The sequence below is a fragment of the Equus caballus genome, chromosome 19 (assembly GCF_041296265.1).
Source record: "Equus caballus isolate H_3958 breed thoroughbred chromosome 19, TB-T2T, whole genome shotgun sequence".
Classification (NCBI taxonomy): domain Eukaryota; kingdom Metazoa; phylum Chordata; class Mammalia; order Perissodactyla; family Equidae; genus Equus; species Equus caballus.
The window spans coordinates 48861119-48987887 of NC_091702.1; the positions used below are offsets into that span (position 1 = coordinate 48861119).

Sequence of the window (126769 nt, forward strand, 5' to 3'; positions counted from 1 at the left end):
ACATTCTCTGATCTAAATCCAATAAAGTTGAAAATAAATAGTGAAAAGATGACCAGAAACCATACACAGAAGAAATCAAAGCAAAATTATAAAATATCTATAAAGTAGCAAAAAAGAGAACACTTTTTACTAAAAATCAAATGTCACAGTGGAAACTGTACTCAGAAGAAAATACATACGTTAAATGTTTTCAATATTAAAGAAAATACTATCAAAAATAAAGCTAGTTTTTACATTAAGAAATTAGAAAAAAAAGAGCAACAAGGTAAAGCAAAAGAAATTAGGAAGAGACTTAATCAAGATTAAAGCTAAAATTAATATAATAGAAAAGAATCAGAAAATACCAATAAATATAAAAGCCCTCCTTTGCAAAAGATGAATAAGATTGGCCTGATTAAGAAAAGAACTGAACAAAAGTCGATAAAATTAAGAACTCTTTAGAAAATGGCAAGTGGAGGAGAAATTAAAAGCATAAGAGAAACCTATGGGAACAAACTGGAATCCTAAAGAAAACGGGTGATTTCCTAGTAAAAATACAATTATGTACCAAAATGGATCCTGAAGTAAGGAAAACATGAATAGACCAGTTAGCATAGAAAAGCTTGAAATGGTACTTAAAAACCTTGCTTTGGAAAAGACCCCAGGATTACACGGGTTCATAGCTGAGCGTTAGTTGATCTTTAGTTAATTCTGATATTATTTTAAGTGGTCAATGCCTACAGCAAAAAATGGGACTCTCTCCAATTCATTTTAAGTTTTAATATCAAAGCTTGATATAGTTGACATTTCATCTAATCTAAGATCCCAATGATTGTAAAATTCACATTATTTTATGTACCATTACAAAAATATTTTCTTAGCACTTAGGATTTTAAATTTACTGAAAACAGGCTGGCCCAGTGGTGCAGTGGTTAAGTTCGCACATTCCGCTTCAGCGGCCCGGGGTTCACCAGTTCAGATCCTGGGTGCGAACCTACGCATAGCTTGGCAAGCCATGCTGCCACAGGCGTCTCACATATAAAAATTAGAAGAAGATGGGCACGAATGTTAGCTCAGGGCCAACCTTCCTCAGCAAAAAAAGAGAAGCATTGGCAGCAGATGTTAGCTCAGGGCTAATCTTCCTAGAAAAAAAAAAAAAAAAAATATATATATATATATATATATATATACACACACACATATATATATATAAATTTACTGAAAACACTGCTTTAGGCCTATTTTTAAAGATTTTTTAAAATTTCTATCACTCCTGTGCATCATAAAAAAGAAAAAGTCTTCATGCTCAGAGTCAACCTCTTCTGAATCACTTTTCCATTCAAAGCTGCTGATGTCTGTGTTTTCCGTGCACTATTGTCCTCTGTACCATCAAAAGCATTGGTAGTACTGCCTTTCCCGAAAGGAGCGTCCAGTATGGTCTCTGGGTTTTTTTTCCAAACTGCTGGCGCTCACTTGGTGAGTTTTGATGCCATAGCTTCCTTGCTGTTGCTGCAGGTGTCAATGGAAGGTTTCAGATGAGTTCACACAGGCACAGGCAATGACAGCCATGTCATGACTGAGGCCTGGCCGACAGCAACTGTCAGCCGCATCCTGATTTCAGAGATACTAAAACACGAAAAAATATGCATCATGGAATCTGTAAAAAACAGTAGTTCCAAAACAGAATCTCACATATGGAATACAGATGCAAACATTCTAGATAAAGTCTTAGCAACCAGAATCCTACAATATATCAAAAGAATAATGGCCAAACACGAGACCCTCAATTCTGAGGGGCAGTTGGACAATTAACAGGAAGAGAAATTGAATGAAGATAGCCAAGCCATAAGTAGAACAGTGCAGGTATCACATCATTTAGAAAAACAGTACTTGACCGGGGGCCCAGAGACCCAGGTCACAATCCTAGTTCAGTCACTTCCCATCTGTGTGACTTGGACCCGTATATGTCACTCCCTGGGTCTCAGTGTCCTCATGCAAAAGGAGGGCACATCCAAGGTCCTTTTCAGCTCTGATATTCTGAGAGCCCATGAGTCTGGGACAGTGTCTCATTCACCAAGAATCCAGCCCAGGTTTTGTATAGGACTCTGTACAAGTCAAACCCTCAGTTACTCAGGGATAAAACTGGTCATGCTGCCCAATAAATCCTTCTGCTCTATAATTTCACACAACAGTGCAGTCTAATCACAACTCGAATGGAAATAAAAAATTACCAGGTTCCCCTCCCCAACTTATTCCAGACAAATATGCATGTCCTGGCTCCTTTCTGAACCTGCCATAAAAGCTTCAAGAGGCCTCCTGAGCAATGCCTTCAGTGAGAGTCACAAGACAAGGCATTGAACTGGTTTTTACTGCCACCTCAGAGCTTTCTCATACTCTCCCTCTCTCTTCCTGCAGCTCCTTGTTCTCCTCGTGGTACCTCTTTTATTTAAAATGAATTTACATATATTTACTTCTTTATTGTGCAAAAATATACACAACATAAAACTTACCATTCTAATCATTTATAACAGTTCCGTAGCATTAAGTACATTTACACTGTTGTGCAACCTATTTATTAACTTTTCACAGTAAAAAAAAAAAAAAAACCACGTCTTTAGTAACAAATTCAAATAGCACCTAAAGGTACCAATGAAAACTGAGTCTCCCGGTCAATTTTTGTCAATTTCTTGTTACATACATTTAGCTACTTACAGACTACTTTCCAAAGAGTAGTACCATCAACAGCATATGGGAATGCCTGGTTTGCCCAAGCCCTCCCTAACACTCTCTTCAACATTTCTGAAGACCAGATTTTCTGGCAGAACCAACCATCTTAGATTATTTTGTCTTCTATAGGAGCAGGAAGCAAAAGAAATGAGAGTGGAAATGCAGAGCACCCATCCCACCGCTATCATGAGTACTTCCTGTGTAGAATTTGAACTATTCTGTGTGGATATGCTTGACCTCTAATAATTAGCTACAGAGTAACGTCTTGCCTCCACTTGCCTGACAGCAAGTACTACCAGAAGGCAGTGGATCTAGTTGAATATGGGGCCTGGAGGAGAGAGGAGAAACCAGCACTCCTTGAGACCAATATTGAGGTGCTTAGGGAGAGACTTCAAGGGGAGTGTAATAAAAAAGTTGGCTGGCCTTTGTCCCCAGGCCCTGGGAGGTAACCTCTAAAACCTTGGGATTTTTGGAGTGATAGGAGTCTCTTTGTTATTCGTGGTCAGGCCCTCAGACCATATCTGATAATTTATGCTAATGAGATGACTCATGGTGAGCCACTAAATAATTTATGCTAATGAGATGACTCATTATGGGGGCTATCTATGCCAGAAAGACTAACCATGTGCCTGGAGGGTTGGGGTTTTAAGCAATGTGCTATCAGTTCAACCTCCAGGAAGGGGAGGGGTCTGGAGATGGAGTTCAGACACATGGTCAATGATTCAATCAATCATGCCTACATAATGAAACCCCAATAAAAACTCTGGACACCAAAGCTCCAGTAAGCTTTCCTCTGCATTGTGTATTGCCACACACTGAAGTGCCAGCCAGGAAGGCAATGCATCCTTGAGGATGATGGAAGCTTTGTTTTTGAGACCCTTCTGACCTTGTCCTACATGTCTCTTCCTTTGACTGATTTTGATTTGTGTTCTTTTGTTACAAAAATTGTAATTGCAAGTATAGCACTTTCTTGAATTCTGTGAGTCATTCTAGAATATTTTCAAATCTGAAAAGGCAGTGGGGACCCCTAAATTTGCAGCCAGCAGGTCAGAAGTTGATCTGGGGACCCCCAAACTTACAGTTGATGTCTGAAGTAAGGGAAGTCTTGTGGAGGACTGTGCTGTCACCTGTGAAGTTTGGCCTAACTCTGGGTAGTTGGTGTCAGAGCGCATTATAGGGAGGGAGAATCTCTAGGCAAAAGTTGGAACATTAGGGGCCGACCTGGTGGCGTAGTGGTTAAGTTTGCATGCTCCGCTTCAGGTGGCCTGGAGTTCGTGGGTCCAGATCCCAGGCACGGACTTACACACCACTCATGAAAGCCACACTGTGGCAGCATCCCTCATGCAAAATAGAGGAAGATTGGCACAGATGTTAGCTCAGGGCTAATCTTCCTCAAGTGAAAAAGAGGAAGATTGGTAACAGATGTGAGCTCAGGGCCAATCTTCCCCACACACATACACAAAAAAGTTGGAACTGTAAGATCCAGTCACCTTTAGCCTTGTGGAGAATCTAATTCTATGACACAAAGAGTTAAGAAGATTCATTTCCATCTATGTTCATTACTGAAGAGTTGAACAGCCCTGTGGCTTAGCAAATAGATTATCCACCTGCGATGTCCTCTCCTACTTCTGCTCTAAAGACTTGGCCCAAAGGGCTACTTTCTACAGACCAAGGGAAGAGAATAGTGGGTTCATCAGGGCCCATAAGTTATTCAACTTTATGTCCTTCGCTGAGAACATACAACAGTGCATCCCTGTAATAAATACTCAAAATAATAATAGTAGTAGTAGTAATAATTTAACAAAACTCAGGAAGGTCCACATATGGTGGCCAAAGGGTTTGAGAAAAGAATAGACTAGGCCAAACAATGAAGACTGAAAGAAGACATAATGAAAACTTATGAAATCATGAAGGGTGTGGATGAGGTAGCCAGAGAGTGCTTGCTCTCCATTCACTTTCAAAGTGTTTAAATCTTGAAGCAGGAAAATTTAATGCAAGCAGTATACACAGAGAGTAATGGATTGAGAGAATCTGTTACTCAATGAATGACATAGTGCAAGGTGAAAATATCGAAAGAGTTTAGAGGAAACTCAAAAGTGGCAAGTCAAAATAGGTTATTTCTTAAGGAAAAATAAAAATTTAGAGGATTTATCATAACTTTCTGATGTCACGGAGCAGAGCCAAGCATTCTCAGTATGTGCTTAGGATTCACTCAAAAAGTGGAGCCCTCAGCTAAGTGGACAATGGAGATGACTCAGTCTCATCTCCCAAAAGGAGGGAGCCTATTACATCAGATCCTTGCTCAGCCTGCTTAGCATCCTCTGGGGTTCATTCAGTTGCCCAGTCATGCTGGAACTCTTTGTCCTGCCCTCAGTTTATACCCCACAAAAGAAATTGTTTCTCTCTTTCCTATTGAGTCCCTGACAACCTTCCGTTTCCAAAGACACTCTCACATGCTCTGGTGGGACAGAATACTTGACAAGTTGTGGCAATTTGTCATTATTTACTGAGGAATCCTGCTCCCGTCCGAAATCCTATGTGTGATATTTCAGACCTGATCATGGGAAATTACAAAGCTTTGCCTGGCAAGCCTCATGGGGAGAAGCTGCCCTCCCCACACCAGACTTGATGCACTGCCAATGCATTGCAATTTTCCGGAGGGAGTTGCAGTCACGGACTCAGCCCTCCTTCTCCCCACCCCCACAAGCCATGCTCATACACATAGCTACATTCCTAACCCAGATGCCTCCATTCAGAGCCCTCTTTGATTGGGGGCCTTGGCTGAGGCACTTTTCTCCACTTTGACTCAGTACTTTTCCACTACTAGCCTTCTTCTCCCTCCCCTGGCCCACAGGTCCACCAAGAGGTGACAGCCTTTTGATCACGGCTTCTTGACAGTGAGATGATTCCCCGCACATGTACTACATTAAAGTTTTCAAAATATGTATATTAACAACCTAAATGCCCAGCAATAAGGATTGTGCAAAAAAATTTTGGTGCATCTATTAGATTAATATTTTGCAGATATTAAAAACGATAATGGAGATAAGTGAAAAAATGCTTGTTATAGGTGGTTCAAAGCGGCATGTTAAAAAAAAAGTATGCAGACACGATAGTTATCAACAGTCACCTCCACAGCACTACCAATGGCTCCCCCTGGGTGGTGAGGTTGTGCATGTTTTCTTGCCTATCTGTATTTTTTAATCTAGGATGATCATGTAATATTTCTGTGATAAGAAAAAACAATAATAATTATTATTGTTAATGTGCATACTCTTTGAATGAGCAATTCCATATCTAGAAATTCATCGTCAGACTGTAACTTTAAGTGTGCACACAAAGATTTAGCTAAAGTAATATTTACTGCAAAGTTGTTTATAATAATGAAAATCTAGAAATAACTCAATTTCTGGAGTTAGGAGATTGGGAAAAGAAATTTTAATACATTCATAGATTATAATATTAGGCAGCTCAATTAAATATTTAATGACCTGAAAAGAGGTTTATAATATATTAATGGGTTAAAAAAAAGCAAATTACACAACAGTGTATTTCATACCCTTTGACCCAGCGATTCCACTTCTAGGAAATACTAGCACAAAGAAACAAGTATAAATATTTTGATTGTGTCATTATTAGAAGCTACACAAATTTTATTAATGGAGAATGTTAAAGAAAATAATGGCATATTCCTATAATGGACTACTAAGCAAGTGAAAGTTTTTTCCAACTAAAAACTTTTATTTCAACTAAAAAGAATGAAATAAATTTCTATGACTTAACATGAAAAACATCATAATTATTCTTAAGTGAAGATATATCTATAAGGAGGGATTATGAAGTGCATTCTAAATTTTATATTTCTATGCTGTTTCAATAGCTTTAACACAAACATCTATAACTTTTATAAACAGAAAAAAAGATTTTTAAAACATACTTAATGTGATATATGTGTGTGCATGTAATATGCATAGCAAAATGTCTGAAAGAATACTTATCAAAATGTTGACAGTGGTTATTTCTGAGTGGTGGGATTAGAGCTGATTTTTATTTTGTTATTTTTGTTATTCTATATTCTTTGAGTTTTTGCAATAACTACATTATTTTATAATAAGAAAAATTAAAACTGCTTTAAATTTTAGGTGTTCCATTAGTTTTCACTCCTAATGATCCCAAATACCCCACCCAGGGCTTGCCCACAGCTCCTAGGTTCCCACTGTGGAAATGCACCTTCTCACAGGCAGAGGCAGCTTAGATAAAAGCAAAAATGACAAAGAAGCCCATTCATGAAAGACCACATATTTTCTGATTCCATTCATATGGAAGCCCAGAAGTGGAGGCAAGAAGCCTGTCTGCCTCCACAGTCCACACCCTTTCTGCACTGTGATCTTCAGCTGTGTTGGAGATGGGCTAACAAATGTCCTTTCCTTCCAAGGCCCTCTATATGATGCTCCCTCTTTTTTAAAAAAAATTGTGGTAAAATATACATAGAATTTTCCACCTTAACCATTTTTAAGCGTTCAGTTCTGTAGCATTAGGCGCATTCACATTGTTGTGCAACCGTCAGCACCATCCATCTCTAAAACTTTTTCATCTTCCCCAATTAAAACTCTAACTCCTCATACTCCTGTCCCCTCAACCCCTGGCAACCCCCATTCTACTTCCATCTCTACGAATTTGACTACTCTAGGTCCCTCATATAAGTGGAATCATACAATACTTGTCATTTTGTGACTGGCCAATTTCACTTAGCATAATGTCCTCCATGTTGTAGCATGTGTCAGAATTTTATTCCTTTTTAAGGGTGAATAATATTCCATCATATGTATATACCATATTTTGTTTGTCCATTCATCTGTTGATGGACACTTGAGTTGCTTCCGCCTTTTGCGTGTTGTGAATAATGCTGCTATAAACATGAGTATACAAATATCTGTTTGAGTCCCTGCTTTCAATTCTTCTGGGTATGTACACAGAATTGGAATTGCTGGATCATTTGGTAATTCTGCATTTCATTCTCACCAGCTGGGGTTTCTTTTTGAGGTAATAAAATCGCTCTAAAATTGACTGTGGCAATAATTGCACGTATCTCTGAATATACTAAAAACTACTGAATCGTAAAGTTTAAATAGGTGAATTGTATGTTATGTGAATAAACCAATAAACCCTTTTTTTTCCTGAGGAAGATTCACCCTGAGCTAACATCTGTGCCAATCTTCCTCTATTTTGTGTGTGAGTTGCTGCCATAGCATGGCTGATGAGTGGTATAGGTCTGCGCCCAGGATCTGAACCCACCAAAGTGGAGTGAGCCTAACTTAGCCACTAGGCCACTGGGCCAGCCCCCAGTAAACCTATTTTTTAAAAAGCAAAAAAGACATTTGCTTAAGAGCACTAAGGCTAAGCCCTTCTCAAATGCCATCCCCAAGAAGGCCTTGACAACCAGCAAGCTTCCCAACCTCAAAGGACTGGCAGTTTGCATCAGATGTGTTGGATTCTGGACATTTAGTTTCGGAGAGTCTGCTGTTCATTAAAACTCTCCCTCTGGCTATGTGGGGTCACAGTGCATTAAACATTTGGTGACGAAAGCAGGTTGGAGAATGTCCATTTTATTAAGTTAATTATTCTTAATATAATGTTTACTTCTGTTTCCCACAGGTGTTCCCCTCTGTATCTTGTTCCTGCCTGTCCCATGGAACTCACTGCCTCATGAGTGAGGCCTAGGAGACAGGTCCCTGCTAAGACCCATAATGGCAACCCTTTCCAATGGCCTCCCATCATCCCAGCAAGTACCAACAAAAGATGTCTCTTACCTTTTTAAAGGCTTGCTGAGGGTTGAAAAGTTAACCTAAGAATCATTTAGGAGCATGACTGTAACATGAAAAAAAGAAAAACCTAATAATAATCTACTAATTACTGTGACTCAGTCCCTCTGGTTCACACAAGACCAGTATCCACACATGTAAGGACCAGAAATCTTCCCACTCACTTTATAGGAAATTATTTAATTTGTGTTAGTGAAACAGTTCCTACCCATTGTGTTATTGGAATTCTGGAGAGCATCTGCCCTTCTTGTTCAAAGATGATGCCGTTGCTGCTTTTATATCTTGGGATGGATTTCTCACATTGACATTATCTTTAGATTTTTTAGGTATGCACCTCGTGTTCATAGGAATATTCACTTCATCTCTCTGAGCTCCTTTCTTCATTTTTAAAATGAGAAGTTGAACTAGAATATCTTTAAGGTCTTTGCCAGTTTTGATATTCTATGACTGCATATCGAGTAAAATATAGAGGAAAGTATTTATTTGGAGGACATTTTCCTTCTCATAAGGAGTTTAGCCTCTATTGAGACCCATTTTTTTTTTCCTATCTGGGGTCACTGACACTTAATCATTAGGCTCCACTGCCTCTGATCAGATCAGTAATCAAGAAACTACACAATTTAGTTATAATCTACCTGTCCAGTTATCTCTCCTAAAAGATCCCTCTAGTTCTGTCTAAATGGACTGCTTGCTTCGATCCCTGCCTCCAAGCTCATGGTCATGCTATTTTCTCTACCTGAATATCTTCTCCCATCTCTACCCTTTGAAATCCTATCCTTCTTGGACCAGGTCAAGTTCCCTTTTTTCCTAAGGATTTCTCTGTATGGTCCTTGAGAGCAGAAACTATAACATATCTCTGTACCTTCGGTACCTGTTACAAAAACTTAAACCAGAAAATGATTCCAAAATATTTGATGATGATATCCTCATTTGAATTGTTGTTATTTGTGTAAATGTCTTACCTCCACAATAAAACTACAAATTCCTTGAGGGCAGGGACCATGAACATAATTCCTTGACTTCCTCATAGCTCGTAGCAACACATTGCACAAAATGAACACCAATAATTGGAGTTTGAGAATGGGAATCATAGGAATAGCCTCTGAGTTCTGAACAATAGAAATATCAATTCAGGAATCAGACAATAATCCAAATATCAGCTTTTTATGGCTATGCTAGATTGAAGAACACAGCTTGGATTAGGGGTCAAATGAGTTTCATACTCCTTCCTCCCAAAGTGAACTTAACCTACCCAAGCACAGGCAAACTTGTACAACCACAGGCCATCTATAGAAGCAGGGTCTGCTCCAGCTAGTCTACCATACAAAGAAGAGAAGAATGCAGATCTCCTCTGGGCAGGCTCATTCCAAAGAAAGCCAAGGAGGGACCTGGCCATATGAATGCAATGATCCTTTTTCTAAAACAACAATCATACAAACCATTCTACTTCCCAGAAGAAACAAGTGGGAGGTAAAAGAATGAAGGATTGCAGTTTTCTCCTTAACACTTCTGAGAAAGCAGAACTATGTTTTGGACCAAGGTAAGAAAACATGGAAAAGAAGAGGTTGGTATCCCCTACACTTGATAAGTATTTATTAAAAAATAATAGCAAATGAAAGAATGCTATTCTGACAATAGTCCATTCTTAGAATGTACCATTCACAAACTAGCCACGACTCTCTAGGTAGCAGTGCAAGTTGGAGTCAGTCTTTGGAGGCTAGTTTGAGGCAAGGCAGGGAACATCTCAGAAGCCTGAGTGAGGTGCAGAGTCTCAATGCCTGATGCTACTACTTGGTTAAAGATTGTGGGGCCTGGGGATTCTAGTGGCTTTCAGGTCAATTTCAAGGTAAAAATTCTGGAGTCTTATTTTAAATTCTAAGTGGAACAAAATGAAAAGGGAGTAAAGATGGGGAGCCAAGGGGGTGGAGAATAGAGGTTACCTTTTTCACAAGAAGTGTTAGCATGAGTGACAGGAGTAGGGGACTTTTAGGGCTTAACCTAGTCAGAGTTCCAGTGCTAACTTCAGTCCATTGATTAGTGTTCTGGGTCTCAGGTAATAGCCTGGGAGAGTCTACAGAAGAACAATGGCTCTACCTATCCCAAAACATCACACTTCCTCATCTGACACAGGATGGCCTTCTTTCCAATCTACCTTGAATTCCCCCACTCCACTTGAATAGAGTCATTAATGTCACAAACAATTCACACCGAAATTTTATCTTCAAAAAGTTTCTGTTAAAATGTGCACCTAAATTTAAAAGAGCTCAATTCAATTCAATATTCATTGTTGGAAGAAAAGAAATGTTAAATATGATAAAATTGTTCAATAAAAAGCAACATCAATTATTCTAAACATGGAAACCATTAAGCCATTCTGGTTAAAATCAGGCATGAAACAGGAAATTTCCCACATCATTGTTTTTCACCATTGTTTTGGAGATTCTGGAAAATGCAATAAGATGAGGAAAAATCCTTTAAATTGTTGTAAATACTAGGAAGATATTAAATTATTTGCTTTTGATGACATGATTGTTTATCTAGAATTTGCAAAAGATCCTGTTAAAAAACATTATGGAGTTAAATAAAATTGAGCAAGACAGCTGGATATAAGATAAATTTTAAAACCTAATTGTTTTTCTCTATATAAGACAGCTATGTAAATGGGAAAAATATCTCTCTCAAAATAGTGACAAAACCATAAAATATTTAGTAATAGACTAACTAGAAAGAAAGAAGCACTTCCAGAATAGCAGAATAAGGACCTCCAAAAATCTACACCTTCATAAAAGCAACAAGAACACTGACAAAATTGTCAAAATCAACTTTTCCAGAACTGCGGAAATTAATCAAAGGCCTTCAACAATTTGAGGAACATTTATTCAAATAAGATGGCTCAGTATGGATAAGAACAACAAGCTTTGTGGCATTTTAACTTGTCCTGTGCCCATCTGACTCACCCTAGTTCTTCAGTAGTCAACAGCCTCACGGCTGTGATAGCTATGAAAAACAGCAATCTACAGCCACTGAAGGGAGCATACAGGATTTGGAGCTCCCCCAAAGGCCCTATCCACAGGGAACTGTCATTATTTGATGTATCTGGCAGCTTCCTGGAAAAGCCCCATTTACAGGGCTTATCTTTCTTTGACCTGACTCAGATCTTGGTCACAGAGAAAAGCTCTATCCCCAAGGTGTTTGTCAAGAACAATCAGTGACAATTTCTTAATATCACAGCTGCCTGAGGTAGCAATACCAGTTGGAACAAATAAGAAGCTGCCCCCCAAAAAAATTAAAATGAAAAATCTTGAGAATGAGATGTCCACAAGGGGATTTGAAAAGTTCTGACATGTTCCTGGGAATGTAGAAGGCCAAGTGCCCATGCAGGGCTGTGTGGATACCCAGAAAAGATCTGAGAGGGCCCTAATCTTTCACCTCTGGCTGAACTGGAGGCTCTTCAAAACAGGAGCTGAAGGCTAACGCAGAGTTGTAAACTGCTGGAGCACTGAAGTCTTATCTCAACATACACACACACAGAGCTCCTCAGCAAAGGATGGGAAACTTATTGGCTCAAGGCATTTAATGAAATCTCTGTTTAATCATTAGCTAACTACTAAGCTAAGTGAGCAGAAACTTCAGTGGCTGCAAAGAGCAAAGAATACAGATTTCATTTTACAAAGTCAGGAAAATAACTAAACAAGCAAACAAACAATAGCAACTATAATAACAAAAAGACACAACAACAGACCCTAAAGTTGGGAGGGAAATCTGATTTCCAGAGTAGTCACATTATATAATTTAAAATGCTCTATTTTCAACAAAAAAATAATTATAAGACACAAAAAGAAATAGGAAAGTATGGCCCACACACACAGGAGCAGTATAAACTGTCCCTGAGGAAGCCCAGATTTTGGACTTACTAGACAAAGTTTTTAAGTCAGCTATTATAAATATGTTCAAAGAATTAAAGGAAATCATATGTGAAGAGTTAAAAGAAAGAATGAGAATGATGTATCACAAAATAGAGAATATCGATAAGAGACAGAAATTACAAAAAAGAACCAAGTTGAAATTCTGGAGTTGAAAATTACAATAACTGAAATGACAAATCCAGTAGAAGGCTGAACATCAAATTTAACAGGCAGAAGAAAGAACCAGCACACTTGAAGATAGGTCAAATGAGATAATCCAGTCTGGAGAACAGAAAGAAGAAAAATGAATAAAGCCTCAAAGACTTGTGTGACACCATCAAGTGTGCCAACGTAAGTATAATGGGAGTCCCAGAAGAGGAGGAAATAGAGAGACAAGGGCAAAAACAATATTTGAAGAAATAATGGCTTAAAAGTTCCCAAATTTGGTGAAAAGTATTATTCTACACATCCAAGAAGCTCAACACACTTCAAGTACAATAAACACAAACAAATCCATAGCTGGACACATCATACTCAAACTGTAGAAAACCAAAGATGGAACCTTTAAAGCAGGAAGAGAAAAATGGCTATTCACGTACAAAGGAGCCTCAATAAGATTATCATCTGACTTTTCATCAGAAACCATGGAGCCCAGAAGGCAATGGGATGACATATTCAAAGTGCTGAAAGGAAAAAACCATCAACCAAGAACTCTACATCCAGCAAAACTGTGCTTCAAGAATGAAGGAGAAATTCAGTTTCTCCAAGAAAGCAAAAACTGAAAGTTTGTAGCTAGCAGATCTGCTCCACAACAAATACTAAAGGGAGCCTTTCAGGCTGAAATAAAAGGACACTAGACAGTAACTTGAACCTACATGAAGAAATAAAAAGCACTGGTAAACACATGACATAGGTAAATATAAAAGACTGTCATCAGTGTATTTTTTGTTTGTAACTCTTCTTCTCCTATCTGATTTAAAAGTCAATTGCATGAAAAAAGTAATTATAAAACTGTGTTGATTGGCATATAATGTATAAAATAATACCAATAATATTTGTGTGAAAATATTACCACAAAGGAGGGAGGAGGGAATGGAGTTATATTCGAGCAAATTCTTTGTTTGCTATTGAAATTAAGTTGGTATTATTCCAAATTAGGTTAAGTTCAGATGTTAATTACAATGCCCAGGGCAACCACTAAGAAAATAACCAAATATATGCAATTCAAAGAAACGGGGTAGATCTGAATGGCTGGATCTAGTGGCTGGGATTAAAGACAATCATTTTAAGACACTGTCAACCTAAAATTCAGGATTCAAATTCCTGGGGCAGAGGTTCTATTTGTTCTAGTGTGGGTCATGCCCACCACTGTGGTCAGAAGAGCAGGGTTCCAAGATTGGCAGACTTCTAGAATTGCATGAGAGGGACAATGGGAGACATTTTCCATAAGAAGTGGATTTGAGGCAGAAAAAAATAAATGATGACCACTAATTGTGTTAACACTTTGTTAACTAGAATTTTGATTAATCAACATGGTCTATTTAATGTGACTCTGCCAGACAATAAAATACAGAAAATTTGTCGTATGCTAAAAACATTGGTATATTTGTGAATGGGGCAATATGGATTACTAGTGACTAAATATGGGATTAGGGAGAAGGATAGTATGTCAAATTTTGAAATAAGTTGTGAAATACTGAAATAGAAGATTGGTTTCCCAAGGAAGTTTGAAACTGCAAAATCTATTTTAGTTTCCTAAAACCTGTATTTACTCTAGTATTAAGGCATGTGAAATTAACTTGATGTCAACCTGAATAAGTTGTAGTTGGTTTAAAATATTCCAGACAAAGTTAAAAGACAAATGAGAGATTGGGGAAAGTACTTGCAACACACAAACATATTAAAGAGTTACTATCAATATACAAGATCTTCTTACACTTTGAAATGATAAAGACCAGTAAGTCAAAAAGAAAAGTGAACTAAGTATATAAATAAACAATTTACAGAACAGAAAATCCAGAGGGGGAAAAAAGAGAAAACGTGAGCAGCTTCACTCGAAGTCAGTGAACCACAAATTAAAGGAACAACAAACTATTACTATTCACTTATCAGAAGGGCTAAAACTATGCAAAGCAAATTGATACAGCCTTTTAGAAGGCAATCTATTAACATTTTAAGTAGATCAATCCCTCAGAAATTAAAGTACCACAGCATTTGGATATACATGTAAGGATGTTTCTTGAAACATTGATGGCAGTGGCAATTTTTTAAAAAGAATTTGAAAGTCATGAATAGGGGAACTTTTGAATAAATTTTGGTACGTTCATACTGTGGAACATTATAGCCTCTAAAATAGAAGAAAAAATTAGAGCTATCCCGTTGAACTGGAAGGATTTTTATGACTTATTGTTTAACAAGAAAAGCAAGCAGCAGATAAGTGTTTATACTATGATACTTTATTTTATAAAATAAAGAAGAACTGCGTGTGTATGTATATATATATGTATGTATAAAGTTATATTCGCATGCTTAACTCTTTGAATAGTTGATAGTGGGGGAGAGTAGTGAAAGGGAGAGTCAGGTAGGAAAAGGAAAGACTAGAAAAGAGAGTGTCCAAAAGAAAGCACAGCATACACCAAAAGGTTCCACATGTGCATTTATGGATGGGCATGTGTATAAAGATATGCATGAAAATATGATCATCAAAACATTAACAGTGGTTATTTCAGAGTGTAGGAGTTTATTTCCTTCCTTATACTTTCATGTATTTGAAGTTTTACAATAAGCACACAATTTATATACAACCAAAAATGGTTATTTATTTTAAAATGTGTGTGTGGCCAATTGCCGTGGGGAATGAAGATGAGTCAGAAACATAGCCTGCCTTGCAGGCCCTGACAGTTAGTGGGGAGACAGGAGGACACAGTCAGCTGCAACACACAGCACGAACTTAGTGAGTGCTGTGACGGAAGCACAGAGCGCTGGGAAAGAGGCATTAATCAATCTCACAGATCTGACTGGGAAGATCCGGAAGCACTTCATTAAAGGAGAAAGTATTTGAAGTGGATCTCGAAGTCTTGGGAGCAATTCAACAGGTACAGATGGGGATAAAGAGAAATGCAGGATGGGGGACAGAGTGAGCAAAACACAAAGGGCATTAAAAATCCAGGGTATATTAGAAGAATAGCAATTGACCCAGCTTGGTCTAACTGGAACCCAGGCAGTGGAGTGAACAGAAGGTTGGAAAGGTAAGCTGGTTTCCAACTGTGGAAGTAGTTTAGGCTGTATTCCAGTTGCAGAGGGGAGTGACTGCAGGTTTGTGTGTAGGGGGCTAGAAGGTTGGGGGGACATTTTGCTTGTTTTGTCAGGAGAGTAACATTCTCAGGTCCCTGTCGGGGGTGGGGAAAGACAGGAGGCAAGAAAACCAGTTAGGAAACTATTAAAATGATTCAAACCAAGGCAATCAAAATCTAACAAGAACAGCAATGTGGGAACACAAGGAAAGAGAAATTCCAGAAATATTTCTGTGGTAAACATGGCTGCCCAAAGCGGAAGATGGAAAACCTTCTGTGCCTGGAGACTAAGGGGTTGGGAATACTTCAGTCTGAGAAAGAGGACACTGGGATTGAAGATGGGAACCACGTTGGGAGACAGATTTCAACATCTTGCAGAGTATAGAGGGGATGGTGAGAAGAAGGAGCTAAGAGCATGGACAAATTCTGCAGTAGAATAAAATCCGAACAGAGGTCTGAAGGACAAACCCTCCATCTAGAACCGCAGAACTGAAGATCTGGTTCTGATCTTGGAAGTCAGCTGTTGTACGGAAAAGATGAACCCACAAGCCTCCTTAACCGGAGCAACCCTCACGGAGGAGGAGCGAATCGGTCCCCCTCAGTTTCTGCACGTTCCAAATGAAAGGGTCTGGCCGTACAGAATGAAAGAGCTGGAAACAGTCCTGGGTAAAATCTCAGACATAATTCTTGGTCTTTGGACATCCAGCTTTTTGCTCACTGCCCTGAGGAAACCCTTAGCTATCCTTCTTTCTTCCTCTTATTCCCCCCTCAGTAGAACCGTTTCTGTGAAAAGAAATCTTTGGGTAACATCCCGTGTTAAGACATCTATGACTGTCACCAACGTTCTGTGGGAGGGGGAGTGGCCCCACCTGGCTTTCCTCCTCACCCCCTCGCCAGACAAGGGTGTCCTCCAGGCAGTCGTGAAAACATGGGATTTCCCAACGAGCCTAATACGTCTGAGACCTTAAGATAAAATAAATGAAAATATGAAAAGTATAATTCGATTCCCAAGATCCTTTCCAGATGGCTCGCTCTCACTTCTTAAGGGTGTCTGACACAAAGGCTTCCCAAGTAACGTTCTCATCTTTCTGATTATAAAATAAGCACAAAGTCAACGCAAAGAATTTGGAAAACCCAGAGAGCATCAAATGAGAACACTCAGGGGTAACTCCACCGCTGCAATAAAAACGAAATAAATATAAAAAAACGAAATAAAAGCAATAAAAACATTTGCGCTCTGGGTCCCGGGCCCGCTCCCCAGGCAGCGCCCACGGGGAGGGTCTTGGAGCAGGGCGGCGCGGGCGGGGCCGCCCCGGGGCCGGCGGCGGAGCTAGGAGCGGGGCTGCGGGAGAGCGCGGCGCGCGGAGCCCGGGAGCCGCCCTGGCCGTGCCCGCGCGCCCCGGCCGGCCGAGCGCGGGGTCCCAGCGCGCCCGCGAGGCGGCGCCAGGGGAGGGGCCCGCCAGCCCAGCCGCAGCCGCCCCGCTGGGCCCCGCGCGGCCCGCCAGCCCGCCGAGCCCGGCGCCGCCGTCCCCCGCCTCCACGCCCGGCTCCCGGCGCGGCGCTGGGCGCGGCTCCCGGCCGGCCGGCCCCCGCCCCTCCCCGCCCCGGCCCTGGCAGCCCCGCGAACCCGCGAGAGCCCCGGGGACCGTGGGCGGCCCGCTGCCAGCCGCGGGCTCGGCGCTTCTCGACGGCCGGGGACCTGGTGAGGTGAGCGGCGCGCCCTTGAGGATCCCGAATTCGGGATTTTGCAGGACCTCCCTGTGGACACGATATGGCCACAAAACATCAAACAGTTCATTCCAAAGTGAAAAAGGGGAAGGGGGAAGGGCTTCCTCTCCACGCCAGAATCTGGGCAGTTTCTTTGCAAACGGTAAAGAAACTATCTTAAAGACGGCAGGTGAGCCGGGGGTCACTCATCAGGGCTGCCAGGGGGCAATTTCCTTAGAAGTCGGGGAGAGTCCCGGTATTTGGGGAGAAGTGGGCGCCTGGCTGTTTTGTTGAATGCGCGACAGACTGCTGAAATTGTGAGATCTCGGGACAGTCTTCCCGAGCGGGTGGACGCCCCAGAGCCTCCTCTCCGAACTTGTCTGTAGATCTTCCTTGCAGGGGCACGTTCACCCCAGGGTGCAGGGTGGCGGATAGGATGGGCTCCCTCCCGGGGACGGTGAAGTCCTGAATAGACAAAGTTTTATTGCGCGGCGGTCTGTGGAACTGCCTTGTTCTGGGCGGAGAGCGGCCCGGGAGCTGCAGCATCCTTGTACCCTGGCAAGCACCCGTTTCCACCTTAGCTGTGTCAGAAACTAGAGGCCACTTGTTAGAACTCCGTGTTTGAACGGTCTGTCTGGGTATACGTGCTCTACTGCAGAATCCGAACCTAGAGGTTTTTCTTTAAAATCGAGTTTTGTTGTTGACATTTCAGAATAGAAAACTGTGGGGAGAGAAGTCATGGCATGTTCTTATTCTTCCCTTTGTTGGTTTTCTGGGTACATGCATGCATGAATAATAGACAAATTATGTCCTAGCCTCTAATTAAATGTTTTTCCTGGTATAGTCCTTTAAACCAGGCTATGGAGGACAACGTTAAATTATTGCATCCCTACGTAAAAGTGAAAGACTTTCAGGCGGGGGTTAAAAGCTTGAAAAATTGTTGGTATAGCTGTATTAGGCAGCAAGGCCTGCAAAGGAAAACTAATTTTTCTCCACCAATGGTGAGATGCCGCATGGAGGGCCTCTGGGCAGGCTGGGTAGCAGCCAGGCCTGCAAAACAGTAGCTTCTTCCTTTGCTGCAGTTGGAGCAAATGGGTGTGGAGATAAATGGCTGAGGAAGTGATTGTATGTCATGTTTGAGTCTGCAGAATAAAATGTCTTGGCAGGCTTTGCTTGAGTTAGGGATCTCTTGGGAGGGGAGTGGTGGCTCTCTGGTCCCCATTTTGCCAGCCTGATTCCACTTCAGGGCCACCGCTGTCTCTGGAGTGCTCCCTGTGTTTCCCCTCTCTTCTACCTCCAGCTTTTAGCTTCTCCCTGTTCCTCAGTAAAGTCTAGAGTTGAGCCTGGTCAGAGCACAGTTATGGTAGCCTGGGGACAGAGAACTTCACGTCTAGTGGAAGCAGAATTGTGGCCCAGGGGAGACCCAGGGGCTGATTGGGATGAAACCACTGACTTGCGGGCTAGAAGGCTCTCCAAAGAGTGGAGAGAGATTCTGGGAGAGGACTGAGGTGTTTGACAGTTTGCTTCCTGCTGGGGGTTTAATGTTTCCTTTTTTATTTGACCGGAAGGGCATTTCCAGATGAGGCTAGGGGAGTGCGAGGACTTCTCTGAAAAGTTACCCCGATCCACCCCCCAAATTCGCATTTTATTCCACTCCCTTTTAGGTTTTCAGAGAGTAACTGAGGGCAGGGGGAGAGACGAAAGAACCCTGAGGTTCTGACGTGCCACAGAGGCAATGGAACATGCACCAACTTGGGCAGAGAAGTTGGATTTGAAAGTTGAAAGGAATGTCCTACATTTAGTTAAAAATCAGAACCTGTGTTTTGCAGAAAGGTATTGAAAACCACAGCATTCATATTTAGTTGCTGATGAATTTCACCTGATAAAGGATGCAAATCCCGACCTCTTTTTTTCCTCCATTTTATTTTGAAAAATTTCAGACATACAGAAAAGTTACCTACTTCTCTCTTTGTAAACTTATAACTGTCTGGGGACATGAACTTGTTAATAAAAATCAGAGTTTGGAATCCAGATATATGTGATCTGGCCCCGGACAGAGGTAGTTAAGAAATAGTAGTAAGAAATAGATGTGTGAAGGATATTAACATTTTGAGAAAAAAATATGAATCTTATTCTTCTGACTCCTCCCGAAGAACCTTAGGCAAGTTTCTTCATTGCTTCCTTTTCTCATTCTTCAAACGTGGGTTGGATTATATCGCTCTCCCGCTTTTCATCCTCCAATGGCTTCCCCTCACATTTGGAATAGAATCCATCTCTTTGCCGGGACTCATGGAGCCCCATGTGACCTGGCCTGTTTGACATCATCTTCTGTCACTCTCCACTCCCTCACTGTCCTCCTTGCTCCTCTCTGCCTGAACACTCTTCCCTCGGGTACTTGCACTGCTTCTTTCCTCACCTCCTTCAGGTCTCTGTTCAGGTGTGACCTCCTCAGTCAGGTCTTCCCTGACCGCCTGATCCAAACAGCCGTTTGTCACTCCCTGTCCTCTGACCCTGCTGTATTTCTTCGTTGCGCTTACCATTACTTGGCATTATACAGAGTATCTGTTTCTTTGTTAATTGTCCGTATATCCGCCCCCTGTTGAATGTTAACTCCCTAAGGACAAAAAATTTGTTGTTGTATTCATGGCTACGTTCCTGTTTGGCATGTCATAAGCCATTAATAAGTAATTATTGGATTAAGTAGATAATTAAATGCATTGACTCCCTTAAGGGTTGCAGAATCCTTGGTAAAATACTAGGAGTTCTTTTTGATAATTCAGTTAATCAATATTTTATAGGTAAATGATGATCCTAGAGATCAGGCAGCTTTTACCCTCACAGTGCTTCAAAGCTGAATCCTGTGCTAGAAGCTGGGCTAGTTTTGACAAACCCACATCCTAAACGAGATATAAAAGATTTCAATCCCAGAAGTTTCCTTTATGCCCCTTTCTAGTTACCCCCACCCTCCAGAAGCAGCCTTTGTTATGACTTCTATTATCATGGTTTCGTTTTGCTGGTTCCTGAGCATCATATAAATGCATTCGCACAGTAGGTACTTTGGTGTCTTGCTTATTTTTGTTCAACGTGATGTCTGTGAGATTCATCCATGTTGTTAAGTATATATTTCTTTTTATTCCAAAATAGTATTCCATCGTTTGAATATTTACCGTGTGTTTGTCCATTCTCTTATTGATGGCCACTTGGGTTGTTTCCAGTTTGGGGCTATTCTGAATAAAGCTGCCATGAACATTCTTCTGGGGTCTGCCTCTTTTTGAATCCTGTGTTCTTTGTTTGGAAATGTTTGTGCCACCAGTGCTGAGAGAAGCCTGGCAAGGTTATGGGGGCTGTGACTGATATGGCAGCCTGTCTGCAGCTCAGCGAGCGCCTTCCCTAGACAGCTCCACTGGGTACTGACCTACCTCCACTCCAGAGGGAGCACACTTGGAAAATGAGTGGCCATGCAAACTGGGGAGCCCTCAAGTGCACTTTAAGTGTTTTTAGATCCATAAAAGAGACTCTGTAGAATGTCTGCTGCCATGGCTGTTGTATTCCTCTCCTCCTGTCAGCCCCCCATCCCAGTACAAGTTGACTCTGATCACCCAGTGGGCGAGCATTATGCTATCGAGGAGTTTAAATATTTATTAGCAGGAGTCTTATTCAGAGCCTGATAAAATATTTATGTGTTTCCATGGGGCACTGGTTTCCATCTAGACTTCTCAAGGCGTTTTTCTGAGACACTTGTCATAATCATGAGTACTGAGACAGAGATAGATGACATGGCCCGAGAACACCCCGTGTTATTGAACCACACCTTGCAGAGCACCCCGCTTTCTAGGGATGGGAGAGAATGAGCATGCAGAAAAATGGGCGTTGATAGTGGCTGGGTCAGGAGAAAGACTGCATGTGCTGGTGAAACTGGCTTGATAGGTGTGAATCCAGAGGAAATTGTGGAAAAGAACTTGTTATATAGTGAGGAGGGATTAATTAAGACGGGATGTATTCATTCCAAATAGAAGAATGAAGGAACCAGCGTTGTAAAGACACGGTTCTTTTGACAGTGATATAGACGAGGCCTTTACAAGACAACTGGGCTGACTGCTGTAATTAAGTTATCACACTTGCTGTGAAAATATGTGGGTAGGAGTAGGGGCTAGCCAGGGCTTCCAAGTGGAGGGTAGAGAGCTAGCTATTTCAGGAAGAATCATTATTTTCCTTCAAGGAAGAAGCGGCTTTTGAGCGGAGTTCTGAAGGAGGTGTGGCTCTTTGACTGGCAGCTGTGGTGTGGAAGAGCAGTTCCAGAAAGACAGAGTAACTTGAGCAGATATTCAAGTCAGGGCTAGAGTACTGGCGTGGCTTGAGTAAGGTGAAGCGGTGGGGAGGGGAGGTTTGCAGTAAGAGAGAAAGCAGGAAAGCTAAAGGCCAGCTTGTCAAGGACACAAGAGTGTGTACTTGTTTGTTTTAGGGAACTATGAACTTTTGACCAGAGGTTGGGTCTGATTTTGAGCAATTTTGGGGAGGCGCATCCAGGTCAAGCAAGGCCTTGAGGTCTGTTTTCATGCAAGAATATTCTGCCATGTCCGATCCAGTCTAGAGACTTTGTGCAGTCTACTGTAAGGGAGGTAAAGAAGAGGAGGTCACATTCGTTCAGTGGACTCCTGGGTCTCACCAACCATCTTCTTGTCCCTCATCACACATAGACTCAGAATGCTCCAAGTCCAACTGAATTCATATGCTGTATGCTGCATTCTCTGATCTCCTTCCTGGCTGTTTGGCCTCAGTGTGGGGAGTTGAGAGGGTCTGAGTACCCTTTTATTACCTGAACCCAAATCTGGGTCAGTGTACTTCAGGTGTGGTAGGCAACAGAGGACTAAGTGGCGAGGCAGCAGACCGTTTCTGGAGAGCTCAGGCCTGCTGTGACTGGGCTCCTGGGCAGTGACTAGGGAGGCAACTGGCAGTAGAGGATTGAGGTCATGCAGATTGGTAAACTATAGAAAGGACTGCCTAGCCGCCTTCCATATGTGTTCTCCCTTCAGATTGCAGGTTCCTATTCAAAAGTGCTTCAGGATGTTTATTTTTTAATCCATAATGGAAATAGGGAGGTGGGGAGAGGTGTTAAATCTCCCCCTGGTCTCCACTTCATGATGTTTGTGATAAGGAAGAGATAACTGTGAAAGTGAGGGTTCTGGGAAGTGGGTCTTCTGTGCTGCAGTGAGGAGCTTTGTGTGTATGTAGATTAGCCAGAAAGCCCTGGGCTTCTGATGGGGAGAAGTGATTTCTTGGTGTAAGGAGAGGAAAGGGCATGGGAGGGCCTCTTAGAGAAACTTCATGATTCTGTCCAGGGCCTTGCTGGTTGGAATTGCCCTCCTGCTGCCATGGGTCGCTGTTCCAGAGTGACATTGGAAACACCCAGGAAAGAATGCCCTGGGCTTTCCCATTGCTGTCTGCCTATGCTGAAATGTCGAACTGTCAGTTGGTGCTGCCAGCTCTGCCTCCTGATTTTCCAAGGGTAACTGGGGAGACCTTGAGAGAGAAGGCAGAAGTGAATGTCTTAACCAGGGAAATGGTAAAGTCCTGAGCTGTGGTCCAGACTGAAGGTGTGGTAAGGGCCAAACGGTGTTGGCTGGCAAGGCCCCAGACCAACAAGGCCTTTCTTGGCTCTGATCCAAGATATTCCTGATTTTCTGTGTGAAGTGGACTCACTCAAGCGCCACATTAGCTGTAGTATGTCCTCTGAAAAGGTGAACAGGGTGCATGCTTAATTGAGTGCCTTTTCCAAATGGACGTGGCAGTGATTCTGTGATTGTGCCCAGGTTGGTGATGGCTGCCTGTTTTTGGATGCTCTTGGGATAAACTCAGAAGATCGGAGTAAAGAGGGAGCAGGAAAGATAATAGCAGGAGACAGGAAAGAGAAGGGAGTAGTGACCTTCTGGGGTTGTAGGTACCCATTATCTGCAAGTGAAAAACTGGAATGAAAGAAGATCAAATAACCACCCGTGAGAATCTTTACATGCAAATCTTGCCAACTTCCAAGGCAGCTGTGAGGAGAAAAGAAGGACTGAGACATGAAGGCTGCTGTCACAGTCAGTCAGAGGAATATTAATACAGGCTTGACACACCAGAACTCATAGCCACACCACAACAGTGCTGATCCCAGCTGTAACAGGCCGTCCTAACTCCCTTTCACACTTACACACGCTCTCTCATGTGAGACGCTCATCTACACTTGCAAAGCTACACAAACGCAGGCCTGCTTCAAAAAGTAAGTATAAAGACAAAGAGAAACTATTCCAAAATATTACCAGCAGTTGGGATTATAAATGATTACTTTTCTTTTTTAAACTTATCCATATTTTCCACAGTTGCTATTGTAAACATGGATTTCTATGATAATCGGGAAAACATTAAGCAAAAACATCTAATGTAAGAAGTTAAGTAGGAGATAGAAGACCATGGATGGAGGAGAGTAGGATTATGTAAGAAAAGAAAAAAGATGTTGGAAGATAAATGATTGATCAAAAAAGTTAATTCTTCACAGGCTGCCAACTTCTGCATATATTTTTATTAATGATCATTGTATATTATTGCCCCCCAGAAGATCTGGAAGATTCTGTTAGCATGAAACCAAATTTCGAATACTGAACCAAGTGTCACATCTCTGAGGTCTTAATCCCATCCCATGGGGCGACAATTGGAAGGCCCACACCTGGCTACCAGTGGTCCTCAAAGAGTCTTGCACCAAAGGGCTAACACAGAACGCTTCAAACCCAGGCAGCAGCATCGTTCCCACAGAGTTTAATATTTATCCCTGCAGAGACTGGGCCAGTCTTGTGCATCTCATCTCTGAGTATGGAACAGGAGCCAACAAAGGCTGTCAAGAGTTGGAGTAGTGGGATTTTCCCGGACAGAAGCCTGTTCTAGTCTTATCAATGCCTCTGCTGGCTGCTCCCTGGCTTAGGCGGCCCCTTGGGAAGCTCTGTGACTGAGGCTTTGGAGAATAGATGTAGTTTTCATCTCACAACCACTGGCCTTTTCCAGAGGCGCTGTCAAGTCTGTGCTTTAATTGGCTTCTGTTGAGGGACACAAGGTGAGGCCTGTCTCTAGGAGCAGAAGGTGCTGCCTCTACCAGGATCAATTTAAAGCAAATGCTGGAGAACTACACACCCCACTGAACTCTGGGGTCTAGTATTAGCTGTAATTATAAAGTGTCAGTAAATTCTTTTTCTATTTTAAATTTATTGCATTTTTATATTATAAAAGTAATATGCAGTCATTGTAACAAATCTAGTAAGACAGGAGTATATAAAGAAAATGTTACTTACTAATTTCCACCTCCTCTCCCCTCTATCTTCCTGGCAGAACCACTATTAAAAATTTGGTGTGTTGGGGGTGGTCTGATGGCATAGTAGTTGAGTTCATGCACTCCACTTCGGCAGCCCAGGGTTTGCGGCCCAGATCCTGGGTGTGGACCTACACACTGCTTATCAAGCCATGCTGTGGCAGCGTCCCACATATGAAAAATAGAGGAAGATTGGCACAGAGATTGGCTCAGCAACAATCTTCCTCAGGCACAAAGAGGAAGATTTGCAACATATGTTAGCTCAGGGCCGGTCTTCCTCATGAAAAAAAATTCAGTGAGAATTCCTTCACTCCTTTTCTATGTTCAAACAAGCGTGTATAGAGTTATTTTCTATTGCATAAATGGGATCATAGAATTTCAGTTACTCTGTTATTTGTTTCATTTTATTTATTGTATACATTATTCTAGATATATACATATAACTGATCCAATTTGTTATTTTTAGTAGCTACCTAATATTCCCTTGTAGGAAGTTCCATAATTTTTATTATTTCCCTATTAATAAATATTCAAGTTTTTCCTTGAATTTGTTTCACAACAAATTATGCCACAATAAATATTTTGCATTTATCCTTACACTTTGTTTTTTATCTCCATAGGAAGATTCCCAAAGTTGGCATTTCTGGGTCAAAGGGAATATGCCCAGTTTTGATGATCACTGTGGGTCTCCCGTACAGCAGTTTTTCCCTCCCTCTTTCTGCCTTTCTCTGCCCCGCCGCCTTTCTCCAGGGGAGCCTGTGTATTTAGGCAGGAGAGCCCTGCAGTGAGAACTCATCCTTGCCAAGTGTGGATTCTGTCAGCTCAGTGGGGAGCGGAGTCTGCAGTATCTTGGTTGCATTGTGTCTCTGTTGCTTCTGGTTGGCCAGGCTGTTTATAATTCCCCTTGCTCAGTTATTCCATGCTGTGGAATTATACATGGTCTTCCTCTGTGGCAGGAGCAGCCTGATCAGTGGGGAGTGTGGGGGGCGCCTTCAGAGAGAAGAGGCTGTTACAGTGCTTCCTCACAACGCCATATATGCTATGTTTTCTGTTATGCCCTTTCTTTAATAGTTGGATTGAGAAAACTTCTTTGATTCCATCCCCATCTTCTCCTTCTATTTTGAGGGATTTGGGATTTGGGGAGTTTTATGAGTATACGGTCAATCAGCTACAACTGATTACTTGACATGAGGATAATTAGTTAAGAAGGTAGGGGTCTTAGAGCTTAAGGATCAGTGCCAAGCAACAGATGCGAACATTTTTAAACAAATGATTTTAACAAACCTGGTACTAGGAGCGAGCTTCCCAGGACTACTTGGCATTCAATTTTAGTTTTGCTCTTTTTTTTTTTAAGATTTTATTTTATTTTTCCCTTTTTCTCCCCAAAGCCCCCTGGCATATAGTTGTATATTCTTCGTTATGGGTCCTTCTAGTTGTAGCATTTGGGATGCTGCCTCAGCTTGGTTTGATGAGCAGTGCCATGTCCGTGCCCAGGATTCGAACCAACGAAACACTGGGCCGCCTGCAGCAGAGTGCGCGAACTTGACCACTCGGCCATGGGGCCAGCCCCTTGTTTTGCTCTTTTTGGGGTATAAAACTTGAGTCTAGTCCACCAGACTAGAGAGAAGTGGGACTCCCCACCACACCAGGCCTGGAGAAAATATCACAGAAACATTGAGGCTGGTGAGTACAAACAAGTGAAATATAAACAGTGGACTGACAAAATAGCAAGAAATAAATGAGATTTTAAAATCCTCAGCTGAAGGCTGCTGTGTAACCAGTGGGCCTGTGAGGTCATGGACACTTTATGGAAATCTGTGATCCTAAACCATATTAGAAACCCAACTGTAAGTCTTTGTTCAAAGTGTAAACATTAGATAAGCAGAGGGAAAGAAATTATGAAGTCCTGTGGCAGACATTTGCTATTGGCTTCTGCTGCAGTTTTTACTTAGTAGCTTTGAAATGGATTTCTGTGTCCTAGATTGAAAACTAAAGAAAGAAAAGAAAACCGGAATAGAAGTTATTGCAATTACTTTCTAAGGAGAAACTTTAACTTTAGTTTGAACATGTATAAACCTGCAGAATAAGCATTAGCCTTTATGTTGATACATAGTTTTACATAAACTTTTAATTTTCAGATAGGCACTGACCAGTAATAATGATAGTAAAACCAGTCTCTAAAATTTCATTAGCTTTCTCTCAGTAACGGATGTAACAAGAAGATAGAAAATAATTAAGAATATAAGGGGCTTGGCACCATGGCTGAGCAGTTAAGTTCACATGCTGCACTTTGGCAGCCCAGGGTTTCGCTGGTCTGGATCCTGGGTGTGGACTCAGCACCACTCATCAAGTCATGCTGAGGCGACATCCCACATGGCACAACCAGAAGGACCTACAACTAGAATACACAACTATGTACTGGGGGACTTTGGGGAGAAGAAAAAAAGAAAAGAAAAAGAAAGAAGAAATAGAGGAATATTGGCACAGATGTTAGCTCAGGGCTAAGCTTCCTAAAAAAAAAAAAAAAAAGATTATAAAAGAGAGAACCAACACAATCAGCTTGACCTCCTTGATCTTTACAGACCGCTATGCCCAACAACAGCAAAATATGCATTTCTTCCAATTGCACATGGAACATTTATCAAGATAGACCGTATTCTTGGCCATAGAACAATTCCCAATACATTAAAAGGATTCAAATCACACAAAGTATGTTCTTGACCACAATGGAATTAAGAAATCAATAACAAAAATATTCAAGGGGCTGGCACCGTGGCGGAGTGGTTAAGTTCGCGCGCTCCGCTGCAGGCGGCCCAGTGTTTCCTTGGTTCGGATCCTGGGCGCGGACATGGCACTGCTCATCAAACCACGCTGAGGCAGCGTCCCACATGCCACAACTGGAAGGACCCACAACGAACAATATACAACTATGTACCAGGGGCCTTTGGGGAGAAAAAGGAAAAAAATAAAATCTTAAAAAAAAAAAATTCAAATATTTGGAAACTAAACAATGTACTTTAAAATAGCTCATGAGTCAAAGAAGAAATCAAAAGAGAAATGAAAAATTATTTTAGACTGAATGAAAATGAAAAGTTACATATCAAAAGCAGTACTTAGGTTGAAATTTACAGTGCTAAGGGCTTATAAGAAGAAAAGCCTCAGCTTTTCTTCAAGAGCCTCAGCTTCCATCCTAAGAAACTAGAACAAAACACAACAAATGAGACCCAAAGTAAGCAGAAGAAAGGAAATAATAAATATCAGAACAGAAATCAATAAAATAGATTTAAATAGTAGAGAAAAATCAATGAAAGCAAATGCTGATTGATTGAGAATATCAATAAAATCAATAAACCTCTAGCCAGACTGATCAGGATAAAAAGAGAGCAGGCACAATTTCCTAATATCATGAATTAAAGAAGTGGCATCACTACAAATTCTACAGATCTTATAAACAACTTTATTCTAATAATTCCATCAATTTAGATGAAATGAACAAATTCCTTAAAAGACGCAAACTACCAACGTTTATTCAGGAAATATTAGAGAAGGTGAAAGCCCAGATCTGTTAAAGAAAAAGTCTCAGCAAACTGGGCTTCCTTAACCTTATAAAGGGAATTTATGGAAAATCTGCATTTAACATCATATTTAATAGTAAAAGACCAAATACTTTTCCCCTAAGATCAGGAATAAAACAAAGACGTCCACTTTCACTAATGCTGTTCAGCGTTGTCCTGGAGGTCCTAGCCACTGCAATAAGATAGGAAAAAGGAATGAAAGGCATCTAGTTTGAAAACGGTCTTTATTCGCAAATGACCTGATTGTCTATATAGAAAATTCAGTGGAATCTACGGGAGAGCTACTAGAATTAATGAATGAGTTTGGTGTGGTTGCAAAATACAGTATCAATATACAGGCATCAATTGTGCATATACATACCAGTGTTAACAGTCAAAATTGAAAGAAAAAAATTTATAATAACATCAAAAAATATGAAATACTTAGGGATAAATCTGATTAAAAAATTGTGCAAGATGTATACACTGAAAACGACAAAACCTTTCTGAGAGAAATTAAAGAAGACCTAAATAAATGGAGAGATATGCTTTGTCCATGGATGCTATGAACTGAATATTTGTGTCCCCCTCAAATAGGTATGTTGAAATCTAGTCTTCAAGGTGATGGTATTTGGAGGTGGGGACTTTAGAAGGCAATTATATCATGAGGATGGAGCCCTCATGAATGAGATTAACGCCCTTACAAGAAGAGGCCTGAGAGCTAGGCAGCTGTCTTTCTGTTACGTGCAGATACAACAAGAAGTCAGCTATCTTCAGACTAGAAGAGGGCTCTCACCAGAACTTGGCCACGCTGGCACCATGATCTTGGATCTCCAGCCTTCAGAACTGTGTGAAGTAAATTTCTGTTCTTTATAAGCCTCCCAGGCTATGGTGTTTTGTTATAGCAGCCAAGAGGACTCAGACAATGAGTTAAAAGACTCAATATTGTTAAGATGTCAGTTCTTCCCTAACTGATCTATAGATTCAGTGCAATCCCAAAGAAAATCCCAGATGACCTTCTTGTAGAAATTGACAACTTCATTCGGAAATTCATGGGAAAATGTGCAATATCCAGAGTAGCCAAAACAAAAACAAAAGAAAAGAACAGAGTCAGAGGACTATCGCTACTTGTTCATTTTTCAAACACAAGAATGATTTCACAGGTGTATACACATGTCAAAACTCATCAGACTGACGCTGTAAATACGTGCAGTTTGTTGCATGTAATTTTACCTCAATCAAGCTGTTTTTTAAAAAACTAATAGGAAAATGGGGTAGTAAAAAAATGCAAGAAAAGGAACATGGAACAGGTTGGAAAAGAAAAACAAATAGTGATATAATAGATTTTTAACTCATTTATGTCAGTAATTATCTTAAGAATAAATAGACTTCTCCAAGTAAAAGACCAAGACTGTTGTACTAGATAAAGAATAAACATATCAAAAATGATTATTAAAATATTTTAATTGGTGACAGAGTTTGTCATAGCCTTCATCATCTTAGTAAGCCATGCCTTATTTATGGGTAGTCACAAAGAAATATTTGATTTTTGAGAAAAATATAAAGAAAAACTTAATTAATTATTTTTTAATTCGTGCCTTCAGCTGAGTTGTTTGAAATGCTCCTCCTCGCTTGCGATGAGTAGAGTTTGGGGCCGGGAGGACTCATGGGTGGTATGTGATCCCCCTCTTGATTTTGTATGCAAAATATTATGTATTTGTATGTGTTTTCAGGAGAGGGTCTATAGCTTTCATCAGTATCTCACGTCCAAAAAAATGTTTAAGAATCCTGGTTTGAAGAATGAAAGAATTGAGTGCTGATCTACGTGTCTAATTTCTCAATAGTACGTCTCTGAAATTAATTTCTAGAGAATGAATCAAATGACTTGATCTTAAATACACATGCATGAGCCTCATCACAGCAGCTTGGAGTAACGAATTAAGGGTTATTCCAGGGTTTGTGTGGTTCAAACTCTGATAAAGCCCTGTATTTCCTTTAGCTGGACTCGGGTTCTCCTGGTATGATTCCCAGATCAGCAGCTGCAGTGTCAGCTGGGAATTTACTAGACATGCAAATTCTCAGGCCCCACTGAATCAGAATCCCTGGAGGTGGGGCTGGCAATCAGTGTGTTTGAAGGAGCTCTCCAGGTGATTCTGACGTGCACTAGAGTTCCATAACCACTGGATTGAACTATACTTAGAAAAGCCTATTCTCTACCCTCTGCTTCCAGGCCAAGTTTAGGACAGTTTGTTAAGGAAGTGGCTGCAGAATGAACCGTCTCATCTTGATAGCTTATGTTTTCCATCTCTTTATCCTCAAAGAGCTCAAATCGCGCTCACGTAAATGTCTTGGGTTGCCTAGCAACACTGAACAACAGTTTAGAGAAATCCGATGTCCAGCTGAAACTGGCATTTAGAGACACAGCATGTAAGTTCACTCATAAAAATTCCGACCAGGAGGCTTTTAAGGGATGAGCCCCAGTGATCCAAGGGGGCTTGGGTCTCCGCTTCCTTTGAGGAGTAGGACAGTCAGTCTCCTGAACAGACGGAACCTCAAGAAGGAAGTTTTGTTTACTTTTTTCCAGCTGTGTGGCACCCTCACAAACATCCTTTAAAGGTGTGCTCACTATTCCCGTGGCTCCGTTTGCAAGGTATATTAAAGGATTCCCTCAGCCTATGTTCTGAGTACCCAGCAGGACAGAGGTCTCAGCAGCAGCAGCGTAAAACTAGAGCTATCCAAAACCTGCCTCTGAACCCTTTGATGATCATTGTCTCTGTTCCTACTGTTCCTGAAGCTTGCTGTGTCGTCACGCCGTACTGTTTTGCTGATGAGAAATAGCTAGAGTACCTCACAGCAGTTCTCATTAAAGGAGGGCAGCCAAGTGGAATTCATTCTTGGCTCTTAATAATTTCAAATGAGAATTTATTGCATATTAATGAGCACTAATTGACATTTGTGACTGGTTTTTATGGAAATCATGCATGTATAATTTGCATAATAGTACCTAAGTGCTTTTAGGTAACAAGGCAACTCTGGGAAGTTGGTGAGGGCTTGAGTATGTTGCTGTTTTGGTTTTTTTTTAATTCCCAACTCCAATCCCTGGCAATAGTGTGGAATATTAACAGGTCTCTAGGATCCGTCTATGAGGCAGTAGTGAGTCACCGCCCAGTCCACGCGGTTGTGCCAGCTTGTGCCTGAAAGTACAGAGAGAGTCAGCAGAACACATCAGGCCAGGTCTCTGAAGGCAGGAGATGCTCCCGCAGTCAGGGGGACGTTCCAGCCTCCTTCATGAATCAAGCCGCCTGCTTATTCTGACTTACAGGAGTGTCTAGATGTCCTGAGGATTATTCCCAGGAGTCTAGGACTCTTACACCATATAATCTTTTCTAAACATCTCTGGGTCCGCTTCAACAAATATGTACTGATCAACTACTATGTACGAGCACTGTGCTGGGTGCTGGAACAAGACCATATTGGCTTGTTCCCTGCTGCATCCCTTACCTCTAGCATATAATAGTTGATCAGTCAATATTTATTGAATTAATGAAATGGTCTCTAGTGCCAGGAATATATAATTCATTATTCTTTTTTATTGAGGTATAATTGACATATTATATTAGTTTCAGGTGTACAACATAATGAGTCAATATTTGTATATGTTGCAAAATGATCACCACAATAAGTCTATTTAACATCCGTCACCATACAGAGTTACAAAATTATCTTTTTCTTGTGATGAGAATTTTAAGTTCTAATCTCTTAGCAACTTTCAAATGTGCAATATAGTATTATTAACTATAGTCACTATGCTATATGTTACATCCCCATGACTTATTTATTTTACAACTGGAAGTTTGTACCTTTTGACCCTCTTTACGCATTTTGCCTACTCCCAAACCCCCACCTCTGGCAACCAATAATCTGTTCTCTGTATCTGTAAACTTGCTTTGGGTGTTTTTTTTTCCAGATTCCACATATAAGTGAGATCATATGATATTTGACTTTATCCCTCTGACTTATTTCACTTAGCATGATTCCCTCAAAGTCCATCCATGTTGTAGCAAATGGCAAGATTTCCTTCTTTTTAATGACTGAATAGTATTCCATTGTATATTTATACCACATCCTCTTTATCCACTCATCCATTGGTAGACACTTAGGTTGTTTCCATATCTTTAGTATTGTAAATAATGCTTCAGTGAACATGGGGGTGCAGATATGTTTTCAAGTTAGTGTTTTTCTTTTCTTTGGATAAGTACCCAGAAGCAGAACTGCTGGATCATATGGTAGTTCTATTTTTAATTTTTTGAGGAACCTTCATACTGTTTTATGAGTTCTTTTTATATTTTGGATATTAACCCCTTGTCAGATATATGATCTACAAATATTTTCTCCCATTCAGTAGGTTGGCTTTTCATTTTGTTAATGTTTCCTTTGCTGTGCAGAAGCTCTTGTGTTTGATGTAGTCCCACTTGTTTATTTTTGCTTTTGTTGCCTTTGCTTTTTGTGTCAGATCCAAAAAATCATCAAGACTGATGTCAAGGAGCTCACCACCTGTGTTTTCTTCTAGGAGTTTTGTGGTTTCTGGCATTACACTCAAATCTTTAATCCATTTTGAGTTAATTTTTGTGTATGTTGTAAGGTTGTGGTCCAGTTTCATTCTTTTGCATGTGGCTGCCCAGTTTTCCCAACACTGTTTATTGAAGAGATTGTCCTTTCCCCATTGTATCTTCTTGGCTCCTTTGTCATAAATTAATTGATCATATATGTATGGGTTCATTTCTGGGCTCTCTGTTCTGTTCCATTCATCTATGTGTCTGTTTTTAGGCCAATACCAAACTGTTTTGATTACTATAGCTTTGTAATGTAGTTTGAAATCAGGAAGTGTAATGCCCCCAGCTTTGTTCTTCTTTCTCAAGATTGCTTTGGATATTCATGGTCTTTTGTGGTTCCATACAAATTTTAGGATTGTTTGTTCTGTTTCTGTGAAAAATGCCGTTGGAATTTTGATAGGGATTGCACTGAAAGTATATATTGCTTTGGGTAGTATGGACATTTTAGTGATATTAATTCTGCCAGTCTATGAGTACGGATTATCTTTCCATTTATTTGTGTCTTCTTCAATTTCTCTTGTTAATGTCTTATAGTTTTCAGTGTACAGGTCTTTCACCTCCTTGGTGAAATTTATTCCTAGATATTTTATTCTTTTTAATGCAATTGTAAATGGGGTTGTTCTCTTAATTTCTCTTTCTGATAGTTCATTATTAGTGTATAGAAATGCAACAGATTTTTGTATCTTGATTTTGTATCCTGCAACTTTACTGAATTTGTTTATTAATTCTAACAGTTTTTTGGTCGAGTCGTTAAAGTTTTCTGTGTGTAATATCAGGTATCTGCAAATAGTGACATTTTTACCTCTTCTGTTCCAATGTGGGTGCCTTTTATTTATTTATCTTGTCTAATTGCTCGGACTAGGACTTCCAATACCATGTTGAATAAAAGTGGCAGGAGTGAGCCTCCTTGTCTAGTTCCTGATCTTGGAGGAAAAGCTCTCATTTTTTCACCATTGAGTATGATGTCAGCTGTGGGCTTGTCATATATGGCCTTTATTATGTTGAGGTGCATTCCCTTTGTATGCACTTTATTGAGAGTTTTTATCATAAATGGATGTTGAGTTTTGTCAAATGCTTTTTCTGCATCTATTGAGATTATCATATGATTTTTATCCTTCATTTTCTTAGTGTGGTGTATCACATTGATTGATTTGTGAATGCTGAACCATCCTTGCATCCCTGGAGTAAATCCCACTTGATCATGGTGTTATGATCCTTTTAATGTATTGCTGAATTCACTTTGCTAGTATTTTGTTGAGGATTGTTGCATATATGTTCATAAGGGATATTGGTCTGTAATTTTCTTTTTTTGTGTTGTCCTTGTCTAGTTTTGGTAACAGAGTAATGCTGGCCTCATAGAATGTGTTTGGAAGCTTTTTCTCCTCTTCTGATTTTTGGAAGAGTTTGAGAAGGATTAGTAATAACTGTTCTTTGAATCTTTGCGAGAATTCACCTATGAAACTGTCTGGTCCTGGACTTTTGTTTCTTGGGAGGTTTTTGATTACTGATTCAATCTCCTTACTATTAATTGGTCTGTTCAGTTTTTCTATTTCTTCATGATTCAGTCTTGGTAGATTGTATGTTTCTAGGAATTTATCCATTTCTTCTAGGCTGTCAAATTTGTTGGTGTGTAATTGTTCATAGTAATCTCTTATGATCCTTTGTATTTTTGTAGTATCAATGGTAATGTCTTGTCTTTTCTTTCTGATTTTATTTAGAGTCATGTACCACATAATGATGTTTTGTTCAATGATAGAATGCATATACGACAGTGGTCCTATAAGATTAGAACCATATAGCCTAGGTGCATAGTAGGCTATACCTTCTAGGTTTGTGTAAGTACACTCTGTGATGTTCCCACAACAATGGAATCACCTAACAATGCATTTCTCAGAACATATCCCCATCATTAAGCAACACATGACTGTATTTGAGTCCTCTCTCCTTTTTCCTTGATGAGTCTAGCTAAAGGTTTGTCAGTTTTGTTTATCTTTTCAAAGAATCAGCTCTTAGTTTTATTGCTCTTTTCTATTGTCTTTTTGATCTCTATTTCATTTATTTCTGTTCTTATCTTTATCATTTCCTTTCTTCTATTTATAATTCATTATTCTTACAAATCTGATTTTAAACACAGTATAAACATCATTGATCTTCATGTTAGAAGATTCATTAATGATTCAGAACTTGGGATTCTGTTAGGAAATTTAGAGAAACAAGGTGGATAACCTCAGTTATGTGCCCCAAGTCTTCTGTATAGATGACCTTTCTATATCATGGAAGTGGAAGAAGCTGATATTTATTGAATATCTGGTATGTATCAGTTATATTTGCATATGTTCTATACAATATATGATTTAATCATCAACAAAATCTGTGAGGTGTAGATAGTATTATCCTCATTTCATTGAGGAGGCAGCTATTTGGAAAACTTAGGTGACTAACCTAGGGTGCCACAGATAGAAGATAAGGGAGCTGAAACTTAAATTCAGCCTAAGCTTTGTCCACTGCGGTGCCATTCATTACATTTGATGGTCGGTCCTAGGATACGTGAAGTGAAGCTAAACTCCAGCTACTGGGATGGGAGTCTGAATTGGCCCAGGGGCCCTGGGATGTGCCCTGTATTCAGTTGACCTACTGTTTATAGTAGACTTATTATTTACAACACTGTTACCTAGATTGTATGGGAGACCCAATCCAATAGCCAGTCTGATTCACTATAATTCTACCAAGCAGCCAGAAGAATTTAAACACTGTACAGTGAAGGGAGAAGTCAGGTTCAGTAGAAGAAACGTTACGAGTAATATGAGACTAAAAGGTTGGGTATAGCCTTCTATAACGTTGAGCAAAAATGTTCTCCAGTTTGTGGAAAGATCACTGACTGTGGACTGGGAAGCACAGGAGAGGAAAGGCTTTGGAATCCAAGGGTTAGGAAGGAACGGTGGTATAGTTCAAGAATTCATACAAAGCCCAAGGACGCCAAAGCTTTGTTTCCTCTGAGGTCCACACTAGACTAAGGGATTGAATCAAGTCCACTCTGCTTCCCCCAACTCACCTACTTCCCATCTCTGCCAAGGGACACGCGGTGATTCCACTCTTTCTCTAAAATCCTCTAAGAGGGATGTGTTTGGAGCAGCCATCTCTTCTCCGCCTTCTCTTCCCTCTGGTGATTTGAGATTCCCTGCACGAGCTGTGCTCCAGGGTCCTTGGGATGATTATTCAGAAACCGTTGAAAGTATGTGGAAAACTTAATTGGAGGCACTTCAAAGGCTTTAAAGGGAACTTTTATCATTTCTCCCTCTTTTATAAGGCAAATCTGAAGTTCTGAAAAGCAGATTAATTCAGTCTACTTTATACTGTTAGAGAGGAAATGTACAAGTTCCAAAACTTACGCACTCCCAAGAGAATATTCTTTCCCCTTCCACTGTGTTCCTTTTCTCTCTTGGACCTCCTCCACAGATTCTAACTACAGCCCTAAAGCTGTTACCCCTATGACACTGCCTGCTGCTATTGCCTCCACTGCTCCTGCACACGTTCTGTGTATCTGAATCAAACTTGCCTTCCTTCCAGTTCCCTTTCCCGCCCAGCACCCCACCGTAAACACACACACAGTCTCTCTCTCCCCTTCCCAAGTCCAGGCCTTTGCCCCAGCTGTCCCAAATGCATGAAAGGCCAACCATAACTTCCTTTAATGATCCTTTAAAGTTGTATAGAAAGAGCGCTGAACTTGAGAGACCACCATTTGGTTCCTACACTCACTATTTGATCCTGAGCCCCCCACCTCTGCGGGGCGGTTTTCTCGTAAAAGGAAGAGATTGGATTTTGTGATGTCTGAGGTTGCTTCCAGCTCTGCCATTCTGTGACTCCACCTACTTTCCCTGACTGAACTATCTGTTCCTATATAGCCACACTTTCCCTCCCTAGTCTTATGCTCTCTTAGAAAGTACTGTGGGCCATCTTCTGTGTTGAGGATCTATGCGGCAGGTGGTCTTTAGGAGACGTTGAGTCCCCTCTGCCCTGCTGCCCCCACAAGGAGCAGTGTATGCTCAGGGAGTAGAAGTGAATTTTACTATTAGTATAAGTGACCCATATTCAGGATGTGTGTAAATCTGCTACCAGAACATAACACAGTGCATTCGAAGGCAATTAAAAATGCATTTTACATTCCCTGCTGTTTATAATTATCCATGTATGTGCTGCCTACATTAACATAGTTAATGGACAGCTAATACTTCAGACAGTATTGGTGCCAGAAGGAACCTTAGAGAGCATCTAGTACAATGCTGTTGGTGGTGGTGGTTTCAGTAGATGTGTTTTTGATGAATTTGCATGTGGTTCTGTCTTATCTCTCTTAGCAGGTAACCCAAGGCTGAGGTACTTCAAATAATGTATCTATTTGCTCACACTGGGTAGAAATACCCCTACTGCTCCAATGGTCCCTTCTCCAGCTTTTAATGTAAAGCATGTAATTGTATGAAAAATAAAGAGCAAAGGAAATCAGGACCGAAGGAAAATAGTAATAGGGTAATAAAATGATCCAGAGATACTTAATACTGCACAGTTGCTCTCAGTGAGCCACACATTTGATTCTGAGCTTCCCCGTGGCCAAAAAAGAAACATAATACTATTCATGATGCAAAAATGTTCCAGGAAAAGATTGACTTTTCCTGATATTTGACAGGAATTGAAATTTATACTGTGTGTCCGCATGGAGGAGCCACTAAGACAATGTTGTAGACCACACCCTCAACAATATCCTATTAATACCTGTAATGCTAACTCCATTCATGTATTCAATAAGCATTTATTGAGTGCCTACTATGTGCCATTTATGTTTCAGTGCATTTCAGTTATTGTTCTTTTTGATGCTCAAATTATCCTGTCATTGGCTGGTGGGACCCCATTGACTCATGCATCCTTTTGACATGGTTCAGTAGTCTGTGCTACTTTTTTATTTTCTAGTATAACAAGATGTCCCAGGTTCATCTTGTATATTTTCTGCTCCACAGCTTAAATTGGCCATTTCACTAAAGAAACCTGATTCCTTTTAGTGAAAAGTGGTTTTAGAGACCACACAGTCTGGGCACTTGGAGTGTATATTGTTACTGGGTTGTAATTACTTCGAAGCTTCAGTTAACAGACTAGGAAATATGAATGTTTTATAAAGAGAGAAGCAAATCCTGGATCCATACAGATATTTCCCATTTAGATTAAACATTAAAAGGTTTTTACTTAGTTTACTTTATTTTATATGTGTGTCTCTTTTCTCTTTCTTTGAAAATCTTAGTTCCCAATGACGTGCATAATTACCTATTTGCTTTATCTAATAGATACATATATATGTGTATGTGTATATGTGTGCGTATTTGTATATATAAAACAGGAACGATACTCACCTAATGCAGTTGAGGATTTCTTTGTGAGCATTTTTTGTACTTAGGATGTATAACCAAATTACTGTTACTTAAAATAATTCTCTCTGTGGTTATGCCATCAACTTGATATAGTTAGGTTAATTTACTTTAATTTGGTTTTAATTTTTAAAGATTGATTTTCTTCTTTTTGATTTAATTTTGTTTTTATGTAAAATATTTGCATGGTTTCAAAGTCAAAACTATAAACATTGAGAGGTCTGTATTGCCTCCCTGTCCCCTTCCCCTTGTTCTTTTCCTCCTCTTAGATAATACTTTGTCCTTTACTGTTTCTTTTTGAAAATAAGCTAGTGATCTATATGTATTTCATCCCCTTTCTTACACAAAAGGTAGTATACTATATATATGTTGTTGACTCTTGCTTTTTTAAAACAATATCCTGGAAATCATGGCAGTGTAGATATTTCCTCATTCTTTTTTTAAAAATTGAGATATTCCTGGGGCTGGCCCTGTGGCCAAGTGGTTAAGTTCGCGCGCTCCGCTGCAGCTGGCCCAGTGTTTCGTTGGTTCGAATCCTGGGCGCGGACATGGCACTGCTCATCAAACCACGCTGAGGTAGCGTCCCACATGCCACAACTAGAAAGACCCACAACGAAGAATATACAACTATGTACTGGGGGGCTTTGGGGAGAAAAAGGAAAAAAAAATAAAATCTTTAAAAAAAAAATTGAGATATTCCTCATTTTTAGAAACCAAAAATTATTTATACAAAATCAGTAGAGTGATTTTTCTCAGGAGAGGAGGTGCTGGTGGGTGGGAGGCGTGATCTGGAATAAATTATCAAGGTGTTAATGCTTAATTCTGAGTGCTTCCCTCTACTTCTCTGAGTTTTTAAAATATCTATGAATTAAAATAATTTTAAATATGACTGTACATCGGGGCAACAAAGGAAAACTTTCAGGAATCTATAAATGTGAAAATCTAGTGGAATTAGATTAAAGAAGGAAAGCTCAGGTGAGGATGTGCATGGGAAAGTTCTGTAGACAGTGGGGCTGGGCCTAAACAGAGAGCTCTAGATACCCTGGGAGGGTTACCTGAAATGTGAGAATTTGCTGAAGCAAAGGGAAGAAGCAAATCCTCCCAAAATTCATTTTGCTTAGCTGATCATTGCCAGATCACTCTGAATACAGTTATTGTTCTATCATCAATACTGCACATTCCCTGTAATGAGAGATGAGTGTGGACAGCTGTCATAACTTTCACTATAGAATCAGCCTTTAATTTTTTAGGTTTAAATGGCCAAACCTGGCAACCTCATTTGAAATTGCTTCGCTCCTCCCCTGACATTCCCAAATGCTCTCTCCCTGATCTACTTTTTCCTCTATTGTCCTTAACACCTTCAAAATACTATTTAATTTATTTACGTATTATGTCCACTCATTATTGTTTGACTCCCCCTGTTATAATGCAACTTCTATAAAGGTAAGGGTCTTTATTTTGCTCACCAGTGCATACCAGGTGCCTAGAACTGTGCCTGTCACATTGTTGGCACTCAAAAAAGCTTAATGAATAATAAATATTCATTAATGAATATTAGCAGCAACAGAGTTTTGGGGGAAAAGGGAGTGTGTAACCATGGAATATACATTAATGTGTTTATATATTATCTCCTTACATTTTCATCTCATCATTTCATGGCCCTGAAAGCCGTTTATGGCTCAGCTTTATTGTCAGTAATGCAGGCACCAACTCAGCTGGCACTGAGTGTATGAACCAAGGCAGTAGTGTTTGAAAACTGACTGAAAGATGTAGATGATATGGGAGTAAAGGAGAATTCAGTATGTGTATATTTTTCTAATTGGTGCATGCTTATGAGCCTAGCTTTAAAAAAATATAAATACAATTTTTTTACATTTACCCACGTTTACCATTTTCAAAACCCTCATTCCTTTTTGGAGATCCAGATTTGCAGCTGATATCATTTTTCATCTGCCTGAAGAACTTTCTCTAACATTTCTTGTAGTGCGTGCCTGTCATATTTTCTTTGCCTGAAAACGTCTATTTTACCTTCATTTCTAAAAGACGTTTTCACTGGCTATTGTATTCTGGGTTGACTTTTTTTCTTTCAACACTTTAAAGATGTCATTCCTTTCTCTTCTGGCTTACATAATTTCAAATGAGAAATCTGCCGTAAGTCTTACTCTCGTCCCTCTGTACATCATCTAGTTGCACCTGAGATTTTATCTTTGTCACTGGTTTTCAGCAATTTCATTATGATTCGCCGTGGTGTGTGTGTCTTAATGTTTATTCTGCTTGGGGTTGGTTGAACTTCTTGGATCTGTAGATTTATACTTTTCATCAAAAGTGAAAAATTTGGGGTCGTTATTTTTTTCAAATATTTTTTCTATTTCTCCCTCTTTTTTTCCCCTGAACTCTTCTTACATGTATGTTAGACCACTTACTATTGTTCTGTAAGTCATTGCAGCTGTATTCATTTTTATCAACAATCATTTTTCTGTCTATGCTTCATTTTGGATAATTTCTATTGCTTTGTCTTTAAGTTAAACACCAATATTTTATTTTTGCAGTGTTTAATCTAGTGTATTTTTAATTTCAGAATTATATTTTTATCTCTAGAATTTCCATTTGGATCTTTTTTATGTCTTTCATTTCTGTCCTTGTTTTATTCATGTTCTGTTTTATATCCTTGAGCATATTTATAATGGTTGTTTTAAGGTCCTTGTGTGTTAGTTATATCATTTCTGTTATTTCTCTATTTGTCTTTATTTTAAAACAATTTTTTAAAAAATGTATGGTTATAAGTCATATTTTTTGCTTCTTTGCATGCCCGGTAGTTTTTTATTGGATGATGGACATTTTGAATTTTATGTTGTTAAGTGCTGGATCCTGTTGTATTCCTTTAAAGAGAGTTGGATTGTGTTCTGGAATGCAATTGAGTTTTTGTGGATCAATTTGATCCTTTTGAGGCTTTTTTTAAAGCATTGTTAGGGAAGATCCAAAGTAGCTTCTAATCTAGGGTTAATCTAATTCTGCTACTCAGATGGGAGTTTTATGAGGATTCTATCCAATGGCCTGTATATTATGTGGCCTCTCAATTCTGGCTGGTGGGAACACAGCATTCCCAGCCCTGTATGAGCTCCAAGAATGGTTCAGCTACTGCCTACTAGTGGCTATTTCTTCTACTTCAAGTAGTTTCCTCTCACTCACGCCCAGGTTAATGCTCAGAGAAAGACCAAGGGGATCCATGCAGACTTCCAAAGTGCTCTCTCTCTCTGTATCTCCCTCTTCTTTATTACTCTGCCTCCAAATTCTATCAATCTCAACATCCCAAGACTCCAATTTATCCTTCCTTCAGCAACACTTCTAGATTCTATTTGGGTTTCCCTCTCTGTGCTATGACCTGGAAATTGCCTGTAGGCAGTAACTTGGGATCAATTATAGTGTTAAAGAATATTTATTTATATTCCATTTATATATGTCAATTAATTATAGGGCTCACCTCATTTGTGTCCCATGGTCCTATTAGATCTGTAATCCGTGTCTGAAAAGAGTTGTCTCGTGTTTTGTCTGGTTTTCAAGTTGTTTACAAGGGGAAGACAATTCCTATAGCAGTTAATTCTTAATGAACAGAAGCAGAAGTTCTACCGACTGAAAAACAACTTTTTAAGAGACAGTAGTTGTATGACTAGTTTTTTGATGGCAAGAAATAATATGTAGAAGAGTAAGGGAGATGTTCTGAAAACATACGGGGCTGTTGAGAGTTGTGAACCTGTGACAAACCATCTTGCACTTGGGGACAGTCTGGCTGGTATGGTATCTGTTTTCCTGATCTGAGTCACTGGGCAGGATTCTGTAATCTCTATCAAATAAATTGTAAGCCCTACCGTGCATGGTCTTGGATCTCCTACTGTCTGTGGCCTAGACAGTTTACCTCTAGAGACTTTGCGTGTATGTTGGGGGTGAGAGGAGGGGTTGGGTGGGCAGGATTTGCTCTTGGAGGAGCCTGGCAGACCTTTCTTTTTGTGCCTTGGATTCTGTATCTATCTTGTGGTCAGATGCCTCCCCATTACCCTCTGACACACTACTCCTCACCCACTTTCCCAATCACCCAACACTTTGAAGTCATTCAATTCTTTCCTTTCAATGACTAAGCCATTCACTGTTTCACCACCTCCTCATGTGTGAATCTCTGAATGTGTGGAAACGTTGGCGTTGAATTCCTGCCCCACTGGGGAGCCCAGTATCATAGTATATAAAGTGTCTTGGACTGAAGGAAGGCCTAGCACTCCATGCCAGTGAGTTTAGTCTGTCCAAAGGGACTTTTGGAATGTACTCAGGAATTTATCCCCCAGGAATTTATTGTCAGATGGACATGGTGTTCACAGAATCTCTCAAAGATGAACTGGAGCCAGCCCTGAGGGCCTAGTGGTTAAAGTTCAGCGCACTCCGCTCCAGCAGCCCCCGTTGGGTTCCTGGGTGCAGAACCACACCACTCGTTGTCAGTATCCATGCTGTGGCAGTGGCTCACATAGAAGAACTAGAAGGACTTACAACTAGAATATATGACTGTGTACCAGAGCTTTGGGGAGGAAAAAAGAGAGAGAGAGAGAGGAAGATTGGCAACAGATGTTAGCTCAGGGTGAATCTTTCCCAGGAAAAAATAAATAAAAAATAAACAGATGATTTGGGCTTAAGATTATTAGCCTGTCTAGGATCCACAGTGTTTACCAGGCTTTCTCAACCTTAGCACTATTGATATTTGGAGCCAGATAATCCTTTGTTGTTTGGACCATCCTGTGAATTGTAGGGTGTTTAGCAGCATCCCCGGCCTCTACCTGCTAGATGTTAGTAGCACCCTCTTCTCAGTTTTAACTACCACAGATGTCTCCAGATATTGCCAGATATCCCCCAGAGGTGCAAAATTTCCCCAGGTGAGGACAGCTGGTATACATGCAGTATGCTGTGCGACACTCCAGGGAACCCATAGAAGTGCGGCTCTGGGAACTAAACATGAAGAAATCCAACAGGCCATTTAGCGTCTTCTTGGGAGAGGTCAGTCCAGAGTGTCTGCCCCTGTAGGGTGTTACTGGGAGGACACTGACCTTGGAATGTAAACTCCTGGATTCAAGTCCTGCCTATGCAGATTTGGAGCAAGTTTCTCCTCTTGTCTGCTCTTCGGTTTCCTTATGTGAAAATGAGGATTGATGTCATTTACCTCACGTGACACTGTTGTAGTGAGAACTAAATGAGGTTTTATATAAACATACACACTCATGTGTACTTCTAAATGATGTAAGGATATCTAAACGTGGACTTAATAATAATTCAAATATACGTGTACCTATTTGCCAGTCTGATAAAAAAAGGCAATATAGGAAAAATTTATCTTCCAATCTATCATAATGTGCGGTCTTCTGTAGGGCTTATAATATTGCTCTATTCCAGAAGGCACAATGGGGGTTGTTCAGCTTTAAAAAACAAAGAAAAAGAATAAAACAGTCTTTTCAGAAATTAACATTTCAGCTAAATTAGGATGCAAATGGTCATGTTTTTATTTTTACTTCTTAATTTTGCATTCAGTCATCTGACCAGACTGCACAAGAATTTAAATGTCTTGACAGGAGAGAGCAGCTTTTTGTTCTCTCAGGATTTCATTGTAATGAACCTAGTAAATAATTCAGGAACATATGAGAAGCCAGTGAATGGGCAGCACCTGGTGCTATATTGTTCCTGCCTAAGCACACAGAATCCAAAGACGGCATTCTACACCAGTCACTATGTTTCTGGCTTAAACACTCGTCCTATGTTCAGTGGCTATTGAAATAATAATAATTGATATTTTTTCCTCCACAATAAAAGAAAACTGTGCCAAGCTGTTTCAAAAACACAAAGCAGAAGTGGCATCCTCTTTTAAATTCCCATTGGTAAAATTTCAAATCTGTTTTCTCCATTAAGGGATACATAGCTTTAAAGAATAGGGGCATGTCTGCCTTTTCTACTGGAGCTAATTTGAACCTTTCCACATTTGTACTTTTGTTCTCCAACGTAGAGCTTCTCTTTAGATCACAGTGTTCATATTGCAAGCATCTTCTGAGGGAAATAACACCCTTCTCTGGCCACTCCACTCACGTTGTAAGAATTCCTAGAGCTCCTCAGTTTCTCTCCCTATTACCTGAGTGGCCTATCCTACATCTAGCAGTCTAACAGCTTAAAAACAAATAAACAACTCTTGGCAAAGGGTTTGCGTATCCTTCTCTGACCCAGCTGGCTGGACATGGAGTTCTCTCCACTCTCTGAGAGAACAACAGCTGGAGCGACTGACAGACATTGCACGCAGACAGCCCAGTGCCCCCCAGGATCAGACAGAGCTTAAGCCATGAGTTGTGTGGAAAGATCTTGGAATGGCAGGAGATTTCCTAGTAGGGAGAAAAAGAAGATATACCTCATACAAATAAACTGAAGTTTTTACAATACTGGGCCATAAAAAGGATCTGAAGAGAGGCTGTTGAGCTTTATGTCTATAAATGGTTAGATGTGCTTTGTCTTCGTTTTTAAAGCATTATTTATTAAAAATATATTTATTTAAATATATTATGTTTTAAATATTTGTTATGTATAATAAAGTATACACAATAAAAAATATAACTGCATAATTAAAATGTATAAAATATTTTTAAGCCTCTGTAATAAATAAACCATTTATGTACATATGTATGTTTGTGTTTATATATATATAGAATATATAGTTATAATTTCTAAAATTTATATATAGTTTGTTTGTTAACAGGTTTAATTGCTTTCCTTTCCTTCGACACCTGTGTGAGAGTACTTGGAGCAGTGACTGCCATCTGGTGGCAAGCCAGAATCATCATTTGGTGTAACCTAATGGTTACTAAGAGGCCCACTCTTGACTCACATGGTATGCACTGACAGCAGGGCACAAGGAGAGCCTGGAGCTGTCTGATGAAGGAGCCTAGTGAAATAACCCTTCATTTCTACCTGAATCGGTTGTTCATCCCAGATTCTGAGCCAGGAGCCAGCTCCAAAATGGCACCTCTGAAGAAAAGCTTTGAATGTTTTAGTCAAAGATCTGCTGGTTACCAACCAGTGGGTAACCAAGACTGTAAATAAGCACACACCAAGAGGGGCATGTGATGACATGGAGCCTGAAATAAACTGCTCTGAATTGTGTGACAGTTTTCCTGGCCAGGAGCTGGATCGGAGACCCCTTCATGATCTCTGCAGGACAACAATCGTAAGTGAGGAGCCAGGGGGTGTCAGGACTGCTCAGATATACTTGGTGGTGGTGGTGATGGTGGTGGTGGTCGTGGTGGTGGTGGCAGTGGTAGGAAAGAGGGGGAGAAGGAGAGAGAGGAGGAGCAGGAGGAGGAGCGGGAGGAGAGGAAGCAGAGGAGGGGGAGGGGAGGAGGAGGAAATGCTCATGCAGGACATGTGTGTCCCAGCTTTGGTGATGATAGGGCAGTTCATGTTTGATCTGTAGAAGAGCCTTCATTCCTGACAGCTTCTCTTTATTCTATTCTCAGACCTCTTCCCACCACGGCAGTAAGACCAGTTCTTCCTTATCTCCTGTCCTCTTGGGTACTGTTTGGACTTTTCTCAGCTGTGGACTTCTTCTAATAGTCTTCTTTCTTGGCTTCACAATTCGCTGCAGGAAGAACAGGTAAGCAGCCCCATGCCTAGTTTCTCATCTCCTATAGCCTGAATCATGAAACCCAGAGTGATAGTATCGTTTTGGCACGATGAGCTGACAGGTGGTATCAGCAAAGCTTGTCTCCTATGGTGGCATTAAGTTATGTGTGAAGTTCCCCTGTGAAATAGCCCTGGCCTTGCGATACAATTTCCTCTTGAGAAGGAGAAAGATCTAGCCCAGTATTGTGCTAACAGGGATATCCAAAGAGGAGAATGAAGAATCTCTCCTCGTAAAGGAGGGTATGATCTTTTTGAGAAGATGAGGTATTTGTACTAAAAACAGAGAGCCTGTAGAGAAATACTCCAAGGAAACATTAAAGTTTGTGGACAGCATAGTTGGAACCAGTCTGGGTGGGCTAAGGTTTCTGCAAAATTAGTGAAGCCCTGCTAGCTCGCTGTTCTGCTAGACAATTCTGGCTCATCGGGGCAAGTATCCATGGCTCCCAGGGTGGGCAAAAGAAACAAATTGAGGACTTTTTTCTGAAGGCACTTGCAGAATCCTGACTTCACTGCTATTTGAGCTTTCCCTCAGGGCCCATCCCATCTTTCCCACTCCAACATTGTACCTTCATCCTGCCCCAACTGTCCCAAGCTACCTCTTGAGAAGCCCTGCTCCAGCCCTCTCTCCCTGACCCACAGCTGACTTCTGGATGGAGCCCACATCAGATTTCAGCAACTCCCGCAGGAAGGCCAAACTCATCTGGCCCCGCTCCAGCCTTACACATTGTCATGACTAGGTGTGTTGTGCTCCATTGCCTGGGTTTGGCACTCAAATGAAGGTCAGTCAGTTGGATGTGTTTAGTAGGCATTTTGGAGTGCCATTGGCCGTTTGAGGCATGGAGGACATGGAATTGTTAAGCAGTGGTGACTTGATCTTCTGGGTCAACCTCAGCATGACAGTGACATGTGGCACTCCATTCTGAGTATAGCTCTGAAGTTGCCCCAGCCACTTTTCGTTCTGTTCCTCAAATACACCAAGCCTACTCCATCTCAGGGTCTTTGACTTACTGTCCCCTTACTGTTCTCACTGCCTGATAGTCTTCTCCAGATCTTCCCATGACTAGTTCCTACTCATCTTATAGGCCTTGCCTCAAATGTCACCTCTTCAGAGAAGCCTTCCCTGATCATCTTATCTAAAGTAACCTCTCTACTGAATGGCCACCCAGTGCTGACGTCTCATTCCATATATCATCACCCTGTTTTGTTTTCTTTGTAGCCGGTCTAACTCTCTGATATTATCTTATTTATTGGTTTACCTGTTTATTGTCTGTATCCCACACCAGAATGTAAAGTCTGTGAACACAGGGATATCTTGTCTTTTGTGCTTACCACTGTCTCCAGCATTTAGAACAGACTCTAGAACATAATAGGTGCTCAGTAAATATGTTTTCAGTGATTCTGAGAGGAAGGATACTTAAATCCCTTTGGTGGCTGCTGCCAAGAAAATAACTAGGAATATCACACATTTCATGGTTAGAGAACTATGGAATACAGTCTTTTCAACTGCAACACATTTCTATAATGCAAATTAACACACATTTGGAAAATAAGAAAATAATACAATTGGTTCATATGTGATTTTTTCCTAGAGAAATCAATGGCTTAAAGCATTCAGGGGCAAGCTTTCTTACAGTTAAAGAGGGAAGCCTTAAGCTAAGAATACTATGGCAGTGCAACTAGTAGCTGGTTTAATGGCTTCAAGAACTGGTGTCCTACCTACAACATGAAGCGATCTGATAAAGCTGTAGAAATAGATGAAGAAGCAGAGAAGACATTTCCCTTGTGTTTAAAAACAGTTGATTGTTGAAGAAAGCACAGATCCAGAGCATATTTTTAATTTTGATGACAGTGTCATCTATTGGATAACATTGCCCTCAAGGACCTATGTCTTGCAGATTCAGGAACCTACATCTTGCAAAAATCAACTGTGATCCTGGGTACAAATGGTAGTAGACATTTGTCGAGTGCTAGTATTTTAATTGGAATAATTATTATTTTTATTGGTGTTCTCATTATAAAGTTAAATATGTTTCCAGTGTTATGGCCTCTTACTATTTTTCCAACAGTCCATTATTTTTATACACAATTTTGCAGAATGCAAAGTTTTTAAAGCATTTATATATCCTGTTAAAATGGGAACACTTGTTAACACTGTTAAAGTAGAAGCACCTATATTTCTCTCATTCTATTAAGGATTTAGCTGCCTGTCTTGCTTGCAGTGGAACATGACTTGGCATAAAGAACAAAATATTAAGAGGCACTGCGAATAAAAACACATTGTGCAATTAAGTAGCTTACAAGGTCAGACAAGGGAAGGTAAAAAAAACGGATTTCAAAAGTGCTTTCTTAAATAATAAAATTTGTTCAAAGGTGCAGCACCACAATGAAATGCTTCATTTCCCTTTAGTTCTGTGGTCTCTAAATTTGTGATTGTATGTGTGTGTGTGTGTGTGCACGCGTACGTGTGCCAGAGGAAGAAAAATATTTTAATAAAATAAAAATAATGTAGTAATGTTTAAGTTCAGTTGAAGATACTGCATTTTTGAAAAAATTTTAAAATATAGTCCACAAGAGGAAGTTAGTAAAGCTATAGAAGATTCAAACAACACTATCAACCAACTTGACCTAATTGATATCTATATAATCCTACACCCAACACCAGCAGAATACACATTCTTTTCAAGTAGACATGGAACATATGCCAAGATAGATCATATTCTGGGCCATAGAAAAAGTCTCATTAAATTTAAAAGGATTCAAGTCATATGGAGTATGTTCTCTGACCACAATGGAATTAAATTAGAAATCCCTAACAGAAAGATCTCTGGAATATCCTGAGAAATTAGGAAACTAAAGAGAACACTTTAAAATAATTCATGGTCAAGGAGGACAGCAAAAGAGAAACTGGAAAGTATTTTCAACTGAATGAAAATGAAGATACAACATATCACAATTTGTTGGATGCCGTTAAAACAGTACTAAGGGGAAAATTATAGCACTGTATCCATATTAGAAAAGAAGAAAGATTCACTTTAGAGAAGAGGATAAAAGAGCAGTGAATCCCAAAGTAAGCAGGAGAAGGGAAATATTAAAGAATAGAGTGGCAATTGATAAAGAAAACAGAAAAAAACAGTGAAACCAAAGCTCTTTGTGAAGATTGATAAGATTGACTAACCTCTAGCTCAAGTGATTAGGAAAAAAAGAGAGAAGATTTAATTACCCAAATAAGGAAAGTAGAGATGACATCACCTAAGATTCTACAGATAGTAGAAGGATAATAAGGTAATGTTAAGAACAACTATGGTAGGCAGGCTCTAAGATGTTCTCCAATGATCCTACCTTCTGATAGTCACTCTTGGGAAATCCCCTCTCCTTGAGTATGGGCTGGACTTGCTCACTTGCTTATTAATGAGATGTCGCTTTTGGGATAAGGTTACAAAAAGACTATGGCTTCCATCTTTCCCACTTGCTCACTTTCACTCATTCTGAGGGAAGCCACCTGCCATGTTGTGAGCTGTCCTGTGGAGAAGCCCACATGGCAAGGAACTGATGTTTCCAGTCTGCAGCCAACAAGGACCTGAGGCTTACTAACAGCTATGTCAGTGAGCATGAAAACAGATCTCCTGAGGCCTGCTAACAGCACTGTGAATGAGCTTGGAAGCAGATTTTCCTTCAGTCAAGCTTGGGAAGATTGCTGCTGTGACTGACTGCTTCACTGCATTCTTGTGAGAAACTCTGAGCCAGAAGCACCCGGCTAATCTGTGCCTGTATTGTTGTAGAAATATTCCCAGTTTTACACAGACTCTTCTATAATACTGAAAATAATGGAGCATTTCCCAGCTCATTATATGAGGACAGCATTACACTGGTATCAAAACCTAACTATAAGCTAATATCCCCCATGAACATAAATCCAAAATTCTAAACAAAATTTTAACAGATTGGGTCCAACCAAATATCAAAAGGAAGACGCATCATCACAAAGTGATGCTTATCCCAGGGATGCAAGGTTGGTTTAACACCCAAAGATCAATCTATATAATTCACCTGGGGGCCAGCCCTGGTGGCCTAGTGGTTAAGTTTAGCGTGCTTCGCTTCAACAGCCCAGATTCCATTCCAGGACATGAATGTACACGACTCGTCAGTGGCCATACTGTAGTGGTGGCTCACATACAAAAATAGAAGAATATTGGCAACAGATGTTAGCAGGGCAAATCTTCCTCAGCAAAAAGAGGAAGACTGGCAACAGGTGTTAGCTCAGACTAAATCTTCTTCAGCAAAAAAAAATAATAATAATAATAATTATATATATATATATATAAAATTCACTATATTTACCAACTAAAAAAAATGTATGATCATCTTAATAAACAGAGAAAAAGCATTTGACAAGATTCAACATCCATTCCTGATAAAATCTCAACAAACTAGGAATGGAAGAGAACTTCCTCTAACAAAGTACGTCGATGAAAAACCTATAGCTAACACCATTTTTAATGGTAAAAGACTGATTGCTTTCCCATTAAGATCAGAAAGAAGACAAGATGTCTGCTCTTGCTACTTTTATTCAACATTGGAGATTTTAGCCAGTGCAATAAGGTAAGAAAAAGAGATAGAAGGTACCTAGTTTAGAAAAGAAGAACTAAAATGGCTTTACCCTCAGGTGACCTGACTATGTAGAAAATTCAGTGGAATCTATTTTTTAAAAAACTACTGGAACTAATAAATGAGTTTAACAAGGTTGCAGAATATAAGACCAATGTGCAAAACTCAACTGTATTTCTATATACTAAAAACAGATAATTTAAAAGTGAAATTAAAAACAATACCATCATAAAATATGAAATATTTAGGATAAATCTAACAAACAATGTGAAATACTTGTACACGGAAAACTACAAAACATTGCTGAGAGAAATTAAACAAATCCTAAATAAATAGAGAGATATTGCGTTCATGGGTTGGAAGACTCAATATTGTTAATTCTCCCCTAATTGATCTATAGACTAAGCCCAAGCACAGTCACAATCCCAGCTGGCTTTTTTTTTTTTTTTTTTTTTAATGTTATGATAGATTACAACCTTGTGAGATTTCAGTTGTACATTTTTGTTAGTCATGTTGTGGGTACACCACTTCCCCCTCTGTGCCCTCCCCCCACACCCCCCTTTTCCCTGGTGACCACTGATCAGATCTCCTTATCAATATACTAACTTCCACCTATGAGTGGAGTCATATAGAGTTCGTCTTTCTCTGACTGGCTTATTTCGCTTAACATAATACCCTCGAGGTCCATCCACGTTGTTGTGAATGGGCCAATTTTGTCTTTTTTTATGGCTGAGTAGTATTCCATTGTGTATATATACCACATCTTCTTTATCCAATCATCAGTTTCTGGGCATGTAGGCTGGTTCCAGGTCTTGGCTATTGTAAATAATGCTGCAATGAACATAGGGGTGTAACGGACTCTTGAGATTTCTGATATCAGGTTCTTAGGATAGATACCCAGTAATGGGATGGCTGGGTCATAGGGTATTTCTATTTTTAACTTTTTGAGAAATCTCCATACTGTTTTCCATAGTGGCTGTACCAGTTTGCATTCCCACCAACAGTGTATGAGGGTTCCTTTTTCTCCACATCCTCTCCAACATTTGTCACTCTTGGTTTTGGATGTTTTTGCCAGCTGGCATTTTTTTGTATAAATTGACAAACTGGTTCTAAAATTCATGGGAAAATGTGAAGGAGCTAGAATAGCCAAAACAATTTTAAAGAAGAATAAAGTTGGAGGACTAGGACCACCTGATTTCAAGACTTATTACAAATCTATAGTAAGAAAGACAGTTTGGTATGGGGTAGAGATAGACATATACATCAACAGAACAGAATAGAATCCAGAAATAAACTTACGTGTATATGGGAAGCTGCTTTTCAACAAAGGTGCAAAGGCAATCCAGTGGAGAAGGGATAGTCAGTCTTTTCAACAAATAGTGCTGGATATTCACACACAAAAATGAACTTTGATCTGTATTTTGCACCATATTCAGAAAGTAACTCAAAATGGATCATAGACCTAACTGTAAAACCTAAAACTGTAAAATTTCTCAAAGAAAACTTAAGAGAAAATTTTTGTGACTTTGGAATAAGCAAAGGTTTCTTAGATACAATACGAAAAATACAAAGCATAAAAGAAAACATTGATAAATTGGACTTAAAATCAAAACTATCTTCCCTTTGAAAGAGAATCATAAGAAAATGGAACAAAAGACAAAGAATGGAAGAAAATATTTGCAAATCATGTATCTGATAAAGAACTTATGTCCAGAATATGTAAAGAACACTAAGAACTCAATAACAAGGAAACAAACATTCCAAAAAGAAATGAGTGAAAGATTTGAACAAACACTTCACCAAAAAAGATATATGGATGGCAAATAAGCATATGAAAAGATATTCAACACCATTAGTCTTAGGGAAATGCAAATTAAGACCACAAATACCACTACACACCTATTAGAATGGCTACAATTTAAAAACACTGACTAAATCAAGTGGCATACACTGCTGGTGAGAATTCAATATGGTACAACCTCTTTGGAAAACAGTGTGGCAGTTTCTTTAAAAATTCAACATACACCTACTATGTGATCCAACCATTCTGCTCTGAGGTTTTTACCTAAGAAAAGTGAAATGATATGTCTGTGCAAAGACATGTAAACCAATGTCCATAACAGCTTTATTTTAATAGCCCTAAACTGGAAATAGCACAAATATCCATTTAACAGATGAATGGATAAACAAATTGTGGAATATCCATATAATAGAATACTACTCATCATTAAAAAGAATGAATTATTGATACTTGGATCAACATGGATGAATCTCAAAATTATGCTAAGTGAAAGAAGCCAGACAAAAAATATTACATACTATATAATTCCAATTATACAAAATTCTAGAAAATTAAGCTAATCTATTGTTACCTAATCTGTAATGATAGAGATCAGATCTGTGGTTGCCTGCAGGTGGGTGGGAGGTGGCACAGAGGGGCAGGAAGGAGGGATTACAAAGGGATGTGTGGAGACATTTGGGGGGTAAAAGGTACGTTCATTACCTTGATTGTGATATTTCACCAGTGTATACATTTATCAAAACTTATCAAATCATATCTTTAAATATGTACAGTTTATTGTATGTCAGTTAGTAAAGCTGTTTGAAAATGTAGCCTGCAAACATTCTTATTTTTGTGAGAAGGTTCTCATGAGGGAAAAAAGTACACCATATCTGGTATCCTTTTCCCAAGGGCCGTGCTGGTTACCCAAAACCCATCTGATAACTTTGCTAGAAAAGATGGATATGGGAAAATGCATTCTTTTTTTCTGGATTCCTCATGCAGTTTAACAAAGGACCATAATAATTCTTGGAGCAAAGTGCATATTTCAGGCCCAAAGGGTGGCTCTCCTGGTGCCTCCTCTGAAATGCATAAAATAAGGGCAATGTCAGCAGTTCTGCATAAAGCTAAACTTGTTCAATTATAGAACTATCTTTTATTCTGAGAGCTTATTCACTATTACTTGTGATGATTGTAGATGGTAGTTGTAATTTACACATTGTTATTTCTCGGAATTGAAAGTGGCATTCCCACACTAATTCCCAGTATCTGGGATTTTCCTGTCTGGGAAATCCAGAAGTTTGAGTAATAAGAATTGCATAGAGTATAAGCTTTTGCCCTACTTATCAGTTAACAGATCAACCTGTGACTGTTTTCTGGATGCTAGCAAAAGACATGAGATGCTTGGGTCAGAGATGCAGTACTTCTTTACTCATGGCAAAAGCAGCAGTCAGAGCTTCATGTTGGGTTTGTCCTGGTTCCCATGTCCCCAAGTCCCATGAGGATGATGCAGGGCCCGTGATGGATGCTTGCACATGCAAGAGAGGAACCTGAGCCTGGGGAATTCACTACTTACACAGTGAGTCGTAACAAGCCTGTTCTTTGTGGGGAGATGTTACTTATCCCTCAAGGTTGCTCACTGCAAACACAACCCTAAGAAATGGTCCGGGTGAAGAGCAGCCAAGTCCTTGCCTCTTGGCATTCTCAGCAGGAATGTGCAGAGCCACGTAGGGCACATGGCAGATTGCCTCTCCCAACACTGCCAAGTGTGCATGGAGGCACCTGCCGCCTCTGCCTGCACCCTGGGCTGGACTGGCACTCGGGGACCCAGATGCTGGTGAATGGCTGAAATGTGTCCATCCCTGTGGCCTCCTCCCTCTCCTACATCTTCCATCTTGGATAGGGTCCTCGTGCAGGCCCTCTGGCAGCCCCAGCAGAACTGAGTTACATACGTCATGTACCCTGCTCTATTTGCCCTCTCTGCCCTCAGAAAATCCAACATACCGTGTAAGTCATGGTTCTCAAGCATGTTATTGTCGTACTCCCCAGGTTTCCCATTATTTTCCACTATTATGAAAGGCTTCAAGATCTCCACCCTTTTGAGAAGGATAAACTTATCCTCATCTTTTCTTTTGTCTTTCCATTCATAAAAGCCTTTATATTTCCATTCCTAAAAACCTGAGTGAGATTCATCTATCAATGGCAGTAGTAAATATTTGCTGAGCTGAACACCTTCTGTGCTCAGGATACTGTGTAAAATGTGATTTAAGGGTTCCTGGAAGCTTCAAATGCATCACCTGGGCGGAAAAACATGAGCAAGTCTAAAAAGTACATTCTGGTTTTTTTAAAAATAGCATTTCAAAAAATAATGCTTTGCTACAGGGGTAGGAGCTGTGCTCCTTTGGTATTGATTGTTTCAGGTCAGTCCTCTTTGTGGTTTGAGTAATTGGAGCTGAAGGAAGGTGACAGGAAGAAAGGAAAGCAGTACTGATCTTTTTGGCTATGAGAAACTTTGCACTCATATTGTCCCCTACAAGGATTTCTGGGATCTTCTCTATAATCTTTAGTTTCATGGTTATTGGCCAAGAAGGAAGAAGGGAAGCGAGTCAGGCCTGGAATAATTATCACCCACATAGCTCAACTTGAAGATGGTGTTGCTGGGCCAAGGACTGAATAAGGCAGAGTGACCAGGAGCAGATCCTGCAAGGCCCTATCCAAAAAGAAAGCTAAGGTTCATAGCTGGAAGATCTTCTGTCAGTCATCACTTCCAAAAGGATTGAGCACAGAGCCAAAACTAGGTGGTGCATCATGAGGTCAAAAGCCATGATGCCAGAAAAGAGATGAAAAGCAGAAATGAGATGAAAAGATCTAGGACTGTGGACAGAGGTGAGGTCTTTCTTGGGGACTGGCTGTGGGATGAAATATGGGTGAGTCAGCGAAAGTTTATGAGGCAGGATCAGGGTTAATGCTTAGGAGTAGTTTCTGTACGGCCCTCTGATGCTGTTTGTCCATCCAGCAGTCAGGCCTAAATCAGTATCACTCCTGGATGAAATGGACACACCCTCCTTTGTGCACCCACTGTTATAGATAGACACGTTGCCCATCACAGCTTACTGGATTGAGAGGAGGAGGGCTCCGTCTCCCTTACTGGATAATGAGCTCCTTGAGTTTAGGACCACATCTTATTCATCTTTGTATCTCCGTTGTGCCTGGACTATACCCCATGTTTCCTGAATGAACAAATTAAATGGCCTAGAATATAGACTAAGATGATAAAGGTGAAGTTCTTAGCAGATGGACATCTGCACTCTTTATCTTTAATACCATATCAGTTCTACATAAAATTGTGCTGTAGGGAAGCAAGTGCTTTCCGTGGGTCTCCTCTCTCCCTCCTGGTGGTTGCTCCCTCCAGGAGCCCAAGGAGACATCCGGAGCCTCAGTTTTCCAGTCCTCCTGGTTGTATCCCTTCATTCTAACCTATCCTTTCAGTCTTGTCAGGCCGTTGTTAGCCACAGAGTTCTGTACTTGCAGAAGGCCTTCTCGTAATTAGATTCTTATAAATTTGCCTATTATTTTAACAAATATTTGTTGAATTAGTCAGCAATGTACCAGACACTGTTCTACGTGTTGAGATTATATCAAGAACAAAAGAGGCCAAAAAAGTCCCTTCTCTTATGGATTTTGTTTTCCTAGAGGGGTGAGCAAGCAATAAGTAAATAAAGTAAATTGTCAAATGTATGGAATGTTAGTGATAAATCCAGAAAAGTAAAACAGGGAAAGTGGATGAGCAATATCAGAGTGATAGCTGCTGCTTTTGAGTTTGGCCAGGGAAGGCCTCACTGAGAAGGCAACATTTGAGTATAAACTTGACAGGCATAGGAAACAAATCGTAAGGTGAAGACCATTCCAGGCACTGGGAGCAGAATATGCAAAGGCCCTGAGGTGGGAGCATACCTAGTGTTCAAAGAAAAGCAAGGAGGCCAGTGTGTCTGAGCAGAGTAAATGAGGCAGAGCGTAGGAGATGAGGTCAGACCTGTGACTGTGGCCAGTTCATGTAGGATCTTGTAAGTCAATGTGATGACTTTGACATCTACTCCAAGTGTTATGAGGAGCCATTGTAGGGTTTGGAACTGAAGAATGACGTGACCTGACTTACATTTAACAGGAAAACTTATTGAGAATAGACCTTTAACATTTAAATGTGGTACTTACAGCGCTCCCTTAAGTAAAGTCATGCTCCTTGGGATGCCTTAATTCGAGAACAGAAGTGGCTAAAAGTGGAATTTAAGACTATTTAGCCAGCCCCCAAAATTGCGTAAACCAATTGCCTGTGACAAATCTCCTACTGGTTCTGTTTCTCTGATTGAACCCTGACTAATACACTTGGAAAAGATGTGCAGTATCTCTCCATAGAAAATCATAAAACATTTTTGAGAGAAGTTAAAGTTCTAAATAAATGAAGGATATATTATATTTATAGATTAGAAGACAATATTGTAAAGATATAATTTCTCCCCAGATTGATATATGGATTCAATGTAATTGCAATAAAAATTCCAGGAACTTTTTTTGTTTTCTGGTAAAACTCAACCAGCTGATTCTCAAATTTATTTGGAAATTCAAAGGGCCAAAAATAGCCTGGAAAAAATGGACAAGGTGAGAGGATTTCCTCTTTTGGATATTAAGATTCATTGTAAAGCTAGTAATTAAGACCTGCTGAGAATGCTATTGGGGCCAAGGATAGAGAAATAGACCAATGAAACAGAATAGAAAGAATCCAGAAACAGAGCCAAGCATGTATGGACGCTTTTTAATAAATGGTGCTGGGGGGCCAGCCCGGTGGCACAGCAGTTATGTGCACATGTTCCGCTTTGGCGGCCCAGGGTTCGTCGGTTTGGATCCCAGGTAGGGGCATGGTGCCGCTTGGCAAGCCATGCTGTGGCAGGCATCCCACGTATAAAGTAGAGGAAGATGGGCATGGATGTTAGCTCAGGATCAGTCTTCCTCAGCAAAAAGAGGAGGATTGGCGGCAGATGTTAGCTCAGGGCTAATCTTTCTAATAAAAAAAAAATGGTTCTGGGTCAGTGCCACTTGGGGAAAAAAATGCAACTTGGATCCTACCTAACAAAATCATTTGCAGGTGGACTGTAGATCTAAATGCAAAAGTCAAATAATAAAGACTCAGGAAGGTAGTATAGGAGAATATTTTCATGAACTTGGGGCAGGAAAATATGGATCCCAGGTAGGGGCATGGTGCCGCTTGGCAAGCCATGCTGTGGCAGGCATCCCACGTATAAAGTAGAGGAAGATGGGCATGGATGTTAGCTCAGGATCAGTCTTCCTCAGCAAAAAGAGGAGGATTGGCGGCAGATGTTAGCTCAGGGCTAATCTTTCTAATAAAAAAAAAATGGTTCTGGGTCAGTGCCACTTGGGGAAAAAAATGCAACTTGGATCCTACCTAACAAAATCATTTGCAGGTGGACTGTAGATCTAAATGCAAAAGTCAAATAATAAAGACTCAGGAAGGTAGTATAGGAGAATATTTTCATGAACTTGGGGCAGGAAAATATGTCTTAAATAGAACATGAAAAGTGCCATTCGTAAACGGAAAGACTGTTAAATTGTTCTATGTAAACACTGAGAACATCTGTTCACTAAAAGATACCACTAGGAGAGGAAAAAATCAAGCCATAGAATGGGAGAATATGTTCACAATGCATGTATCATCAAAGGATTTTTATCCAGAATAAAGGACTCTTAACTGATAAGAGAACACAAAGATAGAAAGCTACTTCACAGAAGAATATATCCAAGTAGCCAATGGACAAATGGAAGAGTCTTTGTGTTCATTAGTCATCAGGGAAATGCCAAGTAAAGCCACAATGAGATAACACTACATACTCACCTGAATGTCTACAATGAAAAAAGACCGACAAACCAAATGTTGGGAAAGACAAGGAGCATCTGGAATTCTCCTGCGTTGTTGTGGGAGTGTACATTGTTACAATCACTTTAGAAAACTGTTCAGCAGAATCTACTAAACATATTCATACCCTATGCCACAGCAATTCCAGCAAAAATTGCATACATATATTCACCAAAATACCTGTACTAGAATGTTCTTAACAGCACTATTTATAATAGGCCCAAACTGGAAACTACTCAACTGTCCATTAACAGTTTGATTACTAAATACATTACAGTATGTTCCAACAATATGGATGGCTGTCACAAAAACAATGTTTGAGCAAAATCAGCCAGGCACACAGGCTATATCCTATATGATTCAACTTAGATATAAAACAAAGTAAATCTAATCTATGATATTAGAAGTCAAGATAGTATTTACCCTGCAGGTTGAGGGGAAATGGGGAGCATAGTGACAGAAGAGAGCAAGAGAAAGGCTTCTGGAATGCTGGTAACATTTGGGGTTTTTTGTTGTTTGTTGTTTGTTGTTTGTTTTGGTAAGAAAGATTGGCCCTGAGCTAACATCTGTTGCCAATCTTCCTCTTTTTTTTTCTCCTCCCCAAAGCCCCAGTACATAGCTGTATATCCTAGAGGTAGGTCGTTCTAGTTCTTCTATGTGGGATGCCGCTGCAGCATGGCTTGATGAGAGGTGCTAGGTCTGTGCCCAGGATCTGAACCAGTGAACCCCGGGCTGCTGAAGCAGAGCACATGAACTTAGCCACTTGGCCACGGGGCTAGCCCCTAAGGTTTGTTTCTTGATCTGCGTGCTGGATGCAAGGTGTGTCAGTTTTGAAAATTTACTGAATTGTACATATAATACATATGCTTTTCTTTATGTGCTTTTTTCTTCAGTAAAAGTTTAAAAAATTATCTTTGAGTTTCTAAGAAGCCAAAAAGGAGACATCCAAAAGGAGGATACATGTCAGTTTATCAGTAGAGACAAACTATTTTTAATATTATTTTCTGGAAAATATTCTCCCTTAAGATTTTATATCTTGGACATTGAAAAATAGAATGGATAGTTTTACTGTAAATGCAAAGGTGAACTGCATAAGACTTTTTTATGGCCCCATTGATAGTAGTAAAAAAATTAAGAATTCCTCTTTATCAAGAGGAGATCAGTAAGTGACATCAAAAGCACAAGCACAAAAAATAAATACATTTAATGTCATCAAAATTAGAAACTTTTGTGCTTCAGAGAACACCATCAAGAAAGTTAAAGAACCCACAGAATGGGAGAAAATATTTTCAAATTATATATCTGATAAGGGACTTGTATCTAGACTATATAAAGAATGCCTATAACTCAGTAATAAAAAGACAAATAACCCAATTTTAAAATGAACAGAGAATAGACGTGTCTCCAAAAAAGATATACAAATGGCCAATAAGCACATGAAAAGATGTTTGACATCATTAGCCATGAGGGAAATGCAATCAAAACCACAATGAGATACCACTTTATACTCCCTAAGATGGCTAGAATCAAGAAGACAGAGAATAGCAAGTGTTGGCGGGGATGTGGAGAAATTGGAACCTGGTGGGAGTGCAAACTGGTGCAGCTGCTGTGGAAAACAATATGGCAGTTCCTCCAAATGTTAAATGTAGACTTAGCATATTACACAGCAATTAAATGCCTAGGTATATACTCAAGAAAATGAAAACATGTCCACACAAAAACTTGTACACGAATGTTCATAGCAGCATTATTCATAATAGCCCCAAAGCGGAAACAGCCCAAATATCCATCAACTGATGAATGGATAAGTGAAATGGTATATTCATACAATGAAATGTTATTCAGCAATAAAAAAGAATGAAGTCCTGAGTCATGCTACAGCATGGATGAACCTTCAAAACGTTATGTTAAGTGAATGAAGTCAGTCACGACCATATATTGGATGATTCCATTTATATGAAATGTCCAGAATAGACAAATCTTTAGAGACAGAAAGTAGATTAGTGGTTGCCTATGAGTGGGTAAAGCAAATTACAACTACAAGATATACACCAAAAGACTTAAAGTTCTAAAGATAATGTTGAGATAAAGATGTGAAGCTATGAAACTCTCATCTACTCACGGTGAGAGTGCAAATTGGTGCAGTCTCTTTGGAAAATAATTTGGCATATCTTCTAAAATAACACATATACCTTGTGAGCCAGCAAATTCACTCTAAATTATACCCAGGAGAAGTGTATGCACATTTATGCCAAGAGTTCTATAAACAATATTCACAGTAGCATTATTTGTGATCACCCCAAATGTCCTTCTGTAGTAGAAGGAATAAGTAAGTCATGTATATATATATATATATATATATATATATGTGTGTGTGTGTGTGTGTGTGTGTGTGTGTGTGTGTATATATATATATATATATATATTCTTGCAGTGGAATACTATACAGCAATGAAAATGAGTGGGTTACAGTTACACCCAGCAACATGGGAGAATCTTACAAACATCAATTTTAAAAAGCCATCCACAAAAGAGTGTGTACTATATGACTCCCCATATATAAATTTCAAAACCAGGCATAACTTAAGTATAATGTTACAAGTCAAGATAGGGAGGAAAAAAGGGTAATAATTATGGGAGTGGGGATTTTGAGGTGTTGTAATGTTTTCTTTCTTCACTTGGTTGATAGTTACATAGATATCTTCCTTGTGATAATTCACTGAGCTAAATATTTATAATTTGTGCACTTAAAAAATACCTTTCCTAGCCCAAGATTATTTAAAAAAAAAAGTCAACCTGTCAGGGCCCTGCATTTGTAGGAGTCATGAATAGAAAGTGGCATTGTCTTCGAGGGACTGTTGAACATGAAGACAGAGCCAACTTCCAAATACCTTCTTTACATAATTCCAAATGTCCACGTGTTTCACTGCTTCACCATAACAGCCTTTCTTACTTTGATCAAATTATCGCATCAAGATTTGTTCTTAAATTTCCCGTTCGCTTTGCTTTCAGAAATGTAGCTGAGCATCAGAATTTCACTTAATTTGGATGCTAACAAGATTGGACAGTAATCTGACGTTAATCAGTTTTTGATCATATTCTATGCCTTATTCCATCTCCAATACACTAAAGAGCTTGCTTTGGGCGGGGGGGTGTCAGATAGTACACAGTTTTCAGGCATTTTGGATTTTGCTGTTATCGATGGTGAAAGATGCTATTCGTGCGTGCGTGCGTGTGATGGGAGGAGGTGGTGATCAGGATGCTAATCTATGCACAGTGACCTTTGTTTCTATCTGACTGAGCAGATGTAGGAATTAATCATTGTCACTCCTGGATGCTGTGCTGCAGCTGTCTCCCACTGCCTTTCTGCCCCTGATAGATTTATTAGTGCATTTTGTTTGCTAGAAAACATGCCTCAGCACAGAAGAACTGGCAAATTAGAGAAGCTTATCAGTGAATATAATTCTAGAAACGTGTTGGTTTTTTCTACACATTTGTACCTATAGACTCTGAACTCCTTAAAAGAAAAAAAGAGAAAAGAAAAACAAACTAGTGATATGGTTTATGTAGCATCTGAACAGTTATTTCCCATCCTGAGAAATTTCACATTGAACGACTATCCTAGGATTGCAAAGAGCTATCATCTAACCCCTATACCCTTCTTCTTTTTGCAACTGGCCCCCTTCCCAGAATCTGGGCATACTTTGACTTTAGGCACAAGAAAATAAGTGTTCCAAATTAGTGCTAAATTCGTTTTATAGCAGGCCCCACTGCAACCTTCATGCCATAACTAACAGTTTCTGGACCCCAAGCATCCCCACTGCAAAGATAGCCCTGCAGCCTCACCAGATCCAGCCCCTGGCGATAGTGACACCAGCCTGGATGGAAATCAGAGTAGCCTTTTGGATGCTGGGAGTCAGTTCCAAAGTCCAGTACAAATCTTGGGTCTGGTCTATCTATTTTCATTTTCCCTCCTCTCTCTATCTGGTCAGCATGCCCTGGGGCCGAGGCTAAAGAGGAGCACCCTGTGCCTATTCAGAGTCTGTTCATTCCTTTCTGGTGGCCCAGTGCCTGCCAGAATCCTAGACCTCAGAATTAGACATCTGTGCTAGCCTGGGCCTTTCTGGGCCACCCCTCACTTGCTGTGGCCTCTGCTGATTTGCTGCACTTCCTGACCCTGCTTGATTCTCATGCAGTTTACTCCTTTGTTGACTCTCTCTCTATTTCTCTTCCTCGGAATGATCTCCTGGTTCTAGACATCTTGGCATGTTCAATCCCTAAGTTACCACTGCTTGTTCTTGCTTTCGTGCTCCCGGCATCTGGTTTCCGTGTCTTAATCTTGTGAGTCTGCCTACACTCCTGAAAGCAGACTCTTCTGGTATAACCTCTACAGCCACCATTTGAGCCCCGATTCTGACAGTCTTTGTGTTTCTGATAGTGATACCAAGCACCTCATTAGGAGAAGACAGGTTAATCCTCTGGATGTCAACCTTAGTGGTTAGGTTCATCTCCCAAAAAAAGATAAACAAGCAAACCAAGTGTCCACCGACAGAGGAATGGATAAACAAAATGCGGTCTACACATACAATGGAATATTACTCAGCCTTGAAAAGGAAGGAAATACTGACACATGCTACAATGTGGATGAACCTTGAGGACGTTATGTTACATGAAATAAACCAGTCATGAAAAAGGCAAATACTGTATGACTCCACTTATATGAGGTGTTTAGCATAGTCAAACTCATAGAAATAGAAATCAGAATGGTGACCACAGGGGCTGTGGGGAAGTAGAAATGGGGAATTGTTGTTTAATGGGTACAGAGTTTCACTTAATGTTCAGTTAATTGTTGTTTAATGAGTATAGAGTTTTAGTTTTATAGGATGAAAAGTTCTGAAAATTAGTAGCACAACAGTGTGAATATAATTAACACTAATGCATTGTACACTTAAAAATGGTTAAGATGATAATTTTTGTTATTTTATTGTATGTAACTTTATTGTATTTTGCAACAATTAAAAATTTTTTATATTTTAAAGAGAAACAGAAACTCCTATTAGTAGTAACTCATTTTGGTCAAATAATCTATTGTGGGGCCATTTGCTTAAAACTCTATTTTATGCCTACATTATCTCTTGGAAGATAAGGTTCATCCTTAAATCACTACCTGTTTTGTGAAGTTGTAACATTATTTTTCATGTCCTAAATTTGCATATCGGGACCTTTAAGTGGTGTCCTCTCTTTCAAGTATTCCAGAATTTCATTCTACCAAACTCAAGATCTCTTAGTAGTTTAACAGGTTTCACTCACATCCACATTGACCTTCTCCTTTCCGGGCTGCAGAATGCTCCGTTCTCATTCAGTGGAGACTCTGCCAATCTAGTTTTCCTTCTCAAGAATTTATTTATTTTCCTTATGTGACCAAAGCCAGATGTTTCATTTGGGCACACTCTGAGACTTCACCTTGGATTTCAGATTCTCAGAAGAAAAAGGAAGAGTGGCCTAGTTTTGTGTGAGACGTACAACAAACAAGAGTAAAATGGAAATGTTATTGGCAAAGGGAGACTTTCTCAGATTTCCATGGGGAACAATCTCTCTGACACATAAGATAACAGTAGGAATAGAGTTCTTCTTTTCTTCTTTTTTCTTTTAAAGATTTTATTTTTCCTGTTTCTCCCAAAACCCCCAGTACATAGTTGTGTATTTTCAGTTGTGGGTCCTTCTAGTTGTGGCATGTGGGATGCCACCTCAGCATGGCTTGACAAGCGGTGCCATGTCAGCGCCCAGGATCCGAACCAGCGAAACCCTGGGCCACCAAAGCAGAGTGCACGAACTTAACGTCTTGGCCGTGGAGCCAGCCCCTCTTTTTTTCTTTTGAGATATAATTTACATATCGTGAAATTCATCTTTTTAGTGTGTACAATTCAGTAGTTTTTAGTATATTCACAAGGTTGGGCGATCATCACCACTGTCTAATTCCAGAGCGTTTTCATTACCCCAAAAAGAAACCTCATACTCATTAGCAGTCTCTCCCCATTCGTCTCTCCCTGCAGCCTCTGGCAACTACTAGTTTACTTTCTGTCTCTACAGATTTGCCCAATCTGGACAATACGTTTAAATGGAATCGTACCACATGCGGTCCTTTGTGTCTGACTTCTTTCACCTAGCAGAATCTTAGCATAATGGTTACAAGGTTTATCCATGTTGTAGTAGGAAGCAGTACTTCATTCCTTTTTATGGCTGAATTATGTTCCGTTATATGGATATTCTGCATTTTGTCTCTCCATTCCTCCGTTGATAGATATCTGGTTTCCACTTTTTTGGCTATTGTGAATCACATGCTCTATGAACGTTTATGTGCAGGTTTTTGCATGAACAGTGTTTTCCTTCCTCTTGGGATATACCTAGGAGTGGAATTGCTGGGTCATATGGTGACTCTGTGTTTACCTAAGTGCTGAGCTGTTTTCTAAAGTGGCTCCACCTTTTTACAGTCTCACCAGCAATGTATAAGGGTTCCAATTTCTCCACATCATTGCCAATGCTTATTATGATCTGTCTTTTTGATTCTAGCCATCCTAATGGGTGTAAAATGGTTTTGTGGTTTTGATTTTAGTCAAATCATTGTGGTTTTGATTTGCGTTTTCCTGATGGCTAATAATGTTGAGCATCTTTTCATGTACTTATTGGCCATTTGTATATCTTCTTTGGAGAAGTGTCTATTCAAATTCTTTGACAAATTTGAAAATTAGATATTTGTCTTAGGACTATCTTTAAACCAATGATTTCTCAAACTTGGTTCACTTTAGAATCTCCTAGAGAGCTTTTTTGAAATCCTGATACCCAGACTTTACCCTCAACCAGTTAAATCAGAATATCTGGGGGTAGAAGACCAACAGCAATTTTTTTTAAAACTCTCTGGGTGATTCCAATGTTTGAGAACAAGTGCTTTAGACTCAGTGACCAAGCTGATGATACCAATATAGACATGTTAAAGATTTAGAAACTTAGAAATTATGCCAGATATTAAAAATTGAACTAAATGTGAATTATAAAGAGCCTAATCTGATCAAGAGGTAGAGGTGAGCTTTTTAATAAGGATTTTTGATAGGATGAACTTCCCTATAACAGGAAGTTTCAAACCACCCACAGTGAGAGAAAATGACCTGGCTGTGGTTCTCGCCTAGTGACCAGGAGTTGGTCTTAGGAGGTAACCATGGGTGAGCCAATTAATGTGAGTAATCATAACGCACTTAAATCCATAAGCCCAGAGAATTTATCTTACTTGTTCAATGTTCAAAAGGAAAGTATGACAAAATGTGGGTATTAACTAGGAGAAAATTGAAAGGTAGGCTTTTGGAAGTCATAAGAAGATTGGAGACTATTTTAAGAGACTTTACTGGAAGCATTAGGGAAAGAGTAACTGAGAATAAAAAAAAAAAAAAATCCTAGCACTTAAAAAATGCGACAGTCACGGTGGAGGGAAAAGGACATCACTCAAAGAATGTAAAAAGCTCCCCAGAGGAGAGCAGGGAGCCCACAGAGTTTGTCAGATTAGGTACAAAATAGGAAAAAAGACTTTGAGAAGCACCTTTGAAGAGAGTCCAAAACACATAAAGGGCTTATTTAAATCTATTAAAAGGAAGAAGCTAGAATAACAGTGGGATCTTCTGCTGCTAATAATGGGACACGGAGAGTGCTCAGAGACCAAAAAACAAGAAGACTAATTATGTGCCTCTGAATTTATTGAGAAATACATCAGAGTGAGTACAATACTCAATTTGCCCCCTATGAATGGGTTGGGGGCATTTGACCAAATAGTTTCTGTGTTTTGTATAGTTCGAGTCAGGCACACAAATAAATACTGATTAATCCCTGAAAACTACTGGCATTCCTCTTGAGACTTTTGAAGTCTCTGGAAGAAATTTTTCTCTTGGTCATGCCTCTTTCTGAAGCTACTGCCCCAGCCCTCTCCCTCCTATTACCTCCTGAAAGAGTGGTCTTCACTAGTCACCCCCACTTCCTCACCTCCAATTCATTCTTCAGCCCATCTCCTGATTCCACTGAAATGGCCCTTGCCATGGTCATTAAATCAACTGATCTCTTTTTAGACTCCATCCTGTTTAGCCTCAAGCCATGTAACACTTAACCATCTCCTCTGTTCCTCCTTTCTGAAACCTTCTTCTTTTCTTATTTATTTATTTATTTATTTCCTGAGGAAGATTCATCCTGAGCTAACATCCGCTGCCAATCTTCCTCTTTTTGTATGTGACCACCGCCACAGCATGGCCCCTGACAGACAAGCGGACTGAACTTGGGCTGCCAAAGTGGAGCACACTGAACTTAACCACAAGGCCATGGGGCCGGCCCCAAAACCTTCTCTTTTCTTAACTGGACCATAAATGAATACCCTGGTTTTGCCTCTCTGCTGCTTACCAGCTTCTTTCACTGCCTCCTGCCCTCTACCTACCCATTTAGCGTTGATAAATGCTAAATGGCTTCCAGTCTTGATTTACTTCTTAAGCCATACCCCTCCCTCGGTCTTAATCCCTCCTGTGACATGTCCCCAAGCCCTGCCTCTTTTGAATCCCATTTTCTAACTTCATAGTTGATATTGTCAGATGGACATCCCTCAGTCAATTCAGATTCGGTGACCAAGAATTAGACTCATACCTTACCACTAATCTTTCTGTGCCTCCATATATTTCCTCTCTCAGTTAATAGTGCTACTATCCATCCATTCCTCAGTCTGAATTCCTTTGTCTCCATACACATCCCGTTAGTCACCACGTCTTAGATATTTAACATCTGAAATGTCTCCTAATCTGTCTCTTATTGTCATCTCCATTGCTCTGGTGTAACCCTGATCTGCTTTTTATCTGAATTATTGCAGTAGCCCCCTAACAGGTCTTGCCCATTTCCAATTCAGCTACTACCCTCTTGCCAACATTTTTTTTTTTTTCAAACACAGACCTGGCTTTCAAACACAGATTTCTACTGCTTACACAACTCCTTAGGTAAGCATGTAAGATCTTTTGTAGTCTGGCCCTAATCTACAACTTCTGCATATTCCCTTTAAATTAAGTTGTACTCTTGTCATACAAGGTAATGGCCAATCCTTGAACACACCATGCACTTTCATCACCATGCCTTTGTTCATGTTCTTCCTTGTTTCCTGACTCTTCTCATTATTTAGCTGACAAACTCCTAGTCATCCTTTAAGACAAACTCTTATTCATCAAAATGTGACCCTGGACCAGCAGTATTAGTATCATCTGCGAAGTTGTTAGGAATACAAATTCTTGGGGTTCTTAGGGCTCTACCCTAGACCCTACTGAATCTGAAACTGGGGAGTAATGACCAGATCTGTATTTTAACAAAGCTCTTCAGATGATTCTTATCAATTCTAAAATTTCAGAACCATTGTTCTAAGGCACAGTTCCTTTATGAATGCCTATACCTATGTTACTTACTACGTTGTTTCATAATCATATTTACCTATTCTTTTATCCCTCTGTTCTGCCCCATATCAAAGTCAAATACAATATTTTTGCGTATTTCCTAGCACCTGCCACAGTGTCTGGCACATAGGAGATGCTTGGTAAGAATTTGGAGCCTAAAACATACTCCACTCCCCTCAGCATTCAGTCCAGTCAGAGTGCATACAAACACACAGAGCTGATAATCAAATGATGTATGAGGTTCTGCTCTTAAAGGCTGACATGCCACACAAGCCAAAAGCACACATACTGACAACACCAAGTGTCAGCAAGGATGCAGAGAAACTGGATCTCTTGTTCATTGCTGGTGAGTATGTAAAATGGTAGCACTACTCTGGAAAACAGTTTGGCAGATTCATATAAAATCAAGCATATGCTCACTGTGTAATTCAACAGTCACACTCCTGGGTTTTTACCATAGAGAAATGAAAACTTATGTTCATGCAAAAACCTGTACACAAATGTCTATAGCAGCTTTATTTGTAATAATCAAAAAGTGGAAACAGGAGCCAGCCCAGTGGTGGTTGTTTGCATGTTCCGCTTTGGCACCCTTGGGTTTGCAGGTTCAGATCCTGGGCACGGACCTGCCCACTGCTTGTCAAGTCATGCTGTAGTGCCATCCCACGTATAAAATAAAGGAAGATTGGCAACAGATGTTAGCTCAGGGCCAATCTTCCTCGCCAAAAAAAAAAAAGAAACAACCCAAACATCCTTCAACAGGTGAATGAATAATCTGTGGTATATTCTTACAATGGAACACTATCCAACAATAAACAGGATCGAGCTGTTAATACATGCAACAACTTGGATGGATCTCAAGGGCATTATACTGAGTGAAAAAATCCAAACTCAAGAGGTTACAGACTGTATAATCATACATGTATACTGCATTCTCAAGAGATGAATTTATAGTGATGAAGAACAGATCAGAGGTTGCCAGGGGTTACAGTTGAGGGAAGGGTGTGACTATAAAGGGGTGGTTTGAGGGAGGTTTTGTTTTGTTTGCATGATGGAACAGTTGAATATCTTTATTATGGTGGTAGTTCCGTTAATCTGTACAACTACACACACACACACACACACACAGAGTGCTTGTAAAAACTGGTGAAATTCGAATAAGGCCTCTAGTTTAGTTAACAGTACTGCGCCGGTGTCAGTTTCCTGGTTTTGATAGTGTACTCCATAGTTATGTAAGATGTTATCTTTGGAGAAAGCTAGGTGAAGGGTACACAGAAACTCTCTGTGCTGTTTTGCAACTTCTTGTAAGTCTTAGATAATTTCAAACTAAGAAGTTTGTTGAGACAGAGAAAGCACAGAGATTTCTGGTGAAAGCTAAATGAGAAAGAACAACCTGACATCATGCTAGAACGGGGCCTGGGAAGCAGGGGAGAGCTCACTGCCAGGTGGAGGTGGGAGAGGAGAGAGGAGTGGAGATTCCTGCCTTGGACACCGTGTGGTCAAAGTTGGCCCAGGCCTGTTGGCCTCTCTCCAGTGCGACTGCTCACTCCTGCTCGCTTGAGGGGAATTGAGCACGGGGGTGGAGCGGGAGGTGAAAGCTCCTCCCCAGCAGTTTCCCACGTGGGGAGAGGGAGGAAAACTTTTCCTCAACAGGCCAGGGTGGGACAGCGGAGAGAGGGGATAAGGGCTCCCCCTTAATGAGGTTCACGAGAGGTGAAGCGTGTGAACAGTAAAAGATTAAATGACATAAGAACTCAGGCTCTGGAATCAAAGTCCACCTCAAATCCCAGCTCTCTCACTTACTGGTCGTGTGACTTGATTGCTTTATTGAACTTTGCTGAATCATTTCCCTGTTTAAAAACAGGAGTAATGATACTACGTGTCTCAGAATGCTGTGAAGATTACATTAGTGTATACAGAGCACTTAGCAACTGCCTAGCACATATTAAATATGTAATCCATGTTGACTACTCTTTTTAATATTATTCCATATCATTACTAATATTCCAAGAAGTAGAGAAAATGTACACACAGGTGATTCTGACTATAATGTAATTTTTGATGATTCAAAGGTACTTTAGGATTCTTCAGTACTTCAAATTCATCATAACATCAGCATTTAGTCCCTATATGTGTAAACACAAACAATTTAACTTAAAATTAATAGTCATTACTTTCTATTACGGGCCTCTTATGTGCTTTGTACTTGAGATACATTATCTCTAACCTTTATAGCACTCAGGAGGATAAATACATTTTCCCCATTTTCAAGTGAGGAAACTCAGCATGGTTAGTCAGCTCACCCACCATACACAGCTAGTCAGTCTGGTCAGTCTAATTTCAAAGCCTGTGCTTTTTCCAGTACATCATGTTACCTCAGTATTAACCTTGGTATTAATCCATGAAAGCTGCTTAAACACACACATAGATTATCTAATAGTTGTTCCTTTCACATCAGATTACAGAACAGAATATACAACTCCTGTCACAGCCTAGGGCAGACACTTCCAGGCCATTGCTGGGACCAAGACTTGGAGACACTAGACAATGATGGAAACCAGGAGCCCAAAGCCAGTTGTAGCAAGAATTCAGTCTAGGGTTCCAGCCAGTAGGTAAAGCAAGGAGCTATAAAGGGAACCCTGCCAAACGCCAAGGTCCACGCCAGCAATCAGAGTAGGAAAGGGCAGGCCGAGCCTGGCAGAAGGCACTCCAGGGGACTTAGGACTGCCTCTCTGTCTCCTCTTGATGATAAATGCCAGCTGAATAGGGCCTCAAGGAGCCTCAGCTGAGGAGGCAGGTGAAAACCCTTGGCCTACTAGCCCTACTGCTGGACATTAGAAGCCAGTGTCAGGAAGGCCCCGAACAGGAGCTTGTTGATCAGTAGGATGGACACAGGGTCTCAGGCAGCTGAGGTAAACCAGCAGGAAGTGAAACCAGCGTCATGACACCTGGATTAGCTGTCCCAGCGTGGTCCCCATCTAGCTGTAAAACTGCATGCAGGTCGCTCAATCTAAAAATGAAGGAGTCAGGTCCGATCACTGGTTTATGCTGTATCTCTTAGGATGCTAAGGTTCAAATCCTGTCCTGGGCAATTTGTGGGGACAGAGTGCTGGGGAGCAAGCAGGTCCTGCCTTTCGAGCATCTCCCTTTTATCTCTTCTAAGTACTGGACCTCTAAATCCTTCTGAGTCTAATGATTTAGCCAGGATAACAGACATTTAGTAAGTTTCTGCTGGGTTCAGGGCCCTGTGGGAAGTGCTGATGGGGACAAAGCTGAGTAACACCCAGTCCTATCATCATGAATTCCCAGATTCTGGCCCAGTGGGGAATGGTTCCAGCAGCTGTAGTTGTTCAGAATTCTCAGATGCACCAAGGCCCAAAGTTCTCCTGCTGCACACCTGAGGACCAGAAAGAAGGAGGCGGGGGAAGGAAACCTCCCTACTGTGGCAGGGAGGAAACCTCCCTAGTGTGATCTCCTGCCTACAGGAAATCAGTTTACATGTCACCTGGTAAGTGATAATATTCTGGTTTACAGCAGACATCTTGTGATTGGATGTTTCATGTGGCCAGTTGTGCTGTGCCTTATGCTCCACTTAAAACCAGGGCATCTGCTCTGCCCTTTGGGAAGTGCTACAGGTCTCCTGCTGGGAATTGGTCAAGGCTTTGTCCCGCAGCTAAGGGAGAAGGAAGTTGAAATCACTGCTTCATAAATTACAACACATGCCTGCACTCTAGAGTCTGAGGTTATATGAGAGAAGAGGATTTTTTGGTTTCTAGTGTTTTTCCCCTGGCATTTAAAAACACATCTAAAATATATTACAGTTGCATGAGACATGGCAAAAATACATTTGAAAACTAATTTTTTTTAATTGAGGTGGAGTGTGGCCTTAATACTCCTAATTAAAGGCATTAAGCTCCTTTCTAGTAACGGTACCCTTTGGGGCTTTTTTTTTTCTCATCACTTATCTTGAATCTGTCAGTTTGCTTCTCCTCTACTGTCCTAGACCTTAGCTGGTATAATGAAGTAATGGGTATTTGGTCTTGTATCTAAATTTCCACATTTCAGCTTTAAAAATATTTGCAAGGATACATTTTTAAATTGATCCTTAGGCCTGTTCATTGTCCAGGAGTGCTATGCCTTCTGAAATTTGTACGCTGGAAATTTATATGCATATTCGCATGTAGTATCTATAATAAATGTATATTCATATACATAGATTTTTTTTAAATGACCCAGGGAATACTGAGAAAACAATCGCTAATATTAAATTAAAATTTTATTCTATTTTAAAAGATGAAAAGACAGAATAAGAAAATTGTCTTTGCAGTGAAAAGTTTAGAAACCCAGGGAGGTGGTGTCCTAATGAACTGAGGACAGAAATTATATCTCATTTGCCTTCCTATCTCCAGTTCTTCTTAATCCCTGGACAAGCAGGTTTTTAGGAATTGTGGAATTAATTAATGTCTGACACAGGAAGTCATTAAAAAGATAGCTAATAAAACATGGAGACCCTGAGGTCATCTACTAAAGGAGAATTTGGAGGCAGGATGTTTAGCAAGGTTTTTTTTTGCACTTAATAGCTAAATATTTTGATTGACTGATCGGTATGTAAATTCCAATGCATCTTGGGTAACCGGGTCAGCCTGTTGCTCCTGCTTAAGGCAGAGAAGCAGAAAGGGAGGTGTGACTGGCTTATTAAGAAGCCAGCAGCAGGGGAAAGCACCTTGCCTCTGGAATAAGTTTGAGAAGGGAAGAGCTGGAAGGGACCTTAGATTTCATCAGGTCTGACCACTGCTAACCATTTAGCTATTCAGCAGGCAGAACGTCTTTGTTCTTCCATTTCCTCTCGGCTTCAGCCACTGTAGCCTGAACTGACAGAATAGTAGGTAGGGAGCTTGCTCTCTCCATGTAAAACAAAGCCACACAAGCACTTATGACTACAGGAAAGCAGGCAAATTTAGAGAGGCCAGGCCCACCCAGGACAGGAGGCAGGGCTGAGCATTTTAGCTCTTGACAAAACGTAATTTACTGGCTGCAAGAATGTAAAGAGAAGGCATGCTTCCTAGCCTAGCTACAATCACAAATCAGTCCAAACTCAGCAGATTTTCTGAAGCCAGAGAATGGGATGCATGTTGTTAACCTCTGAGCAGATGTCAGCTGAAAGTCTGTAATCTGTGTGGTCATGAAGATGAGGTCTCATCCATCAATTGCTCGACAAGGGCTGTCATCGTATCACTGGGCCTACATGGCCCTTGACACATGATGTAAGAGACACATTGGACAAAAGCATTTCCTGGGGGAATTCTCCAGGAAGAATTCAGCCAATGGAAAGGAATCTTTCAAGTGGCCTGATTTCATTGGAGACAAGCAAACACATATGTGCGTGTGCATATGTGAATATACACGCCCCCAAGATGCTGCACTCTCCTAGAAACAAAGAGAACAGGAGAGCAAAAGCTTCACAGACATCCTGTTAGGATCCTCTCGCTCATTTGTTTTTAGACCCCCTTCAGCACCATGCCGAGAAAGGAAGCAAAGGAGGGGCTTAGCTGGACCAGAAGGCTTTGCAGTGAGAGTTTGGGATATGAGGATTTGCCGAGTGGTCAAAACCCAGTGTCTCTGGAAGTCCTGGCACTCAGAGCCCCCAAGATAACTCTGGCCCTTCGAGTTCAGTAATGCCGGGAAGTTCTCGGTCATACCACGAGGGACCAAGGGGATCCCCCTGAAACTCCCACCATTACCAGAATATAGCTCTCTTGTCTTAACAAACAGACATTGAACCAGCTCTTAACTCTCCCTCTGACTGTCAGGGATCTCTGCCGCTTTAGAGCCATTACCCACACTTTTGGAAGGATGAGAGCCTTCCTCCTTCCACCTAACAGAGGAGAGCATTGCCAAGGAAAAATGAGATTGGGGAAGAGGACAAAGAAAGGAATAAAAGATGGGCCTCCCATTTCCATTAATGAATTCATTCATTCATTCATTCATTCAATAAATAGTTAGGGAACACTTGCCATTTTCCAAAGACTGTGCTCAGGGCTGAAATACAGATGAACAAGAAACAGCTTGGCTTTCAAGGAGTAGAAACTGTCTAGTGGGACAAACACAAAAAACTGGTAGTATAACATGACAATTGTAGTGAAGCACATGTACCTGGTGTGTTGAAAGGACATACAACAGAGCACCACACCTAGAAGGAGGGCATCATCCAGGCGGATATGTGCTCTCATTTCTTTGAATCCAGTGAGGTGAGTCACTCACAAAGAAAATGTTAAGAAGTACCTCACAGAACAAATAAAAAGATTGACTTCCTCTGTGGCACAGTAAGCTTGGCTGAGTGATGTTGGAGACCATTGATTTTGGCGGCAACAGTCTGCAAGGCTGTATAATTTTCTCCTTCAGCACTCAGCTGTCTGGATGTAAAAGCAGACAGTGGATTGTAATTTGAATGCAAGGTTTGTCGGGCAGATGCAGCCAAAGGGCTTGTTTGGAATGGGAATTGGTGTTATTGAGAGAACAGTTCAGATAACCAACCAGAGGTTTGAAATTGCGTAGAGAAAGAAAGAAGGGCCTGATAGACTGTGAGAAGCTAAAGAAACCAAGTAACTGGAGGTCTGTAGGCTGTCGCCGAGCAAGTGTGTTAGAAGTAAGCATATGAGGGGCCTGGAGGATAGCAGACTCGTTCATTCATTCATGTATTTATTGAGCGCCCTCAATACGTGAGGTAGTGTTTTAGTGCTGGGAGTACATCATGAACAATTCTAGTTGGGAGGATAAGACAAAAAAATAATAATAAATATGCAAATAAATACTTTACCTTCTAATGTAATACATTAGATGTGTGAGTTAAAATATTGCAGGCAGGGAGAATAGCCACTTCAAAACCTTGAAGTGTGTAAGTGCCTGATGTTTTAAAGGAACAGTAAGGAGGCCTGTATGGAGTGGAGTGGGCAAGAGGACAAATAGGAAATGAGGTAGAGAGAGAATGGAGACCAAATATGTAAGCCGTTTGGAGCCTGGTAAAGACTGGCTTTTCCTCTGAGTCAGATGGAGAGCCATTGCAGGGTTTTGAGCAGAGAAGTGAGATGATCTGATTTACCTTTAATGGATTGCTCTGGCTGCTGGGTTGAAAATAGATCTAGGGAGCATCCAGAGTAGAAGCAGGGAGACCAGTTCAGAGGCCATTGGAATAATCCAAATGAGAAATGCAAAGTAAGACTTTGAGCAGGGTGATGGCAGCAGAGATGGTGAGAAGTAGTTGGATTCTGGATGTATCTCAAGGATAGAGCCAATGGGATTCCGTGACAGATTGGATGTGGGTGGTGAGCAAGAGTCAAGGATGACTCCAAGATTTTTGGTCCAAATAAATAGAAAGATGTGGCTGCCAGTATCTGAACTGGGGAAGAATATGAGAGGAACAGGTGAGGAGGAAGACTAGGAGGAAAATTTTGGATGGACTGTGACCAGAGAATGGGATATTGGTGTTTGAATTTCTGAAATGGAACCATTCTGAATGGTCATAAAAGCTGGGTGTGACTCTGGGGCTGGGTGTCTGAAAGTGGAATAAAGTCAAGTCATGATGAGTAAGGAACTTAGAACTCCGGAGCGTGAAAGGTTAATGAAATTTCTAGGATAGTCTCCTAGGATGGTGGCCCAGGCAACAGAGGAAGGAGCAGGGCCAGGCTGCTCTCACCCTTATGATACAAAGTTTGAATATAAATGGTTAGAGGTCACACAAATATTAGTTGGAGGTGTACAGAGTTTGAATTGGATTCAGATTTTGAACCTGATACGTTAGAAATAAGCAAGATAGAAAACTGATCATATTTGCTGAGTCACACCAGACAATATTACAATAAAGCTGTTTGGAACATATCCAGATGAGATAGATTTATGATCCTGTTGTAGCATGGATCAAAAAGAGTGGGTTGAAAAAGAAATTCAATAAACGTTCAGTATTTAAGCTTAATTGTGTTATTAAAAAGCTTTTTAGGGGCCAGCGCCGGTGGCCTAGGGGTTAAGTTCAGTGCACTCCACTTTGGTGGCCCAGGTTCAGTTCCCAAATGTGGACCTACACTGCTCTGTTAGCAGCCATGCTCTGCTGGCAGCCCATGTCCTAAAAAATAGAGGAAGATTGGCATGAAGGTTAGTTCAGGATGAATCTTCTTCAGCAAAAAAATAAAAAAATGCTTTTTGGAAAGACATTCATGTTTGGTTTTAGATATGTTTAAAGCTCAGTGATACCATTATATCAACTCATGTAGCACTTTAGAAAGCATGGCCCTGTGACATCTTAGGAAAGTTTTCAAATAGTCATGGCAAGCCAAGAAATACCCTCAGCCCCATTTGCAGGCCATGTTTCCAAACTCAGTCCTTAACCATTGTTAAAATGAAACAATAGGATGACCAGTCAGTCCTTTATAACTCCAAGTACAATAAACCTCCAAGTTCAGGAACCAGTATTTGATAAAGGTTTGTAAAATGTCATACGTGTGAGCTGGTGGATGTCACTTACATGTCTGAATTCATTTAAGACTATTGAAATGATAATCCAGGTTTATACAGGTTCTGCAGATATAGACGGATATTTATCTATATGTATTGAGACTTTACTTGAGAATGGAAAAATCTAGAAAGCTCTTGCCTTACATTGCCAAGCAATAAGTGAAGAAAAAAAAGATAATGAGATACCTATATAATCCTTTTTTAAAAAAAAAAAAAAAACCCACCTTGTTTCTGACTGCCAATAACCCAGTCCAAGCTTTTATCTCTTCAAAAATGCAAAACAAGTCATCTAGATGGGACTGGCTGTTTATAAACAAGTATCTAATATCTAAATCTAATTGCTTTGTGGAAATTATGTGTTTGTGATTGATTAAAATATTCAGCATATGTAGGTTTCATCTTTTAGTTCAATAGAAAAATATAAATGACATTGGTGGTTGAATTTCTATCAAAGTGGCAAAGACAATCCCTAAACATCCGTAATTCACCCGCTGAATTGGAGATGATTCACCTTTCAGGGACTTCACAGGTGTTGACTTCGCCAAACGAAATAGGTAAATCATTTTCCATTCATTTTTTTTCTTTGAGGCAAATTTTCAGTAAAATTGTTTGTGAAAAATATCAAAATATACTCATATAAGTCCATAACATGTCCACTTGAAAAATGAATTTGCATCAACTTTTGAGATGTGAAGACTATGTAATGTAGTTTTTGTGAAAAATAACTAAATTGAGTTCCTCCTAACTAAATCAGGAAGAGGAGGAATTCTAAATCAGTATTTCATGCAGTGCTGAATTACATGAAAAGAGACCTGATTGTGCGGTGGTGTTCAAATAAAATGGGTCCAGAGAAGAATTAAGAAAGAAACCTACCCCTCAGTGATCTAGACAACACAGACGTGTGGCTGTGAAACCCGGGCAGTTGCTTGGTGAGGAGGTCATCGTCAGATGTTCATGGCTCATGCCCACGAGCTTGTGAGAGGCCATGGGGAAGAATGCCCTGTTTTTGGTCCTACAGGAGCCCACTCAGTGGTTGCAGCACAGCCCAAGCTTCTGACTGCACCAAGTGGCCAGTCCCAGGTCGGCAGTGCCCTTTTTTCTAAATCAGTGTCAGCGCTGGTCTCTCAAATTGTACAACTTTTCTTAACAAATGCTTTGTGAAGCTGCTGGTTAGCATTGTTCTCATTTCAGTAGTCAATATTCACCACATATTCCCGCTTTTTATGGGACGAGACAAAGAAGCTAGGGAAAATTACTCTCCATAAGTCCGCAGTTTGAAGACGTGGTGACTGAGGAGGCACACCTGAGTGAACAAGGGGCTAGGCAGGATAGGGCTAGATCTTAAATTTGGATACAGAAGACTTAAGTAAACAATAGACAAATGTTCTTTATACATGTAGCTCTCTTGCTAAGTGATGAAGGTGGTATTTTAAGAAAATAAGTCTGAAAGTAATGTATAGCATTGTTAGGACAGGGGGAAAAGGTGTTCAGAGAGCTGAAGGTTATACTAAAAACCTAAAAATTAATATTTTTGCATCACCTTAGAGTGTTCAAAGAGTTTTGGCACACACCTCATTTGATCTTTGGGATGACCTGTGGGGTGGATATGAAAGATGCTGTTATCTTCGTTTCACGGATGAGGGAACAGGAACCTAGAGAAGTTAAATGACTTGCCTAGAGTCATGCAGCCATGATTGGCAGAGCCAGGATTCTCCCATCTGTCACCTGACTCCAGTTCCATTGCTCCGAACATGATTGTATCCTGGATAAATATGGAGGCAGGAATGGAGAGTGAGGGACAACTCAGGGAGATTTTGAAATAACAAGTGAAAGAAATTGGCAATTGATTGGGTATAGGTGGTAAAGAACCAGGAGAAGGAAAAGGTGATTCCTAGCTGCCCAAAGCCTGGAAGATGGTGAGATTAATAATACCATCAGCTAATGTTGGCAACATGCTTACTATGTGCCAGGCCCCTGTGCCACACACTTCGCTGTATCGCCGCCTCCATTGAATCCTCACAATTCTTGGAGGGGTGGTATTATTATTATTCCCTATTTTACAAGGGAAATACATGAAAGTTGTTTTCACTTTTAGAGAAAGAAAAAAAATCAAAGTTTTTGCTCCAAGACAAGGTAAAGTTCAATTGGACTCATTGGCTTATGGTGACCATGCTTAGGACCTGAGACCTGGGGCAGTGGCTTGATGTTCTTGTGTGTGTGGACATAATTATGCTGCCAGCCCCGAGGTAACCAAGCTGATTTAATGGTGATTATGATGTCTGCAAATCCAGCACTGCCAAACTGTTTGTTTAAGGCCTCTGAGGTACTTTGCTTGTCATTACAATAGACTTCCCTAAGTAGCTGGTTTTGTCTTGGCTCTGGCCATTAAGATGGTCAGCCAGGTGATCCAGGTATGTTAGATAAGAATGCTTTCCTCCTCAGTTATTTTTTAAAAATAAAAGTATAACTAAGTACAGTTATCAAGTGACTGTTAGTATAAATATTGCATTTATGTAGAATACACTATTTAAACTAACACTCTTAAATACAATTACATTCCTTCTTAACAGTTGCTAGTTACTTTTGCTTCTTAATCGTTATCAGTTACTGTCCAGCGTAAGCCTGCGTTTCCCCTTAGGTTAACCAGTTCACACATTTCAGCCTTATCCTGAGCCTCTGTTGGTGCCCAGGCTTTGTCGGAGCCCCTGATTGTCCACACCTCCCCTAATCTTGGAATTGCTCTGTAACTTCATTTAAACTACTCAAGAGAAGACCCTTCCCAAATTTCCTGCTTTCATTCCCTGCTTCCTCTTTCTCTCTTGGTCAAACAGAGAGAGAAAAACAATGTACGTATCAAATAAAGTAAATAGTGTATGAAAAAAATCCCAAACCCTTTTCCAAATAGCAGTTTACTTTACAGCTCATTTCTAAAGGCTCCGAACTACATCTCTTGAGATATCCACCTGCTCATTATTTGTTTACTAGACTGCATAGAGAGTCTCCTGGCAGCCATAAACTTCATGGAAAAATCCTCTTCTCTGATACCACCTGTTTGTAGGAAGGTGGCCCTCTTTTAAAAGACTTGGAGGGGCCGGCCCCGTGGCTGAGTGGTGAAGTTCACACGCTCCGCTTCGGCGGCCCAGGGTTTCGCTGGTTCAGATCCTGGGTGCAGATGTGGCACCACTCATCAGGCCATGTTGATGCAGCGTCCCACATGCCACAACTAGAAGGACCTACAACTAAAATATAGAACTATGTACTGGGGGGATTTGGGGAGAAAAAGCAAAAAAAAACACGACTTGTAGCTATAGAAGCAAGAAATGCCAGAATTTAGTTCTTTTTGAAAATAAATTTCAATAAATCATAACAGTTTTTTACAGGGCTGTAAAGTGGTTTCTTCCCGGTGGTCCTTCGCTCTGAGGCTGCATTAGGATGCTGGTGGGATGTTCTGTCCGTGCCCGGGGCAGAGGGTCATGACTGTAAGTGTCTTTCTTCCTGACCCCCTCTAGGATTGTGAAGATGTCCAGTCCCAATCTGAACATGGTCACCTTACTAGGCAGTTGTATGACTTACAGTAGCGCTTACCTCTTTGGGATTCAAGATAAAAACACTTCAGTGGGAAGCTCAATGGAAACTCTCATTCAGGTAGGTGAAGTCTTAAATTTTTTTGTAATATAATGCCCATGTTTTGGTAATTTTTTAAAACAGCTGCTCCTGTAGGGGGTGGTTACCTTTATCCTGGGTGTGAGCACTTTCAGAGGGGATCCCTGGAACTCTTAGTCAGTGAGGTCCGCTTTCTGCCCCATGCCCTCTATGGACTGAGGCCTGCTGGGGTCAGAATGTGTGGAGAACTGACAAAGGTTCCTCTCATGATTCTTGCTTCTGTGCCTTTCCATCTATAGATAAGACTGTCCATGCTGTGCATTGGAACCTCCCTTGTGTTTGGCCCCATTCTGGGAAAGAGCTGGCGACTCTACAAGGTGTTTACCCAGAGGGTCCCGGACAAGAGAGTGGTGAGTAGGCAGCAAGCACACACTGCTTGATTGCACACAGCTGCTCCACTACTGATTAAAAGACAGAGAAGCTTGTGCCAGGTTACCGGGTCCGGCCCTTTACGACAATCTGGAGTTCCTGCTGCTCACTTCAAACCTTGGAGTCATGTGGCCTTATAATCCCCAAGCCTGGAAGGCTATGCATCTGTGCTGTTGGGAGATAGGTCTTTGAGCTAAAGTTCTGCTTCGTATGCACCCCAAGCCCTAATACTGATCTGGGGATGTGTGAGCTGGGGATCCTCCCAATGTGGGAGGGAGAGCAAGGTGCCCAGAGAGACTGCTACTTGGCACAGGTGTGAGCTGAAAGTGGACAGAGGGAGAGTGATTACAGGGAATCTGTAGCAAGTAAGCAGGGTCACTTCCCTCACTGGAGCCCAATTCTTTTCCATGTAGAAGGCCATTCTCTGCACTAGGAAGGGTGGGCCTGGAGCAGTGAGCAAGGAAGAGGATACCCATTCTGCAGATAGAATCAACCCTAGAAGCTATGGGGCAGCCAGATGCCTACATGTCCCTGATATCAGATGTCATGCGAACCACATCCCCTCATTTGATCAGGTTCCCTGATAGAACGGCCCAAACCTTAAAGCCTGATCATGAAACTCTTTGGCTATAGGCCCTGCCCAGACCCAATATATCACGCAGTTGGAGTTTATTTCTCTGGAATTATGGTTTGTTTGGTTGGGGTTTTTTAGCAAATGTTATTGAAACATGGTGAATATTTATCAAAAGCTTAGCTGTGAGTACCGATGTATATGAAAAAGATCACAGGACAGGAAGTTCACCCATCCCTATAGAACATTGTTTCCTTTTTTTAAAATAGCTTCATTGAGGTATAATTGGCATGCAATGAACTGCGCATATTTAAAGTATATGATTTGATAAGTTCTATCATATGTATACACTCATGAAACATGGTGTATAATCTGCAAAATCTCATGCACCTTCATTATCTCCCCCCTCCTGTCCACTCCTTACATCCCCTGTCCCTGGCCCCAGGCAACCATTGATCTGCTTTCTGTCACTAGAGATTAGTTTGCATTTTCCAGAATTTTATATAATGGAATACAGTATATACTCTTTTTTTAATCTATGTTCTTTTATTTGACATAATTATTTTGAGATTCATCTATGCTGTTGCGTGTATCATTGTTTCTTGTTACTGCTGAGTAGTATTCCAACGTGCAGACATACTACAGTTTGTTTATCCATTCACCTGCTGACGGACATTTGGGTTTGTTCCCCATTTGGGGCTGTTAGAAATAAAACTGCTTTGAACATTTTATGTGGAAGTCTTTGTCTAGACATATGCTTTCATTTCTCTTGGATAAAAACCTAAGAGTAGAATGGCTGGATCATATGGTAGGTGTATGTTTAACTTTCTAAGAAATTGCCAGATTGTTTTCCAACGTGGCTGTGCCGTATTCAGTTCCCATCAGCAGTGCATGAGAGTCCTTTTCCCCCACATCCTCACCAACGTTGAACTTGGTTGGTCTTTTTCATTTTAGTCATTCTAATAGGTAAGTATAGAAGTATTTCACTGTGTTTTAATTTGCATTTCTCAGATGCAGTGTTGAGCATCTTTTCATGTGCTTATGTGCCATCCATATATCTTCTTTGGTGAAGTATCTGCTCAAATCTCTCACCTGGTTTTTTTATTAGTTGTTTATTTTCTTATTGTTGCATTGGTTTTTTGTTTGTTTGTTTGTTTGAAGAAGATTAGCCCGGAGCTAACATCTGCTGCCAATCTTCCTCTTTTTGCTGAGGAAGACTGGCCCTGAGCTAACATCTGTGCCCATCTTCCTCTACTTTATATGTGGGACGCCTACCACAGCACGGCTTAGCTGAGCAGTGCCATGTCTGCACCCGGGATCCAAACCAGCAAACCCCAGGCCGCCGAAGCGGAACGTGCAAACTTAACCCCTGTGCCACAGGGCCGGCCCCTATTGTTGCATTTTGAGAGTTCTTTTTATAGCCTAGATGCAAGTTCTTTATCAGACATATGATTTGCAAAGATTTTCTTCCAGATTGTGGCTTTTCTTTTCATTTGTTAAGAGTGTCTCTCAAAGATATGTTTCTAATTTTGATGATGTCCAATTTACCACTTTGTTCTTTTATGGATCATGTTTTTGGTGTCAGATATAAGAAACTTTTGCATAATCCAAAGCCCCCAAAACACAGGTTTTCTCCTGTGTTTACTTCTAGAAGTTTTATGAGTTTTTGTTTTTACATTTCAGCCCATAATCCATTTGGAGTTCATTTTGAAATACAGTGTGATGTCTGCATCAAAGTTCATTTTTTAGTGTCTGGATATCCAATTGTTCCAGCACCATTTCTTGAAAAGACTATTCTTTCTTCACTGAATTACCTTTGAACTTTTGTTGAAAATTATTTGTCCATAGATGTGTGAATCTGTTTCTAGACTCTTCTCTGTCTCATTGATAAAGTTGTTTATTTTGACATAAATGCCATATTATCTTGATTACTGTAGCTTTATATTAAAATCTTGAATCAGGAAGTACTAATTCTCCCACTCTGTTCTCTTTCAATGTTGTTTTGGCTAATCTAGGTCCTTTGAATTTCCATATGAATTTTTGAATCAGTTTGCCAATTTCTACAAAAATCCCACCCGGATTTTGATTGAGAATGTGTTGAATCTATGGATCAAATTGTAAAGAATTCACTTCTTAACAACGTTGTGTCTTTTAACCCATGAACACAGTATATTTATCCATTTATTTAGGTCTTTAATTTCTCTCAGCAATTTTTTTTTGTAGTTTTCAGTAGAGGTCTTTCACATCTTTTATTAGAATTTGTAAGTATTTAATTTTTTTATGCTATTATACATATTATTGTTTTTTATTTCACTTTCAGGTTTTTGTTGCTAATATATAAAAATACAATTGATTTTTTGTATGCTGATCTTCTATGCTGCAACCTTGCTAAACTGCTTATTAGTTATAGTACCTTTTTTGTAGATTCCAGCAGATTTTCTACACAGATGATCATATCATCTGTGAATAAAGACAGTTTCTTTCCAACCTCTTGTATGATAGCACTGGATAGAAACGAAAGTACAACGTTCAATAGAAGTGCTGAGAACAGACATTCTTGAGCTGCTCTTAATCTTATAAGGCAAGCACTAAGTCTTTTAAAACTAATTATGATGTTAGTTGCAGTTTTATTGTAGCTGCTCTTTATTTAGTTGAGGAAGTTCCCTTCTATTCCTGTTTTGCTGAGAGTTTTTATAAAGAATTTATGTTGGATTTTGTCGATGTTTTTTCTGTGTCTGTTGACATGATCATATGGGGTTTTTAAAAAAATTTGTTCATATGGTGGATTACATTAAATGATTTTAGGATCTCAAACCAACCTTGCATTCCTGAGATAAATTCTGCTTGGTCATGATGTATCATCCTCTTCTTATATTGTTGGATTTATTTTCTTAAAATTTTGTCTGTAATGTGTATATTTATGTTCTTAAGAGATATGCTCTGTTGTTTTCTTTTCTTGTAAAATCTTTTTCTTGGTAATGCTGGCCTTATAGAAGAAATTAGGACGTATTCCCTCTTCTTCAATTTCTGGAAGAGTTTGTGTATAATTGGCTTTCACATAGTGTAAGTACCTTACAATAGTATGCTTCCATTTCTCTCCTTCCTGATCTCTATATTATTGTTTTCACTTTTACGTATGTTAAAAGCCCCACACAATTGTTATTATTTTTGTTTAAACAATTGGTTATCTTTTTAATTTTTTCCCATGTAATTGTTTTATTTTTTATTCTTTTTTTGAGGTATAATTGACATATAACATTAGTTTCAGATGTACATCATAATGATTCAATATTTGTATATATTGTGAAATGATCACCACAATAAGCCTAGTTAACATCCATCCCCATATAATTATAAAATTTTTTTCTTGCGATGAGGACTTTTAAGACCTTCTCTCTTAGCAACTTTCAAATATGCAGTACAGTATTATTAACTATAGTTGCCATGCTGTACATTATATTCCCATGACTTGTTGATTTTATAACTGGAAGTTTGTACCTCTTGACCTCCTTCACTCATTTCACCACCCCTCACCCCGACCTCTGGCAACTACCAGTCTGTTCTCTGTATCTATGAGCTTGGTTTTAGTTTTCTGTTTTTTTAGATTCCACATATAAGTGAGATCAATATTTGTCAATATTTGTCTTTCTCTGTCTGACTTATTTCACTTAACATAATGCCCTCAAGGTCCATCCATGTTGTCACAAATGGCAAGATCTCATTCTTTTTTATGGCTGAATAGTATTTCATTGTGTGTGTCTATATATGTGTGTGTATGTATACATCTTCTTTATGCATTCCTCCATCAATAGACACTTAGGTTATTTCCATATCTTGGCTATTGTAAATAATGCAGTGGTGAACATGGGGGTGCATGTATCTTTTCAAATTAATGTTTTCATTTATTTGGATAAATGCCCAGAAGTGGAATTGCTGATTCATATGGTAGTTCTATTTTTAATTTTTTCAGGAACATCCATACTGTTTTCCATAGTGGCTGCACCAATTTACATTCCCACCACCAGTGAACAAGGGTTCCCTTTTCTCTACATCCTCACTGGCACTTGTTATTTCTTGACTTTTTGAAGCAGCCATTCTAACAGGCATGAAGTGATATCTCATTGTGGTTTTGATTTGCATTTCTCTGATGAGTAATGATCTTCAGCATCTTTTCATGTACCTGTTGGCCATCTATATGTCTTCTTTGGAAAAATGTCTATTCAGATCCTCTGCCCGTCTTTTAATTTGGTTATTTGGTTCTCTGCTATTGAGTTTTATGAGTTCTTTATATATTTTATATATTAACCGTTTATCAGATATGTGATTTGCAAATATTTTCTCCCATTCAGTAGGTTGCCTTTTCATTTTGTTGATGATTTCCTTTGCTGTGCAGAAGCTTTTCAGTTTGATGTAGTGCCACTTGTTTATTTAAACAATTATTAATTGTTAAACAATTGTTAAACAATTAAACAATATCTTTTAAAGATATTTAAAAATAAAAATCCACTTTATATTTGTCCATGAAGTTAGCATTTCCAGAGCTCTTTATTTCCTTGTATAGGGCCATATTTTCATTTGGTGTCATCTTCCTTTTACCTGAAGGATATCTAACATTCTCATGCAGGTGTGCTAGTGCTGAATTCTTTTGCCTTTTATTTATCTGAAAAAGTCTTTATTTCACCTTTGTTTTTGAAAGATGTTTTTGCTGTATGGAGCATTCTAGGTTGAGGTTTTCTTTTTCACTTTTACTACTTTGAAAATTTTCTTCTGCTGTCTTCTCACTTGGTCTTGTAGCTGATGAGAAATCTGATAGCTTCCTTATCTTTGTTCCTCTATACATAATGTGGGTTTTTTGCTTGTTGCTTTGAAGATTTTCTCTTTATCACTAATTTTGAGCAGTTTGATTAAGCAACTGATTTCTTTTTATCTTACAAACACCATGAATCGTGTAACTGGTTGTGCTTCCTTCTTTTTCATTGATTGACAAAAACTCAGTTCCACATTTCTGCCCCAATTCATGAATGCTGTATACTCTCCTCACCTGAGCCTTCATCATAATTCTGTTTATCTTCTCTTTTCCCTATTTTCAATTTTTCATCCTGTTGCAGTATATATATTTTCTTAATTTTATTTTTATAGTCACAAAAGTAACACATGGTCTTTGTATTAAGTTAAATAATTCATATATACATAAAGACAGTGCTAGTAATCTCCCTTCTCTACCACCCGCCTTGCTCAATCTCACCCTCCAGGTTAATGATTGTTAACAGTTTTTTTGGAAAACTTCCACATCTCTCTGTGTACTCTTGTAAACATATCTATAAATAATAATGTATTTATTTTATTAAATCCCTTGAATCCTTTATGGGAAAAGGCAGGATGTGGAAAAGAAAGGTAAATCGGAAATGTTTAATGGTGATAATGATGATATGGATATAGAAATTTTTGTAAATATTTAGTACCTGTTTCATCTTTGAAGGCTGGATTTGAAGCTCCTTGGGAGGGCCAACTCCGAAGCTTATAGTCCAGAACACATAGGACACTCTAGCTTCTGTGTCACACAGCCAACAAGCTAAGGAAAATTATGACCTTGGCTCTTTTACAGATAATCAAAGACCTGCAGCTGCTGGGGTTGGTGGCAGCCCTGGTAATGACTGATGTGATCCTGCTGATGACGTGGGTACTGACTGATCCCATCCAGTGCCTCCAGATTCTTGGTGTCAGTATGACGGTAAGGGGTCCAGTCCCTGGAGGATTTAATTCCTGAACTGGGGGGACTGGCTTCTGTGGGTACACAGGGATCATCCTCCCAGTAGCATTCGCTGTGTGGTTGTCCTCCCAAGGAGAAGATAAATGACCCAAAGAGGAGGGAGAGCCAGGAGCTGAGGCTGTCGTGAATGCCTTGCCCCAGGTCTGCAGGGAGGCCTACCATGCCCACCGCTCCTCCCAGTGGGAGGCATCTACTCCAGACACTGGAGTCGGCCTGGCAGTTCTCTCTGCTTCCACAATATCGATAACGAGAACTTTCACCTACAGGAAGTTGCCTTCCTCTAGTTGTTGGGGTGAAAGTAGCATTGTGAGGTGGTCTTTGGAGTCAGTCAACCCTGGTTCAGATCCCTCAGCTCTAGCACATACCAGCCATGTTTCCTTGGGAAAGTCATTAACCTCTCTAAGTCTGTATTTCCTCGTAGGTAAAATCAAGATAATAATACTACCTATTTCTTAGGGCTCTGGTGAAGATTAAGTGAAACAATACAGGTGAAGAACTCAGTTGTGCCCAGGACATAGAGTGTTCAATTAATAGAAAGTATTATATGTCTCCAGCCTCATGAGGGCCTGAGGAATACAGTGGAATCTTGACGTTGCAGATTTAAAATTTAAGGTTTCAACTGTTAACAAATAGCAGGAACGTGATGTGAAATAATTTGTAGTTTTGCTAGCCCACCAGTTGGAATCATTGTGGTGGCAAAGCAGATGACAGAGTGGTAAGCCCTACAGCTGCCAAGCATCCACATGTCAGCCCAACTTCATTGTCTTTTCCTCCAACTCATAGTCACTCTCATTGGGATTCTAATGGAGTCAACTAAATTTTATAGTTTTTATGTACTGAGGGGAAAATTCTGTGCTGTAGAGGAGTTCACCTCCAGGATGTTCACAAAGATCTGCTGTGTGTTCCTGGCAATTGTGGATGTCCTAGGTCCTGACTCTGTGTCCCTCATAGGTGACAGGGAGAGACGTGTCCTGCTCTCTGACCAGCACACACTTCTGTGCTTCCCGATACTCCGATGTCTGGATTGCTCTCGTTTTGGGATGCAAGGTTGGTAAACACATCTCCTTGGGATACAATCCATCTCTCACCAACAGAGTGGATATGAAGTGGGAATTACGGAAATCAACGAGGTGATTTCTGCAAAGAATCTTGAAACCAGAGGAGTCCTGTTGATGCGTAAATCTAAGAGCCTTGACCCTTGTTATTTCTCTACTTTTAATTTGTTTTGGGGGTCACTTTTCCAACTCTTCATTCAGTCTTCCCCCAAATCGTGTGGAATTCACCCACGGTTTCTCCCATACTTTGGTCTGGTTTTTTAATCGATTTGGCCTTACCAGTTTTTTCCCCAATTCCTGCAGGGGAATTATAAAGAGATATTCTCTCCAGCTTAATCTATTCTCTTAAATGCCCTTTTCCCCCCCTCTGTGTATTTCTCCAAGGTAGGGTCCAGAATCCTACTGCCTTTCACCCACTAACTTTCTCACTGTGGTTGGAGGCGAGCTGGCCCTAAGACAGAGGACAACAGCCATGGCGTCCTTGGAGTGATTCCAGCTGCCTCAGAGTGTCTCCCATCCTGCCCTGAATCTCCTATCATTAGACATTTGTCTGTGTTGAATGACAAAAGTAGGATATTATTTCCAGAGGGTACCAGATACCTATCCAGGGCACTGAGGGAGTCTTTAGAACCCACTGTCCTGTCAGCTGGTTTTCAGCTTGGAGGGACAGAGACTCTGGCTTGGGGGAGCATAGGGCAGGCCTCTTTCAATGAACAGGGCAAGCCCTGCATAGCAGGAGCCTGCCTGTTGACTCTCAGGACCCAGAGGCCTGGTTGACTGCTGGCAGAGGAGGAGTTTTTGTAGAAACATGTGGTCTTTAAAGGTAAACTTTACTCATTTCACCACTGGGAAAGTGTTCAAGTGGTTGCTTCTGAGAAATAGCCCTGGGGGTGGGCAGGGCTGGGACAGGAAATGTTGCTTTTCAACTATGTACATCTATTACTTTGATAGAAATATTTTTAAAAGAAGACACTAGGAGATGAACAGCTCTTGATGTCCAGTTTCTTGCTAATGGTTAAAAAGTGAGCTTCAGAAATGACAGAACAGGGTTTGAATTCTGACTCAGTCCCTTCCTAGCTGACCCGGAACCTCATTTAACCTCTCTGAGCCTCAGTTCCTTCAGACGTAAAATGAAGATGATGATGGTACCCTCTCAGAACCAGTCAGTTTCAAAAGAGTTAGTGCACATTAAGAGTTTTCAACCACTCCTGGCCCATCATCAGAGCTCAATAAATGTTAGATATTATTGTTATTCATCTGCTGCTGCCCCTGGGACAGTTCTGATAAATGCTGTGCCTCCCCTGGTTCCTCAAGTCCCTGTAAAGAGCACGTCCTCCCCAGCACAGGGACTCGGCACTTCCCCCATAGCAACTCACTTTGCGACTCAACTTGATTTATTTTCTCCATTGCCTTTTGTATAATCCCATTTCCGTTTTATTTCACTGTAATATCTTTCCGTAAGACGAAGGAAATAAAAGGGAAAAAGAATGCTGAGCGTCAGGAAACCGACTAAGCTGGACCCCATGGGCTCCCTGGTCCATGAGCAGTTCCTGGGGGGGACCCAAATCTCCACGTTAAGTTCCAGGACCCCCTACCTGAGCCTGTCAGCCGCCCCCACCCCACACCTAGCCGTGGTGGCGAATGACGTACAAGCGACATACAAGCATTGGATGTGATTCACTGAAACACAAGTGGGGATATATAGAAGCTTTATTCCTACCTAGTTCTCTTTTGGCAAGAATTTTAATGGAATTAAACATTTTAATAAAATCAGAGTTGAACATTTCAAAACCGTAGCATTAATTTCATTCACCCTTGGTTGAATTACTAATGATCCAGCCCTGTCAAATGCCACCTGATGGCGTCAGTTCCCCAAAAGTCAGGTCCCACTGGTCGCCTGACTTGTGTGTCTTCTAGTCTTTGGAGATCTCCGAGTGGCCTCGTTTGTCCCTCAGGCCTCTTTTTGGACCCCGGGCATTAGGGGCATCCAGGAGGCATCTCTGCCATGTTGGCTCCTTCACTGTCGGCACAGCCAGTCCTCCAGAAAATCATCCTTAGGGCCGTCCCTGCAGGTGGGGATGGTCAGACTGTATGATTTCAGGGTCACTGGCAGGTTATCGTTAGTTATTATTATTATTTCTCCCTTGGAATCCCCATGGTTCCCATCCCCACCTCATCCTCATGACATCTTCACCTTCTGGTTATAAAACATTTACATTTGTGTGCTTGCCTTAAATCTCCCTACCAGACTGAGCTCCTTGAAAGGCAGGAGGATGACTTATTCCTCTTTGTAGCACTGTAGCTGTACACCGAGCATGACACTTTGCACAGTCAGGCGAACATATGTTGAATCTATCCAGTATTATGCATTATTGATTAAAACTTTGATTTCTGTTTAAATGCAGCTCCTTCTAGGAGAGATAGCACTTTAAGGTGCTGTGGATGATTTTCTCCTTAGGACAAATGAGAAATCTGAGCACAGGTTTATGTTCATGGGAAAGAATAGGACCCTGGGTTCCTGGTGCTGGGGGCGGGGAACGTCCCAAAGAGGGTGACGGGTATAGATGGAGCCTCTGCTGCCTGTGCCTGCCTCGCAGTCTTGTCTAGGCCCCAGCCTGCCTTTGTTCTCCTCTGTTTCCACGCTGCATCTCCCATAAACACCCACTGGCACAGAGCCGCTGCTGGCCTATAGAGCTCCTTTGTGTAAATTAGAAAAAGGCATCGCTTCTAGGCAGATGCAGCCTTGCAGGTGCAGGGCTTGGCAAGCAGATGGTGCCTTTGGGAAAATTAGAAAAAAGAGCCCCTTCCTCGGGGCACTGCCCCTGCCGCGGCACATGGCTTGACAAGCAGACCCCAGGGCTGTTTCAGCTTCCACATGCCCCTTAGCTTCTTGCAGTGCAAAACCCCACAGGGACGTGGCAGCCCTCACCGCCAGCTGCACAATACGCCCACTGCCCTCCCAGTGCCCGGCAGCCCACTGACGCCATCCTGTCATGCCTTGTCCAGGCAGAGTCCTCTCTGATGGCTGACTTGCTGACCTCTGATAAACTAATTTTCAGTGAAGGAGAGGAAAAGAAAAGTTTATTAAGCACCTACTAGGTTAAGGGGCCACCCTGAGGGTCTTCCCATGTGCTATCTTAGTAAATCCTCATGGCAACCCTGTAAGGGCCATATTTTTGAGGAAGTTGGTCCCAGCCCTGCTGCTCTTTGACCCCAGCCTGTTGTTCCACTTCTCTGAGCCTCTGGTTCTCCTCTTCGCCTCCAGGGTCTGCTGCTGCTGTATGGTGCCTACCTGGCTGGCCTGACGGACCACGTCAGCTCTCCTCCTGTGAATCAGTCTTTAACCATCATGGTTGGGGTCAACCTCGTGGTGCTGGCTGCTGGGCTTCTTTTTGTGGTCACCAGATACTTGCACTCCTGGCCCAACCTGGTCTTTGGACTCACGTCTGGAGGCATCTTTGTTTGCACAACCACAATCAACTGCTTCATCTTTGTCCCCCAGGTATGCTCTAGGGAGGATGGGCAGTCCTGCTAGTCACTCCAGAGGCTCTGCTGGGCATGATAAATTGCTCACTTTGTCTCCCACTGAGACTTTTGGGTACCATTTATTGGAGAGTCAGAAGGAAGGCAGGGTTCCCAGTGAGCTGGCTCCCTCTGTTCTCCCCTACTCGCCATCCTGAAGAAGGACAGCTCTGCTCCTGGTCAGCAAGGAGGGCAGGCCAGCGTGGCCGAGCAGTGACGGCAGCCTGTTTCCACCCCTGGGGAGCTGCCTCACAGACCTGCTTTTCCACCCACCCTCCAGTCTGTCTCACTCATCCCCAGTCCCTGCTTCATCCTGATAATGTCGTTTCCTTCACTCGCCTGGACACGAGGAACCTTTCCTTCTTTCCTATTTGGGATTGCAGATATACAGGGCAAAACTCATTTGGAATTTTATACAATTTAAAATGCTGTTCCTTTCTTTTTCTTAGAGGAAAATGTAGAACATTCTTTTTCTTTTTACAATAAGGAGAAATAAAAACTAAATAAAAATGTGTTTTATATCATGGGGATTAAGAACAAATCAAATGAGAGAGAAAGATAGAAGCAGAAAAGTCCAGACAGCAGAGAGAAAGAAAGGGAGTTCGAGGGAAAGGGGAAGGAATCCACAGGCTCTGAAAGGAACGTGATGTGAAATTATTCCTCTTATGCCCGTGGGTAGCACTGAGCCACGTGGGGCTGAGTTAATGAACTTGGCATTAAGCACTTTCCCTGTCTCCCTTCTAGTTCTCTTTTTCCTCCCCCTGATGCCTCCCTCGTGTCACGACTCTCTCCAGACCCCATCCTGATTCCCATGGCAGCTTTTTCCGGTTGACTGTGAATGGCTTCTCCATGAGGGCGCTAACCAATCATTAAAGTGTTGGCAGATGGAAGGTTACGGTGTATTTATAACAGGGAAGGGTGCCCTCTGGGGCATGATGGTGTGACAGAGTCACAGGCCCTTTACTCTTCTTCCCTTTCATAAATTCTCATTAAAATATTCAACAGAATAAACAAACATGGAAAATCTGTAGCAGCAGTACTAAAAACCAAGGATAGGTATTGCCTCTGTGCCAGAAAGTAGGGGAATTTTTGCTAAATCTTAATGTTATGAGAACTAGATTGAAGGAGGCCATCGACAGCTGAGGCTTCTTGCCTGGGATGTAGCAGAAACAGGCTATGAGAAGCAAGGTCTGTTCCTCCTGGGAGATGGGGAAAGGGGGTGGGGAGGGGCCTTTTGGGAAGCCCACCCCTTAGGCTTGTGTCCGACATTGTTGATTGGTAACCCAGCCACTCATTGCCAACTCCTTTCTTCCTTGCTCACCTCCTCTATATAGGCTGAAGTTGCTTAACACTTGCTTTGCCAGCCTCCCTTATAGCTGGGGGTGCCCATGCAACACAGTTCTCAGCACTAAAGGTTTTCTCAGAGGCTTCTGAGAAAGCTTTTGCTTTCCTGAAAAAGCTATAGGTGTGGCTGGCATGACTTCTACTTTCTTCCTACCTTGAATGTTTGTGATGCCCGGAGCTATGGCAGCCATTTTGCCAAGAGAGTGTATTTACTATAGTAGGAAACTGGAGCTCGTCCCATATGACACTATAAATTCAGGGGGAAAGGACCTGTGAAGAGATTCTGCAGTTCACAAGAAGAGGAGCACAAGTTTCTGAAGATCTGGAGAAGCTGCCTTCCTCTGAAGTAAAACAGAGAACACAGCTAATTTGTCTTGTCAGTGACTTAAAGGATATTGCCTCTCTTCAACTAAAGCAAGCCATCATGAAAGGGACAGAATCTTGGATCATGAAATATGGAATAAGGATGAAAAATATTGTGTTGAATTTAAAACCCCAGTAGAAGCATTGAATAGGCATTTGGACATGGCAAAATACTGAATTACTGAATTAATTTTAGGAAATGGGAAACAAGGAGACAGATAAAAAATGAGAGACTAGATAAGAAAACATGGAGAACACACCTAGGGATGCAATTTGGAGCTGAAAGACAACAAAATAATTTGAGGCTGAAGTAATCACCAAGGAACAAGTAGAGGAGAGCCTTCCTGATCTCAAACAAGACCGCCATTGGAAAATTGAGTGAATCAGCAACCTCCATGATGTGGCCCTGCTTATGTCTCCTCTCTCCACACTCACCTCTGTCCCTCTTGCATCCTAAGCCTCAGACACAAGACTTCTACTCTCCTTGGTGTTTGAATCCTCAGCCCTAGGACAGTACTGATATCTAGGTACACACCCGTCTATACACAGCCATAAAATACAGGAGGAAGTTCCCCTTGGAATCTGACTCCCTGGTTTGAACTAAGCAACAAGCACTTGATTTGTTGAGGTGGAGCAGAAACGGAATTTTTAGGGCCTGTGGTGGGAGGGGTTTAAGAAAGCAAAGGCACAGATGCCTTAAGGGCAGCTAGGCGGCGCTAGAGAGCTGGGTGGAATGGATGACGTTACTCAAGAGGCCAGTGGACCAAGTAGCATTCTACACAGGCCCTCAGCAGATGCCTGAGTGTTTCTGCCAAACACTGAGGTCATCACCAGCAATGAGCCAGCCTCTGCTTTTGTGACCTGATGTGACCCATCCCCACACCCTCCTCCCCCTTCCCTCCCTCCACCTCTGAGAGGCAGGTGGGTCCTGAGGAGAACATTGTTTTCTCCTCTAAATCCCCAGTGTTTCATCTGCTCCTCCATGAAGGTCCTTACGACCTTCTACTCTGCCTTTTAGTTATGTATATATGTCCCAGTGTCCCTACTGGACAGATGAGCTTTTTAAAGGAAAGCTGCCTTCATTTGTTCATGTGTCCATCCATCCATTTATTCACGTCTGGGAACGTGCAGTTAACACATGGCTCCACCTCTAGGTTCAGTTGGGAACAAACATGAAAGGAATTATAAACTTGTGTTAAGTATTTGAGGAAGGCATGTTACATGATGCTGAGGAAGGCGTGCCCCAACCTGACAGGGAACTTGATGATGCCTTCTCAGAAAATGGGGTATTTGGGCCCAGTCTTGAAGGAGGAGTAAGAGTTGATTGAGCAAGTTGGGGAAGGGCAGTGGGTGGCATTTCGGATGAGGGAGCTCCATGGCCAGAGGCAGAGGAATGTGACAGAGAATGCAGTATATTTGGAGCACAGAAGTCTTTGCTCTTTTTGAAGCACAAATTGAAACAAGGGGAGTGTGGCAGGAGGTAAGAGAGACCCATAGGGTGAACTTCTGAAGGCCCTGCTGTATCCTGTGAAGGATTTGGGATTTAATCCCCCGTATGAGTCTCCTATTGCTGCTGTAGCAAATTACCACAAAATTAGTGGTTTAAAACAATACACATTTATTATCTCATAGTTCTGGAGGTCAGAAATCTGAAATGGGTCTTATTTGTCTAAAATCAAGGCGTCAGTAGGTCTGCATTCCTTCTGGAAGCTCTAGGGGAAAATTCGTTCCCACGCTTTTTCCAGCTTCTAGAGGCCACCTGCATTCTTTGACTCGTGGCCCCTTCCTCCATCTTCAGAGACAGCAGTGTGGCATCTTCAAATCTCTCTTTCTGACCTCCATTTCCATTGTCACATCTCCTTTTCTAACCCTGACGCTCCAGCGTCCCTCTTATACTCTTGTGATTACATTGGACCCACCTGGATAATCCAGCATCCTCTCCCCACGGCAGAATCCTTAACTCAACCACATTTACAAAATCTCTTTTGCCGTGTAAGGTAACGTATTCATAAGTTCCAGGGGTTAGGAGGGGAACATCTTTGGGGAGCCATTAATTATTCAGCCTGCTACACCCACATAGCCCAGAGGCTGAGAAAACAAGAATATGCCTGTCCTGGAGGAAGGGCCATGGAGAGGTCCTGACTTGGTGATGTGAGGGTCATTTATAGCCATCTTCCAGAAAGCCTGAAGGGTCAAGTCTTAAGGACCAGGATCTTCACAAATGGGGATCTATGCGGGGAAGGAGATTTAGTGACGGGGCACCACCTGGCTCCGCCCGGCCCGCTGAGGGTGAGACAGATCAGCAGCCCTGGAGGTGCCCTTTTCACCAGGGTCGAGTAGTTCCTCCAGCAGCCCTGCAGAGATGGCTCGGACCGGGGGCTCCAGGAGAGAAAGGAAAAGCTCTACTGCTAAGGAAATGAGGGGGCCCCGAAGGGAGCAGAGGTTCTGCCACACTGCCAGGGTCAGTGGTGGGAGAATAACACCGGAAGGTCTCCTCCCTCCGCCCAAGGCCATAGAGTGGCCCTGCAGTGCCAGGCTCCAATAACTCCTGAGTAGGGCGGTGAGCGGACAGTACCCTAGGGAGAGGGCCTTCGAGAAGGGCGTCTGAGACCTGGCTTGACCTAGCACAGCTCACACAGACTCCCAATACCACAGACGACTCATGCTGAGTCAACAGAGGACCTGAGAGGACTTGGGTGAGACTGTGGTGTTGAAATTGATGGCAGGATTTAGAATCCTGTCTGAGATTCACCAAGTTTGGGTTACACTCCATAGTCAAAGCTTAATGGATGTTTGAGGAGTGAGCAAAGAAATCCCAGGATCCCTGTGAGGCTCTCCCCAGACACCTCAGCAGCATTTCTCTAGAGCTGAGGCGCCAGAGGGCACATCACGGGACTCTTTTTTTTTCTTTTTTAAAGATTTTAGTTTTCCTGTTTCTCCCCAAAGCCCCCTGGTACATAGTTGTGTATTTTTAGTTGTGGGTCCTTCCAGTTGTGGTATGTGGGACACCACCTCAGCATGGCTGGATGAGCAGTGCCACTTCTGCGCCCGGGATCTGAACCAGCAAAACCCTGGGTCGCCGAAGCGGAGCGCGCGAACCCAACCACACGGCCACGGGGCCGGCCCCACTAGGACTCTTAATTATGAGAATTTCTGAGGGAAAAAGAGAAGCCTCCGGCACTGTGGCCTCCCTGGCATTCACGTCATTGGCGCTCACCACATAGAGACAGTGTCCCAAAGGCTCAGGAGCATGCCCTTTTTGTGAATGTCTTACGTTCAGGTCCATCCCTGTTCAACTAAACCAGCCCGTGCTTCCACAGATTGTTCCTCAAAACCAGTTTCTCCTGAAAAGCTTTCCCTAGGACCCCCACAGCCAACAGCCTCTCTCCTTGTCAGCCGCACGAGGACATGCAGTGTGGCACAGTGCCCTGCTCACAGCTGCGGCCCTGCTGCTAACCGCTGTGTGGCCTAGACGAGTCGTACTCCTCCTGAGCCTTTCCTCATTCGTCAGGAAAAAGGACGGTCAGATCTCAGACTGAGTGTCGTATCATTTGTATTGACAATCGCGGTTTCCTCTCTGTCTGAGTCTTGATCACACTGGTTGGGGTCAGAAGTGCCCCAGCAAGGAGCTGGGTTTTCAGTAGCAGTAAGCACACCATTACTCAACAAATGAGAATAATTAAGAACAGCTACGTGCAACTAAAAGGAGTTTCATTGGAATCATCCTGTACAGGGTTTAGATTACTTAACCCTGTGATAGCTCCTAAACTCTTGCTTGCGAACGTGTCTCTGGAAATATCCGTCAACGCTGGTTTTCTTTCACCAGGCCAGCAACGGGTGGGTGGATGGGTCAAGCTAAGATTGTTCTATTTCATCTACCTGTCATCTTCTTCCTTTGCCATTTTTTAAACTACAGAAGCTTGACATTCTCTATCCGTTCTGTCCTTACTCTCTATGGAACTTTCCAGAGTAAAGTACATTTTAAGGAAAGAATAGTTTGTACATAAGTGTGTCTGTGACACTGTCATTCCTTGATGTTTTTGAGGAAGAGTGAGAGAATGTGGTTTTGGGTGTGTAATTAAATGAATAACATGTGTTCTTTTATCTAACAGCTGAAGCAATGGAAGGCATTTGAAGAGGAAAACCAAACAATTAATCGCATGGCCAAATATTTCAGCACTCCCAGCAAGGGCTTCCATACCCAGTATGGAGAGGAGCAGAATTGCCACGCGAGAGGAGAGAAAGACTCCATGGAAGAACTCCTCACAGAAGTAAGCAAGACCCTGCCTGGATCCTCTGTAAAGAAGAACTCCAGTCACGCACTGGTGGGCCCCAGATGTCTCATTGCTAGCATTCTTTCTTCCCCTCCCGTTCCTCCCCTCCCACTCCGTTAGCAGCAAGCAAAACCTCCACATCTCCCCAGTGACCCTCCACAGCTCACTCTCACCCACTTCATTCATTCACTGAGCAGTTGTGTGTCAGGCATTGTGCTAAGTGCTGATGAACAAAACAAATACAGTCCCTGCCCTCATGGAGCTCACAGCCTAGTGGAGGAAATAGATATGATCAAGTAAACATATAATTATAAATTGTGATAAGAATTATGAAGGAAGAAATCAGAGTGGTAAGAGAGCACAATGGGTGGCAAGGGCAAGGGAATCTAATTTAGAGTGCTCAGAAAAGACTGAGCTAAGAGCTGAAGGTTAAGTACAAGTTGGCCAGGCAAAGAGTGCAGGGAAAAGCATTCCAAGCAGGGGGAACAGCATTGTAAAGGCCCTGAGAAGTGGTGGATGCTAGCTGCTTCTATATGATACACTCTTTCTTTACCCAGAGTAGTACCCTCATTTCCAAGATCTTATGGGCCCCTTACTGTCTTTCCCAGGTTCTAACTAGAAATCTCAATCAACCTACCAACTCCGAAAGTCAAGAAGTACTAAAGATGGAGAGGAGGGCTGAGTGGGGCCTCTGAATATAATAGCAGCACCAAGGGAGGACCAGGCCACCCCCAGCCCTTCTTTCTTCTGTTCTTGAGCCAGATTTGGCACCTCTCCCAGAACTGGGCAGTGCGATGTGGGCTTGAAGGAAGCACGTGGAAAAGCCTGAGGCTGCGCTGCCTCAGGAAGGAGGCACAGGGCCCAGAGGAATTAGTCAGTTTTTTCACACTCACTAAATTCTATTCCATATTTTTTTCAGGACAGAACAGACCTGAGTAGATGCTGTTTGGGAAACTATGCTTCTTTGTAATGGGACTGACACCTGGGTAGCAATAGTTTCTGTGTGAGAGGGTGGTGTGATGGGAACCCAAGAAACACAACCAAGGAGGGGACTAACCTCCCCAGACACCCACTGTCCGTGGCCCTCTAGTCTCTCACGCATACCCTCACTTCTGGACCCTTTTTATCCATCACAGTAGTACTTCTTCCGTTTCTCTACTGTTTATAAAGCATCCAGGACCTTCTTCCAAAGCCAGATTTTTTCCCACCTGGCAAGGGAGTAGCATTGCCTTTGATACGCTGTGATGTCTTCAAAGAAGCATCTTTTTCAGCTGAACAGAAGGCCAGAAACTTGGCGAGAACAACCAGGATGGTTTTCATTCACAATCAGCTAATGTTGGAACAGCCAAGTGGCCTGACTCTTTAGCCTTATGGTAATTTGTGATGTGCTTTTTGTACTTCTGCCATGCTACCCCGTTTCCCACGCAGTGACGGCATCTGCTCCATCCAGGAAGAGGCCTTGAGTCTGCCGAGGAAGGGACCTAACAGGGAGCTGCATAGGCAGGAAAATGCCGGCCTTCTCCCGCAGCAGCCGACACCTGGAACATCTTTCCCAGAAAAGGCCTGAGGACCCGCAGCCGTCCCAGGGCCCCGTGGCAGGCCTCGGGAGCTTCCAGTATCTGAATCCCAGCTTCGGCACTGCCCGGTAGATAAACACCAGCATCTCCCCTACCTTCATAGCTGCATGGACCCGGACTCCGGCTTCTCGGTTGCAGTTCCCTCCCGCGCGGCCCCCTCGGCTGCCTGGTGTCCTCTTCTTACTTTCCCATGATCTGGGCAGTCCATCTTCTCGTTCTTGCCTCCCTTGCTGCTATGGCTGGGGATCCCCCAGAGGCTTTTGGGGGCAGCATCCATCAGTGACTTCCCAGGCTGTGTGAAGGCCGGCAGATCGAACCTCCCCCGAGCTTGAAGAACCTCCTTCTGCACACCACAGCGGAGGAAACTCCCCTCTGCATTACTTTCCTTCCTTGAACTGTGCAAACAAGAGGGCGATTCCATTTCTCCTTGTGGCCTGCACCTCACAAAACACGCCTGTGGACGTTTCGTTTCCCCAAATGTGCCAAAAGTAATAATTAACAAGGTCATTTAAATGCAGCTGTCATGGGAGGTCAGATTTTGGTTTCACGCTGGCCGTGCCTCACGCCAGGCATGTCATTAGCATGTAGTCACGGCGAAAACAGTCTCACTTCCTTTTCGGAAAGAAGGGAAATTTACTGTTTAGGCTGACGTTTCTAAATCTGTCATCAGCCAGCTTCAGATCTTTGGTTTGCTGGGAGAAGAGTGTTCTTCCCAACTCAGTGTTTATCCTGTTTTCCTACACTCAAAGGAATTTGTGGATGAGGCACAAAAAGGCAGCACTCAGTATTCACTTGCTGGGGTGGTTGTCATTTGCTGGTGGCTTCCTCCTAACTCTGTGAGGCAGCAGAGGCCTCCTGAAGCCAGTGTGAGAGTGTGCAGGGTACGCTTCAGGAGGAGGGGCTGGAGAGGAGGAAAAGGGCTGGGGTCCCTCCTGTGCAGCCAGCACAGTCACCCCTATGGGATCCCCAAAGAGATACTGGGCACCACCCAGATATCGTGAAGAGCTGGGATGCATGCCTCCATGTTACTCAGTCCTCTGCCCCAGAGAGTCCTTGAGTCATCTCTGCGCCCCAGCAACGCCCAGACCTTACACTCTGCGGGTGAGGAAGAGCGGGGATGGGTGGGCCGGTGCTCAGCGGCAAGTCCCTTCTGCTGGTTCACTAGTAACTCAGTGGTCCTGGACTCTCTCCTGAGGATAAAAGAACTAGACAAAACCAGGATGAAACTGGGAGTACCAATAATCAGAAAAATCACCTTCCTGCTTATAAATCGGAAGCAGTGGATGTGCCTTGGAGTTGCTGCCAGAAGACTCGTGCTGGACTGGTTTACTCAAGTTACTGCTCACTTACAGGGTCACTTCTGGGCAACGCTCCCATATTACCTTGAAAAGAAACCGCAGGGTCAGTCCATAGGTGACTTGTATCAGGTATCCTGAAGATGGGAGACATCCTTTTATTTCTAGGGCATCGTAAATGGACATCCACATGCTCCTCCTCAGCTTCTAAAGAGGATGGCAACAAAGAGGCAGCATGCTGGTTTTCGGACAAGCGCTTCCTAGAACACGATGCTGTATTGTACCTTCCCAAACCATCGACTCCGTGCCGTCTGCCCCGAGACCATCGGTTCCCCTCCCTGCCCCACTGCCTTTGAGCAGCAGAAATTTCAGAAGGTGGACATAAGGTCTGGGCTCGAGAATCAGCAGCTATATCACTGTATCAGCTGTATCAGAGGATGCTCAGGGCACACCCACCACCAATCAATCCTCCTCCGCCTTCATGCCCCATGATCTTGCAGTTAGAACAGGTACACCTCTGCACCTCTCATCTGCCTGCCCTCCCGGGCACAGCCTGTTTATCAGCTAACAGCCATGCAGCAGGTAGGCAGCTCAGTAGCAGAACTGCCCCTGCCTCATTCATCTTCTGGGCTCCAGTTCAGATCTCCTGAATCAAGCGATCAGGGACTTAGTGCCAACGACCCTATTTTTTTGGAAAAAAAAAAACAAAACTTCTCTAGTAATTCTGGTGCCTGTGCTTCTTTAGGAGATATTGACAGCTGATAGTGCCGCATGGTAGCTTCGGCCTCCCACCCCCGGATCCAGCTGAGGGAGGTGATAACACCAACCTGAGATTCTCGTTGGCCCCCCTCACTCCAGTCTTATCCCTTCAGCCCAGAAGTCTCCATCCTTCTCTCTTTTGTCCCCCATTTTCTAGTTTGTTTAGCAAGAGGCAAAATGCTTGTTTCCCCATTCATTCATCCCCTTGAGATGTGCCTCAGATTCATCTGTATTTTGCAAAAGTGTGATAAACCCAGAGTTGGGCCATCCCAAACTTTATTCAGCGTGGGGTCCTGTGGAGTGACCTGGCTCTGGCAGTTATGAGGGAAGGTGAGAGGGTGCTGTGGCAGCCAGCCTGCAGCCGTACGAGCCTCCTCTGACTTCCCTTCTCAGTGCCACACAGTCTGGGGACCTAGGTGGCAGGGACTAAGATCATCCCACAATAAATCATGGTTATCCTCTAGTGAGCGCCATGTGTCAGTTATTGTGCTACACGCTTTACTTGCATCAACTCATTTCACATCATGGAGGCACCTCCTTGGAGCCTAAGATCCCCAGTAGTACGCGGAGGAACGGGGAGTTAAACCAAAGTCTTCTGAGGCCACACTTTCTCCACCACGGGAGACAGTGTGAAAACCCTCAGCAGCATCTTTTATTAATGGTTTTGCTTTTATTTTACAGAAAAATGCTATGATTGAAAGTCTGCAGGAACAAGTCAACAACGCCAAAGAGAAGCTCATGAGGCTGATGTCAGCTGAGTGCACCTCTGACCTCCCAGAGTGGGCTGGCCCGCCTGCCTCTTCCCACAGCGAGGACATCCTGGCTGCGGCCTCCGCCCACAGCCAGGCAGCCCCAGGGCCTTCAGAATGCCTCTCTGACTCTCAGAATGATGCCAGTGTGGCCGCTCAGGACTCCCAGAGTACCTCAGTCCCCTCCTCCAGTGTGCAAAGCCTGGGGGGGCCTGGGAAGGAAGCCACCCCCGCCCCAGGGCAGGAGAACATTTCTTACTTGAAAGACTTTTCTGATCATTTAAATTTGGGCTGCAGCCAGAAGCCGCAGGCTGAGCAAAGCCAGGGTACAGAAAGAAGAGAGGGGGTGCCCATGGCCCCCCACTGGAGTCTCACACCAGCTAGGGAAGGTCCTGTTCCCCAGAGACAGGGACAGCTAGGGAACTTAGAGGAGCCCCAAGAGCGGCTGTCCAGAGTCAATTCAGTGATCAGGGAGAAGCTTCGGGAAGTCTTACAAGACCTGGGCCTGGGCCCCGAGGCTCCCCTCCCCTCTTCCGCATCTTGCCCCCAGCAGCCCTGGCAGAGCAGTGCTGCCCCCAGCCCCCAGAAGATGCCCCTCTCCAAGGAGCTGGGCTTCAGCCCATACATGGTGAGGAGAAGGCGGGCAGTACAGCGAGCTCGCTCATACTTCCTGGGCTCTGCACCCTCCTCTGCGGGGCATCTGGCAAATAGGACTGTTTCTGGGCCTCACAGTGGGCTAAATGTGCAGAAGGAGTCCAGCCCCTACCTGCACTCCCAGACTGCTCATTCCAGGATACCAAGACCCTCTTCCAGGAAGCCTTTACTCCTCCCAGATCCTCAAGGCAAGCCGGGCACCCTGGAGGGCAACAAACTAAGCCAGCCAGAGTGCCCAGGGGTGGGAGGGAGCCGTGTAGCCTTTCCACACCAGGCTTCTGGTTCCAGCCAGGCACCATGTCCCGTTCCCCCACACCTATCCAGAGCGTTACCAGACCTGCCTAAACAGTGGCAGCTGCAGCCCCCGGGGTCCCCAGGCTGTCCCTCCCTGTCTTCTCCGTGCAACTACCTTGACACCGAGTCCAGCAGCTCAGACGAGTTCTTCTGCCGCTGCCACCGGCCCTACTGTGAAATCTGTTTCGAGAGCTCCTCTGATTCCAGTGACAGTGGCTCGTCAGACACCGACCTTGAGCCTGCTGGCAGGCTGGCTTCCTGGGAAAAGCTGTGGGCCCGCTCGAAGCCTATCGTAAACTTCAAAGATGACTTGAAACCCACACTGGTGTGAAAAGCAGCAGAGCAGGCTGGATATAGAGGTCAGTCCAGGACAAGCCGTACCAAGGCCTGTGGCCTTCAGGGAACAGACTGGTGCCCTGCGTTTGACCAACCCTTACCGTGTTCCAGCTGTGCTCGCTTGAGCACTGTGTTGCCCTGAGCACTTCTTGACCTATCAACAGAGGGGTTTTGCCTGTCTTGTTACTACCTCACAGCATTCCTGTAAAAGACTCCAGTTGCATGACCATAAAAGATACCCTTTGGATAAAAGGTACTGAATGAGCACAGAGGGTTTTCTGTCCAGGTCAGCCTGTATTTTACGAAACTCTTAATGTATACCAGAGGGATGGCTAGGTGGACAGACAGATCGAGAGATGGAAGGAAAATTTCTGCAGAACCAGAGTTGCGCACTGTGCCCCATCAAACTGGCCTTTTGGTGGATTGACCTGCTAGAAAGATGAGTCTCCTACATCCTTGAGGGTCCCTCTCTTGGCACGGGGTGGTTTTGTTTCTGCTGAAGGTTGTAAACAGCATCACCCCTAGGTTCCAGCTTCTGGCCAGACTCAGCTCAGAGACACCTCAACACTACCATTTGGTGTTCGTGTCTTTCCACCTTTATGGCTCCTCGCCATCATCCCTGAGACTGTCGGATCTCCATGTGCCCACGGCCTACCCAGATCTCTCTCCTGGGCTCGATGACACTTGGGGCCCAGACTGTCTCCTGGTCCTGTGGCCCATCCCTTTGACTCTGCCAGCAGTGCCATTTTGTATTGTGGGGACACAGTCTCTGTTGGGGTAGGGAGGCCCTGTTGGTCAAGAGGTGCTTTTGGTGCCATTGGGGTTACATGACCACTGACGGCTACAAAAACCGGGAAATAGAAAATAAGGAACTAGAAAGGAAGAAATAGGGGAGAAGAAGGCAGGAAAGAAAACAGGTTTTTGAACATTTACTTGAATCTGGCATGGTACCTGGCAATGTTCAATCTCAGTAATTCCTTATGACAACCCTGTGAAGTGGACACTCTCTTTCCCACTTTTACAGATGGGGAGCATGAGGAATATGGGGAATGTGAGGGTTTGAGGACTGAGGTGACTTTCCCAACATCACGCTGCTAGCTAGTGGCCCGTGTAGGACTTGCCCACAGCTCCTGGGACTCCCAAGTTGGCAGACTTCCCTGGGGACACATTTCACTCCTTCTGGGAGGGGCAAGCAGGATTGGCAGACCAGCCAGTAGAGCAGGGGCAGTGTAAGAGAGCTGAGGGGCACTCAGCCTGCAGTCCAGGGTAACAAATCTGGGTTCCTTGCCTCCGGAAGCAGCCCTCCACTGCCTCACAGCCTCAGGGGCCCGCCCGCACCTCCCAGGGGAGCCAGGGAGGTGGGGAAGGATGAGTGACAGGACCTCATCTGCCGCCAGAGCCACAGGGAAAGCACAGCTGGGTCCACGTCACTTGTTGCTGAGCTGGTTGTTGTTTACAGGCCATCCCCTGCCACCTCCTCTGTGTGTGTGTCTGTGTGTGTACAGGTTTGTGTGCAGGAGTTTGGGCCTCATTAGATATGCTTGGAGGGGCCATTTGATTCCAAATGCCTCACAGAAGACTTATCATGGACTCTCGGGGGCTGCCGACACCTCATGAATCTCACACTGGACTGGGAGGCCCTCCCGGTAGCATAGCTTCTTCTATTGTTTAATTTTAAATGCAGATGTCGTAATTTATTCTGTGTGTGGGTTTTCAGTTTCTGCATGTGCTGTTCGTGTGCGGTCCAAGTAATGCCTTAATAAAAGAGAAATGGCTCCCAAGGCAAGTGTCTGCAGCAATTGTAGTCTCGTTGTGGCGGGGGGTGGGAGGGGAGCACAGAGAAGACTAAACCACCCACAGGAGTGGACACACAGCAGCTATCAAAGTTGCCACTGGCTGACCCTAGCTTCCAAGTGTGTCTTCTACAGAACTCCATTTACAACAGATTCTTCTGTGGTCTCCTTGTGCAGCTTCCTAGCAAGAAACATCTGCCCCAGTGGATAGAGGAAACTCGAGAGAGCCTTGACTCTTCCCACCCATTGGGCATCCTGTGGTTGGGCTCCTTTCCTCCCAGTGTGTCACCACCAGCAGCATCCCGTTCATTAATGTGGTCTGTGCACGCTCTAAACCTGGCAGTCCCTCTAGCCTTCTCACTCTCTCTGCTCCTCTACCCTCGGTCCCACCATCCCAGCCCTTCTACATCTCCATTCCTCTTCCATCCTAGAATTTCTTTTCCCTCTCAGTGCACCTTGTCAGTTACTCCTCCTTCAAGACTCAGGGGGAGCATGCATTCCCTCCTCGGCCTTTCCTGAACACCCCCAAATAAACTGATCCCCTAGTTTAAAAAAAGGATGTTTTGGGATCCCCTAGTTTAAGGAAAGGATGTTTTGCAGTCTATGTGCCTAGAATGACTTTGTAACCCTTGCTAGACTTGGTTGAAAAGAGGGAGAATCTACCCTGAATTTTCTTTATTTGTCATTTCGTTCAAAAACTATGTGCCAAACACCACGACTGCCTGCCCCAAAACACTATCTCCACATCTATCGTTTACTCTGCACCACCCCCCACCCACTCCTCGCCAGCTCCTTCCCTAGGTCTTTTCCCCAAGACCAGCTAATCCAGTGACGAAATTCTTAAAGGAATGAGCATGCCATGACTTTGGCATGCTTTTGATTGTTATGCTCTTGAAGAGAGGGCAGTAACTTGTGCAAACAAATCCTGAAGAAGCAAGCATTGTTTCCGCTGCTGTCATCAGGGCCGTACATATCTCTGCCTGGAGCCAGGCCTGATTCTGCCCTGCTGATTGGAATATTGGACTTGGAGGTGTCCATTCTGATTCCGAAGTCTGTTCCTGTCTCCTGGCCTGTGCCAAACTCTCTTTCCTTAAAGGATTGCTTTGGCCTTCCTGGAGTTTGTGGAGGAGAAGAAAGCATCAGAGGTAGGAGGCATGTTTTAAACAAACCATGTTACTTCTAAAATGGTGAAGAGAAAAGTCAGTGCAAGTTCCACAGAATCTTTCTGTGTCTGTATCTATTTTATTATGTTTAAATATGTCTCCTGCACGGATAGCAGGCTCCTGAAGGACGCTGAGTGTGTCTTCTGTATCGTTGTATCCTCTAGAGTAGCCATCAGAGAGCTTTGCATAAAGCCTTGCCCAATAAATGTTTGATGGGTGGATTTCTGAGCAGAGAAGTGGATGAAACAAAGGAAGGCAAGGAACCTGTTCTGGGGCCAGCAAAGCAGCCAAAAGGCAGGCAGAGCTGTCTCGCTTCACTGCCTTCCAGTGATTTAAGAGCAAGAAATGACATCACTAAAAGACCCAGAAGCAACTGGATTCTGAAAATAACAGTCCCTTAAGTCTCTTAGAGGGAGGTTAGGAAGAGTGACAGAGTTAATGGAAGAGAAACAAGAAAGTCACTGTGATAAAAGGCTTCTCTTAAGGATGCTTTCCTCACAGGCTTGTAGCTGAGTAACAAGCAGTATTAGCAGGAGGACAGTCTGTTCGTCTTTCTCACCATCGCTTTCCTGAGTCCCCTTTCTCTGAGCCACAAACAAAACAGTTTCTCTGTTCCCTCTGGCTGCTGTACTTTTCCCAGGAATACCATCTGGGCTTTTTTAAGGGAGGTCTAGTGCAGAGATGGTGTTTATGGGCTGAAAGCAGGAGAGAGCTTCCCTTTTGTCCTCAGACTTCGCTCTTCCTCACCTCTGGCACCCACACTCCCTGAATGTTCCTGATCCTACCATCCCCGGCCAAACTGCATTTGAATAAGGGAACATCTTGGGATGTTCAGTTCACAATTGAGGTCACAAAGAGACAGGAAGTGCAAGGGTCACGAGGGAAAATCACCTGTTATGAGCTCACCAAGGTCGGGGTCAGTGTTCCCAACCCTCTTCATTCTTGGGCTTACCTTGGAATGTCTAAACGTACTAGCAAGACACGCAGGCTCAGAGAATAAGCACTTGGGAGAGACCCTGGAATGGTCCGTGGGTGACTAAGAGACAATCAGAAGGACAGGAAAAAAGAAGGGAAGGAGGACAAGAAGTCTAAGGAACGGAGAGAGATGGAGATGTGGCGATGGAGGGAGGAAGATAAGGAACAAAGGCGGCCTCTTAGCTGCTTCAGGGAACTGATGGCGGCAGTTGCCTCTCTGGTAGTGAGCATGCTGGCTCCGGCTCTGAGTTGAGGGAAAGTGAGGCTCGCTTCTGGAAAGAAAGGCAGGGCTACCCTCGCAGAGCCCTTTCTTCAGTGTGTATGTAACTGTGGGTTCATTTCTCTACTCTCCCCGTGAGACTGAGAGCTTCCCAAGCCTAGAACTTGTCATTCTCTTGGTGTCCAGCACCCAGCGCTGTCCTGGAGCATGATGCTGAAAACAAGCAAGTCCCTTGTCAGGAGAAATAAGAGGAGTGGCCTAGCCAGAACCGTCTCAAGGGGGACCCCAGTGAGACCACTCATGAGAGCTGAGGTCACCTGGGGAGCAGGGTTCGGTCTCTCAGGTGCTGATTCACTTCAATTTAAATCCCTTGTGATAATATCTGAACCCTTTGTCAAAAGAAAGCATTTTAGATAGGCTTTCTTCTCCGCTGATTTTTGTACAATAATTTTCTACCCCCGCTGCAGTGACTGGGCTTCAAGTCACCCACATGTCTATGTGGCTTTCAGCAAGTTGCATAACCTCTTTGTGCCTCAGTTTCCTCAACTGTAAACTAGGATAATAACACCCATCTCATACAGTTGTTTTGAGGGTTAAATGAATTAATATTTATAAACTGGTTTGAACTGTGCCTGGCACATGGTACACATTATGTGTTTGTCTTAGAGAGTTGTTTGGGAAACACAGATTTATTAGAAATCCTCTTCATGTTTTCTTGCTTTAAAACCAAAATCCCCCTTCTTTGTGTTCAATTCATTCCTGAGGGAAGGGTCTTCTTTTTTTTTTTTTTTTTTTGAGGAAGCTCAGCTCTGAGCTAACATCTGCCAATCCTCCTCTTTTTGCTGATGAAGAGTGGCCCTGAGCTAATATGCGTGCCCATCTTCCTCCACTTTATATGTGGGATGCCTGCCACAGCATGGCTTGATGAGTGGTGCCATGTCTGCACCCGGGATCCGAACTGGTGGACCCTGGGCCGCCAAAGCAGAGCGTGTACACTTAACCGCTGTGCCACCAGGCCAGCCCCGGGAAGGGTCTTCTTAATAGATCTGGCAAAGTGAGGATGGCCCTTGGGTTCAGCCCACTTCTTGAGCAACAGAATTTTCTCTCTGAACCTCTTCTAGGTCAGGCTGCACTTACTGTGGGAGCATGTCCACCCCAAAACTCAAATATTAGGGCAAGCCTGGAGGGAAAGGTACAATTGGAAAGTCAGGAAATCTGATTTTTTTCAGGTGGAGCCAAGAGACATAGCTAATTTCCTTTATCAAAATATTATGCACTTTGTAATAGAAAAAATATATAGGATTTTATATTGCTGTTATGTGTCACTTAATATTTGTCCCATTTAAGCCTTATAACCACCCTGCAAAGTAGTTGTTGTTTCTGTTTTACACATGAGGAAACTAACTGGGAGAGGTTAAGTAATTTGCCCAACGTCACAGAGCTGGTTTGAGGCAGAGCCAGGGTTTGAAGTGAAATCTGACTTGATTCCAAAGCCCTTTGGGGGCTCCCAACGCTGGTTCCAGAGCATGTGCTCCAGGCGTGCTACCAGAAAACAGAAGGAATTTCAACCTGGCAGGCCAGGGATCCACGCTGGAGGTTTTCTTAGGACACCAAAGTTTCCTTAGGAAACACAGGCTTGTCTGGTTCTGTAAGCCTATTGCAAAACCCTCCATTGCTGAGTCATTGAACAGCATCCCAGAGGCTGGAAGGGAGCTTTCCGAAGCTACCTGGTCACTCCCGCCCCCTTCAGGAAGTTCAATGCCAAATACACGTGATATTGAAAACAAGCAAGTCCCTTGTTTAAAAAGATCACAGCCAGTCCTCCCAACTGAAAGTTCTTTCTCAAATATTGTGCCCTTTATGTGGCACAGAAAGATGGTACTGGACAAGAGTTGCAGAAGACCCCATGACAACTAGAAACAGCACAGAGCACAGATCTGTGAGACTGGGGCAGCCACGGGATCCCTTCCACTCGAATTTCTACTTTGTTGAAAAACGTTCACTGCTCCCACTTCCTGCAGGATGAACTCTCACCTTGGTTTGGGGTTCGAGGTCCCCCATTATGGAACTCGGCCCTCCCTTATTCTCAGCTTGCCTAAAACTCCCCCTGCTTCTGCCGCATGGGTTTACTGTGTGTTCCCGGCGCCCACCTTGGGCTCTAACTTTGTTCACACCAGCCCCTGTCTCCCTCATTCTAACCACCCCAGCCTGAAGTGACCTTGCTTTCTTCTGACCAGTTCCAACTGGCCTCAGCATGTATTTGGCAATAAATCATATACTCCTGAAATGCCCGCTGACAACAATTCTATTGTCTTGGGCTGTTACATAAATCCTTGATTGTTAACTTTTCCCGTGGTCATTTCTTGCCTCTCCAACCAGAGACTGGAGGGCGACAGCCGTGTGTTACCCATCTTTGCGTGTCCACACCCGGTGCCTGACACCTCGTAGATTCCCAGTCAACATCTCTAGGTTTGTTTTGAAGACCGGCCAACTCTCTCTTTGCTCCCACTTTTCTGTTTGTACCAAGAGTATCTTGAACAAATAAAAAGGAATCTGGCAGTATTTTACTTTCAGGCTGTACTTGAAATTTAGCCTTCTGGAGAGGCTCTGCTGTCTCATTATTGAGAGTCCACTTTATGCCAAGCGTTATGACAGGGCCTTACAGGTAATGCTGGAAGACACTGAGCTAAGAGGACCCAAATAGTTAAGATCCCTAAAACTCTGGACCCGATTTCCCCAACATCCTCAAAACAAACAAATAAAAACCAGCAACAACAAAAACCACTTCTCTGGATGGTTCCTATCTATGAACACCTACCGGAAGCCGAGGGCTCCTAAAAAGAGGGAGGCCAGGTTAGTTCTATTGCTGTTGCTGCTGCTCCCACCATAAAAGACAGCAGAGAATTGGAAACAGGACACAGATCTGTCAGCACATCCTTCTGACGTCACAGCAGGCACTGGTGCTCTCAGGAGAAGGAGGCCGTACCAGGGGAGCTTAGCCAGATATCTTATTTCCAGCAGTTATCCCTGCCACTCCAGAACTACAGAGGTCTCATGATGGCCCAGAGAGGCCTGGGTCTTGCAGCCAGAAGCCACAGCTGTCAATCCACCTCCTAAAAGGATTTCATCCCTCTGAAGACTTGCCTGCAGTTTCCAGGACATCCCAGATCAAGGTAGGGTCTTGACATTAGCCTTTTTTTAAGTTCCCAAGGTGATTTTCATGTCCAGCCGGACCTGAGAACCCCTGGGCTTTAGCTCTGACCTCCTGGGATGCCAGAATGAAGTTTCCAGGTTCTAGCCATCATCTCCATCTCCATGCCTTGCTGGACCCATGGCCTGCAGCAATCCCACTCGGCCCTACATAGCCCAGTTATGATCCAACACCTGTCTAGCACAGACTCCCCCACCACCTGGTGGTGGAATGCAGCCCCTCACATGAGCTTGCTTTGTGACTCTCCTGAAATCACAAACCCTCCAAAGACAAGAGCCATTCTTTGAACTTCTTTACATACCGACAGGGATGAGCCTAGAATGCTATGCACACAGAAGACGTAAGAGGTGCTTAAATACTGCATAGAGGGAGAGACGGACGGGAACAAGGGAGGATAAATGCTTATTAAACAAATATTTATTGTGCATGTACCATGAAGCAGGTGAAGAAACAGTGAACAAGTAAACAGAAGATAAAATAATTTCCCAGATAATGGTAAGTGCGATAAAAAAATAAGTAAACCAACGTAAAGAGATGGGGAATGAATGAATAAATGGATGGAGGAATTTATCAAATGTCTAGTAAATGCAAACTCCACAAACATTTAATTTATATCCACCCAGAGTTTTCCCCACGAAATCGTACAAGAGCAGAGGGAGCCACGGAGTGTCTATATGATTTTGCTAGGGCTGCTGTAACAAAGTACCGCAGACTGAGTGGCTTAAACAGCAGAAATTTATTGTTTCACAGTTCTGGAGACTAGAAATCTAAAGCGAAGGTGTCAGCAGGATTGATTCCTTCTGAGGGCTGTGAGGGCTCTGTTCCAGGCCTCTCTCCCTAGGGTGTACCCTATAGACCTCACTTTCACTTAATTTCCCCTGTAAAGACCCTGTCTAGAAATAAGATCACATTTGAGGTAGTAGAGATTAGGACTTCAACAAATGAATTTTAGAGGAACACAATTCAAGCCATAACAGTGTCCAAACAAAGTTTTCACCTTTCTTTCGGGATCCACATACCGTTCAGGGTTTACCACTTAAAGATTATTTTATTCAGTTGTAAGCTCTTTCAGGGCAGGGACTCTGTAGTTGTTCACACCTATTTCTCAAGTTCCTAGGACCATGCCTGGCACATGGAAGATATTTCACAAATGTTAGATTGAATTAACTTTCGTTCTAGAAAACTCAGGGCCAAGGCTGAAGCCATTTAAACCAGGAAATCAAGAGAGTTGATAGCCTGCGGCAATTCCTGGAACTCTCTGAGTCAAAGGAAATTATGTTTCCATGACACAGAATCTGTCTCTGGATTTCTTAATTAGGGGCATTTGCATGATGAGAGGAGACTTGTTTCTGAATAGTCACTGCCCTCCTCCTCAAATCAATGGCCTCTGCTCCTGACATCAGAGTTACCTCTACAGCAACTACATGAGTCAGAGAGAGAAGGTTTGACTCTCAGGAGGGGAATGAACGGCAGGAAAGGGAGAAAGCATCTTAAGATAGAGACCTCTTACCAGGATGTACAGGCGAAGAAGAGGGCCCACAGTCAGCCTCTTGGTTACCAAATGCAATAGTAACAGCAAAATAGCTTTGACCAAGTGTCTCCTCACCTTCTGGATGTCACTCCTTCCCTTCCAGCTGTTCAGTAAAGGTCTCCAAAGCCCCACACCAACTGGGTCCCCTGCCCTCAGTCCCTGGACCAACTGTGAGAAACCTAACACCCAACAAACCAAACTGTGTGAGCTATACCACCGTCCTGCCTGACATTCCTTGACTCATTGCGGTCTACAGTGGGCTTGCATTGTTCCCCACAGAATTCAGATGTGGTATCTCTCAATCTGCCAACACGGATTCTCTGAATGGGGGGTTCCATACCTCAAGACGTGCTTCCCATGTCTTCTTCCATCACTAAAAACATTGAATGAAGATCTCGCAAAGGCTTTGTTACAATGGGCAGTATTCTTGAGGTCTGCTTGGTCAGATAATCAAGAAAGAGAAGTCAGATGGGTAAGCAGGAAAGTGTTCCCACGCTTTCTCTTCTTCCAATTGGCAACCTGCCTCAGGTATCGAGTCCTCCAGGATGGGCACCATGCAAAACCCTAAGAAAGACTTTTGGAGAATGATCCACAAAGCTAAGGCATGTCAACCAGAACTCTAGACAATAAGAAAGAGAACCTTTTCCTCACACTGCTATGAAGAGGTTGCCAAAGAGCCACAAAGCAGCTGAAAATGGTTAAAAGCAATTAGGGGCTTTTAGTACTGTCTCTGAGGGAAAGAGACAGAGATGGCCAAGATCAAATCCTTGAACTACAGCTTCCCAAGGGAGCTTTGGGGAGAGGACTCTTGGAGCAAATGCTCACAGCTTCTGATCACAGGACTTTGCAGCAAATGCTCACAGCTTCTGATTACAGGACTTTGCAGCAAATGCACACAGCTTCTGATTACAGGACTTTCGACCTTCACTCCAGGAAGTTGGACTGGACCATGTAAGGGCTGGGAGAAATTTGTTTGTTCCTCTGGCCTGAGACGAAACTGAGGCCAGAGAGATGAGCTAACTTGCCTAAACTGTCACACAGCTCATGAGAAGCCAGGAGAACTGGGTCTGTCTAACTGTAGAAGCCCCGGGCCCTGCTCCTTCTGCCTCCCTGTTGCATCCACCCTGGCCTCATTCTAGTCCTCTCTCTAACCTGCTCTGTAATGGCTCTACCTCACTACACATCAGCCTCCTCATCCAAAATACCTTCCTCACGGTCTAGAAGGAGCCCTTGGTCTCTCTCAGAGTAATAAGAATTTGGCTAAGAGGAAAGGACCCTGGAAAAGTGGAGTCCAGCGGGAAAACAGTGAAACAGACCACCCCATCCGGCACCGGAAGAAGGCCATGCCAGGGCCCCTCGTGGTGCCAGAGGAGCCACCCCACATCATTCAGGGGCGCTGGTACGGGATTTCTTTCTCCAGAGCGTTTAATTTAACATGCTGGTGCACCTAGGAACAAAGCCCTTCTATAAGAAAACTAGACAAGCTAAACATTCTTCATGGCCAAACAGTACCACAGCCCTCTCTAGCCACGCTGTTTGAAAATAGCTCTAAAAATAATCTCATGAGCAGCTTTGACGTGCCCCTTCCCAGGAGAAGGTAAACAAGTAAAAGCCAAGGCAGCTGCTGCTCCAGCCGCCTCTTCCTGTATTTGTTTCTTCTCTCAGGGACAAGCGGCTCCCCAACCCCCACCTCTGTTCTTCCTGCTCTCCACGGTTTGTTCCTCCATTAATTCCTCTCCTCCGTAAATTAGACACAGGGGCAGCATCAGTTGCTGACATTTTTTGAGAAATTCTTTACACTTTAGTATGAATTAATTTCTTGCGTAACACTGCCCATCTGACATTTTCGTAGTTGGATCAATATTCTTCAGTAACCAAACTAAGGGACTAGGATGTGGAAGAGGACTGAGGAGGTCACACTAAATGACTTGTATAGGCCATGATGATTCCACACCTGAGGAGACTATAGATGCCTAGAATGGAGCTCACACTTGTGGGTTTGGGCCACTAGATGGCAATTATGCCCCTTTCCACTGTTGCAGCTGGTCCTAGACAACAGGCCTGTCCTGGGAGCCCTGTGATCTGCCCTTGATCTTTTTCTGGTGCAAAGATCTTTGAGAAGCTCGCAAATACCCACTTTCATTACAGCAATCAACTCTTTCTTATCTACCTTTAACTTTACTAGAAATACTTAGAAAATCACTCAGAGAAACATTAAAAGTGAAAAGAGAAAACCCTCATACCCCAGTAGGAGCTCCATCTGACCTATTCTTTATCTCATATTGAGTAAGAGCCTTTGCTTCACTGTCAGTCACCTTCCTTATGTCCTGTGCTTTGGAAAACCTTGGTCCCGGGGACTCCTCTTCGGAGCTGCTCTCTCTTCCCCACCTTTCCCTCAAGGAAGCTTGTCAAGATACTCTGGTTAGACTACTCTCCTGTGCCTCCTTCTCCACCTGGAAGTTCCCATCCACGCTTCTGTGAAGCCTTTTCTAAGTCCTTTCGCAAACTTTAGCCCCACCCTCTCACCAGGTACGTTCAAAACAAATACTTGTTGTAAGTCTCCTGCAGAGTTAATACATCGTTCCATTGTTATTTGCTCACGAGTGTCTTCCTTACTCCATAGCAAGTGTCTAGAGAGCTGGGATAAGGTTTTGTTTATTCTTTCTGATTCCCACAGTGTCTAGCCAATGTGAGCTGCCCACTGCCCAGGTGGAGATTGAAGAGAAAAGAACCCTGTTACCTTCTCTAAAAATCCCAGCTGCCCAGAACTCACCATTATCCAGTCACCATGCACTTTCACATCATCTCTTCTGCCTTGTCCTGGGGCCCAAAGAACTGAATCACAGTATCACTAGGTGGGCGGGTGACGAATGGGGTGTGTTTAGGTGAGTATTTGAGGGGGCATATGTGGAGTGGCATGGAAATACCAACCTATGTCTGCATTCTTCTTGGATACTAATCAATTCCCTTATCTCTGCTTGCTGATGAAGAAATGTCATCTGTCCGGGAGGAGATTACAAAGGCCAAGTGGATGAAAGCCACTTCCATTCGTCTTAACAGTGAGTTCCTTTCCAGCTGTAAGAAAATTATGTCCATGGAAGGACATAATTTGGAATTGTGTGCTGGAATGTTTTCCATCTGCTCTGCTTCCTTCAGAATCTTGCTACTCAATGTGTGGTCCTTGGACCAGCAATATTAGCATCACCTGGGAACTTGCTAGAAATGCAGAATCTCAGGCCGCACCTAGATCTGCTGAATCAGAATCTACAAAATCCCCAGTGATTCACAAGCACATTAAAGTGTGAGAAGACTGACCTACAGCGTACCCGGAGGCCACGGTATTCCATAGCGGGTGTGGCGTCTCTGTAAATTCTGGGGTGTTCTGTCTAGTCCCAAAACGTCAGCTTCACACAGTCAAATTCTGCTACACTTTAGGTGTTTAACAGAAAGCCCATTATTTGACAATGTTGGGGCATTAAACCGCCCTGACACTTCTTCAAGATATTCAGAGTTAACCATAAAGCTCTAATTGGTAGAAACCTGGACCCCAGACCAGGGTCTCTGTCAGGCTTTCAGAAAATTCCTCAGAATTAACCAGGCCATGATACCTGTGACCACCTAGGGTAGTGTGCAGACCAGGTGAAGACAAAATGAAGTTTCTCATAGGTTCTGCAGAAGGCTGCAGTCCAGGTGAGTTTTCTTAGTAAACTGCCTCAGATGATTCTGAGGATTAGCAAGCTGCTTGGGGTGGGAGTGAGGGAGTCATGTGACCTCTGGAGGGCTGCAGCCTGGACTCACTTGAGTGATATTCATGAAGTCTGAAGAGGCCCCTGACTAAAGCGTGGTCAATTCCAGAAATCCTCCACAGAGCGGTAGGCCCAGCAAGGATGGCCTGGGGCTGACTTCAGTCACACTCTGCTTTCTGTAATTGGAATAAGACACTGTTCCCAGGCCTTCCTGAGGTCAGATGAGTTATGGGTCAGAGCAGAGCATGCTCTCAGGGATGATAGAAATCGAGTCCACCAGGGAAAAGAGGCCATGCTATTCACTCATGGAACTGTACAGATTTCCAGGGTTTGTACCAAAGCTCATCCCTGGTGGATGAACATCCATAGGGCAAGACAGGGGGTGAGGCAGCCAGTGTGTTCACGGCCAGCTTAATGTGGAGGAATCTCCTGAGGGCCTACGTGGCATTGTGTGGGGTCCAGAATTCCACAGTTAGGGCTTGACAATAAAGCCAGAAGTGGAACTCCAGAAACGTGTCGAGAACGAGTTCTTGTGCTGGAAAAGTTCCGAGAAACAGAACCAAGAGAGGCAAAGAAATGAAACATACTTTCATAAACCTCAATAAAGATACAGAGTGGAAATGGAAGAAAATGAGGTCCAAGGAGATAAAAATGGGGCGAGACTGGAATTAAAGACCTATTCCATCTATAACCCAATCTTACTCTGAGCTGACCTTGATGTCTACAGAGCTTGTATCATTTACTTTCTTCTTCTATCTTTTCGCTGGTGTGCAGGAAATGATTCCTAGACTCTATTCTTCCTGCTTAGGTCCTAATAGAAGCCTTTCTTCCTCTGTATCCAACCACATTGGCTTTTCCTAACAGAATCTGAAGGGGCCAACAGTCCCTAGTGTGCAAGCATCGACCCATGAAGTATCTAGCCAGAAATTATTCCCAGACCGATGTGAACAATGTGTGCCTTTAACTATATATGTACATAGATATATATATGAATATGTACATTATATATAAGGTTTCATAGCAGGTTTAATAATATTTCCATATTTATAGTATTTCTTAATTTTGTGGTAACAGTTTAATAATTATATATCATTTGTAATTAAACTGTTACCACAAAAATTACCCATAACCCCTTCACCTAAAAGCAACTATTTTTGTCTCTCTATCATTCCTGCATGCCTTAAAATGACAAATAAACACAGCTGAATATAACCCATGTTGTCCAAGCCCACACCTGTCTAAAATAAAGGAGTCACAGTAATGGTAAAAATGGCATTTCTCTAGCGCTGCTGTCACCTTCAGTTTTGAAATCTGACCACTTTCAAATTCTACCCAAGTATTTGTGGGAGTCCCTAAGCAGCAGCGGGGATGGGGACCATCTCTTGTGTTTGCCCTGTTCTGGAAGCTCTGCTGTTATCCCCTGCATGTCTCTACACCCAAAATGTGACTCCTTCCCTAACATCTCCACCCCAGCGGTAACTGCTGAAGCCACTCAGCCCGTTATAGATTTGCAGTCATTTCAAAGGTCCTCCCCTTCCCTTTATTCCTGCACGGGGCTCTCAATGTCTGACAAGCCTCTGGTTCTCCAGCGTGAGCCCTGCGTGCTGGGCCAACTGACAGGCTGAGTGAGTGACGAGGTGGTGCACTTAGAATCATACAGTGGGACACACTCCGGGCAGACCCATGGTTGTGTAATCGCCAGTGCTGTAGCAGTGGTGCCCCATCCAGAAAGCCCATCAGGACTCAGGGGATGGAGGGTGGTGTTAACAAGGGGGAGAATCTTCAAATTGCTTAAGTTAAAATTTAAATTTAAAATTTACCATCTCCTGCTTTAATGATTAGTGGTAACAAATGATGACACACCTCACAACCTGACATCATTAAGAACTGGAAAGCCGGATGTTTTTTGCTATAGGAATTCAAGGATTGACTCAACGGGGCTGAGAGTCAGAGAAGTCTTCACACAGAACATGAGACATGAACCTGAGCCCGTTTTTAGAGATAAGTGAAACTGATATGGTAGGACGAGCTGGAGAAGGCTTTTTAGGTAGAGAGGATGGTTTGAGCATAGGCAGAGAGGCAGGAAAGCACAAGGCTTGTTCAGTGACCTGTTTGGCTTTAACCACCGGTTATTTAAGAAAGTGGGAGATGCAGCTGGAAAAAAATTTGGGGCTGCCACACTGATGAGAAATCTTAATGCCAGCTCAAAAGTCTGGAATTTTCCTAAAGGCACAGGGAGATATTGAAAGATTCTGTGCACATCAATGACATGATGAAATTGGCATTTTAGAGAAAATTGTTCTGGTACTTGTGTTCAGAAAGTATAGGAAAGAAAATGTGAAAGAGATAAAGACAAATGCATTTAATTGTACCCAGTCTTTGGATTTCTTTGAATCTTGCTCTAAATTGCTTGTTTAAATATACTTATCGCTAATTCTAGTAAACGTATTGAGTACATATTATTCTTGACAATTTAAAAATTTCTATTTTTGATGGCAAAAAAATATCACTGAGTGGAGAGCACTCTTTGTGACTCCATTAACCATGCTTGTCTGAAGCTCAGCTGGGCAAAACATCAGACTATGTCTAATTTACTAGACTGTTAGACTATGTCTAATTCATTATATATAATTTACTGTTGGTACATTAGAAGAAATAGCTCCTAGTGACAACAAATTCATCAGAGAGATTGAAAAATGACACATATTCTGAATTAAACTTTTGGTTAGAAAACCAGAAAAATGTGAGATAAATGTCTTTCAAATATGAAAGGTACATAAAATAAGACGACTTCACAAAAATTGTTTTTTCCTCAAATGTGTCTAATATCTATGCATTTATTTTTCCTATTTAAAAAAATAATGATCTTTTTTAAAGTACTTACATTCATGTTAGACTTATTTCTCTTTGGGTTGTTTTGCTTTGGTATGGGTTGGGTTTCTTGTTTTGTTTTGCTTTGTTATTCTTTAAAAGATATTATAAGAGTAAAATTTTTCATTTTTATTTTGACTTTCTATATTTGTAGAGCTCCCCACCTAAGAGTCTTGATGGGAGCGTATCTTGTCTTCCACTGTAGGAGCTGGAAGCTCAGACTCTCACTGTCCCAGCTCCTTTGTCCTTCGGCGTGGGAAAACATCCTAAGCTCGGTCAGACAGACATGAACTCCCTGGACTTTGAAGCAGGGGCTATTGCCACAAAGTAGCAAGTATGCATGTTGGTGACAGGTGGAGGCAGAAGAGCTTCCAGGTCAAGCAGCGGTGGTTTACAGCATTTAAGGCTGGGCCGCACTGTGAGCTGTGGTGGCCAGGGGTTAGTGGCAGTGGTGGCCAGGGGTTAGTGGCGGCAAACAGCAGTGTCCTCTCCAGACTAGTTCCAGGCGTGGTTTGAGGCCCCCGGGTTACTGCCTTCCTTTGAAACCTGGTTTAGCAGACTGCCAGGTGGTTTTGTAGTTCCCAATATCCTTTCAATAAATTCCTTTTCCACTTAAATCAGCCTTGGTCAGCTTCTATTGCTTGTAAGAACCTTGGCTGATATCATAAGTCCACTGTTTAAATAAAAAAGAATGGATATATATATATATAGACAAAGCAAAAAATAAGATCACTCATAATCTCCTTTTTGATAACATCCTTTAACTTTTTGTTTAGACTTTCAGAATTTGTTTTGTACATCTGTATACATTAAGACACAGCACACACACCCACACAATTAGGATGCTTTTTGATGCAAGTAACAGAAAACTCAACTTGAATTGTCTCTAACACAGCTGCTATTCTGGGCATCTTGACCTTTAACCTTACAGAGGCCTCATAAACTGAAGAGTACAGACTGACCTCCTAGCCACCCTTAATGATCCTGGCTTGCCTGATCCTATTTTGAGTCTACTAACATCATTTCATAGAGCCAGGAGGTTCTGCTCTCTGCTAACCACAGAGACTGCTTCCTGACTGAATGTGGTACCAGCAGCTGCCTGCCAAAGCTCCAGGCTTTGTGGACCAGCAGAGGCCCACCCCTAAGAGGGCTCTGAGGACCTCCAGAAGAGATCTCCCGTGACAAATGTTTCCTGGACCCATGATCTGTATCTATGATACCTACTCAGGTTCTCCTCCTTGATCTCTTTGCAACCCTTCCTGCTCAGACCCAAGAGTTTCCCTTGGAGCCGGATTCCCATGCTTGTCCTTTCTTGGGCCTGACATCTTCCATGGTTGTCTTGAATTCTGGCTTTGGACCACCCTAAATTCCACCCTTTCCTCATGGAATTTCCTACCTTTAATTGTTCCATTGCCTTACCTCAGCCAGTTCCTGATTTGTGATTTGGTGTTTTGGTCCCAACGCTGGATCCTGGTCAGAATCCTTGGTCTCTGAGCCTGGTGCCAAGAATTGGATCAAAGTACCATTTCTCCTAGTACCAATCAGTACACTGTAATTCTGGCAATCCTGGAAAAGGAAAGTAGCAGAAAAACCATCAAAATCTGAGTACTATGTCAACAGAGGCAATCTGGGAAAATTATGGGCCAATTTTTGTTTTCTTCCTTGGAGTTGTCTGTACTAAAAATTTATATTTTTTAAACAGTGTGATAACTGTGACCAAATGTAATCCATTGACAGCTAGTAGGGTTTATCCGTATTAATAAGTCCATATTAGCATAATGACTTTTAAAGTATATTTTAAACCCAACTGACCATTTTTTTCCACTTTTAAGGAGTGGCATAAATTATTCCAACTGATCTAGGAAGGATAGAAAGAAAGTTTGAAAGGTCAAAATATCCACCAGTTATTGGGTGTTGATAATTGCAGAAAGGGCCCCTTTGTTTTAACTTTCAGGGGGTTGTAATAAGTCTAAATAAGCACCAATATCTGTCCTATCCTTAGGCTGAGAGTCCTTGACCTTGGGTTAGGGAACCAAAAGGAGTAGAAGGAGGGATGCAGGATAAGCAATATCTAATGTCTATGAAACCTCCATTTCATCCTAAGTCTTCAGTGGACTCTACCACATACTCAAATGTGTCATGTGAGATTGGAGAGGAGGGAGAAAGAAGGAGGACATCACCAAGAAAACAAACAAGCAGAAGAAGAGCTGAGCTCCATCTTGAGTCGGACAGAACACAGGGAAGAAAGAGCTGCCAAAGGTCAGATGAAAATGAGACATTGGAAACCAGAACTGAAGCCAAGTGACCATGACAATATGAGCTTCCCACTTCCACTACGCCATCCTGGGCAGAGGGCCATGCTGCCTCCTTGAAATGCAGGCAGGAAGTGGGGTGAGGGCCAGATATTTCTTAAGTCTTGAAGGACAAACTCATCTCTGCTGACACCTGGGTTTGGGTCTGGAATATTTTCACCTCCTACAATCTACTTTACTTCTTCAGGAGTTTGCCATTATCTCTATCTGCATTTGCTGCCATATAGGGAGACCCAACAGAGAAAAACCAACCCAACAGAGAAAAACACAATTAACAAGCTTACTTCTCATGTAGAACCGACTTCTTGAGTACTTCTCATTGGTCATCAGCGACCCACTGACACTAAATTTAAACAATGTTGCCTAAGAAATCTGCATATTTAAGTTGGACAATACCTTAAACATGCTCACCTGCCTGTGACATCCAAAGAGACAGAGAAAATAGGAAAGAGTGTGCATCTCTGACGGTACAGGAGTGAATGAACACAGGCATCCATTAGTCAGTGTGTCCTACATAATGAATGAACAAATGGGTGGGTGAGTGAATGAATGAATAAACCCACCCTTCAGAAAATCCTTTCCAGAATAGAACATATTTCTTTAAAAAGTGTTTCCTTCTTTTCCTAATTGTGAAAAATCTGATTATCTGATCTGATCTGCTCTTCAAATTCTGGTCATATTAATTTTCATTTGAATTGTTTTCCCAGAATGATCTCTTCACAGGTCCTGAGTCAAATGCCAAGGAGAGGAGATAGGCTCTCTGCTGGGTTTAATGTGGGAGACAAGGAGTCTTCTCGATTGTTTCCTGTGAGTTCCTGCATGCCCTGGCACTCTCAGCTCTAGGCATAGATCCCCCTAATCTACAAGCTTTGGGTCAGCTTGTTCCTGAGCTGGTCTTGACCACAGCGGGAGCCTAGCCCTATCAGCTGGTGGGGCCTAGACAGTCCTGTCATTTGCTGTGAGTCTCAGGTGGGCCTTAGCAACCCAGCTGTCCACTCTGCTACTGCATACCTCAGCATACCATGTTTATCCATCTGTACTTGACCTCTTCCTGCTTGCCCGGAGTTCTGCTATGAATTCTGGTCCATTTGACCAGAGTGCAAACTCTTTACCTGGATCCTAGCAGCACTTTCCCATTTCCTCCCTGTATCCCCAGACTCAGCCTGGGCATGGATTTGAATAAACAGATCTTTGAAAGTCATGATCTTGTCCCTTCCTGACTTTAGTACTAGCATTGCCTGGAAACAGTTCCCATCTTATAGAGCGATCTCCCTTAAGTACCACCATGGAAGTGAGCCAATAGTCTTAAAATAATGTCTCAGTTTATCTAGGCAGGTGGGGTGTAAGTGGGGCTAATATCAATCTGGGGGACAAGGCATGGTAGCAGACATTCAAAGTCAGATGGTTGCCATCTGTAGTAGTGACTTAGTTTGAGACCATCTGTTCATTCTTGGCAGGTGTGGTGACTGGGTCTCAACTCCTAGGAAAAGACAGATAAGAGCTAGGCCTTACTTAATTGGGCTGGTGTTCACAGGAGGTCTCCAGTTCTAATAGGCTACCAGCTTGCCAGGCAGGGAAACTCAAATGGGTGCCTGCTTCTACAGACCAGTTCAACACAGGCTGGGGCGAAGAGGGCATAGCTTTTTAAACTGTGGGTCTCAAGGAACTAGTTATTTGATATCAATTTAGAGGGTCTCTACAAGCATTTTTTTTTCCTTTTTCTCCCCAAAGCCCCCCAGTACATAGCTGTATATTCTTCGCTGTAGGTCCTTCTAGTTGTGGCATGTGGGACGCTGCCTCAGCGTGGCCTGATGAGCAGTGCCATGTCCGCGCCCAGGATTCGAACCAATGAAACACTGGGCCACCTGCAGGGGAGCGCGCGAACTTAACCACTCAGCCACGGGGCCAGCCCCTACAAGCATTTTTTAATGAAATGAAATATAGAGGAGAACAGAAAGTATCAAAGTATATCTACTGTATTAAGGAGAAGTATGTTTTATGAAAATTTTCTTCAGTTACATATGTTCGTATGTGTACTATCTCTGAGATATGGGAGAAACGGGAACTGTGGGATGGAGAGGGAGATTTATTTTCATTTTCAGTTTGAAATTTTTACCACATGCAGAAGATAAAAATATAAGCAACAGAAAAATATTTATGATAACTATAATGGACAAAAGCTCAATACTCAAAATAAATAAATCCTGCAAGAAAACCACAATTACGAGAAGATAGATCTGTTATTACAGCATTGTTTGTGACGACAACAAATTGGAAATGATTCAAATTTCTATTAATGAAAAACTAAATAAACTATGGTTCATACTACTTCGAACAACTATGCAGTTGTTAAAAAGAGTGAGAAAGATCTATATGTACTAACATGAAAAAATATCTAAGATGTATCTTTCAATGAGAAAGTAAGTTCCAGAATAAGGTGTATGTTATGATGGCAATTTATTTATTCAACAAATATTTATTTAGCACCTACTAAGTGCTAGATACCATCAACTATTGGGGATCCAGAAAAAAATAAAACAAAAAAAATTCCTGACTCTTGGGTCTTAAGCTCTAACGGTGGAGACTAAAAATAAATAAATTTTCTAGTATAGAAGTGAAATATACAAAGGAAAAAATAAATCAGGGAAGGAGAATATAGAGTCTCAGGAGATGAAGGTCACACTTTTAAATAGGGCGATGGGGAAGACCTTCCGCAGAAGGTGACATTTAAGCAGACTTGAAAGAGGAGAGAGAACAAACCATGTAGATACTGGAAGAAGAGCTTTCCAGACAAAGGGAACAACAAATCAATGGCTCTGAAGAAGGAGCATGCCTGGATTGTTCAAGGAACAGCAGAGGCCAGTGTGGTAGGAACAGAATAAGCATTGCTTTTATAAATTGAAAAATATGGATATACACATATGTAATAAATACTTAGACTCCATGGGCAAGTGGACACTAGCTATGACTAAATAATTCACATGAGAAGGAACAAAACCTCAAAACAACATTTAGAACATTTATCTAGCTTCTCTAATGAAAAACCAAATATTCAAGTCAGGCATTCTTCCCAACATGTCCCCTTGTCATACACCTGCCATGCGGTAATGTCATTCCTTGTATCCCTACCTAGTGTGTGAGCTTTGTGAGTGTAGAAACTGTTTCTGTGCCTGTTGTGTTTACAGTTTTAGCACTGCTCCTGACACTCATGGGCACGCATAATGGCCTGCTGTTCTATGGTGCTCACCAGAGGCCAGGGACAGTTCAAAGCACTGAACTCATTTAATCTTCACAATATGCCTTTGAGATAGGTACCGACATTGTTGTCATTTTAAACATAGAGTACTGAGACACAAAGAAAGTAACTTACTGAAAGTCATAGGTCAGAGCAAGAATTTGAACCCAGGAAGTCTGGTACCAGAGTCGACTTAAACCATTATAATGCTTTTTAATAATATGCTCAATAAATTCATCGGTATGACATAAAACTTAATATTTATCAGGCTAAAATAAAAGGAATAAAACCCTTTGCTGGAGAGGCTGTGGGAAAACAGGCACACTGGTCCATTCCTCAGAACACAGTGCCTTAGAATCTTTCAGGAGAGTAGTCAGTCAGTATGGGCAAAAGTATTAGAACTGTTTATCCTTTGGATGTACAACTTCTTTCGGTAAGGCATAAAGAGATAACTTAAAACAAACAAAAAAGTTACGTGAATAATCATATTTGTATCTGTACCATTTATAATAAGGAAAAACAGGACGCAACCTAAATGCCCTGAGTCAAGGACTGGATTTGCAAAATATAAGGTAATACAATGTGAGCATATAACGATTAAAATGATAACTTTGTGATCTATATTTATGTATCTAAATGTGCATAGGAAATAAAACTAAGTGGAAAAAGAACCAAACTAATGTGTACACAGGCGTAAAACCTTATATTTTTGCAATGATAAATAAGGATTAAGAGTTTTATATAAACAGTTAGCTATGTTAATACCACAAACTCTGTGATTTGTTTTCCATAAAATTTTTTTTAAATGTGTAATTACAAGGACAGTAATGTACGTCATCCCTCAATAAGCCTGAATTCATGAGGTAAGTGCTATAAAGGCCATTTCCTCTAAGAACGAATTTGGGAGTGTTGGTAGCTGCCAGTATGTGCACATCCGGGCCTGGGGTTAGGATGGTAGAACAGTTCTTTCAACCCTGCTCCTAGGTGGAGAGAACTTAATTTAGTCTGAAATCAGAATCTCCAGAGAAGTGACCCATGCTTCTGTACATGGAGAAAAAACTCTAAAGAAATTCTGATAAGCAGCTATGTTTGAGAGTAATGGCAATGATACTTGGACAAACTTATATCTATAAAATAAAGGATTTATTATTAGTTTAGCTAATTTGATTGATATGAAGTGCTATTTTCTAGCTGATAGATTTATTGAATTTATTCATTAAAAGGCACTTTTAGGTGCATACGTTTTAAAGAAGCAGCAGAAAAATGCTAGCAAAAGACTAGAAACAATCTAAATATCCATCATTTTCAGACTGGTCAAATAAATAATTGTACTTCCACACAATGGAAAAGTATGCTGCTGTTTTAAAAAATGAAGGAGAACTTCATGTACAAATAGGAAGCGTCTCAAAGATATATTGTTAAAAGATAAATGTGAGATACAGAACAATATGTCCATTATGTTACAGTATGCCCCTCCCCCAGCTTGTATATTCATAGACTCTCCCTGGAAGGAGACACCAGCAACTGGTAAGTAGTTGCCTCTGGGTACGGGACTAGGTTGATTGAGGTTACAGTGATTAGATAAAAGGGGAAATTGGCTTTTAATTATACACCCTTGTATGTATTAATACTTAAAAAATAAAATATGAACAATTAGGTACAAATGGAATCCTAATCTACCTAAATTTCATCCATTATTAATCATTGCCAAATTATCAGGGATGTCAACCCAGATCTAAGAATTCACTGCAAATCTTTTGCAGGCCTCATTCACTTCACTGCTTTGGTTCCAAGGCTGTTCTGTTGGTCTTTCTTCCAGTGTTGAGCTTTTAATTAGTTGTTTGTCCTATTTTCTCTCTGGGAATGTATCTGTTCTGTATCTTGAAGCATTCTCATTTCAGCTACCTGGGGCTTCCTGGTGGTGTAATCAGTAAGAGAAGAGGCCTTTGTTCTTTTTCCACTGACCTAAAGAGGTCAGAGAGACACCCAGCAAAGCAAATAAACAAACATACCCCAGAGTCCTGTATCATCAGAATACTTGGAAGCATCTTTTCTTAGGGTCTCATCCACTCAAGCATTTCTTTTAACAACCAGAATTTCTTTTTTTTTTTTCTGCTTTATCTCTCCAAACCCCCCCATACATAGTTGTATATCTTAGTTGCAGGTCCCTCTAGTTGTGGGATGTGGGACGCTGCTCCAATGTGACCTGATGAGCGGTGCCATGTCCGTGCCCAGGATCTGACCCCTGCGCCGCCACAGCGGAGCGCACGAACTTAACCACTCAGCCGTGGAGTCGGCCCCACAACCGGAATTTCTTCTAGCAAGCTTTATGAATCCTAACAGGTACCAGCACTTTTGTGTAATGGAACTTCTTTATTGAGCAGTGAAGTATTGAGGATTTACAATGAATTGGTTGCTAAAGATTTCCTGAAAAAGATTTCAAGAGGGCATTTTAAGCACAATTTGAACATAACATATTTTGGTAAAAAATAGTATAATATCCAAACCCACAGAATGTACAACATCAAGAGTGAACTGTAATGTAAACTATGGACTTTGGGTGACTATGATGTGTCAGTGTAGGTTCATCAGTTGTTACGAATGTGCCACTCTGGTGCAGGATGTTGATAGTGTGAGAACCTGCCTTGCAGAATGCCTGGCATATAGAAGATCAGCCATGAATGTGAATTCTTCTAGTTTTTGGGGAGGATTCTGGGAAACTTTGTCAATGTTTCCCCGTTTGTGGCTCTTTTGCTCTGAATTCTGCTCTGAGTCAACACAATCCTGAAGAACTCTTAGATTACATGAGA

The 126769-nt window shown here is 42.0% G+C and overlaps 1 protein-coding gene and 1 long non-coding RNA gene across 13 annotated transcripts in view; both read left to right on the forward strand.

Moving 5' to 3' along the window:
* Window positions 1-17291: 17291 nt before the first annotated feature.
* Window positions 17292-104683, forward strand: GPR156 (G protein-coupled receptor 156). Of its 12 annotated transcripts, none has more exons than XM_070242747.1 (11): window positions 17322-17433; window positions 45114-45581; window positions 45871-46007; window positions 71112-71310; window positions 79817-79952; window positions 80210-80320; window positions 86516-86641; window positions 87632-87727; window positions 91001-91237; window positions 97077-97235; window positions 101551-104683. In XM_070242747.1, exons 5-11 carry the CDS (start codon window positions 79827-79829, stop codon window positions 102895-102897), a joined length of 2202 nt encoding a protein of 733 aa, XP_070098848.1. In that variant the 5' UTR covers window positions 17322-17433; window positions 45114-45581; window positions 45871-46007; window positions 71112-71310; window positions 79817-79826; the 3' UTR covers window positions 102898-104683. The 12 variants fall into 12 exon arrangements, with proteins under 12 accessions (XP_070098842.1, XP_023479460.2, XP_001502508.2 ...); XM_070242746.1 differs by having other exon boundaries at window positions 17358-17623; XM_070242741.1 differs by lacking the exon at window positions 71112-71310 and having other exon boundaries at window positions 17292-17433.
* Window positions 104684-126117: 21434 nt separating this feature from the next.
* LOC138918990 (uncharacterized) overlaps window positions 126118-126769 on the forward strand; it is a 4152-nt gene continuing 3500 nt past the window's right edge. The window contains exon 1 of the long non-coding RNA XR_011428826.1: window positions 126118-126302. This is a non-coding gene — a long non-coding RNA (uncharacterized lncRNA). The remainder of the gene's footprint in view (window positions 126303-126769) is intronic.

Bases quoted from the DNA above. Each gene is read 5' to 3' on its own strand.
- GPR156 (XM_023623692.2), top strand. From the start codon at position 45,486: ATGGAGCCTGAAATAAACTGCTCTGAATTGTGTGACAGTTTTCCTGGC. The intron at 45,582-45,870 runs GTAAGTGAGGAG...TTCTATTCTCAG, and splicing joins ATCTCTGCAGGACAACAATC to ACCTCTTCCCACCACGGCAG. The intron at 97,290-101,550 runs GTGGGCCCCAGA...TTTATTTTACAG, and splicing joins AGAACTCCAGTCACGCACTG to AAAAATGCTATGATTGAAAG.